General features: G+C 36.4%; 15 protein-coding genes, 1 non-coding gene and 9 pseudogenes across 25 annotated transcripts; 16 read left to right on the top strand and 9 right to left on the bottom strand.

Annotated features, from left to right (window-relative positions):
* Positions 1-274: 274 nt before the first annotated feature.
* On the top strand, positions 275-1,642 carry LOC104698879 (E3 ubiquitin-protein ligase RSL1 pseudogene; annotated as a pseudogene).
* Positions 1,643-2,229: 587 nt separating this feature from the next.
* On the top strand, positions 2,230-4,859 carry LOC104790797 (E3 ubiquitin-protein ligase RSL1-like). The gene is made up of 3 exons (XM_010516581.3): positions 2,230-3,073; positions 3,445-4,220; positions 4,429-4,859. The coding sequence occupies exons 1-3, from the start codon at positions 2,342-2,344 to the stop codon at positions 4,553-4,555; spliced, it is 1,635 nt and encodes a 544-aa protein (XP_010514883.1). The 5' UTR covers positions 2,230-2,341; the 3' UTR covers positions 4,556-4,859.
* Positions 4,860-5,077: 218 nt separating this feature from the next.
* LOC147942549 (putative L-type lectin-domain containing receptor kinase I.6) lies at positions 5,078-10,108 on the top strand (annotated as a pseudogene). Its single transcript, XR_015558990.1, has 2 exons — positions 5,078-5,611; positions 8,113-10,108. The product of XR_015558990.1 is annotated as a putative L-type lectin-domain containing receptor kinase I.6 (transcript).
* A 1,566-nt stretch (positions 10,109-11,674) lies between these two features.
* On the bottom strand, positions 11,675-13,088 carry LOC104698878 (putative F-box protein At1g58090 pseudogene; annotated as a pseudogene).
* A 5,014-nt stretch (positions 13,089-18,102) lies between these two features.
* Positions 18,103-18,209, top strand: LOC147942548 (small nucleolar RNA R71). Its single transcript, XR_015560594.1, has one exon. It is a non-coding gene; the product is annotated as a small nucleolar RNA R71 (small nucleolar RNA).
* Positions 18,210-20,955: 2,746 nt separating this feature from the next.
* On the bottom strand, positions 20,956-22,612 carry LOC104698876 (uncharacterized). Its single transcript, XM_010414264.2, has 4 exons — positions 22,259-22,612; positions 21,596-22,151; positions 21,352-21,456; positions 20,956-21,296 (listed from the first exon to the last, which is right to left on the bottom strand). The coding sequence occupies exons 1-4, from the start codon at positions 22,610-22,612 to the stop codon at positions 20,956-20,958; spliced, it is 1,356 nt and encodes a 451-aa protein (XP_010412566.2).
* Positions 22,613-24,034: 1,422 nt separating this feature from the next.
* On the bottom strand, positions 24,035-25,162 carry LOC147942547 (uncharacterized). Its single transcript, XM_087456109.1, has one exon. It carries the CDS (start codon positions 25,160-25,162, stop codon positions 24,035-24,037), a length of 1,128 nt encoding a protein of 375 aa, XP_087312235.1.
* A 1,659-nt stretch (positions 25,163-26,821) lies between these two features.
* LOC104698875 (putative F-box protein At1g58090 pseudogene) lies at positions 26,822-27,424 on the bottom strand (annotated as a pseudogene).
* Positions 27,425-28,988: 1,564 nt separating this feature from the next.
* Positions 28,989-31,283, top strand: LOC104698874 (putative L-type lectin-domain containing receptor kinase I.5 pseudogene; annotated as a pseudogene). The gene has a single exon (XR_015559567.1). The product of XR_015559567.1 is annotated as a putative L-type lectin-domain containing receptor kinase I.5 pseudogene (transcript).
* An 18,930-nt stretch (positions 31,284-50,213) lies between these two features.
* LOC104790795 (L-type lectin-domain containing receptor kinase I.3) lies at positions 50,214-52,403 on the top strand. Its single transcript, XM_010516578.2, has one exon. The coding sequence runs from the start codon at positions 50,238-50,240 to the stop codon at positions 52,242-52,244; it is 2,007 nt and encodes a 668-aa protein (XP_010514880.1). The 5' UTR covers positions 50,214-50,237; the 3' UTR covers positions 52,245-52,403.
* Positions 52,404-52,726: 323 nt separating this feature from the next.
* Positions 52,727-54,828, bottom strand: LOC147942546 (putative arabinosyltransferase ARAD1). 2 transcript variants are annotated; one of them, XM_087452985.1, is made up of 3 exons: positions 54,539-54,828; positions 53,625-54,448; positions 52,727-53,505 (listed from the first exon to the last, which is right to left on the bottom strand). In XM_087452985.1, exons 1-3 carry the CDS (start codon positions 54,540-54,542, stop codon positions 52,948-52,950), a joined length of 1,386 nt encoding a protein of 461 aa, XP_087309111.1. In that variant the 5' UTR covers positions 54,543-54,828; the 3' UTR covers positions 52,727-52,947. The 2 variants fall into 2 exon arrangements, with proteins under 2 accessions (XP_087309111.1, XP_087309110.1); XM_087452984.1 differs by having other exon boundaries at positions 53,625-54,797.
* An 8,189-nt stretch (positions 54,829-63,017) lies between these two features.
* LOC147942545 (putative L-type lectin-domain containing receptor kinase I.1 pseudogene) lies at positions 63,018-65,395 on the top strand (annotated as a pseudogene).
* A 792-nt stretch (positions 65,396-66,187) lies between these two features.
* LOC104790789 (putative L-type lectin-domain containing receptor kinase I.1) lies at positions 66,188-68,492 on the top strand. The gene has a single exon (XM_010516573.3). It carries the CDS (start codon positions 66,281-66,283, stop codon positions 68,318-68,320), a length of 2,040 nt encoding a protein of 679 aa, XP_010514875.1. The 5' UTR covers positions 66,188-66,280; the 3' UTR covers positions 68,321-68,492.
* Positions 68,466-69,195, bottom strand: LOC104790788 (uncharacterized). The gene has a single exon (XM_010516572.3). The coding sequence runs from the start codon at positions 69,169-69,171 to the stop codon at positions 68,665-68,667; it is 507 nt and encodes a 168-aa protein (XP_010514874.3). The 5' UTR covers positions 69,172-69,195; the 3' UTR covers positions 68,466-68,664.
* A 2,197-nt stretch (positions 69,196-71,392) lies between these two features.
* LOC104790787 (thiol protease aleurain-like) lies at positions 71,393-73,693 on the top strand. The gene is made up of 8 exons (XM_010516571.3): positions 71,393-71,743; positions 71,817-71,938; positions 72,249-72,364; positions 72,469-72,542; positions 72,632-72,896; positions 72,978-73,109; positions 73,189-73,324; positions 73,487-73,693. The coding sequence occupies exons 1-8, from the start codon at positions 71,544-71,546 to the stop codon at positions 73,522-73,524; spliced, it is 1,083 nt and encodes a 360-aa protein (XP_010514873.1). The 5' UTR covers positions 71,393-71,543; the 3' UTR covers positions 73,525-73,693.
* Positions 73,694-78,608: 4,915 nt separating this feature from the next.
* On the top strand, positions 78,609-84,855 carry LOC147942544 (E3 SUMO-protein ligase SIZ1-like). 4 transcript variants are annotated; one of them, XM_087452981.1, is made up of 18 exons: positions 78,609-78,642; positions 78,999-79,095; positions 79,485-79,565; positions 79,713-79,755; positions 79,857-79,929; positions 80,061-80,193; positions 80,320-80,450; positions 80,556-80,624; positions 81,048-81,135; positions 81,223-81,298; positions 81,453-81,526; positions 81,648-81,755; positions 82,356-82,517; positions 82,659-82,763; positions 82,848-82,928; positions 83,017-84,076; positions 84,282-84,458; positions 84,556-84,855. In XM_087452981.1, exons 2-17 carry the CDS (start codon positions 79,072-79,074, stop codon positions 84,422-84,424), a joined length of 2,451 nt encoding a protein of 816 aa, XP_087309107.1. In that variant the 5' UTR covers positions 78,609-78,642; positions 78,999-79,071; the 3' UTR covers positions 84,425-84,458; positions 84,556-84,855. The 4 variants fall into 4 exon arrangements, with proteins under 4 accessions (XP_087309107.1, XP_087309109.1, XP_087309106.1 ...); XM_087452983.1 differs by having other exon boundaries at positions 81,635-81,755; XM_087452980.1 differs by having other exon boundaries at positions 78,611-78,900.
* A 405-nt stretch (positions 84,856-85,260) lies between these two features.
* On the top strand, positions 85,261-88,858 carry LOC147942543 (isovaleryl-CoA dehydrogenase, mitochondrial-like). Its single transcript, XM_087452979.1, has 15 exons — positions 85,261-85,572; positions 85,855-85,938; positions 86,033-86,090; positions 86,187-86,311; positions 86,401-86,445; positions 86,674-86,722; positions 86,848-86,957; positions 87,061-87,137; positions 87,284-87,334; positions 87,416-87,480; positions 87,704-87,858; positions 87,932-87,972; positions 88,066-88,120; positions 88,303-88,359; positions 88,606-88,858. The coding sequence occupies exons 1-15, from the start codon at positions 85,462-85,464 to the stop codon at positions 88,750-88,752; spliced, it is 1,230 nt and encodes a 409-aa protein (XP_087309105.1). The 5' UTR covers positions 85,261-85,461; the 3' UTR covers positions 88,753-88,858.
* A 93-nt stretch (positions 88,859-88,951) lies between these two features.
* LOC104790785 (MLO-like protein 3) lies at positions 88,952-95,049 on the bottom strand. 3 transcript variants are annotated; one of them, XR_015558988.1, is made up of 15 exons: positions 94,824-95,049; positions 94,490-94,547; positions 94,108-94,310; positions 93,456-93,572; positions 91,154-91,214; positions 90,958-91,050; positions 90,790-90,864; positions 90,616-90,704; positions 90,470-90,519; positions 90,329-90,369; positions 90,064-90,237; positions 89,917-89,952; positions 89,762-89,829; positions 89,581-89,641; positions 88,952-89,453 (listed from the first exon to the last, which is right to left on the bottom strand). XR_015558988.1 is itself a non-coding variant. In XM_010516569.2 (15 exons), the coding sequence occupies exons 1-15, from the start codon at positions 94,971-94,973 to the stop codon at positions 89,202-89,204; spliced, it is 1,524 nt and encodes a 507-aa protein (XP_010514871.1). In that variant the 5' UTR covers positions 94,974-95,049; the 3' UTR covers positions 88,952-89,201. The 3 variants fall into 3 exon arrangements, 2 of the variants coding, with proteins under 2 accessions (XP_010514871.1, XP_087309104.1); XM_010516569.2 differs by having other exon boundaries at positions 90,962-91,050; XM_087452978.1 differs by lacking the exons at positions 93,456-93,572; positions 94,108-94,310; positions 94,490-94,547; positions 94,824-95,049 and adding an exon at positions 91,867-92,602 and having other exon boundaries at positions 90,962-91,050.
* A 5,978-nt stretch (positions 95,050-101,027) lies between these two features.
* Positions 101,028-103,146, top strand: LOC147942542 (syntaxin-72-like). The gene is made up of 9 exons (XM_087455537.1): positions 101,028-101,242; positions 101,438-101,563; positions 101,657-101,825; positions 101,933-102,018; positions 102,106-102,174; positions 102,250-102,294; positions 102,641-102,703; positions 102,800-102,876; positions 102,952-103,146. The coding sequence occupies exons 1-9, from the start codon at positions 101,087-101,089 to the stop codon at positions 102,962-102,964; spliced, it is 804 nt and encodes a 267-aa protein (XP_087311663.1). The 5' UTR covers positions 101,028-101,086; the 3' UTR covers positions 102,965-103,146.
* A 3,041-nt stretch (positions 103,147-106,187) lies between these two features.
* Positions 106,188-107,743, top strand: LOC147942541 (uncharacterized; annotated as a pseudogene).
* A 12,350-nt stretch (positions 107,744-120,093) lies between these two features.
* LOC104790781 (zinc finger protein BALDIBIS-like) lies at positions 120,094-122,816 on the top strand. 2 transcript variants are annotated; one of them, XM_087452977.1, is made up of 4 exons: positions 120,094-120,783; positions 120,954-121,353; positions 121,514-122,325; positions 122,417-122,816. In XM_087452977.1, exons 1-3 carry the CDS (start codon positions 120,636-120,638, stop codon positions 122,319-122,321), a joined length of 1,356 nt encoding a protein of 451 aa, XP_087309103.1. In that variant the 5' UTR covers positions 120,094-120,635; the 3' UTR covers positions 122,322-122,325; positions 122,417-122,816. The 2 variants fall into 2 exon arrangements, with proteins under 2 accessions (XP_087309103.1, XP_087309102.1); XM_087452976.1 differs by having other exon boundaries at positions 121,514-122,816.
* Positions 122,817-125,510: 2,694 nt separating this feature from the next.
* Positions 125,511-126,069, bottom strand: LOC104790780 (uncharacterized; annotated as a pseudogene).
* A 1,110-nt stretch (positions 126,070-127,179) lies between these two features.
* Positions 127,180-128,734, top strand: LOC147942540 (uncharacterized; annotated as a pseudogene).
* Positions 128,735-129,227: 493 nt separating this feature from the next.
* Positions 129,228-132,172, bottom strand: LOC147942539 (putative SWI/SNF-related matrix-associated actin-dependent regulator of chromatin subfamily A member 3-like 1). Its single transcript, XM_087453235.1, has 2 exons — positions 130,293-132,172; positions 129,228-130,201 (listed from the first exon to the last, which is right to left on the bottom strand). Exons 1-2 carry the CDS (start codon positions 132,028-132,030, stop codon positions 129,387-129,389), a joined length of 2,553 nt encoding a protein of 850 aa, XP_087309361.1. The 5' UTR covers positions 132,031-132,172; the 3' UTR covers positions 129,228-129,386.
* Positions 132,173-134,192: 2,020 nt separating this feature from the next.
* On the top strand, positions 134,193-135,203 carry LOC147942538 (uncharacterized). The gene is made up of 3 exons (XM_087456107.1): positions 134,193-134,395; positions 134,573-134,766; positions 135,088-135,203. The coding sequence occupies exons 1-3, from the start codon at positions 134,193-134,195 to the stop codon at positions 135,201-135,203; spliced, it is 513 nt and encodes a 170-aa protein (XP_087312233.1).
* The last annotated feature ends 3,912 nt before the right edge of the window (positions 135,204-139,115 follow it).

The raw sequence follows: 139,115 nt of genomic DNA, 5'->3' as shown, positions 1-139,115 counted from the left end.
GATTATCTTACTATTTTTATTTAATTAATTGGAAAAATAAGAGAAAACCTGAGAATTTAACAGCAATTCTCCATATTTATTTTGGATACAGCATGGAAATAAATTAACCATCTCATTAGTTTAATTTTTTTATCTTTTTAGTTTTTTCTTTTTCCTTTCTTATTCTTATACATAATTTCCTTTTATCCTTTTGCGTTTAGGTTTTATTATGTCAACCACTCGTCATATAATCTAAAGAACCCTAATTCCTAACGAAAAAAAAAAATCTGAAAGTATGCACAAGAGATACATGAAGAAAGAAGGCACTATAGCTCGAGAAGATGCCCCAAAACCCGCCGGAAAACCCTCACCGGACGACTTCAATGATGATGACTCCTACAGCCTTTACTTCAAGGGTTTGATGTGGAAGGAAACAACGGGGTTTGGGGTTGCAATTTGGGGAGAAGAGGATGATAGTCTCTTGTTTCAGATGAAGAGATCACTTGATGACTCTTTCATCACAGTTTTGGAGGTTGAGCTTATAGCATTGAAGCGAGGACTAACCGAAGCTGCGAGTTTGGGGATCAATCATATCACAATCTACTGCGATGATTATAGGGTTTTTGACTTGGTAAGCTTTTCTTGGCTGTTACGGTTCACCATGTCTCTTTTTGCTTCAATCTCGTAGTTAACGTTTACCTTTTTTAATTTTTTAGATCATGGAGAGATCCGCGCCAGAGCAAGAGAACATCGCCTTGATCATGGATGATGTGCAACGCATCAGACAACAATTGCCATCTAGCATCGCTGTTCTTGTGACTGATCAAAATCAAGTCGAGTTTGCAATGGACTCAATAAACATACGTATGCCTCCGTCTCCGTCTCATAAGAAGACTTGCGGTAACTGTTTCGACTATGATGGTATCAAACCTGAGCTGATGCTTTCCTCTGGACTATGCCGTCATCAGTTCTGCGTGAATTGCATGAAAGAACATATAGAAGTGAGACTACAAGACGGAAGAAGTGTACCGAGATGTCCTCGTTATGGATGCAAATCGAACCTAGATCTTACAAGCTGTGCTCATCTTTTGACATCTAAAGTACAAAAGATGTGGGAACGAAGGATCAAACAGGACTCGGTTCCTGAATGGGACAGGTTTCATTGCCCAAATACAAGCTGTTCGGCTTGGATGTCGAGAACTAAGCTCTTCGAATCCACGGAAGAAGAGGGGGTTAGGAGATGCTGCTTTAAATGCCGTAAAGCCTTTTGCATCTACTGCAAAGTCCCATGGCATAGTAACTTGTCTTGGGATGAATACAAGAGATCGGTCCCAAAGCCTAGTACAATAGTGTTGCGACAATGTAGAAGTTGCCAACACACGATCGAACTATCGGAAAAACGCCGTGACATAACTTGCAGGTACGTACATTATCTAACATCATCTATAATCACATTATATAGCTATTATATTTTTCAACTAATGTAATGTTCTTTGGTTGATGTGTGTTTAGGTGTGGCTATTCGTTTTGCTTCACATGTGGGGCTCAATGGAAACTTGGAGGTTGCTCTCATCATCGCCAATTTGATTTGATATTGATTGGCTGTTTTTGCTACGCTTTCTTAGTAATTGTTTTTGCAATTTACCCTTCTGTTTATCACTAACACATATGATTATTTAGGTGTTTTGAAATGTCTACTTTTCCCTTGATTTTTTTCTTTGTTAATTTTTTTGGATCTTTTTTTGGTAGAAATTTTTTTTGGATTTTTAATTTTGGTAGCTCATTTTTCATTATTATTATTATCAATATTCCGTTTTTTGTACTAAATTCAACAAAAACATAAAACCCATAAATGAAAATAATATATAAAAAATGATGAATTTGTCATTTTTGCTTATATGGATTTTGTCAATATATATAGATATACTATTTTTAGATAATAAAAATAAGATTAAACCTCCACTTGAACAGTTATGTTTGGGTTTAGTCGGTTCCATTTATTTTTAGAATTTAATATTTGTTATAAAATATATGTATTTTAGCACATCAAAGATCTTAAATATGGACAATTTTAAATGTTCAAAATAGTAAATTTAGAAAAATTTAGCAAAACTAACATATTGCCTAATATTTGATTTACAAAATCAAGAATCTTTACCCAAAAAAAATCCAATTTTATAATCTTTAATAATAGAAAAAGAAAAAAAAAAGAAAACAAAAACAAAAAGTAATAAAAGAAAGAAGAAGAAAGTCACACAGGTCAAAGTCTTTCACAGAACGCTTCGTATTACCTTCTTAACCAAGGTAACCGCACCTGCTTCTTCTCTTCTCTAGTCTCTTCTAGTCTCTACTGAGAACCCTAATGGCGGCGAGGATTAAAGAAGAAGACGAAGTCTCGTTGATACTCGAGGAACAGAGAGAAGAAATCATGGCGGCTAAAACCCTAGATCGCGACCAAGATTTGGCTTTTAATCTCCAAATGCAAGAAGCCCTAGCCGTTTCTAGAGCAGCCCACACTTCCTCCGTACCGGAATCTTCCTACGAAGAAGTCGATTTCACTGGAGGCGAAGATGAAGAATTCGACTTCACTGCGCTCATCCTACAGGACATTGAAAGAGCCGAGCAGGAGAGGAGGGACCGTGAGTTTGGTGAACATGAGATGAAGAGGCTCAAGGTTGATCTCGACCGTCGGATTCATGATCAGAGGTTTGCTGAAGAGCTTATGAGTATCCCTGAAGGAGATTGGAGTAAACATGGCGATAATTACGCGAAGCCGTACGCTCTCGGTGCTGGGGCTTCTTCTTCGTCTTCCTCTTCTGCGATTAGGGGTGAGATCTTTAAGGTTTATTGTAAAGGTTTGGTGAGTGAAGAGATGATTGGAGATACGAGGGTTACGGTTGGTGGTGTTGGTGTGGCGCTTTGTGACTCGACTGGTAACTTGATTTGGGAGGTGAAGAAGGTTTTGGGAGCTGACGAGTCTAAAAGTCCTGAAATTGCGGAATTGGAGGCGCTTGTTCATGGGTTGGAAGAAGCTTTGACCTTTGAATTGGGAAGGGTTACGTTTTTCATTGACAATTTCAAGGTCTTCCAATACGTGAGTCATCTCTACTCAAAGACTTGAACTTTTTTACTAAAGATTGAATTTTTATGTTTGATTGTGACTTGTGAGCATAGTGTTTCTTGAAATTCAAAGTTTTATTTACTCCTTTTAGTTGCTAAGTTTGTGTTCTACAGTGTTGTTCCCTCTTTGTTGTTTGTTTGTGATACTTAAGGCCTGTTTTTGTTGTTGTTTGTTTGTTTGTTATGAATTCCTTATAGCTTGTTTACAATACATAACAACAACTATAGCTCTGCATTCTTGTACCTGAACATTTGGGTACAAAATTATCTGAGCTTCAAAGATGCAGGATTGAAATTATTAGGCTTTGATATGGATGATCATGTTTTGGCTCTGTTGTAATATAGGTGACACGTAAGGTGGAACCGAGGCACAGCGTTGTTGCCACACTTGTAAACCAAGTGGCTCTTCTCCAACAGAAATTCTCATACTGTCAACCATCACTTTTGGCAAGAAACGATGTTAAGTTTGTCTTCAAGCTCGCGAGAGATGCTATTGTGTCTCAAATCAAATGGCCTGAAGAAGCTAGTACTGGCAAGACCTTCTTCAAGGAAACTTGTGTGATTTGTTACGAAGGTATCACTGTTGACAAGATGTTCTCAGTAGATGGTTGTTTCCACCGTTTCTGCTTTTCCTGCATGAAACAGCATGTTGAAGTGAAGCTACTAGGAGGGCAAACTGCTAGTTGTCCGAGTGAAGGTTGCAAATCAGAAGTGAAGATCGAGTGCTGTGCAAATTTTTTGGATCCTAAGCTGGTTGATGTGATGATCCAACGCAAGAAAGAAGGCTCGATTAGTGTTACAGATAAAGTCTATTGTCCATACCCCAAGTGTTCGGAGCTGATGGTCAAATCTGAGCTCTTGGAATATACCAAACAGTATTTCGTTGGTGCTGAGAATTCTAAAGCGAGGAAATGTATGAAATGCCTGAAATTCTTCTGTACCCAGTGCAAGGTACCGTGGCACTATGACCTCAGTTGCTCTGAATTCGGCAAAACAAAGGGCTATCAGAATGCTGGGGATGGAATGCTGAAGTCTCTGGCACAGAGCAAGAGGTGGAGACAATGCATAAAGTGTAACAATATGGTTGAGCTTGCTTGGGGATGCTACCATATAACCTGCAGGTATGTCATTCTTACTTATTACTTTATTAGACTAATCAATTTTTTTTTCGAAAATAATTTGGTATTGACTCTAAGAAGTTGTAGCTTATATATAAAATAAAAGAATTAGACTGCATTTTAAATTCCAGATAATGGATAAAGAATAAGAGAGACCATGTTTGGTCATTCGTTACTATTATTGATTCAGTGATTTTCTTGCGGATTACAGATGCGGATATGAGTTCTGTTACACATGTGGAGCTGAATGGAAGAAGAAGAAAGCAACATGTTCGTGCCCGATCTGGGATGAGCGCAACATAATCCGTGAAAGGAATGCGATCCCCCCTAGGAGGTGACTTGGTTATCTGTTGCGTTAAATAAAGGAGGTAGCTTAATAGAGTAGGAGTAACGAGTGGTTCTGGAATCAAAAGACCAGTTATGGTTAGCTTGGGTTTCTTTTTTTGTGGTTTTTGGAGCTGATCCCAGGCTTAGGACCTTCGGTGTTTTAGTTTCGATCTTCTATTTCGTTTTGTCTAATGCTAGGAAAAGAAATGACAGTTTTAACTTCAATGTTCAAGATCTGAGGTTAAAGTAAATCTTGTCATCTCCGGATGAAGTTGATATCTCCTGTAGGTATTAATTAAAGTTTGTAGTTTCTCAGATGTGTTGGTTTGGTTTGATCAGATTAAAATTTGGTTAAGTTTTGAATCAAATTTTCGGTTTGGAACTGGATCCACTCCTTTTATACCAGTTCTAAACGGCGTCGCCTACAGTGATAATGTTGTCGACAGTCTCGTACTGATTCCTTCACGAGCATTTCTTTTATATGATTCATCTGAAAAATGCAGCAAATATATTTAACTATAGATTCTGAATTTGGCATGGTGGGGCTTGTTCTTGATGATAGTGGGATGTTATTCCCTGGAGAATATTCTTAAACCAGGGAATATTCTCAGTTGTATTTTATTTTATAGCTTTAATTATTGTTAATGTTCAAAATATGTGATGGCTTAGAATTTGTGAATGGGCCATCTCATTGTTTTCTGGTGATAGTATACAAGAAATTTCATCGACCATTTGTTTTTTATTTGGGTGCAAAAGACAAAGTTTCTTTCAGAATAGTCAGACTCTCTGTCTCGTCAGAAATGTCTCGAGAACTGCGTCTGATCTTGATCATTATTTTCTGTATTCATCTGATTTGCGTCTCAAGTCAACAGGACACGGGGTTTATCTATAATGGTAATGGGGAAACAGAACACGGAGTTGCCAAAGGATTGTTGCAGTTGGCCGATGGATCCAGAATGAAAACGGGTGGTCATACCTTTTTCAAGAACCCTTATGAGTTCAGTTCAACTCGATCACTCTCTTTCTCAACAAAATTTGTGTGTGCACTAGTGTCTAAGGCAGGATTTGTTTGCGGTCGTGGTACGGCCTTGCTTGTACAGGTAGTCGTTGTACCAACAATGATAACGTATTTGGCTCTTGGAGCAGTTTATTATGCGTACGTGAGAAGCAAATACGCAAATGTAAGAGAAGAATGGGAAAAAGAAGATGGTGGTCCACGCCGTTTTACCTATAAATCTCTATATATGGCAACGAAAGCAGGTTTCAGAAAAGTGAACAGAGGAACTCCGATGGAGACGAGAAGAGAAAGAAGAAGAAAGGAGAGGAAGAATCGAAACTGAATCAAGTCCCCAAGAACAACGCGGAAATTAACATTTTATCGAGTTCTTTCTCAATCTATCAACAATCTGTTTTGAGTTCCATCGATATGTTTACGTATTCGAAGCTGTAACGGAAGATGTCATTTATTTATTTTTGTTAAAAGGAAATCTTTATCACTTTATGCCCAACTGGCTTCATGTGCAAATCTTTCAAAATGAATCAAGACCTCCCGAGTTATATAAACCATTTTGATGTTGATTGCACAATTTTCATCTTTGAACTGAATTCACCTTTTTTACTCTCTACATAGTTTAGAACTTTGCAGCTACGCATGGAAGCATCTAAATGGAGAATTGGAGAGAATACTATACAAATAGAGAGATTACAATCTTACAATCATTCAGTAAAGTTTTATGTTTTTATCATTGGGACAAAAAAATAGAGAATTTCACGAGTTCTACCACATTCAGAACTCATTCTTTCGGGATGTACCACATTGCAAAACCCCTTTCAAATACTTTTACACCTCTATTTAAAATGACCAGTATAACCTTCCCATTTGTTTCCTTTGCAGAACCATAGAAAAATGTTTTTTTTTTTTTTTGTTTTTTATTTAATAAAGAACAACTTTTGACAAAATTCTTTTTGTTTTTTCACTTTCTTTTCTTTCTCTCCTTCTTTATTTTTGTTTTTTTTTAAATTATAACTACATTAATTTTTTCTAGAGATTTAAATATAATGGTGGACAAGTTTATATTATATATAAACAATTGTAGCAAACAAAGAAATTTAGTCCACAAATATAAAAATGCACAATGTTGAAGTTTTTGATAGATAACATTGAAATTTTAGATGGATAACTTTCATACTCTTACAAATTAAACAAGTTATATGAGTTATCCCAAGTAAATAAATTGTTGTGAATGATTACTGTAAAGTTATTTATTATTTTCTTAAATTTTGGAGTGTTGAAATTGTCCATTATCTTATTCATGTATATAACGCGCGGTAGACGAAGTGTAATATTTTGATAGACAATTATCCATTATTTATTCATAGACATGTTTCACCCTTTAAAATTTATGGACCAATTTTTTAGTAGTGGACAAGTTTACACTATATATATATAACCAATTCTAGCAGAAAATAAATCTTGTCCACCAATATAGAAATGCATGACAATGAAACTTTTGGTGAACAATATTAAGTTTTTCGGTAGATAACATTGAAATTTTCGGTGGACAACTTTAATACTCTTACGTATGAAACAAGTCATATGGACTCTCTCAAATTGGATTGAGGGACAAAAATTTGAAACAAAAAACTTATTTGTGGGCGAAGTGAGCTTCGCTTAGGTAATTCCTGGCTAGAAAACGTCGTGATTTTTTATATATAGAAGACCAAAGTGAGACTTTCGTCAATCAGTCCTATTTAGTTAAGTTATTACAATTTACCCCTGAAAGTTGGGTTATTTTGCATAGTGGTCCCCCATAAAATGAATAATTTACACTTGAGCCTAGACAGCGTCGTTTTTAGTTCAGCACCGAAAGTCAATTGATTCCTTGACGAGAGCATTGTCCTCCTCTGTCGCAGAATCTCTCGACAGAGATGATGTCGCAGCTTCCATATTCAGAGTACGTCAAGCCAAGTTTACACTCCGGGAAGCTTTTGAATGGGGGTTTTCACTAATATCTAAGCGAAGTGTTGGCGTGAACATGATGAATTGGTGATGGACTTGCCTTTGGATTCAACTTGGTATGAATATTTTATCAATTTGGGTGCATTTTGAATTTGTTAATTGTTTTGTTTTCTTGGACTTTGAAATTGTTTCTCTAGTTGACAGAAATTTATTTATATAACTAGGAGTTAAGAAAAGGTCAGTAAACATTTTTGTAGCTAGAGATTTCTGACTTGATGATAGGGAAGTAGTGGAGAATATTCTTAAACCATGAAATGATTGATAAGTCTCAGTTTCTTTAATATTAAAGCCTGCTTTAAGTTTAATCTTTTAAAGGCTAAGAAATTTCTTAAGTCAACTCTGTAATTCTCCTTAGAGACAAATTCAATGGGTAGAAATGTTAAGAAATTATTGTGGACTTGGCAAAAAGATTGGGACTTTATATTATATACTGAGAGGTTTTGACCTGACTTTGTTTTGCAGCTGGATACATTATTATCCACTTTTGTGTTCACTTCACCCGAATCTTTCTCTTTCTCAACTCATTTTGTGTGTGCACTGGTGCCTAAGCCAGGTTTTATTGGTGGTCACGGTATCGTCTTTGTTTTATCTGCCTCCATGGATCTCACTCAGGCAGACGCAACACAGTTCTTGGGGCTTTTTAACATCTCAACTCAAGGTTCCTCTTCTTCGCACCTAGTTGCTGTTGAGCTAGACACTGCCCTCAGCGCTGAGTTTGATGACATTGATGCCAATCACGTTGGAATTGATGTCAATAGCCTTATGTCTATTGCTTCTACTCCGGCTGCTTACTTTTCCGAGATAGATGGGGAGAACAAAAGCATACAACTTCTCAGTGTTGATCCTATTCAAGTTTGGGTGGACTACGGAGGAAGTGTACTTAATGTTTCTCTGGCTCCTCTTAAAATTCAGAAGCCAAGCCGGCCTCTTTTGTCAAGATCCATCAACCTTTCAGAAACATTTCCAGATAGAAAGTTCTTTCTTGGGTTCTCTGGAGCCAATACATACAGGGACATTGATCAGCTACCAATACATACTCGGATGGAGTTTTAGCAGAAACACGGTGTCATTACAGGCCTTGGATGAAAGTAAACTTCCTCGAGTTCCTCGTCATAGAGCTAAAAATAAGAGACCATCAGCGCTGCTTATTACCCTGGTCGTTTTACTAGCTATTATAGTGCTTTTGGCTCTTGGAGCAGCTTATAATTACAGGAGAAGGAAATATGCAGAAGTAAGAGAAGAATGGGAAAAAGAATATGGTCCACACCGTTTTTCTTATAAAGCTCTGTACAATGCAACGAAAGGTTTTAACAAGGATGGAATTCTTGGAAAAGGAGGTTTTGGAGAAGGGTACAGAGGAACTCTGCCTTCCAAAGAAAAAATAGCAGTGAAAAGAGTGTCCCACGATGCAGAGGAAGGGATGAAGCAGTTTGTGGCTGAAATCGTGAGTATGGGTAACTTGAAGCACAAGAACATGGTTCCACTTATTGGGTATTGTAGAAGAAAAGGTGAGTTACTTCTGGTATCTGAATACATGCCCAATGGTAGTCTTGACCAATACTTATTCAATGACGAAAAACCACCCTTTTCATGGCATCAAAGACTTGTAATCATCAAGGATATAGCTTCAGCTCTTAATTACATGCACACAGGAGCTCCCCAAGTTGTTCTCCACCGGGATATCAAGGCTTCTAACATTATGTTAGATGCTGAATTTAATGGAAGGTTAGGGGATTTTGGTATGGCAAGGTTTCATGATCATGGGAGAGACCCTGCTACAACTGCTGCTGTAGGAACCATTGGCTACATGGCACCAGAGCTTACTACAACTGATGTGTATGGATTTGGTGCTTTTTTACTTGAAGTAACATGTGGGAGGAGACCTGTGGAACCTGGGTTGCCAGCTGAAAGATGGTATATAGTTAAGTGGGTATGTGAATGTTGGAAAATGGCGTCTTTGCTCGGAGCTAGAGATCCAAGATTGAGAGGTGAAATCTCAGCTGAGGAAGTTGAAATGGTACTGAAACTTGGGTTGCTTTGCACAAATGGTGTGCCAGAACTAAGACCTTCTATGGAAGAGGTTGTGCAATACTTAAACGGAAGCCTAAAGCTGCCTGATATCTCTCCGAAGTCTCCTGGTATCGGGTCCTTTACCCCATTGATTATCGGATCAAACCCCTTCCCTGTCTCCCCCACTACCAAGACCTTTTACTCTTCTTCCTCGGCCAACGACTCTACATTTGTTACTCACTCAATTGTCCATGGCCATGGACGGTAAACTTGGACGGTAGATATTTTTTTTTTGAATGGAAAAGCTCCATGCTAGGCTTGTGTGAAGGTACTTTAGTTTGGCAGGCATACCATTGTGCTCCACCTGTGAAGTCTATTTTTGATATTTGACAAAGACATCCACCATTGAAAAGTAGTGTTTGGAGTCTTTTGTAGAAGTGCTGTTAAGCTTTGTAAATTTTGATGTTTCATATCTCCATTTCTCTTTTTTACATTAACTTATTGCATTTTCCAGTAAATAAGAGGCTTTTGTACAGATGTTTAGAAGTTGTTCTTCACTCTGTCTGCTAAATTTGATCTCATTCTGTTACTTCTCTGTACCCAAAAAAAATCTTTTGTATGACAAGCCCCAGATTAGCAGAAACCAATGTTTTGGTTATCGGCTTGAATACCGCAGTCTGGGAGGGTTTTGTTTGTGATATGTAATTGAGTAATCTCCAACTTCTTTGAATCCTGTTTCAAGTGAGTAAGATATCCCATCCTGTTCAAGCTTTGGTTCCATGTACACGTCGTGGAGTTCAGGTATTGTTGCTATTGTCATTACTATGAATTTCGTGGTTGTTCATTTTCGGTTTTTGCTAGATTGTCTAACTAATCACATTAAATTCTTGGATAGTGAAAATGAGACCATTCATCTGTGGAGCCGAGTGGGATCACAAAAGAGCTTCATCAAGTTCGTGACTTGACTGATAAAATAATTAGAGATGGTGGATTCATCCCATGACAGGTAAAGTTTAGAAGCTTCTTCTTGAAACCGTTATAAAGACCGCATTTATCTTCTTATATCCGTGACATTTAAATAAACTTGTGTGAGAAATGTGGTCTGTTATTTTATTTGTATCATCCTTATCACATTGTTTGGAGTCCATTTTGCATGGATGTTGTTTCTCCTAGATACACCAAGAAAGGTGTTAATACATGTAGCAATCATATAAAATATTATGATGTTAGGTTGTCCAAGAGAACAATCTGGGAGTTCTATGGAGTTGACTATTCTATTTACCTAAGAAGGTTAAAGATAGTATAGGAGAAAACTTAAACGTTAAGACTGCAATTCTCTGCTTGGCTTTCCCTAAGTTTTGATTTCTTTTACTTTCGACTTTTTGAGTACTTCTTTCCCCTACTATAATAAAATATCATGTAAAAGATGCGCTTCATTTAATGAATTTTTCTATGTGGGTACATCGTGTAGCAGTTTCATTTGTTTCTCTCTGGTGTAGGGATTAGAATAGATAAATTTACAAAACTGTTAAGAGTAAATGCCAAATGAAAAGTAAAGGCATATCAGCATATGATGCTGGTAGGCTGTGATTACCATTAAAATAAGTTCACATCCTGTTTTTTGCAGCCAGCGAAGTTTGATCAGAGTAGGATTAAACTCTCTTGTATATTTTGAAGTATTTGTTTTCTTACTATAAGCAATTAAGCACCATAAGAAATTATATAAGTAGCTGCTGCAGTATGAGGAAAATCTGGTGAAAGATTATGGGTACTAAATCCAAGACACATGTCAGGAATGATTTATATAAAGTAAATTTTCTCTTTGTTAGTACAATAGTACTCTTCTAGCACTTTCATTTGTTCTGTTAAACTACTATCTGATTTTGAACATTAACCACGTGAAGTTATGATATGATTTATATAATATTATCTAGCTGTTACTGTTCAGTTTGTATAATGCCAATAAAGATATAGATGCAGATGCTAGTACACTCTGTAACTGTTGTACTCATAATTACTTCCATTATCTCTGCAGCTAGACGAAGCTCTCTGTTTTCATCAGAAGCAATGTCTAATGGATTGCTTTGTAAGAAAAGGTGAAGGTAAATCATATAATATAAAACAAGAAAGTAAGAAAGCAACAATGTAATGGTGATCAAACTAGGAAAATATATAGACACAGGATTTAAACTGCATATATATAAAACAAGAAAGCAACAATGTGAATCAAACTTGTAAAACATTTCTTCTTGGTTCAGTACCTTCAGAGAAATTCATGGTGATCAAACTAGGAAGATAGACAAAGGATTTAAACTGCTTAGATGCCATTTCATCTATCTTAATCTTTTTGCACAGATCTCCCCTCACAATATAGACCCAAGCTTGTTTAGGTTTCTTGGCAAGAAAACACACAACGAAGGTCTTTCCATAGACATTATGATCGACGAAGAAACTTGAAGAAGTGTTGTTGCAAACCATGGGGAAGTTAGGTATTGAGATAGTCATGAACTTAATCCACACCACGTCCTCTCCATCGCCAATTTTCTTCTCTGTCACCCAAATGTTAACCCCTCTTCCTCCTGCGCATTGTTGTAACACTAAAAGCCGATCTCCCTTGTAAATCGTCAGGCCACGAGTATGGGAATTACTATGTGTCCCCTTAAACGGTAAAGTACAAAAGGTCTTTACTACCTCTTTCGAAAAATCGAGCATTCGGATGAAATACTGATGACCTTTATAAGCTGTCCAGTACAAACCCTGCAATTACATTCATCTACTATTTCTTCGCTGTAGAAACAAGGTTTCACACAATGAATTTGTTTGATAGGGAAACAAATTCACCTAAGAAATCTCTCAAAGAATCGGATCAACGCAAAAGAACAAAAGGGAATTAAAATCTCTTGGGGAAGAAGTTAGGGTTTCTCAAGAGATATGAAGAACTAGAGTTTTTGTATTAATTGCTGAATGCCTTACAATAGAGAAATTTTTCTCCTTTTATACAGTTTCGTTAGATTAAAGAATATATCAAATTTCCTTACAGCCCGAACCAAGATATGGAAAATTGCTGCTTCTTCTTCAAGTCGGTCATCAGGCGAATTGGGAAGTCGGCTTTCCATTTCTAGGGCTGGGCCTCCTTGTCCGAACAAGCCTTAGGTAGATCATTAGTTAGGAACTTTAACCGGATTCCCGGTTAAATAATCGATTTATTTTTCCTGTTTAGATCGGTATGTTACGACTGCTAAATCCCGCACCAACAATTAGTCCCCCCCCCCCCAGTTCAGAATATTCGGAAGTGAATTCGAATTTCAGAACTTTAGGAAAGAAGATATCCGATCTAAACCATAAACAAAAATAGATTTATTATTTATTTACCTTTTGCTTGATCCTCCTCCACGTGTCGCATACGTCGCATCTGCTAGGTCGGAAGCTGAAAGGTCGTATAGGTTATGATGATTTTCGCAGGGTTGCCACTCATTCGATTCTATAAATATAGAGCTCCCCTCGTCATTTCTCATTTTTCGTCAACAACTCAAGATATTCCGCTCTACTCTCTCATCTCTTTGCTTATTTATATATATTTTTTTAATTGCAACTTTCGGCTTCCTCCGCACTCTCCGATCATCCATCATGACGAGCATTTCGGAACCTATCTCCTCGCCTGAAATCGAAGGTGATCAACTAATTCGGCGCAATTCCAAACGTAAGGCTGCCAATCCAAAACGTGTTACGCAGATCGGAGGATCTGTCAAATCCGGCTTTGAAGCTCAGCCGCTTTTATCCCGATGTTCGGCTGGGGCTTCCTCCTCTCGAACTCAACCCCTAAACCTGGGGTCAGATCGTCTCGAGGATGAAAACACCGAGTCACCCAACATCCATCTACGCCTGGAAGAAGATCGGTTCATTCCCTTGGGAATCTCGGTCAAAGATATTGATTCGCACTAGATCACGAAGAGCGAATTGGAGGCGAAAAAACTTTGAGTCAACGGTATGTTGAACTCCTGCGGTTTGGGTAACAGCGGCGTTACAATTATAATCCCACGTGATGACCAGCGTTCCTGGAACCCTCTAGAAGGGTACATCTATCTTTATGAAGACTATTTCACTGAATGACGCCTTTGGTTTCCGATTCCGGCTTTAATATCGCTGTACGCCCAAAGACGCATGATACCGATCTGCCAATTCGCTCCAGGTAGCATTTGTAACTTCGTCGCTGCCCTTACTATAGCGGCCAAAGTGAACATGAAACCGAAACATAACTTTCTTCCTGGCAAGAAAGTCAGCAATTTCAAAAAGTGGGCTGCCCGCTATTTTTTTGTTTACGTCGACCAATACTCGTTCGAGAACCCGCTGGGCTTCCATCGGAGAGTGTGGAATGGAACTCCTGGTAGATTTTTAATATCTTGTTTGCTTTGATCGATCGTGGCATTTCTAACTTGTTTTAACTTTCCGTCCTTTGTTTTCAGATTGCCCCTTCTATCCGACGCGTCTAGCTCGTGGTTTTCAATCCGTGAGAGACGCACTATTGTCCGGTATTAATCGGCATTGAGAATTCATCACTCGAATTCGTGTCAAGAAACCAATGGGCAAAGCCAGGACAAATTCCCGAGTTTCGCGAGTTTCACGAGTTCGTTGGGGCAAACTTCGGAACCTGTCGGATCATGCATAATCGAGGCCAGCTGCCTTGAAATTGTGCGTCCGAACTCCCGCGATGAAGTCCGATCTGATACCGTCCCTGTTCAAGATGTCGACGAACATGTCGACACAACCGGGTTTGAGGATAACGCGGAAACATGTAATCCTCCTTTAATTACGGAGGAGGCTAACATGTAACCCTCCGACTGCCGCACAGAATATCCTCTCGCTTGAAACCGGGGAGAGGAGAAAAAAGAAGAAGAAGAAGGAAAACAAGGGGAAGAAGATCGGTGATCCCGAGTCGCAATGCAGGATCAACCGCAAACGTTCGGCTGAAAATACCGGACTGGAATCTGCTGACCGATTCCGCCTAAAAAGGAGAAACGACAAAACTGATCGATTTGCCTTCGACTATTTTGGCGACAGTCCTTTGGTCACGAATCGAGCAGCCTCCGGTGAACTCTTTCGGAACCTGAAGATCTCCACTTGGATTCTTCCGGAAACGGATAAATTGGAGTTCGAAAAAGCATATCTCGACATCTTCGAATCCCACTTAATGGTTTGTATTACTGTTTTCCCTGGGCTTGTTTAAACTTCACATGGGTGATCTAATGCTCCTATTTTTTTTAACAGACCGCTGCTAAAATCAACGCGCTGACTCAACTGTACGATAGGCGATTAAAAACAGTATCGACTTCTGGATTCGAGTTTGATAAAATGAAGGAGTGCTTAGAACAGATTCGGGCGGACAGCAGGGCCAAAGATAATAGGATCAAGGAACTAGAAGCTATTATCGTCGAAAAAGACGAAGTCATTGCCCAGTCCGAACTGAAGATTGGCGATCTGAGCGCCCGGGCACTTACTCTTGAAGAGGAGAAGTCCGGATTGCAACGGGAGCGTGATGAGTTGAAGATTAAACTTGACTCTGAAGTCGCCAGACTCCGCTGGGACCGTCTGGAGAAAGTGCAACGAACGACAAAGAAGGCACAAAATCGATTGGATAGGGTGAAAGCCTTCCTGGTCGAGCAAGATACGGTAGTTCGCCCCAAGGAGGATATGCTGAATCAGGCTTTTGGACTTCAGGAGATGGTGCAGTATTTGGTCAGGAAAGGGACAACTATTCCCGAATAGAAAATCGCGGAGATCAACGAGAGAAAAGCACAGGCCCAGGAAGCCGTCGACAAGCTAGATGTCATTGAATTGGGAGAGAATGACCTCGTCATGTCTCCAGATCAGCTCGGCTTCGGGCTTCTTCGTCCTAGGATTGTGGCTCCTGATTCCGTGAGACATCAACACGGATCTAACGCCGCCGCCTTTCAAGTCGATCTATTAGATGGTTCGGATATCTAGCCGTTCGGATATCATTACCCCTTTTTTTGGTCGGATTTAGATATATGCCTTTCTTTTCTTTTTATTTCAGTAAATTTCCTTTTGGCATTTTGATGGAATATTTCCTTTAAAAAAAGAGGAAATTCCGACGAAGAGAAAAGTTAATTTCCTAATTCTAGAATTGGAAATCCATCCCCCGGGGATTAGTACAAATATTCCAGCATCTTTTCTGAATCATAAACTCAAAGCGAAGCAGGATTCATAAAGAATGCCAAGCTCCGTCGGCAGTATTGATCCCCCAGTTGAGATTGGGAATAATGTCCCGAAATTCTCGAATTCGGAGGCTATCGAGAGGGGGATGCCTTACTACCCAAACATCCGAGCTCCATGGATGCTGATGTTCCATGTTATTCCGGAAGCGAGAGCGGAACTGGAGACTTTCCTTCTACATATCGAAGAACGTCATGCTGAATATCGCAGCCGACTTGCTGCGGCAGAACAAACGCGGAACAATCTGTTATGCAAGCTAAAACTGCTTGAATCTCATCCTAGATTCTGGATCGAGAATGCATTCGACAGAGTGGCGGTTATGCCATCGTGCTTGATCGAGTATTGCAACGAAAGCTACTACTCGACGAACTTTCTGCCGAGCGAGCCAAGCTTTTCTCTTAGTGGCGAATTCATGCCCTCCGAAGTGAAACCGTTTTACATGAATAAACATGTTAATAATGTAGAGACCATTGCAGCTCATGCCTTTGTCCACCAGGTAACATTCTTAAACTTAATATGTCCTTCCCAGTGTCAGTCATAACTTAAGACTTTTTGGCATGCAGATCGAATCCGTGCATCAAGAGCAATGCCACAAACTTTACTATCATCGCCTGAAGAAAAATGAGATCGATGACCGTTTAGCTGTATTGGAAGCCGAGGTCGCCACTTTGAAAGCGAAGAGGAAAAGAACCATCAGTCTTCTCAACGAAGCCGAGCAGAAGATCAGGGCGCTAGAATCTCGTCCCGATGAATTGGAAAAAACAAGACTCCAGCTGATATGGCCTATGCCAAAACTTCTTAGGGTGGATACTCAAAAGATTGCAGTCGGGATTGCCCTAAGTTCCGGATAATTGATGTACTTGCAATTAGGGATTTGAACCATCCTTAATATTAGTATTATTTTATGAAGTATTGTCAAATTAAGACAAGTTGTGTATGCAATACATAAAATTATTATTCGGAAAATGTACAAGAAGCAGGACGTCTCCTGGCTTATATCCAGTAATTTTATGTTTTTACACAACTTGTGGAAGCAACCCCCTGGGCTCCGAAGAGATGGGTTCTTAAGGTGGGACATTTATCACTAACAGAATGTGTTTGTTCGGAGGGCGAGATGCTGGGCTCGGCTTGTCTCCTTTGCTTTAGTTCGGAAGTCTGACTGCAAAATTATTCTTTGGATTCGGCTAACAATTCCGTCCAAACTAAAGGTCGGGTGCGAAATAAATACTCTGGGTTCGGCTTATCCCTACCACTGAAATATAGACGTCGGGTGCGAAATAAATACTCTGGGTTCGGCTTATCCGTACGTAAGAAAGTTTGTACGCTGTGACGCAAGTTGATCACCTGGCCAGGGTGTCAAAAATATGTTAATGAGTTCGGTCCGAACTGAAGTACAAAGAATATATTAATGAGTTCGGACCGAACTGAAGTATATTTAATTGATGTATTTTATTGTGTATATATATATATATATATATATATTAATGGTTTTTTTTTAGAGGACTGACTCCTTTGCAACAAGAGCTCCGAGGGTACCGAGCTCACCGTAAAAGAATGGGTGCATATATCAAGGCGCTTCGCCCGAAACTTGACTAGCTCCATCGACTCTACCGTAAGGGACCATTTGAGTTCTGGACGGGCTTATCGACGAAGGTTTCTTCCTGGCGCAGTGGCGTATGGATCGTCTGCTCGCTGAGCATGTTGTGTTCAAAGAACTGGTCGCTCGTATGGAGATGCCCGATCTACCTGAAGGCGACCGTGAACCCTTCGGGGAAACTGCTCTTAGAAGAAGTCTGTGGAGGAGGAGAATGATAAGAAGAGTTCCCATATGTTCTAATATAACCATTGTTCTGTTGCTGTTTCTGGTAATCTGGTTTAGGAGTGTAGCCTGAAAAGTTCCCACTGTAAGGCTTGTTGCTTTGTTGATTACCGAATCTCTGACCCTGATTCCCATATACAAAGTTGACATCTGCTTCTTCATTCCCAGTCTCAGGTTGTGGCTCAAATGATTCAACTTCAGCAGCAAAGTGAACTAATTTCTTACCAACCAAACGATTGTGAACTGAATCCAGCTTGGCATTAACAGAAGCAAGCTGGTTTGAATCAAATCCTCCATGCAATCTCTTCCTTTCAGTATTTGTTCTCTTAGTGCTATTGCTGGAACCCAAATTCTCAATCAAAACTTCAGCATCTTCTGGGTATCTTGTCTTGAAATTTCCATGGCTTGCAGCATCCAAAGCTAGCTGATATTCCCAGTCAATCCCTCTAAAAAAGATACTCAACAGCTGCACTCTTGAAAAGCCATGGTGTGGACAGTCCCTTTGATATGCCTTGAATCTTACCCAAGCTGCCTTGAAAGCTTCATCTGGTCTTTGCTTGAAGGAGGACAGCTTGACTCTTAGCTCATCTGACATGGCATCATCATAAAAGTAGTTGAGAAAAGCCACCTTCACTTGTTGCCAAGATGTCAAAGAACGAGCTGGCAACTGTTTCAACCATTGAGATGCTTCTCCTGCAAGTGAATATGGGAAAAGCTTGCAGTAGATGTAGTCTTCAGTTACTCCATTGACCTTGATACTGGTCACCAGGTCTTCAAAGTGCTCAATATGGTCCAAAGCTTTCTGATTTGGCAGGTTAGAGAAGGGTCTTTGTCTAACTAGCTGGAAGTAGGCAGGCTTCAGCTCAAAGTCATTCCTTGGGAATGGAGGTGGAACAATTGCAGAGCGGTTTTCATACATCAAATCAGCTCTGTTGAAGTCTGCAATAGTCCTGATCAGATCTCGGTTGTTCTCCTGTCTTCGAACCGGATTCTGGACGTGGTTTGCAGCTCCACGTACGTCTGCTGGAGGTGGGTGTCGATCGATACCCTCTGGGGTGCGTCGATCGACACCAAGGTTCTATTCCGCAGCGACAACGACTTCAGCAATTATGTTGCCTTCCGCATCAAGCTTTTGGCCCTGCCCATTGCGCAAGTGGCCCTCTTGATCTCTCAAAGCACCATCCTCATCACGAACCAGAATGATTGTGTTAACCATCTTCAAGGATTTGGCTGCTTTTTTGTTCTCACGCTCAAGTTTTCCCAACTCTTGGTTTGAAAGATGCACAGTGGGATCAGTCTTGTTGCTCCTTGTGTGAGGTCTTAGAGGCATGCACCTGAAACACAAAAGAGAAGAAAAACAAAAACGTGTAAGTAGAAAATAAAAAGAAAAATTTAGACGAAATTAAAAACTCAAATCTAATGGTAGATCAAAGAGTCCCCGGCAATGGCGCCAAAATTTGATATGCTCAAATTTATCCGAGAGCTACTCTCTCAAATTAAGAGGTCACTGTAAGACTTAGGGGTCGAATTCCACAAGGACTCAAGACTACACAATAAATTATAGAGTTTTATGATTACGCTAAACAAGATGATTTAAATGAAATAGGCAATGCAAAATATTAAAATAAAACTGTTGTAAATTCAGAAGATCAAAAAGCTAGGTCCAAGAAATTTCTCAGGAAATTACAAAATATTAAATTAATAATTAAATAGAATTCAAGCAATTAAAAATCAGATCTAGAACTCTAAACTCTTTTGTAAAATAAATCAGTTCTCATTGCAAATATTATCTAAATTTAAAACCAGAAAATCCAAATCTCTTTGTAAAATTCTAGGTTAAAAATCAGCTTTAAAAACAAGTTTAGATTGTTCACAAAATTACTAAATCAAATCTCTTTGCAAGAAGTAATTTTGCTCATCAAAAGGTTTTTGTCAGAAAAATCAATTATATTCTCATATCAATCAATAATCCTAAGATCTAAATCCAGATGGCTAATCAAAGATCTAGAATTAAGAACAACCTATGATGAAGATCTAAAAGATAAATAATCCTAAATAAACAGATCTAATAACTCATAAAATCCCTGTAAAAAACTCTGAACCTAACAAGCAAACTACTTAGACATATTCAATGAAGAACAAAACATAATTCTGAATAATAAGCAATTGAAATTAAAAGAGTAAAGAGGGAGTTCAAGAATTCTTCTCTCAAAGCAGTTCAGATCTCTCTCCCAAAAGCTCTCAAAATCTCACAGGGTTGCAGAAAAATAAAACTTGCTAGAATAAAACTTCCAGGTTTTCTAAAACCCAAAAACACTATATATATGTCCTAAAACATGTCAGGGACTTGTGTTGCAGTTTAGGAAAACTTTGGGTAAAATTGTAAAACTTCCAATTTTGTGTTTCTTCATCGGCTGAAGAGGGTGTCGACCGATGCTCCTAAGTGGTGTCGATCGATGCCCTTGTTTTGATCCGAGTCCAAATTGATTCTTCGAGATTTATGCTCCAAAATGATCCAAATTGCTCCACTTTGCTCCTTTTGTGCCAAAGTCCTATAAAACCTGCAAAGACTCAAAAACATCCTAAAAAACAACTCAAAAGACTCTAAAAGACTCCTTATATCTTTGTTGAAAACCACAAAAACCATGATTTATCAGAGGACATGGTATCCAGGGGTTCCGGATTGCCAATTGAAAGACTTTAAGCCTTGCAGCGGGAGCGGCAGATGTGGCGAACTGCGGTGAGCGAACTGGCGGTGGAAGAACCTTTGGAGTCCGACCTGTCCGACCCAGCTCCCATCCTGAGATTGCAGGACCGTCCAAAATGCTAGAGGGCTTGTGACTTCCCATGGGAACTGGTTCGCCGATAGGATACTTACTGCCTAGCGTTGTTTTTATTTATATTATTTTTCTTTTTTTTAGTTTGTTTTTTTTATGCCGATCTACCGAACTGAATATAATTGACTCGCACATTCAATGGAAATTTCGACAACAACAAACTTTATTGATATTCTAGCTGCATTCGCTCATCATTTAACAAAAGATAAGGAATTGCCTACATACCCTGAAAGAGGGATCAAGCCAGCCGTAGTTCATATTACAAACGAAACATAGGTGGAGGTCGGGTTCCCGAAACCTCCTAAGTAAGGTCGCGAAGGCGACCTAATAATAATAACGCTTCAAATGTGCCGTGTTCCATGAGTTCCTGATTCGTTCTCCAGCCATGGTCATAAGCTCGTAAACGCCAGGACGAACTGCTTTGGATATGAGGTATGGCCCCTCCCATCAAGCGCCGAGTTTACCGGCGTTGATTTCTCTGGTATTCTCGTAAACTTACCGAGTTGCTGTGTCTTGGTAGTGTTGGATCCGGACTAGAGCCTGGTTGCGTAATTCTTCAGCAAAGTCGATGTGATCGATCAGCATGTTGTTATTAAGGTCGGGATTATCGACCATCATGGTTCGACGAAGTGCCGGGACACCTGCTTCTGCCGGGGCGATCGCCTCAATCCCATAGGCCAGAGAGAGAGGGGACTGTCCTGTAGATCGCCGCGGGGTTGTTCGGTAAGACCACAATACACCATCGAGATGATCTGCCCACACTCCTTTTCTCCGACCGAGTCGTTTCTTCAGCCCATCAACGATCGATTTGTTCGTCACCTCGGCTTGACCGTTCCCTTGAGGATATCGGGGAGGTTATGTACTCAGACGAATTTGCCACTTACTATGTACCATTATCAGTGACGATTTCATAAGGAAGTCCGTGACGAGATATGATGTTTTTCCATATGAAATTTGTCACGTCCAAAGACTGGATCTTAGTGAATGACTGCGCTTCTGCCCATTTAGTGAATTAATTGGTGAGTACCAGGATGAAGTTCTTGGACCTCGATGGCGGCAGAGGACCTACAAGATCGATGGCCCAACGCATGAAAGGATATGGAGCCGTAACAGTGCTCAACAGTTCATGTGGGACGTGTCGCATTGGCCCATGATGTTGGCATGTGGGACGTGTCGCATTGGCCCAAGGCCTCGCAGTCGGCAATCATGGTTGGCCAGTAATGACGATCCTTCTTGATCTTTAAAGCAAGCATCCGTCCGCCGGAGTGGTTACCACCGTCACCTTCGTGTACTTCCATCATGATTCGTTCGGCTTCTTTGCGACTAACGCAGGTAAGGAATACGCCGGACCAACTGCGTCGGTATAAATTTCCATCCAAAAGAATGTACCTAGCACTTCCGGCTTTTAAACGCCGAGTTGTCCATCGTTTCGGCGGGACAACTCCTTTGGAGATATAGATCTTAATCTCGACTTGCCAATCATCGGGTGGCGTTGTGACATCCGTTAGGTCTTCTATTGGTTCGTCGACTTCCATTGGAACCGAATCATCATTGATGACGGAGACTAGGTTAGCTAGATCGATGTTGGGTGCCTCGATGCATTCGACAGGAATAGTGCGTTGCAAATCTGGATCCGGGCAATTTGCCAACGATGCGAGAGCGTCTGCCGATGTGTTCTCACTTCGTGGGACCTTTGTCAGTAAAAAAGAAATGAATTCCGCAGACAATGTCCGGACCAACTAGCGGTATGCTCCCATTCGCTCGTTCTAGCGTCAAATTCGCCACTGATTTGGCTGACCACCAGCTGGGAGTCGCAGAAAACTTGCAGTTGTTTCACCCCGAGTCCTCGTGCTAACCAAAGTCCTGCGAGAACGGCTTCGTACTCCATTTCGTTATTTGACGCTTTGAAATTGAGCTTCAATGCTTTTTCAAGCACTTCGCCCTGAGGAGATCGGAGAATAAGCCCCACGCCGGATCCCTGATGAGATGATGAACCATCGACGAACATTGTCCAATGCTCCTCTTTGGGAGTCGGATCTCCGAGGTTAGGAGAAAGTTCAGTGATAAAATCAGCTAAGACCTGTGACTTCAAACTTGGACGAGAATGATATTCGATGTCATATTCACTCAGCTCGACCGCCCACTTTGCCATACGTCCTGATTGAAGGGGGTTATGGAGGATAGTTCAAAGTGGCTGATCGGTACACACGACGACGGAATGCGACTGAAAATAGGGTCGAAGTTTACGCGCAGCGACAATCACAGCGAGGGCCAACTTTTCCAAGGTGGGATATCGTGACTCCGCGTCATTGAGGGCTTTTCTGGTGTAGAAGATCGGTTTTTGGTCGCCGCTCTCGTCTCAGACTAATATGCCGCTAACTGCCGAACTAGAAACCGAGACGTAAAGGTATAATGTTTCATCGTCTTCTGGTTTGACTAGCACCGGGTGACTGGTCAGATATTCCTTCAACTGCCGAAAGGCGATCTCGCAGCCTTCGTCCCAATGAAAATCTTTGTTTCCTCGGTGAAGCTGATAGAAGGGCAGACATTTGTCCGTTGATCGGGCAATGAAACGATTTAGAGCAGCGATCCGGCTGGTCACACGTTGAACTTCCTGTTTGTTAGTAGGGGATGGGAGTCCAAGTATGGCTTCAATATGTTTAGGGTTGGCCTCTATTCCTCGCTTAGTAACGATGTAACCTAGGAATTCGCCTGATGTGACTCCAAACGTGCACTTTGTCGGATTCAGTTTCATCTGGAATTGATCCAAATGTCAAAGCATTCGACGAGATGTGGAATATGTTGCTCTGCAATCAGAGACTTGACCAACATATCATCGATATAGACCTCCATAGTTCGTCTAAGCAGATTGGCGAACATCATATTGACCAATCGTTGGTAGGTTGTCCCGGCGTTTTTCAGTCCGAATGGCATAACTTTGTAACAATAAGTTCCTCTCTCCGTGATGAATGCCGTTTTTTCACGATCCGTCGAACTCATGGTGCTTTGGTTGTATCCAGAGAAGGCGTCCATGAACGAGAGCAATTGGTTCCCAGCTGTGGCTTCAACGAGATGGTCTATGTGCAGCAAAGGGAAGCTATCCTTAGGACACGCCTTGTTGAGATCGGTGAAGTCCACACAGACTCTCCATTTTCCGTTCTTCTTTTTAACCACGACCGGGTTGGCCAACCAATCAGGGTACTAGACCTCCATTATTTGATCTGCTTTGAGTAAGCATTCGACCTTGTCTTGGAATGCTTTTGCCCGATCTGGACCCAGACGCCTATGTTTCTACCTAACTGGTTTGAACGTTGGGTCGATATTGAGCCTATGGCAGATGACGTCGGGACTAATCCCGACCATGTCCTTTGCCGATCAAGCAAATGTGGAGGAACGAGACTGTAGGAAAGCGATGAGCTTTGCCTTAATATGGTCTTCCAGTTCAACCCCCACTCCGACAGTTCGTGATGAATCCGAAGGGTCGATGTTTGCTTGGATTATCCGACACTCTGGAGACTTGCAGGTCTCCCTCCGGCTTATGGGGACTGACTAGATGGTCCCCGCTCTGTAATTGCTACGCGTCCTGGTCTTTCCTTTGTTTCTTCTCGATTACGGAGCAAGATCGGGCCATCCTTTGATCGCCATAGAGCGTGCAGATCCCTGTAGAGCTCGGAAATTTAAGGCAGAGATGGTAAGTTGACGGTACGGCTTGCATCGCGTATATCCATGGTAATCCCAAAATGGCGTTGTAAATTGGGGGTGCATCGACGACCACGAACTTAGTTTTTCGGGTCACTCCTCCAGCACGCACTTGTAGTTTTACATTGCCCATCGACTTTTTAGCAATCCCATCGTAGCCGGTCAACGTTTGGGTCTTGGGTTTCACCTGTTCGGGTGTGATGACCATCTTCTCTAGCGTTTGCCAGAACAAAACATTTACGGTGCTCCCATTATCCACCCAGAATACCTCGACGTCGAATTCGCCCATAGTTACTTCGATAACCATTGGATCCGAATGAGGATTTTGAATCCCTTTGGCATCTTCCGGTGTGAACGATTTGGGGTCCGAATAGAGTGGAGGTTCCCTCGAGACCGCCTGAAGGCTGCAAATTTGACGTGCCCACTTTTTTAATGCTCGAACGGAATCGATGCAATCCTCAAGCGGGCCAAGTATCATAGTTATTCGGCCTCGGTGAAGGGAGTTGGCGCGCTTGGGGTTCTGCCCCCGTTGTCGCTTTAGGGGACCAGGTAGCTCGTTTTCTTGGCGTGTCTCTTCTTGATGGTCGACGAATACTTGACTCGCTGGCTGTTGAATACTGTTAGTCGGGCCGTTATTTGCATAACCGCTACCGCTACCACCTGCACCGCGGCCACCATTAGATCGACCACCTCGCCATCCTCCACGGCGACCTCTCCCCCCTCGGGAACTTTTGGGTTGAAAAACGGCTTCCACTTCGCCAGAAAGATATTTTCCATATAGATAATTCTTCAAGTGCATGCACTCGTGCGTGGAATGGCCAGGTACCATGTGGAAGTCACAGTACAACTCCTTTGGGTCGGATGTCGGTTTACTTTGGCCATCGACTTCGGAAACCGCGTGAACTATGCCCTTCTTTCGGTCCTGAGGGTCGTGATGCTTTCGGGGCTCGTGGTATTCCTCCCGATTCCTAACCTTCGTGGGGGCTGGAGGTTCGGGTGCCATTTTTGCAGCCAATCGGGCGTCCTCATCTTCTACGAGCGTGAACCACGAGGCTCGATGTAGCGCATCATCGAGATCTTTGGGTTCCCAGATGTTGAGGTCTTTTCATAAGGCTGAACCGGGAAGTAGACCTTTTCTGAAAGCAGCAATTGCGGCATCTTCTGGGACAGAAACGTTTGCCAGTTTCTCTTTAAATCTGCCCAGGAAGCTACAAATGGGCTCGCCAGGTTCTTGGGCCATCTCCCAGAGATCCGAACTCGTCACACCTCGTTCGATGAAAATTCGATAATGATTGAGAAAAGCTGTTGACAATTGGGTGAAGTTGTCAATCGAATTCGACTCAAGCCTTGTGAACCAAGTTGAGGCGGGACTGGAAAGACTATTGACGAACAGTTGGCAGTATCCAATATCCCTCTATTCGTCAGTAAATCGCGCCTTGGCCACGGTTGCCATGAAAGATGTCATGAAAAGGACTGGATCCTTATCTCCAAGGTAAGTCGGGAGCTTCAACTTGACGTTTGGTATGGCGGCCTGCAGAATCCGCTGTGTTAAATGAGTGCGCCGAGTGACCTCGACAATCGTGTCGATCTTAGGGGCTGTATTGATAGCCCGATGGAGGAGAGAACTCATGCCGCGAATCTGCGACTGGATTTCCTCGATCTCAAGGTGAGGTCCCATGCTTGTTGAAGGAGCGGCCTGGATGAGCGGGGTCTTACTGATCCGTGAGTTCGGATTTGACGGCCGGATGATTGATGTTGCCAAGGGAGGGAGAGTCCTTCGTTCCTCTTGGTCGACCGTCAGTATGTCTGAGAAATCGAGACAACGTGTGAGATCGCCTGTCCTGGGTGCAGGCGATTGCCCTGCAGAGAGTGGTGATGGGGTCGTCTGAGTTACGACAGCATCAACTCTGCGGTTGGTGTCAGAGATCATCTGGTAGATCTCCTTTGTCATGGTGCCGAACAAGATTTTGAAATCTTCCATACAGACAACCTGCGGGATTGACGCCGCCGTCGTAGCGCGATCAGGGAGATCTTCGGTTCGGACGCCAGGTTGCTGCTCCGTGACGGGCGTCATTTCCCCATTCGAAGGTTGTCCATCCGAACGTCGGATATGCTTGAGGAGGTGCGATTTGCTTCTTTGTTGGAAATTGGAGACATCATTGTTAGTTTTGAGAGATTAACTTGTAAAGACGATTTTGCTTCCCCCACAGTCGGCGCCAATTATAGAAACAAGGTTTCACACAATGAATTTGTTTGATGGGGAAACAAATTCACCTAAGAAATCTCTCAAAGAATTGGATCAACGCTAAAGAACAAAAGGGAATTAAAATCTCTTTGGGGAAGAAGTTAGGGTTTCTCAAGAGATATGAAGAACTAAGGTTTTTGTATTAATTGCTTGATGCCTTACAATGGAGAAGTTTTTCTCCTTTTCGTTAGATTACATAATATATCAACTCTCCTTACAGCCCAAACCAAGATATGGAAAATTGCTGCTTCTTCTTCAAGTCGGTCATCAGGCGAATTGGGAAGTCGGCTTTTCATTTCTAGGACTGGGCCTCCTTGTCCGAACAGGCCTTAGATAGATCATTAGTTAGGACCTTTAACCAGATTCCCGATTAAATAATCGATTTATCTTTTCGGTTAGATCGGTATATTAGGGGTGCTAAATCCCGCACCAACATTCGCGATAAGTATTAAAACGTTGACTGGTATAATATGTAACATTCCACGCATTGGTTGCAAATTTGAAGACTTCCAACTTCGTAATAACTTCATTAAACATCTTAGTCATAGTCCCAAGAAACTTGCAACTCCCAATAATCTTGTAACTCTTTTCGGTGCTACTACCATCATAACCCATGCTCGGACTGCTGCGACGTGGACGCTGATCATCCGGGTCAATCAATTCAGTCCGATTAAATAACGGGTTTCGAACCACGGCTCCATGATCAGAGTTGTGCAAGAACAAGTAACCATCGCAGGTCCCCTTGAGATCATAACGGGGACCGCGTAAATCAAAACATAAATCACTAATCTTTATAGATGGGTCTTCGTTGTTGAGATCGAAGCTTATCAAATAAATATGGGAATGCGTCTTTAACAAGATTTCTGGGCGACCGCAAGCAAAGTTTCTGTCGACGAATCTCTTATTGTTGAAAAGAGTGTTCCATCCTTTGCAAACGGATCTGAAGCGAACGAGAGATCGAGGTGGGACTCGAACCAGTATTTCTTCTTCAAGGTCTGATGGAAGCTTTCTCACCGTCATTAGCGCAACCATTATTAGGGTTTTTTTGTAAAGGAAAGAAACGAGTACAAGTTATTGCACTTTCTCCTTTCGGTTCATATAATCTATATATATAATTCTTTGAGAAAATAAAAGGTAATTTAGTCCACTGTCTTTTTCCAAACTAAACTTCTGGTAATTGCCATTTTGCTATTTCTCTTTTCTAGAGTCAAAACCTATTATTTATTTTTGACAGGAAAAAAAAAAGGAAAAAAAAAACATATACTGTAGTAGTTTATTGATGGCACGAAGTAAAAACCGGCAGCTAAAAATAACACGGATTTAGAATTATAGATTCTCTATGAACTCCATAGCTATTGGATGGTTGCGAACCTCTATCATATACCTCGTGGTCGCTCCACTGTTATGTTTCTCACTGACAAGAACAAAAGTTGTCTTGACAAGAAACTGATCTTGAGAAGAAAACAGTGTCTTTTTTTTTTAATATTAGGTAAATATATGTATTACAAAGCTGCATGAGATCACCTTATAGGTTCATCAGCTAGACCTTCTAGGCTTGACAAACAACTATAATAAAAGGAAACTACAAACGCACATTTGAGGGCATCAAATACAACAACAATTTGCGTAAATCAGTCACTTTTATAGTCACTTTTATAATCAGTTCTATAATATTATCTAGCTGTTACTGTCCAGTTTGTAATGCTAATAAAGATATGATGAGATGCGGACGCTAGTACACTTTGTAATTGTTGTAATCATAATTACTTCCATAGTTCCATTATCTCTCCAGCTAAACGAAGCTCTCTGTTTCACTAGCAGCAATGTCTAATCGATTGCTTCTGATCTGGTTGATGATCTCCCTAAGCTTTGATATCTTCTACTTTGACTTTTTGAGTACTTCTTTCCCTTACTATAATATAAAAAATATCATGTAAAGAAAGATGCGATTCATTTAACGAATTTTTCTATGTGGGTACAGCATGTAGTAGTTTCATTTGTTTCCGGCTGATGTTGGGATTAGAATATTTAACACTGTGAAGCAGTTCTTTATTTATATAAATTTACAATACTGCTAACTGTTAAGAGTAATGCCAATGAAAAGTAAATGCATATGATGCTGGTAGGCTGTGATTATCATTATATTAAAATAAGTTCACATCCTTTTATCTGCAGCCAGCGAAGTTTAATCAGAGAAGGATGAATTATTAACTTGTGGATTGCTTCTGATCTGGTATATTTTTACGTATTTGTTTTCTTACTACTAAGCACCATAAGAAATTATATAAGTAGCTGCTGCAATATGAGGAAAATCCGGTAAAAGATTATGGGTACTAAATCCAAGACACATGTCATGAATGATTAATATAATAAACTTCTCTTTGTTTAGTACTCACTCTTCTAGCACTTTCATTCGTTCTTTGGACTAAATTTGGATTTAGTTTTGTTAAATTTGGATTTTGAACATTAACCACGTGAAGTTATGATGATTTATATAATATTATCTATCTGTTACTGTTCAGTTTGTAATGCCAATAAAGATATAGATGCTAGTACACTCTGTAATTGTTGTAACCATAATTACTTCAATTATCTCTGCAGCTAGACGAAGCTCTCTGTTTTCATCAGCAGAAATGTCTACTGGATTGCTTCTGATCTGGTTGATCTCTTTCTTTCATCTAATCTCTATGTCAACTTCATCAAAAGAAACCAGTTTTGTTTTCAACAGCTTTGGTCAAGAAAATCTTTCTCTCGACGGTTCTGCTACATTGCTTCCCAATGGATTACTCCAACTTTCCAAGGACTCACAACATCAAATGGGTCATGCTTTCATCAAGAAGCCAATCGTGTTCAGCTCCTCTAAACCACTCTCCTTTTCAACACATTTCGTGTGTGCTCTAGTGCCTAAACCGGGATTTGAAAGCGGCCACGGAATTACCTTTGTGATATCTCCTTATGTGGATTTCACTCGAGCGCAACCAACTCGGTACATGGGGGTTTTCAACGCCTCAACACATGGATCTCCTTCTTTTCACCTCTTTGCTGTTGAGCTCGACACTGTTAGAAACACAGATTTTCTTGAGACTAACAATAACCACGTTGGGATTGATGTCAATAACCCCATTTCAGTCGAGTCAGCACCTGCTTCTTATTTTTCCAAGACAGAGCAGAAGAATGTGAGCATAAACCTCTCGAGTGGGAAACCTATACAGGTCTGGGTTGATTACCAAGGAACTCTACTTAATGTTTCTGTTGCTCCTCTTGAAGCTGAGAAGCCAAGTTTGCCTCTTTTGTCACGATCCATCAATCTTTTAGAACTTTTCCAGAGTAAGAGATTGTTCGTTGGGTTCTCTGCAGCAACAGGGACAGCAATCAGTTACCATTATCTTCTTGGGTGGAGCTTCAGCACAAGCATGGAATCATTGAAGCTACTTGACATCTCAAAACTTCCTCTAGTTCCTTCGCCTAGACTTAAGCATAAGACACCATATGTTTTGATTATCGCTCTGTCCGTTGGAGTTGGTATCATAGTAATAGCTGTTCTTGCGGGATTTTATTACCACAGGAAGAAGAAATATGCGGAAGTAAGTGAACCATGGGAAAAGAGATATGTTACGGACAGGTTCTCTTACAAATCTTTATACATAGCAACAAAAGGGTTCCACAAGGATAGGTTTCTTGGAAGAGGTGGTTTTGGAGAAGTGTACAGAGGAGATCTCCCTCAGAACAGAACTGTAGCTGTGAAGAGAGTTTCCCACGATGGTGAGGAAGGGATGAAGCAATTTGTGGCAGAAGTCGTGAGTATGAAAAGTCTGAAACACAGGAACCTTGTTCCACTTCTCGGGTATTGCAGGAGAAAAGGCGAGCTTTTACTTGTCTCTGAGTACATGCCTAACGGTAGTCTTGACCAACACTTGTTTGATGACCAAACTCCGGTTCTTTCTTGGTCTCAAAGACTTGTGATTGTGAGAGGTATAGCATCAGCTCTCTTCTATCTCCATAGAGAAGCTGAACAAGTTGTTTTGCACCGAGATATCAAAGCCTCCAACGTTATGTTAGATGCTGAATTGAATGGAAGGTTAGGAGATTTTGGTATGGCTAGGTTTCATGACCATGGAAGCAATGCAGCAACAACAGCAGCGGTTGGCACTGTAGGATACATGGCTCCTGAGCTAATAACAATGGGAGCTTCCACTGTAACCGATGTTTATGCCTTTGGTGTTTTCATGCTCGAAGTAGCCTGTGGGAGGAAACCTGTTGAATTCGAGGTGCAAGTTGAGAAACGTTTTCTGATCAAATGGGTTTGTGAATGCTGGAAGAAAGATTCTTTGCTTGATGCTAAAGATCCAAGATTGGGAGAAGAGTTCGTACCAGAGGAAGTAGAGTTGGTTATGAAACTAGGGTTGTTGTGTACAAACATCGTGCCAGAATCTAGACCAGCAATGGGACAAGTGGTTCTTTGCTTGGCCGGGAATCTACCATTGCCAGATTTTTCACCGTACACGATTGGAATAGGTTCGTTTACTCCTGTAGTGGTTGATGCAGCCTCGCTTAACGTCTCATTTACTTCAAGAAACTGGTCAGCTCCTTCAGCCTCTTCTTCCTCAGCTAACAACTCAAAGGAGGTTGAACATCCATTGGAATCTAAGAACTCTCTAAACGTAGTTTCTGAACCCGAAGTCATCGAGTCGTCTCTCCAGGACAAACAGTGGCAGATAATGAAGTTTTCTCTAGAACAATCATCCTAATTTGTGAATGTTTCTTCATGTCTTTCTTTACTGTTCGATTACTCTTTAACTGTCTGTTTAATTTTACTGTTTAAAAATCGCGTTTAATCGGATGAGTTGATATAAATTTTGAGTGGTATAACAGTTAAGTATTTTGTTAATTCGTGTCGTGTAGTAAAACATTTGTTAATTTGCTGACTCTTGAACAAATAAAAAACGATTCTAATCAAATTCGGTTTAAACTGGTTAACCCGGTTCGTGCGTTTGGGCTTCCATGACCATTATATTGACTTTTTCGAAGTGAATGTGTCCATAAACGTTTTGGAATCCTTCAGAGATGACTTGGTCAGCTACAAAAAACCCTTAATTGGATTGAAAAATTTTATACTCCAAAGTTTGTGGCACATATGAATATACTAAGACTAGAGAGAATGCTAGTCTATATAAACTCTACAAGACATTTGAGATTCCATTGGGAGTAGCATGAAATACTTCTACAAGAGGCAAGTACTTTGCTTTATGTTTGCTTCCGTTGACCTTGGGAATTGGGATAACCAGAGTATAGAGTCTTTCGAGCAGTACGATATGATTATTCGGTTTTGATATGTTATTAGAATTATGGTGTTATACCTTTTTAATTAGATTTAAGGTTTTATATAATTTACTTTTAACAAGAGAGATAGGTCGGTTTGTAATGTTCTCTATAAGAATCCTATTATGCTAATGAGAATTTCAAGCTTCCAACAATTAACCTAATTCTCAAAAAGAGATTTGGGTTGGAAGTTAGCTCTTAAATCTCTTGTTCTTAAGTTTAAGCAATGGGTGTGGCTAATAAAACTAAGGCTAAGGCTTAGGCTCCATGGACAATTTAAGCTAAATGTAGCTAATAATAATTCTTGTATCATAAACAACATATTATCAGGTAAAAGAAAACAAAAAACCAGTATATATGAAATTACTAAAATTGTTTACATTGAACAAGTTTGAAAAATTTAGAACTCATCAAACAAAGAATCAACCTATTAAGCTTTTACAAATTAAGAAATCATGAACCAAAAACTCTCACCAAATGAACTTCTTGATAGATCTTGGATATATTGCCATGGATCATGCATCTACAATATAGTTTTGGATATTATCTCTTGGGTACTATGCTTATCCATCTGATTTAACACAACAATCTCTTAAGTCCAAACTCAAACATAATGAACTTCAAACCATCCAAGTACATCCACTAAACTCTGACCACGTGGTCATAACCCCAATTTTGCTAACATGTGCTTGTTGGACAGGATCACATCCTTTCTTATTTTCAGCTTCAATCAACCAACGATGTTTCTTCTCAACAGCTACACGTTTCAGATTAAGAAACATCGTTGGTTGATTGAAGCTGAGAAGAAGAAAGGATGTGCTCAACAAGCACATGTCAGCAAAATTGGGGTTATGACCACGTGGTTAGAGTTTAGTGGATGTACTTGGATGGTTTGAATTTCATTATGTTTGAGTTTGGACTTGCTCACTCTTGCCATCCTCTTTATCATAAAATGAAATGTTCCCTCACTCTTCACACGAGCCAACATAGTCTCATCACCACAAGTATGTAACAAGTAGTAACTCATTGTAACAGTAGTCACATTCCCCCCCCCCCCCCCCAATATGATCCAAAATTTACTATTTAGGTAGTTTCATATAAAACAAGTTGACTGAGCTTAAAGTGACGACAAGTAATAGAAGTTCAATTCTATTGAAAACCCCAAAGAAAATCAACAATTACGGGACTAAGATTAAAGATATCACCAGCTTCTCAATTGTATCGAAGAATAAATTGTCTTTGGCATAATGTATAAATTGGTAATGGAAGTCTAAGAAGAGGAAGAATTTGAAAAATGCTGAATTGAAACCTAAATTTGAACCCATAAACTTCTGCAAACAAATCAATTGAAGTCAAGGAAACACGATCATAAAAGTTAGACAACTAAGAATAAGAAGAATCCATGAGAAATTTATAAAAAACGTCATGGATGGTGACTAGTTTTGTTTAATTTGTTGGTTGAGGGGAGAAAAAAAAAGGACCGTGAAGATGAGAGAGATGAAGATGATGAATCTGAAAAATTTCTTAGAAAAGAAAATCAAAAAATAAAAAAAAAAAATATATTGTGATGTTTGTGGAGAGATGTGGTTGGTATGATATTTTTATTTTTTTTAATTGAGCATTATTGTATACCTAAAAGAATTGGTTAGAAAGAAGTTGGTTTAGTTAAATGGTGTTTTTGACAATTCAGTGGACAAAAAGTGTGCTACTATGTTATTAAAGTTTCAAAAAGTGTGATAGAATGCTATTTTCCATAAAAATATATTTAAAACAGCATACCATTTTGAGAATCAAGAATTTTAGGTGCAAACTTCTTTATTAAGTCTTATCACCATTGTTTGTCCCAAAAAAAAAAATAAAAAACGTCTCAATTCCATTGTGATTCCATTGGATCTGCACCTTTCTCTAATCATGATTATTTTTTTTGAACACCAGAGAGTTTTCTTCAATGGATTCTTGTGATAAAAGATTCAAGATTCAACTAATTTGTTCATAAGTATATTTCAGTTTTTTATGCACTTAACGTTCATTTTCTTTTAATCTTTAGAAATGTGGACAAAGAGAGAGCTTTGATCTTTTACTTTCTCATGTCATTTTTATTTATAGGTAGTGAATGGTAACACTATAATGTGCGGAATTCAGACAAAAAATAGAAAACCACTAATACATCACCATTCACAATTCCATTTATCAATTTGCGTTTTTGTTTCATTAAAAAAATTGTACAGTGTGCGTTGTTCAAGACATGCATATTTCTACCAAAAAGATAAAAAATGCACTTCAATTTTTTAATATACAGAATACCCTGTGTTTTATCAAATCCGCACCCAATGATTTATAATATCATTAAATAATAATAGAACATGTGTATAAAATTAAACGTACAACACAAAAATATTATCATACAAAATTTCTCTTATATCGCTTAAAAATTTTGGTTTTCTTTTTCTTTTTCCTTTTTCATTCAAGTATCCATTATTATTTGAAAGTATTTTTTATAGTTGACTTATTATTATTATTAGTTCAAAAGATTATAAGTTTAAATGTGTAGTTATGTAATTAAGTTATGTTTTAGCAAATAATTAATAAATGTAATTTAATTATTTGAAACAAACAATCAATAGCTTATTAGATTAGATTTATAATAATAATAATTATTATTATTATGACTTTTCAGTTTTATGTAAATTTGATCATAAATACAAAATTATGTGCAAATATAATCAATTTTGCGATATATATGTAACAAACACACACACATATATATATATATATATATATATCATATATATATATATATATTTCATGAACCGCTATTACTTTTTTTACCAATCAAATATTATTTTGTACCGCTTATTCTGTATTAACCGCACTTGTCCAACAAATACATTTCTCCTGCATAAACCGCAGTTGAACCCTACCGCACTACTAAATTATTTATCCCACACCACCAAATACAGTATTACCATTCAGACCCATAATCAAAACTCTAGAAAGATGGGATTTTGCTTCAAGTTTTTGTGATCTAAGTATATTTCATTTTTTATGCACTAAATATATAAGAGGCTAAAAGATCACAAAAATTTAAAGCAAAATCCCATTAGAAATAAAAATGAGATGAGAAGGTAAAAGATCAAAGTTTTGCCTTTCCTTCATCCACATTTCTAAAGATTAAAGAAAATGAACGTTTAGTGCATAAAAGATGAAATATAGTTATGAACTAATTAGTTGAGGCTTGAAGCTTTAATTACAAAAATCCAATGAAAAAAGCTCTTTGGTGTTCAAAAAAAAAACCTGAATGGAGAAAGGTGCAGAAGAAATTGTGAAGATTCAAGTTTTTTTGGCTTGGTGAAAAAGTTGCAAAAGAAAAAGGAGAGAGAGAGAGAGCGAGAGAGTTGATGAAGAATTTTATTAATATCATTGTACATAACATCATATACTTTTTTTATACTTAACATTTTTTGTCTATCACAATGGAATTGAGATGTTTTTAATTTGTTTTGTGACAAACAATGGAGGTAAGACTTACTAAAGAAGTTTGCAAATAAAATTCTTTGTTCTTAAAATGGTACAATGTTTTAGATATATTTTTATAAAAAATAGCATTCTAGCACATTTTAAAAATTTTTAATAACATAGTAGCACACTTTTTGTCCACAGCACACATATATAACCATCTCTAACACCCTTTAAATTGTCAAAAACACCCTTTAACTAAATCAACTTCCTTCTAACCATCTCTTTTAGGGACATAATAATGCTCAATTAAAAAATCATAAATATATAACCAACCACATCTCTCTACAAACCTCACATATATATTTTTCTGATTTTATATTTACTTTTCTAATTTCTTAATTTTTCAGATCCATCATCTTCATCTCTTTCATCTTCACGGTCCTCTTTTAGTTTTCTCCCCTCAACCAAAAGATTAAACAAAACTAGTCACCATCCATGACGTTTTTTTTTTTAATTTTCTCATGGATTCTTCTTATTATTTGTTGTACCTTTTATCTTGTTTACTACTATATTTAAAAAAAAAAGTTAAAAAAAAAAGCAAAATTAGATAGCATACAAAACAAATCATGATCATACATGTTATTTAGCTACAAAAGTAAAAAAGTTATTGAAATAATTTCTCTTATTTTATTTTTTTTTAGCAGGAAACAATATGAGAAGTTAAGAGTATTTTGTTTTGTCGCAAAAAAAAAAAATTAAGAGTATGTTGATGATAAAGAAAAGAAGAAGCTAATGAAAACTTTAATGAATATATTGTGAGTTGTTTTAGATCCCAAGTGATAAAAAAAAATATTGGTTTGGTTACTTTTTTATTTATTTTATTTGTTTAAGTTTGAGTTAATAAGAACAAAAAATGGTCATAAAAGTAGTGAAGAGTAGAAAAAGATGATGAAAAAGTGTCCTAATAGCAAAAAGTTTCTAAAGTGCAAGAAATTATACACAAAGTGTTCTATTGTGTAAATCTCCCTAATATAAATTCTATATATGAATAATTCAAATACATAAAATCACTGTCAGAATGGACAAGAATGAAATTTCTGTTCGGATATTTTGGATAACTCTCAATAATTTTGTATAACTTTTAGATAATTTTAAATATTTTAAAATAATTTCACAGAAACAATAGATTGATGTAAATAATATTTTTTGTGAAACTTTTGATGTGGATGCAAACATGTATATATTGTTTGTGTGTTTAGGGACTTACGAAAAACTAAACTGTATCCATAGTTATATTTTAACATAACTTAGCATCATCTTTGAGAAGTGTAAGTGACTATCCATATTTGTTACACATTTCAACATCCATAAGTGATTCTCACATAACAACCATCCACATTGCTAAGACATTATAATGAAAAATGATTTCTGATAGGTTTATGTAATTAATAGTAAAATGTGGTTGAATTGTTAAAATTATAACATGGTTGCAATTTTTGTGAAATTAAGTATGTTTAATGCTTAGGGTTTAGAGGTTTAAGGGGTAAGTCTCTCTTTTGATGGACAGTTTTCTATGGTTCCAAAAACTAAGTTATTTGTTCTCTTCTGGTATGCATAAGAGTTTTCCAAAAACTCTGAACAATTCATTGTAAAAAAAAGTATTGTCCATTGTACAAAAATAATTACTTTAAGTGAAAAAAATAATTAATTTTAGTGAAAATAGATAACTGAAGTAAAATTAAGTTTAGGGGTAGAACTAGTTTATCATCTTTAAGTTTGAAGTTCAAGTCATGCAAGATTTGATTTGATTTTTTTATCAACTTTTGTCCATCATCCCATCCACACACCATGAATAATTTTTTAGCGAAAATTTTTAGACCACCTTTTTTAATCTTTCCAAAATTGTAGTTTGTTTCTTGTTCATTGTATCTTATACATATCTAATTATAATAAATCGTTCACTAATCAACAAACAAATGTTCAATAAAAATAGACTATTTTAAATATAATTCTATACCTAAAATATACTAAATGGATGTTAAAATATAGAGAATATAATTCTAGTATGATGTACGTACAAAAGAATTTACTAGATATGATTAACAACCTCGTTCGGAAAAAAAATTCTGGAGAAAGAAGATGAAAAAAGGGAAAATTAAAATAGAAAAAATAGAGAGAAACATCATTGTTCTTAAGAGATAGCAACTTTTTTTTTTTTTTTTGGAGAAGAGACACTTCAAAACTTTAAAATGGAAATCTCTGGCTCATAAGCCTTAATTACACAAGTCTAATAATAAGTAAAGCAAAGAAGCTAGAATTAATTAGGTTAAGTCTTTCTTTTAATGATCATTCAGCACTCATTCTCGTCACCTTTTTTTTTTTGCGATTCTTGCAGTAGTCAACCACTTGCTGCAGAGTAAGATTAGGCACACGACCTGTAGCCACCATCTGCAGAAAAATATATGATGGTTTCCGACTGTCTTCTGGCATCAACGGTAAAACAGAGTCGAACACCTGGGTGTGAAGTTTAGTCCATTGTCTCTTGCTTCCTTTATCAGCAGGTGTAGCAGTAGATGTAGCAATACAGACAATGGAAGAGTCTCAGGTGCAGCAGGTGTAGCAGTGGCAAGGACAATCGACGAAGATCCAAGTGTAGCAGAAGGGGCATGAACATTGGAAGAAGACCCAGGAAGAGGAGCAGACCCAAGAGGAGTAAAAAGAGCAGCAGGGGCGGGAACCTTGGAAGAAGACCCGGGAAGAGGAGCAGACGCAAGAGTAGGATAAGGAGCAGCAGGGGACGAGTAGCAACATCATCACTGGCTTCTTCCTTGTATAGATTAATGAGATGACCGTAACAAGTATCAACTCCATGGATCATTACCACATATCTAATCTCTACCTCTGCCTCTACAAAGCGGGCAGAGAGGCGAAGGTTCTTTTTCATGATCATTGCCATAGCGACGGGAATAGCAATAGTGAGTAAACCTTTGTAAGGTTGAAGAGCCATCAGTGTTAACGAAGCAGACACAGCGACGCATAAACAGCTAGACGAATCGACAATAGAGAAGGTTTGTGTTACCAAAAGAGATAGCAACTTTGGTTTTGTTGTGAGCGGTGTAAACCGACTTTTGTAGACACTCAACATGAGTTTCCGGTCACATCACCCAAATACTTATGCCCTATGTTGAACAGGTTGGGATCAGCAAAAGACGTGGAGCAGAAAGATGATATGGGAAGTATTTTCTTTTGGACCACTAAGTGAGTGATGTATTGTAATGAAGAAATTAAATATGGGATTCTGGTGTTCCACGATCACACTTTGTCTTTACCTGCACCACAAACACAAATTGCAATGCATGAGTATTTTATAAACACTTAGTAAGGCAATCCTCCCATCTACTGGGCTATATACACAAGCAGTAGAGACATCTCTAACCATCAACCAACAATCAACAATCAAACAATAACAAACCAGGACTCTGCATCGGCCGACACCAAGCATACATCGACCGACACCAGTTGGGGTTGCGTCGACCGATGCATGATATGCATCGAACGATGAAAGGGTCACTTGCATAAACTGATACTCCCATTGCCGCGACCAACGCATGCTTGACATAACACGAAAACCCTAAGGTTTCATGCACCATCCTCGCATTTGCATCGACCGACGCACATGTCAAGCATCGTTTTCCCCCGAAGCTTCTCGCCGGATCTTCGTTCCTGCAACCACAAGACTCGATCCCAAGCCACAAAAAAACTTCCTAACGTCCCAAATAACAATCTAGCAAGCCTAACAGCACATAACAAGCAAATCAGAGATATCTCCAGCTTAGATAAGCCATGGTCATGCACTTACCTTTGCCACAGAAGAAATCCGACCCTAACACAGGAAAAAAAACGCTCCTAGGAAGCTCCTACAATGATCCCAGCTACAGATCTCTATAGAAACAGCTTCCAACTCTAATAATCTCCCAAGAACGCTCAAGAACACCAAAAACTCTTTTCTCTCTCTTTTGTTTCTCTCAAAAGCGGTTAAACTCACCTAATGAGACAAAACACGAACTTAAGGGTTTTTCTTTACCCAAAACGTAGCGTTTAACTTAACTCGTTCGCACTTAACCGGCTATGCATCGACCGACGACCGATGCAATCCCTAACCCGGGATTTCGGTTCTCGGATGTTACAGTTTTGTAATCAAATAGATAAATATGTAAAGATCAATATAATATTTATATCATTTAAGATTTGAGGTTTTTGAAAATAAAAAGAACTTAATTTAAAAAACAAATAGTCTTTTTGATTTAAGCAAAATGAAAAAATGATTCCAAAAAGAAATCATGTTTAACTGGAAGTGAAATATAGAAAATAATATAATTTTAAAAATACTATTTAACTAAAATCTCTAAAGATGAAACCATTAGTAAGAAATCTAGCTTTATAAATTAAATTGATAAGTGAAAAACAAAAAACAAAAACCAAAAGATAGAAGATATCTTTGGGGTTTTTAAAATTCTTTAGATAGAAGTTCATATAATTTTATAAGAAAATTAATTTAATTGTCACTTCAAAAGTAATATTAATTTAATTATATCAGCAAAACAATCAAATCATGTGTAAGTTTAAATTTTGATTGAGCCACTTAGTATTCCTTTTTTTTTAAGTAAAAAATAAATTGAAATATTTATTTATAATTAACTCACTTTTAAAGGCATGTAACTCTATTTAACTTAAACGTACCTCCTATCCAATAATTTTACATTCATTCCTCCAGACTCCAACTAATATATTTATCTTTCAAGAGAAACTTTTTTTGATTAAATTTAATATTTTTTAATTATTTTGGTTAGCTAAACTTTTAGTCATATATATATATATATTGCTTTAAACTTTGAAATGAGGAATAATTAATACACAATAACTTTATACGTAGTTACTTAAATTTTTGATAATTTTATTTGTAACAATTTTACTATACTACAGTCTTATGTTTACAATTTCATTAAGAAAAACTCTTTAAATTAAAGTTTAACCTCTATAAAACATGATAAACATAGATTTGCTCATATTATGAATATGTTTAAGTTTCTATATTACTATTTATATTAATATAGCTTATCAGTTTGTGATAATTTTTTGTATTATTTGTTAATTTTTGTTCTATAGAAAATTTTCTATATTTTAAATTTTGTATAATAAATAATTATACCAAAAAAATGTTGATATGAGTGTTATTTTAAGAAATTGCTATAAGAAATTTTGAGATTCATATTTTAGTATAAAAATATATTTCTTCGATTATGTTATTGTTAATAGAAAAGAACAATATGTTAGTTTAACAACATTTCTGAAATATAATAAAAATTATTATGTATGCAACCACATGTTGGGTGGACTAATTACCTAGTGTTATATACAACTAGGTTAATCCGAAGAATATTATATACAACCAGGATTAAACCGGAGTCTACAAAACCATAATTTTAAAGTAAATAAAAATGGAACAATATTACACTTGTACAACTGTATTATTAGTTTCTCAAAACTGACAGAATAAAATCTTATTTTCCCTTTTTTAAGTGGACCCATCATTTAGGTTTTCCTATATAACATTTAGATATCTTTCTATATACAACTTTATATAATTATTATTGTTTCCCATACATACATATCAGAAATATTTGACTACTTTGGCGCCACTTAGCAGAATAAGATCATTGTATGGAAAGCCGCTGTGATTCAAAAAAACATAATCAAGTAGTGATTCTGGAGATAAATTTTTCTATGGTCTTTTTTTTATCTGGTTTCCATTCTGGCTAGTCTCTTGAATAATCGCCCTATTGTTGTGAGAAGAGCGTGTAAGACAGCTGAAGGAGATGAAAAATCATTACAACTGTGATGGTAGTCAGAATATCCTGCGCTGTTATGGGGCAGCTTACGACAATAGGTTTGTCTACCTTTGTTTTCAACGATGTCTTCGCGATTTGATCAACTATGAGTCTTTAATGTACGTGAATCCTTTTCAGCTCATCAACTTCAGTTTCTGGAAGATTTTTACTCAAAATACAGCTTGTGGGAAGAGCGGCTTTTTCCGTCATCTTTGCTTGTATCCTTACTTAAAGTTATTTTTTAAGGCGTTCCATAGTTACATAATGTTGAGCTAAGTTTGAAGTGAGCTTGGGATTATCCTAAACCTATTAGGAATAAAGTTTCTTGAGAGATAAGGACTTGATATTGTTTAGGAGTTATCTAAACATATATTTCCAAATAGGATTAGGACTAATAAGGTTTTGGTGTTATATAAATAGGGATGCATATGTGTTGCATTACCTATGAATTTTGTGTGATTGAGAGCTTGAGAGATTGAGAGAATTGTGACCTTATAGTTTTGAGAGATTTGATAAGGCTTTAATAAAGAGAGTGATACTTTATTAATTCTTTCAGCTATTACACTTTCGTTCTAAAACAAGACTTGGTATCAAAGCCAAACAGAGATCTTAAGGAAAAGAAGTCATGAGTGAGATTGCTGTGATTCCAGAAAAACCGCAAGGAGGAGGACCTTCTTCGATTCAATGTCCTATGCTGAATTCAACAAATTATACTGTATGGTCTATGCGAATGAGAATTTGTCTTAGAGTCCATAAAGTTTGGGACATTATCGAAGAAGGAACAACAGAATGCTGAGAAAAATGACATGGCAACAGCCCTGCTGTTTCAATCTATACCGGAAGCTTTAATTCTGCAGGTAGGCGAGTTAGACACTGCAAAGAAGGTGTGGGATGCTATCAAATCCAGGCATATGGGAGCCGAGGGAGTCAAAGAAGCAAGAATACAAACTCTTATGGCTGAGTTTGATCGGCTAAAGATGAAGGAGTCTGAAACCATTGACACTTTTGCAGGAAGATTATCTGAGATTGCATCAAAATCAGCCGCCTTGGGAGCAAGTATTGAAGAGTCAAGACTGGTTAAAAAGTTTTTAAAGAGTCTTCCTCGGAAAAAATTTATACACATAGTGGCGTCCCTTGAGCAGGTGTTAGACCTCAACACTACCACATTTGAAGATATCATAGGTCGACTGAAAACTTATGAAGAGTGTATTCATGAAGAAACAGAAGAAGAAGCACATGAAAGTCAGAACAAGTTAATGTATTCAAACATGGAGAACCAAAACCGAGAATACAATCAAAATCGAGAGTACAATGGTGATGAATACAGAGGTAGAGGACGAGGAAACCGTTTCTTCTCAAGAGGAAGAGGTCCTGGACGATTTAACAATGGAAGAGACCAGTCAAGATTTTTTGACTTAACCAAAATTACATGCTTTCGATGTGATAAGATGGGTCACTTTGCGTCTAGTTGCCTTGATCAACTCCTAAAACTGCAGGAGGTTCAAGAAAATAATACTGATGAAACTGTGGAAGCGGATGAACTCATGTTGCATGAGGTAATATACTTGAATGAGAAAAAGGTCATACCAAGCAAGTATGGTCCTAACACTATGAGGAGAATGTCTGGTACCTTGATAACGGGACCAGTAACCATATGACAGGTGATCAGAGGTACTTTAACAAGATTGATACCTCTGTAACAGGCAAAGTGAGGTTCGGTGACGATTCCCATGTTGATATTAAAGGGAAAGGCTCAATCACTTTTACAGACATGAATGGTGAAGCAAGAGTGATGAAGGATGTCTATTTTATTCCAGATCTTAAGAGTAATATTATTAGCCTAGGACAGGCTACAAAGTCAGGATGTGATATTTGGATGAGAGGAGATCATCTCACAATGCGTGAATACAAAAGGAAACTGCTTGCTAAAGCAGTAAGATCAAGAAATCGATTATACAAATTTCACATGGGAATAAGAGAGACTGCGACACTACACTTGACATCTATTAGCGAGTCGAGCAGATGGCATGCTAGGTAGGGACACATCAATATCAACACCATCAAGTCTATGTTCGAAAAGGAGCTGGTTCAAGGAATACCTCAGGTTGTCTTTACCAAAGAAATATGCAGCTCTTGTCTGTTAGGGAAGCAAACAAGACAAGTTTTTCCACAAGCTACTACATATCGGGCAACAAAGGCACTTGAACTGATACACGGAGATCTTTGCGGTCCAATAACACTGAGTACATCGACTGGAAACCGGTATATTTTTGTTCTTATTGATGACTTCTCTAGATATATGTGGACCATTCTAATAAAGAAGAAGAGTAATGCGTTTGAGAAATTCAAGAAGTTCAAGAGAGTAATTGAACAAAAATCCGGTTCTGTCATTAAAACTTTCAGAATTGACAGAGGAGGTGAGTTTGTGTCACATGAGTTTAACTCATTCTGTGATGAGTCTGGTATTCAACGACATCTTACTGCCTCATACACCCCACAGCAGAATGGGGTAGTTGAAAGACGTAACAGAACTCTGTTAGAGATGACAAGGAGTATAATGAAACACATGTGCTTACCGAATTACCATTGGGGAGAGGCAGTACGACACTCTACCTATGTGCTAAACAAAGTTGCTACTAGAGCCTTGAAGGATAAAACACCATATGAGTTATTGAGAAATAAAATACCTAGGGTTGATCATCTTCGAATTTTTTGCTGCATCTGCTATGCAAAAGTAGACAAACCTTATCTAAAGAAACTAGAGGATAGGTCTCGAGTCCTAGTTCATCTTGGAACTGAACTAGGATCTAAGGTATATCGACTTCTTGAGCCACAGTCGAAGAAGATAGTGGTGAGCCGAGATGTGGTGTTTGATGAATCCAAAGGATGGAATTGGAGGTACAATGATTCGGATCGTGAGAGTGGTGGAAGTTTTAGTATAGGTTTTCAAATATTTGGCAACCGGGGAATGCAAGAAGGAGAAAATGTTGCTACATAAAATGAAACAGAGCCTAACCACAACAAAGAAACTGCAGAAGAATCTGCAACAAGAGAAGATGTGACCATAACCGAAACAGAACAAGAAACAGAGAATGAGGGATCAGGGTGACCAATCAGTAATTGCAAGAAGAAGGTCAACAAGAGAGACTCCCAAGCCTAAATATTTGGAGGATTACATCTTATTAGCTGAAGAAGAAGGAGAAGCATTACTGTTTAGTTTAAACAATGAACCGTTGAACTTTGATGAAGCAAAAGGATCTAAAGAGTGGAAACTTGCTTGTGAGGATGAGATTAATTCTATTAAGAGAAATCGAACTTGGGATCTTGTTGATTTACCAATAGGAGCTAAACCAATTGGCTTGAAGTTGGTCTTCAAGCTCAAACGCAACTCTGATGGTAGTATCAACAAGCACAAGGCTCGATTGGTTGCCAAAGGATATGTGCAACGTTATGGTGTGGATTTTGATGAAGTCTTTGCATCAGTGTCTCGATTAGAAACAATACGGCTACTCATTAACCTTGCAGCCTCAAATGGATGGGAGAATCACCATCTCGATATGAAGACAGCGTTTCTACATGGGGAGTTAAATAAACTGTGTTTGTCTCTCAGCGAGAAGGATTTGAAGAAAAGGGACAAGAAGGAAAAGTATATAAGCTTAACAAGGCCTTGTATAGATTAAGACAAGCACCGCGAGCATGGAATAAGAAATTGAATACAATTTTGATGGACTTACAATTCAAGAAGTGTTCAAAGGAACCGTCAGTCTATAGAAGAGAAGTGAGTGAACAGATTTTAGTAATAGCTGTTTATGTTGATGATTTGTTTGTAACAAGGACGAGCTTGCATATCATTGATGAATTTAAGAGGGAGATGTCTACAAAGTTTGATATGAGTGATCTTGGGAAGCTAACTTACTACTTAGGGATCGAGGTGTTGCAGTATGATGGTGGCATTATGTTGAGTCAGAAACGGTATGCACTAAATATTCTTGAAGATGCTGGGATGAAGAACTGCAACCCTGTTCTTACGCCAATGGAGGTTGGGTTACAATTGTCTTAATCTGAGAAAGAAGTTGAGATAGATGCAACAATGTTTAGGAAGAATGTTGGATGCTTTTGGTATTTACTACATACAAGACCTGACTTGTCATACACCGTTGGTGTTCTTAGTCTATATATGCAGAGTTCCTAGACACTCTCATGGTGTTGCTATGAAACAGTGTCTGCGATATCTACAAGGTACGGCCGGTCTCGGCTTAATATTCAAGCGATCTGCGACAAGGGTACCACGGTTAATTGGGTACAGTGACAGTAGATACAATGATGATCTAGACGATTGGAGATGTATAGCAGGACATGTGTTTTATTTGAATGGGAGTCCGATAACTTGGTGTTCACATAAACAGGACACAGTAGCCATGTCCTCGTGTGAGGCAGAGTTTATGGCGGGTACAGAAGCTGCGAGACAGACATTATGGCTCAGAGATCTGCTCGGAGAAGTCACTGGTCATCCGTGTGAAAAAGTGGTCATTCGCATTGACAATCAGTCTGCAATCGCTCTCACAAAGAATCCAGTGTTCCACGGTTGTAGCAAGCATATACATACACGCTACCATTTCATTAGGGATTGTCTTGAGAAGGAGTTCATAACAGTGGAACATATTCCAGGAGAAGAACAGAAAGCTGACATTCTATCTAAGGTGCTAGGAAGAATCAAACACAAGGAGATGAGAGATCTCATTAGTGTTCAAGATGTGGAGGAAATTAACTTCAAGCTTAAGAGGGAGATTGTTGAGCTAAGCTTGAAGTGAGCTTGGGATTATCCTAAACCTATTAGGAATAAAGTTTCTTGAGAGATAAGGGCTTGATATTGTTTAGGAGTTATCTAAACATATATTTCCAAATAGGATTAGGACTAATAAGGATTTGGTGTTATATAAATAGGGATGCATATGTGTTGCATTACCTATGAGTTTTGTGTGATTGAGAACTTGAGAGATTGAGAGAATTGTGACCTTAGTTTTGAGAGATTTTCTAAGGCTTTAATAAAGAGAGTGATACTTTATTAATTCTTTCACCTATTACACTTTCGTTCTAAAACAAGACTTGGTATCAGAGCCAAACAGAGATCTTAAGGAAAAGAAGTCATGAGTGAGATTGCTGTGATTCCAGAAAAACCACAAGGAGGAGGACCTTCTTTGATTTAATGTCTTATGTTGAATTCAACAAATTATATTGTATGGTCTATGCGATATACTTGCCCCTAAAACCTTCTCATATTATATAAGATTATATAAGATATAGGAGACAAGACAATGAAGCGATAATAATGTCTTATATTAGGGGCAAGTAAGACACCTGTTTTATTTTTGTCTTACTATATTTCTGACACCTGACACCTGTCTTACTATATTTCTGACACCTGTTTTATTAATGTCTTACTATATTTCTGACACCTGTTTTATTTTTGTTTGGACCTAATTAACTACATGCCCATATAACTAGAAAACCATCAACATTTCCTTCATTCTTTCTTTAATCATAAACATATGCAGTAAGTAGAATTTTTGGGTTTAATTTATGTGTTTGAATCTTATATAATTTTGGCGGGGACAAGCGAAATCAAATTTAAGTAAGATGGTGGGATGGTATTATTGAATTAAATTAGTTTAAATTTTTAAAAAATTGTTTATATAAAAAGAAAGTTTTGAATTTACTTTCTGGAAAATTACGTAAGATTATGAGATGATATTTTTGAATTACATAAAATTTATAAGTTTTCTTATTAGAAATTACAGAATAAATTGTGAACATAATCAGTTATGTTTTCATTTGAAATAATACCAACATTTTATGCATTGCCTTATATCTACCCACTATTTTCCTCAAATTTTTTTTTTTTTTATATTAGTTCTCATTTTTCACTTATTATTTTGAAACACTTACAAATTTATAATCATTAATATTTTATTTCAATCCCTTCTCTCTCTTAAAGGCTCAAACATTCAATAAAGTATAGTTTTCTAAAAACAACCTATTACCATACAAACACATCCTCTTTCATACTATCGTGAAAACTAAAAAATTTACTTTCTATTCTATTCTCGATTCAAAATCTCCAACGAACAACAAAACACCGGTAACAATAGTATCGTTGTTCGGATCATCCGTTTTTGGGAAGTTCCTAACTTTAGAAGAAATATTATCTTACTAAGTCTTGAATATTTTTTCCACAAATATAAATTATTTTTACTATTGTTCATCCTTTGATTATTTATGCAATCATTTTAAAATATTTATAAAATAAAATAAATAATTTCATGTGTATTTGATTTAAAAAAAAATTATATATAATAATGTTGGGCTTTAGATTCCTAGAGTAAGAGTTGAAAGAAACCTAATAATAAAGTAAAGGATTAGCATTTGATGCTCTCTTCTTTCACAAGTATCATTTTGTTTCGTTTATTTTTAGTGTAACAAATTTATTCAATTGAATTTACATAATAATTTTTTTGCGTAACAAATAATTTGATGATGAAATAATTTAAGGATATAAGATTATAATATTTGGGTTGTATAGGATAATGTCGAGTAATAATTGGCTGATTTATTTCCGCACTTTAATATAAATAATTCACATGATCTTGATATTACATTATTTTATTTCATTTTCAATCCTTAAAATAAAGTATAATTTAATAATATAATTTCTAAATAACTAAATGAGAATTGAATTTTTTTTTTTTGATAAAGAGATAACTGTATATATTTCTGTTTTAAGAGATAAGTGAAAATATATTAAAATTCATGATTTGATTAGCTATGATTCCCGTTCATATATCTATATTTATAATATATAACTCTTGAATATATATTTAAAACAATAGAAAATTTTAGTTATTAATTCAAAATAATGTATTTTTATAATCCTGACACATTTTTATTAACTTTTCTATTCCATCTCATCAATACCATATTTTGTACTAACTCTCATTTTTGTAACTTTCCATAATATTTATAGTAATGCAATGAATGATTAATAATAGTATTTAGAAATATTACATATATAAGAAAATATATTAATATGTAATGATTGCATTCTATAACTCTCACATAGTTGATGTGACTCCTATAACAATGAAATACAACCGCTGTTTTAGTTTAGTTGTCGTTTAGGTTTGCAATGAAATTGTTTGGTGAATATTCCAGTTTTATCCCTGCTGTTTTAAAGTTTTGACCAATGAAATATTTATAAAATATATTAATAAAGGGTAAAACAGACAATTTAATAGTTTTTTAAATTTGTGTGAGAAAAACTTAAACGACAAGTAAAAAACCGGAGAAAGTATAAATTACATTTATCTAATTGATGTAAAGATTAGTGCATTTATTATCAAATGAAATAAGAAAGTTTTCATATGCTCTTAACTACAATTTATCTCATAAATAGAAAGATACACATTTTACTAACCTTCATATTTCAAATCTTACATAATATAATTATTTAATTAATATTGTTTTAACTAACAATCTCCAAAATTACAAAAATATATCCAAAAACAATGTAAACTAAATCTGTGCGTAGCACGGAGTAACTACTAGTATTATTATATTAGTAACTGTGTTCTAAATTACTCAACACGTAAAAACACGGGTTCTTAACTAATTTAAAATAACATCATACAAATTCTGTAAAAAAAAATTATATACAAATTTATTATATAAACAAACATAATTTATAATCACAAATGATTATAAATAACATAATTATAAATAACATAACAATTAATTAACAACAACAAAAATTATTTCAAATTTACATCGAATAAAGAGTTAAATATTATTTTGTCATGACTTTATATTTTTTCAGCTTCCATGTATGTTCTGAACCTAAATCTGTGTCTGGCTACATAAACGTTTTAACTTATAGTGTTAAATCTGTCTGACTTGATTTGTTGTTGGTTGATGTTGTACTCAAACTTCGTTAGGTATCAATTGAAAAATAAAACAGATCTTCATGTCTCTGTAAACTGACATGTTTTGAGTTTTGGTCTTTCAATCAAAACGGCCTTTCTGCAACTACAAAACAGTTTGGCACCTCGGGAACACAAGTCTCTATACAATGTCAACATTATATGTACTAGTTACACCTGGTTACACCATTAAACATATTTATCATTCTTGTGCAGTTACAAATGTCTTCTGAAGCCTAGAAACTTTGTTGAAGGATATTACATAGCAGCAATCAAAAATAAATATGTATTTTTCTTTCTTTCATCTCTTGATTTTCAAGCTTGCAGCTGAGAAAACCTCACCATTTAATCCAAGAATCTGTAAGCCTCAGAACTGGACAGGCTTACCTGTGAAATTGAACAATAATCCAAGTTTGCCATTACAGGTTGGTGTTTAGAACCTTCAGAAGTCAGAAATATGACGTAAAACATGGAGATGAGAAGTCTGAGTAGAAAGATTAAACAAAAATAGATCAAAAAACAACAAATCAAGTTACAAACATTATTATTGATTCTTTGGTGAAAAGCAGAAATCAAATTAGAAGAAAAGACTCTCTCTGTCTATATAACCAATTGGTGAGTATTGTCTCTGTTGAAATGATAAAGTCGACTATCTAAATGAATGTGTGTGTCACCTAACTCTGACTTTCTAAATGCTATAGAACTAGCTTGTACCCAAGCATTCGAGATCCCCTTTGAGAGTAGCATTGAATTTTTCTGCAAATTAAAGTATATATTTGTTTAACTTGATGGATTTATGCAAAACAGTTATTATTATTATGGATTATACTATCACGGAATATTTGATTTGTTTGCTTCAGTTGACCTTAGAATAACAAGTGTAGACCATTAGATGTTTCTCTTCCCGGCAGTACTTTAATTTACAAGATGGATTAGATTATGCAATAACCATGGTATATGTCACGTTCATCTTTGATTATATTGCCATGAAGTCAATTATATGATGCATATTTGGGAATATAATTGCGTTGGCTGACAAGAGTACATAGCAATTGCTAGGAAATTTAGAGAAGATTTGAATATTGAAAAAAATGAGTTTTGACTTTGTCTTGAAGACTGAAGTTATCACTAGACTTTTGTTATCAGAGAAAAACATTCTATATTGAAAAATTCAGACTCTCTTGTTACGTAGAAATGGATTGTAGACTGCATCTGGTTTTGATCTTCTGCTGTGTTCATCTTATTTGCCTGTCAACTCAACAAGAAACTCGATTTGTTTACAATGGCTTCGATCAAGCCAATCTTTTCATTGATGGGAACGCCAGGATCGTACCAGGTGGGCTTTTGCAGTTGACAAATACTACAGAGTTGCAAAAGGGTCATGCTTTTTTCAAGCAGCCGTTTAGTTTTGATCCTTCTTCTTCTTCTTCACTTTCGTTCTATACACATTTTGTATGTGCGTTGGTTCCTCCTAAGTTGGGAGGTGTTGGTGGACATGGGATTGTCTTTGTTGTATCTCCTTCAATGGATCTCTCTCATGCATACGCAACTCAGTATTTGGGAGTCTTCAGCAACCCAATAAATGGGACTTCTTCTTCTACTCCTCATCTGCTAGCTATTGAACTCGATACTGTTAAGACAGTTGAGTTTAATGAGTTGGAAAAGCCTCATGTTGGTATTGATGTGAACAGCCCTATATCTGTTGAATCTGCTCTGCCTTCTTACTTTAACAACGTCTCAAGGAAGAATATAAGCATAGATCTTCTGAGTGGGGAGCCTATACAAGTCTGGGTGGATTACGATGGCTCGTTTCTAAATGTGACACTGGCTCCTATAGAAATCGAGAAGCCAAATCAGCCTCTTATATCAAGAGCCATCAATCTTTCAGAAATTTTTCAAGAGAAGATGTATGTTGGGTTCTCTGCATCAACAGGGAACATGCTTAGTAACCATTATATACTCGGGTGGAGTTTTAGTAGAAGCAAAGAACTGTTACAAAGCTTGGATCTCTCTAAACTCCCTCAGGTTCCTCTTCCTAAAGAGGCAAAAAAGAAATTATCTCCACTGTATATTGGTTTGCTTGTCCGATTAGTGATCACTGTGTTGATGGGTCTTGGAGGAATGTATTGGTACAGAAGAAAGAAGTATGCAGAAGTTAAAGAATGGTGGGAAAAGGAATACGGACCACACCGGTTCTCTTATAAGGCATTATACAAAGCAACAAATGGGTTTCTTAGAGACTGTCGTGTTGGGAAAGGTGGGTTTGGAGAAGTCTACAAAGGAACTCTACCGGGAGGCAAGGATATAGCTGTGAAAAGACTATCTCATGATGCAGAGCAAGGGATGAAACAGTTTGTTGCAGAAGTTGTAACCATGGGAAATTTACAACATCGGAACTTGGTTCCTCTTCTTGGGTATTGCAGGAGAAAAGGTGAGTTGCTTCTGGTGTCTGAGTACATGCCTAAAGGTAGTCTTGACCAGTACTTGTTTCATGACGAGAACACATCTCCTTCATGGTTTCAAAGGATTTCTATTATTAAGGACATTGCCTCGGCTCTCAGTTACTTGCATACAGGAACCAAGCGAGTTGTTTTGCACCGGGATATAAAAGCTTCTAACGTCATGTTAGATTCTGAGTTCAACGGGAGGTTAGGTGATTTTGGCATGGCCAAGTTTCACGACCATGGAGCCAACTTATCTGCAACAGCCGCTGTGGGAACCATAGGTTACATGGCACCAGAGTTAATAACAATGGGGACGTCTATGAAAACCGATGTGTATGCCTTTGGTGCGTTCCTTCTTGAAGTAACTTGTGGAAGGCGACCTGTGGAGCCAGAGCTACCAGTTAAAAAGCAATATTTGGTCAAGTGGGTCTTTGAATGCTGGAAACAGGCTTGTTTACTCGAGACAAGGGATTCAAGATTGGGAGCAGGATTTATATCTGCAGAAGTTGAGATGGTTCTGAAACTTGGGTTGCTCTGCACAAATGCTATGCCAGAATCAAGGCCTTCCATTGGACAAGTTGTGCAATATCTAAACCGGGACTTACCCTTGCCGGATTTCTTGCCGTCTACTCCAGGTATTGGGGCTTTTATGCCAGTTTCAGTCGAAGCATTATCTGCCATTGGGGTTCCCAGTTTAAGGAACTCATCAGTTTCTATGTTTGTTACTCACACAATCTTGGACGGGCATGGAAGATGAAAGATCTAACAAGCTGTGTATGCTCTGCATCTAAACCTGTCTGGCTGCTTACATGTTTTAACTTAAAAGTGTTGATAATGTTGTCGGTTGATGTTGTACTCAAACTTCTGTAGGTCTCAGTTGACAAATAAAACAGTGTTAACTTCATTTCTTTGTAAACTGACAAGTTTTTCATATTGTTCTCTCTTCTCTGAATCAAAACGGCCGTTCTGTAACTACAAAACAGCTTGGCAAATGGTAACACCTGGGGAACACAAGTCCCGGCAATCAAAAAGTGGAAATGTATTTCTTTCTTTCATCTCTTGATTTCAAGCTTTGCAGATGAGACCATTCAATCCAAGAATCTGTAAGTTTTAGCATTGGACATGGTTACCTGTGAGATTGAACAATAAACCAAGTTGATATCACAGGTTGGTGTTTAGAACCCTCAGAAGTCAGAAATTGAAATAAGACATGAAGATGAGAAGTCTGAGTAGAAGATCTAACAAAAAAGAGATCAAAATTAACAAATCAAGTTACAAACATTATTATTGTTTCTTTGGTCAAAAGCAGAAATCAAATTAGAATAAAAGACTATCTCTCTGTCTATATAACCTATGATTTGGAGAAAAAGTTCACAAATCATCTCATCCAACATAAACTTCTCTCTACACAAAAAGAAAACAAAAAGCAATTTGATGTCCCAAAAAAATCTCAACATTATTCACCAGAAACTCCGAGGTATCAATGACGACCATCTTGATTCTTTCCCTGTCTCAGAAGCAGATCCAGAATACCTTCTAGACTTATGAATCCTCATTTTAACACTCGGGACTTTACGTGCAATCGCTTGCCATATCATCTGGACTGCATCATCTGGCTTCGATGGGAAATGGAACTCATAATGTTTCTCCACTTCCTGTAATCTATTCCACATTCGTGTCCATTCCTCTTTGCTTATACCCCTAATTAACTTAACTAGAAAGTTCTCTTTCAATGCATCAGAGGTACGAACAAACACCGAGAACTCAGAGTAATCAATAACATCCTCGAAAGGAAGCTCAATGTCGTCACTAATAATGACAGGCACGCAGTGACTGGCAATAGCGTCAAAGAGACGGTTCGATGAAGGAGTATCTCCAGCAATGTTGAGGCAGAATTTAGAGTTGTGCATCCCCTGGCTTGCTTTGTTTATGCCTCCGTTTCTCACACTCCCAAACGAGAAATGCACATCTTTCTCATCTTGCAAGAGGTAGAATAACTCCTGACGCACAAACCCGCCCTGAGATATATATATATATATATATGACACATTGGAAACAAAACCTTATTTAGTATTTGATCAGAAGGACTCTAAATTGTACAGTTCACTAAAGCAAAGGTAACAAAAAATGAACTCACATCTTTCCTGTAGATAGCACCCTGAAAATAAAGCAGAATCGGTCTACTATCAAAACCAGACGAATCGTTCTCATAACCTTTGATAACATGCTTATAAGGCGCAATGACATCTTTCTCAACGTTAGCAACAGTAGGAGGATACCTACCAAAGTCAGAGAGTATAAACATTGCAGGAAACAGCTTGTTTCTAGCATCCAACATACTATTAGGATGATGAGCAAGAACCACATGATCTCTCCCACCAGATCTCTTCCACTCCTCCTGAACAGTCAAGAAACTAACAAGCTTCCTCTGCAAATCCTTGTTCCTACTAATCTTCTGATGAGGATTCACTTTAGAAAACCGATTATAACTCAACGAAGAAAAAAACGGCACAAAGATCACATCAGCTTCGGTAGAGTTATAAACCCGTTTCGCAGCAACTTCTCTAGGAGCATTCTCATACTCAGACGCAAGCAAATCTAACGTAAGCCAATACTCAATACTATGCTGCAGATTCAACCCTCCAGGATAAGGAGGTATATACTTCTTAACATCAGGCCATACACTACTACCCTTCTTGTTCCAATCTAACAATCCAAAATGAAACTCAGGATCCATGTTATACATATAAACCTTAAGAGGACCATCCTTAACACATCTACTACAATGCTCATCTCTCTCCCTCGTTACTACTTTTTTCAGATTCAGATCATCAACGAATGATTTAGATGAGAATGTGGAGCTGAGGAAACGATTGCGAGCAGTTGAACGCAATACGAAGTAACAGGAGAGTGCGAATAAGATGGTGGTGACGATGAATAAGGATAGTAAGAGGTTTCGAGCTACATACCCAATTGCAGAACCATTCTTATCAACCATTGTTATTATAAAAGGGGATCCCAATTAGAAAAGAGAGTCGATTAATTACATACCCATGAATCAGGTTGATACATCAATCTAGGGTTAAGTGTTGTTGATCTCAATGAGAAGTCACGTTTTCGAATTGGGAAGCGAGAGAGAGATTGGTGGTACGGGGAATGTAGAAGAAGAGGAAGAGGAAGAAGAAGCAGAGGAACAAGGAGAAGGAGAAGGAGAAGGTTCTTCTTTGGGGTGGTGAGTTTGATGATCTCTCATGGAGACGAGACAATGCGGCGGAGAACAAGGAAGAACAAACGGTGTTGATGCTTCAGCGATCGTAAAGTTTCCTATAATTAAACTCTTTAATTTATTATTTTTTTTTTTTGTATCAATATAGAGCTTTTTGTAATTTTATTCATTTTTTTCTCATATTGTATGTTTTTTATTTTTATTAATACCACTTTTGTTTGTTTGTAATGGAGTAGTTTATCAGTTTATGTAAAAAAAAAGATTATAGTTTTAAGGAAATAAGTATAGTAATGGATTTGACAAAAACAAAACAAAAAAAAAAGTATAGTTTTGGATATTATAAGATAAGACCTTAATGAGGATCAAGGTCATTACCATAAGAATAGTTTTTTAGATATTAATTTGAATGATTATTGGATAAACCAAAATTAATTATAATAAGAACTGAACCAGAGTTCATTAATCTGAGTCTAAACCAAAAGTAATTATAATCTGAACAATAATTACTTGAATTTCTTGTATAGTTTATAAACCAAAAGTAATTAATCTGAGTCGCAAATTGAATTTCTTGTAATCACCAGAATTTGTTGAGGTTAACTTGCAACTTTTATTCTATATAGTTTGTAATCTGAAATGTCTGGAACATCTGATCAACCTTAATTGAATGACATGTCTTTCTCTTTTGTGACCTGAAATACTTTAATTCAATCATTTCTTGGTTACGAAGAATTTGGTTCTGTTTTCTAGAGATGAGTTATCTACATGATTGGAGGTGGTTGATGTTAGCTTTGGATTAGTCGTGGGCATCTTTACTAAATTTCATCTACAGGTGGTTGGAGAGAATATTTTTTTTTGCATGTTGAGACTAGCGTATTGTATAAGAGTTAAGTCTTATTGCATATGTCTTTAGTATTATTGCATATGTCTTTAGTTTTATCTCTTTTTCGGGTTTAATTTCTATACTTAGTAATTTTTTTCTTAGTTTCGTATTATGTTTCCGAGAATTTCTGGTTGTTCGTCCATTTGATTTCCTTTTTTCAGCTTTAGATCGTGTGTATATCTTTGTTTTCCGCTAGCTCAAATTGTATCCTTCCGAATTTTATAATTTGGTGGTTGACAAAAAAGAAACTTTCATTCAAAAAAAAAATTAATAGTATTGTTTGTATTTCTTACAAAGTTAAAAAAAAGAAAAGAATATTGAACATAAAGATAACTCAAATAACAGTAAGAAGAACAAGGAAACTTAGAACTCTCTCGAGAAAACCTCTCTCTCTTGATATGGCGTGTTGAGTTCTAGGGTTCCGATTTGGTTCTGATTTGGCTTTGATTCGGTTTGATTGGGTTTTATGAGGGAGGATTTCGACTTGAGATCCGTTTTGGTGGGTTCTGATTTGCGGTTTCATGATCCTTTAGATCTGAGATGGAGTTTTTTGGGGTTTTGATTCTGGTCTTTGGAGATCTTCCGACCTACGGGTTTTGTTTCCTTTCCTGGTCGCGGTTCTTGCGGGATGAAGATTTCCAATCGTTTTGTGATATCGGCTTTCAGTGACAAGAAGATTTGGTCGTCTGGGATCGACTATAAATTCTCTGTGCGGTTTGGTTCTTTTCTTCATTCATCACTGCTTAAGCAAGCTTCTCTTTTTAGTTATCTTTGCTGTTCCTTTCTGGGTTGTCGGGGCTGTTTGGTTCTTTATCTCGGGATTTCGTTTCGTGTTTGGTTAGCGTCGAGAGTCATGTCTCAAAGTGCTTTGTTGAAAGGGAATGTTGTGGGGTCAGGGGGTAAGCTGAAGATTAAGGTTCCACAGTTTGATAATACGGCTTTGATTGAGGGTTATGCTAAAACCTTGATTAGTAGATGCATGAACCCAATGATGCAAGATATGAAGACATTGCTGTTTATGCTGCCGCGGATATGGAAGATGGAGGAGAGGGTGGTTGGGGCTGATCTGGGTCTGGGTCGGTTTCAGTTCGATTTCGATCAAGAGACTGATATTCAGGAGGTATTGAAGATGGAGCCCTATCATTTTGATCATTGGATGCTTTCTTTGGTCAGATGGGAGCCAGTGGTGGATCCGCGGTATCCTTACCTTATCAAGTTATGGGTTCGTGTCATGGGAGTTCCTCTGCATTTCTGGGCAGATGAGACATTCCGTACTATTGGTGCTGATTTGGGAGAGGTTGAGAAAGTTGATTTGGACAATGGTCGGGTGAAGATCTTGTTGGGTGGTTTCAAGCCTCTAATCTTTGATGCCACGATTGAGTTTCATAGTGGCGAGGAGATGACCATATCGCTGCGATATGAGAGGTTATTTGGGTACTGTCGGAGATGTTATAGCCTCTGTCATGATGTATCTCGGTGTCCACTTTTTGGGGAGAAAGGGAAACAGAGGCTGGATGATGGTTCTGAACCAAGGTCAGAGGACAAGCTTTAAAGTTATAAGGGTGCAATGGTCAATGGTGCATCTGCAAGCACTGGGGTAGGGTTGAGTGGTGATAGCTCAGGGGTGCTCCACCAAGGTTCTGCTAATGGGAATGGGTGTGGTGGTGGTTCGCAGGCGGTTAACCATCGGCCTGCTCAGGGTTTCGGTGGTAAGTGGAGAAAGAGTAAAAAGGGTCCTCATCCCGATGAGAGGTTCGTCAAGAAGAATACATCGGTGGTTCCTCCTACCGTTCCAATCTCTGAGGTCCCTCTTTCTGGGAATGGTCAAGTTCAGTGTGGTACAGGCAATGTGGGGCTTAGCTTTACTGCTGAGGAGCAGAAGATGCTGGATGATTTCTTGGGTCCAAATGTGGGGGTGGCTGTGGTTACGGGTGATCCACCACTAGTGCCAGTGTCGACAATTGCACAGGGTGTTGCAAAGAGGGTTTGCAAGAATTTGTTCCCCAGTGTTGGTGAACCGAGTGTTCAAGCTTCAGGGTCCATGGAACTGCCGCAGCAAGAGGAGTTTTTCTCTGCTGATCTTAGTGACTTGCTGGGTCCAGAGTTTCCCACCAGAGAAGACAATACCTTGGGTTTTATGGATACTATCATGGAGGAGGATGGTGTGGCGACAGAGTGGTGTCCCCGGGAACACAATCTCCTGACGGATGAGCAGGTGGAGGAGGGTACGGATGAGGTGGTTCATTCTGAACAAGCGTTTGAGGTCACGGTCAGTGATGTTATGGAGGGGGCCTCTGAGGATAAGTTACAGGGTGTAGAAGAGGATGGAATAGTTCAACCTTCACGAGCCAAATAATAAAATGTCCTTGTTGGTCCTTTTGTTGGTGTATTGTCTTTGTTCTCTTCATATTTTATCTTTTACAGAATTATTGTTACTTCAGGTATTGGGTTACGTTTTTGAGATGGGAGTCGGGTGTTGGGCTTCTATTGGGCCTACTCCTTCTCTACTCGTTACTAAAGGGTGTTGATGTACGGATGTTACAAAATTGGGTTCATAAAGGTTTTCAGTTTTGGGTTACACACTCTGTGTGGAGATTCAGTTTCGGGCCTCTATTGGGCCTGCTGAGTTCTCCATTGCGATTAATGGTTACTTATAATTTTCGCATGTTCCAACTTTCTTTAGCTTGGAGCTTAGATTGTCGGATGTTCTTTTCGGGGTTGGAATATGTAGCCTTTTTGGGCCTTGGCCGTCTCCGGGTTTTTGTGAGGCCTGTTTTTTGGTTTTTTCCCTTTGGTTATATAATACCTGCGCTTTATGGTTTTTACGGTTATATCAAAATTTATTTAGGAGGCCTTGTAATCATGGGCCTTGTGGAAACGGTTGGTGTGATGTTTCAATTTTATATTTCCTCTAGGGCAGGAGGAGATGTATTTGGAGTTACTAACTCCTATATTTTCTTTTTTATTTTATGAATATTGTGAGTTGAAATTGTCAAGGCCTAGGTAATAAGGCCACAATTGGTAATCTTCGGGATTTATGGTCCAAACATCGACCGGATTTTTTGTTCCTCATGGAAACTAAACAACCATCACCTATTCTAGAAAAGTTTGTTGGTCATTTTGGGTATAAGAATTTAAGAACAATAGATCCTATTGGTTGTAGTGGTGGTAAGGCTCTGTTTTATAATCAGGATGATTTTCAGGTTTCGGTTTTATTTGAGTCTAACAGGTTAATCGACATTGAAGCGGTTTTCAAAGAGCGAATAATTCATTTAACTTTCGTTTATGGAGATCCTGTCCCCAAGAATCGGGATCTGGTGTGGGAACGTATTTTAAGAATAAGCTCTAATCGGTCCACCCCTTGGTTTTTAGTTGGGGATTTTAATGAGCTGATAGGAAATCATGAAAAAAGAGGGGGGAAGTTATGCCATCCTTCCTCGTTTCTCGCTTTTAATGGGATGATTAGGGATTGTGGTTTTTTGGATTTTCCTTATATTGGTGATTGCTTGTCTTGGAGGGGTTGGCGGGATAAAAAACCTATTCGTTGTCGGCTGGACAGGGCTCTAGGGAATGAGGATTGGCATGATCTGTTCCCAGACACGGTGACGGAGTACTTACCAATGATAGCCTCTGATCATAAGTCTCTAGTGGTTAATATTGGGGCTAAAAGGTCGCGGGGGAACAGGAGTTTTATGTTTGACTGCCGCTGGATTGGTAAGGCGGGGCTGATGGATGCGATCGCATCAGGGTGGGACGGGGATTTGGATCAGGTTTCGAATACTTTCATCCATAAAATAGTGAATTGCCGAAAGGCGATTTCTCAGTGGCGTAAATCACAAGTCCCATACGGTAGGGAAATCATTGAAAATTTAAAGTGGCAGTTGGAGGTGGCTCTAGCATATGATTCAATTCCTCCTGCTACAATTTCGGATTTACAGAGTCGGTTACGTCAGGCGTATGGGGATGAAGAGATTTACTGGTATCAAAAAAGTCGGAGTAAATGGATGCGATTGGGGGATAAAAATTCTAAGTATTTTCATGCCTTAACAAAGCAGAGACGGGCTCGTAATCGGATTACTGGATTGTTTAATAAGGATGACACCTGGTCAACTGAGGATGTGGATATTTGTAATACGGCGGTATCATATTTTGAGGATTTGTTTACTTCAACAAACCCAACTAATTTTGAGGAGGTCCTAAGGGAGGTCCAGACGGTGATTACAGCTGAGGATAATGAGCGGCTGACAAGACCCGCTACGGAGGCTGAGGTCAAGTCTGCCTTATTTATTATGCATCCGGATAAAGCACTTGGCTCAGACGGAATGACAACTCTATTTTTTCAAAAAGCATGGGGTATAGTTAAGATGGATCTTGTAGATTTGGTTAATAGATTTCTGGTGGAGGGAGTTTTTGAGAAGGGTCTAAATCGAACTCATATTTGTCTTATCCCGAAGGTGGCCAAGCCGACTAGAATGGCAGAATTACGTCCGATTAGTCTGTGTAATGTTGGCTATAAGATCATTTCTAAGGTTTTATGCCAGCAACTAAAGGGGGTTTTACCTGGTCTTATATCTGAGACTCAATCGGCTTTCGTCCCAGGTCGGCTGATCTCCGATAATATCCTTATTGCTCAAGAGATGTTTCATGGCTTGCGCACAAACCCGTCTTGTAAAGGGAAATTTTTGGCCATCAAAACAGACATGAGTAAGGCATATGATAGGGTTGAGTGGGATTTTGTGGCAGCTTTGCTCCAGAAGATGGGTTTTGCAGAGTCATGGGTTTCATGGATCATGTTTTGTATCACTTCGGTAGAGTACCGGGTTCTTATTAATGGCCAGCCGAATGGTTTGATAGTTCTAGAGAGGGGGTTGCGCCAAGGGGATCCTCTCTCCCCTTATTTGTTTATCTTATGCACAGAAGTTTTAATTGCTAATATACGGAAAGCAGAGAGGGATAAACTTATTACATGGATAAAAGTGGCGAACAAATGCCCGCCCATTACGCATTTGTTGTTTGCCGATGATAGTCTTTTCTTCTGTAAGGCAGACAAAAGACAATGTCGGGTTGTTTTAGATATTCTGAAACATTATGAGTCGGTTTCGGGTCAACAAATTAATTTTTCAAAATCTTCTGTCCAATTTGGGCACAAGATTGATGATCAGACAAAAACCGAGCTTCGAGGTGTTCTCGGGATCACGACGTTGGGTGGTATGGGGTCATATCTAGGTTTACCCGAAAGTTTGGGTGGGGCAAAGACAAAGGTTTTCTCTTTTGTTCGGGAACGGATTCAGAGTCGGACGAATGGTTGGACGGCAAATTTGCTGTCCAAAGGCGGAAGGGAAGTGATGATAAAATCTGTTGCCACTGCCGTTCCAACGTTTGTGATGTCGTGTTTTCGTTTACCAAAAACAATTACATCCAAGCTTACCAGTGCGGTGGCAAACTTTTGGTGGAGTACTAATGGTCAGTCAGGGGGCATGCATTGGCTTGCCTGGGAGAAATTATGTGTAAGCAAACAGTTGGGTGGTCTGGGTTTCAGGAATGTGGATGACTTTAATTCGGCATTACTGGCCAAGCAGTTATGGCGTCTGATAGACGCTCCAGAGTCGCTGTTTGCCAGGGTTTTAAAAAGTAGGTATTATCGGAATACGAATCCTTTGGATCCGATTAGGTCATACTCTCCCTCCTATGGATGGAGGAGTATATGTTCTGCTCGCTCTCTGGTAAATAAAGGGTTTATTAAACGGGTTGGCTCTGGGGACACCATCTCTATATGGTCTGACCCTTGGGTACCAGCTCAATTCCCGAGACCAGCTTTCAGTATGGGTCCGTTAAAGGACCCTTCTCTTCAAATGAATCAATTAATTGATCGACAAACTAATACTTGGCGGATGGATATGCTTAATGAGCATTTTGATCCATTTGATGCTGCACTGATAAGGGCTATACCGTTGGGTGGTAACCAAAAGGATGATCCTTTCGGTTGGCATTTCACAAAAACTGGGAAGTATACAGTCAAATCAGGCTATCACACTGCACGTCATGATGTGGTTCGGACTTTTGCAGCCACTGGTTCAGGCCCGGACATTACCCCTCTACTCGCTAGTGTGTGGAGGGCCCGTTGCCCACCCAAGATTCAACATTTTATGTGGCAGGTTTTATCTGGTTGTATTTCGGTTTCGGCAAATTTGGGACGACGGGGTATTGCTTGTGATTTACGGTGTGTACGATGTGGTGCGGACATGGAGACCATTAATCACGCCATTTTTGTGTGTCCTCCGGCTTGCCAGGTTTGGGCCCTAGCACATGTACCGGTGGGACCTATTTCCTTCCCGATGGAATCTGTTTATGCGAATTTAGATCACTTTTTAGGGAACCAGAACCCTGGGGCTCATGTTGCGGCTTTCCCTTGGCTTATGTGGTTTATTTGGAAAGCAAGGAATACACGTGTTTTTGACAATATTGTCAATCGGCCGGAGAATATTGTTAAGGTAGCAGAGGGAGAAGCTGCAGCATGGCAGCAGGCTCTGGTAGAGGACGCTCCACTGACCACTATTCCAGTAGTTTCGGGGATACCAGCTAGGGTGGCTACTGGTTCCCTCCCTTCGGTCTTTTCGGGATACCGCTGCTTTACCGATGGATCTTGGAAAGCAGGGGATTTGTATGCAGGTGCTGGATGGTGTTGTACCTCGGTCCAGACAGTATTGCCGTTTTTGGGAGCCAAGAATTTCCGGCAAAGTCTATCTCCATTACATATTGAAGTTGAAGCGTTCCTTTGGGCGATGCGCTGCATGATCGGCCATGACTTCAGAGAGGTGGCTTTCTATACCGACTGCTCAGACTTGGTGAAGATGGTGTCTTCCCCTTCCGACTGGCCAGCGTTCTCGGCGTACCTTGACGACATCAAGACTGATCGGGAGGAATTTTCTTCTTTCTCTTTATCTTTAATATCTAGAAATGCTAATGTAAGGGCAGATTCTTTGGCACGCCAAGCGCATACATCTCCGCACCAAGTTTTGTTTGTAAATAATTTTCCCATCAATTGGCTCGTTTGAGCTGATCTTTTTGTCGAGAAAAAAAAAATAACTCAAATAACCCTTAAATTTTATGAAATACTCTAGTAATTAAACCTTTATTTTAAAGTTTTGAATTATTCTAGTATTCGTCCCCAAAAAAAAAGTACGTTGTCAAAACGAGAGAGTAGACCATATACTTTTTTCTAAACGAATAAAAAACAATTATATTTTGAGTAATTATTAGTTGTTACGGTCACATTATAGAGATTAAAAAATTATTAGTTTGGTTGTTACGGTCACATTATAAAGATTAAAAGTCTCAAGTCAACCCTTTTTGTAGCCTAGAGGGGGAATATTTATTCTTGAACTCAGAAAGTAGAAAATTGTGTATTTCGTCGACTTGGAACTTTCAAAATTGAGTTTGAAGTGCTTCATGCTTTATGAGTTATGACATGAACTTGTGATTTCAGAAACCAAACGAGGCTTGTCTCTCTGCTTTTTCCATTACCGATGATGGCTCAAATATTTCATCGTCTTCTTCTTCTCTCCTTTATCTTCTTTGTTAATCTGATTTGTTTATCGAGTCAACAACAAGACTTCAGATTCATCTACAATGGCTTTGATTACCAAGAACAAGCTGATATTCAGCTTGACGGTCCTGCAAGAATCCAATATCCACCAGGACTTTTGCAGCTAACAGACGCCGAAACTCTGCAAATGGGTCATGCTTTCTATAACCGACCATTCGATTTCAGTTCAGCTTCATCTCAGTCTATCTCTTTCTCGACTCATTTCGTTTGCGCTCTTGTCCCTAAGCCAGGAGTTCCTGGTGGTCACGGGATTGCTTTTGTTCTATCATCTTCAATGGATCTCAGAAAAGCAGATCCAACTCAATACTTAGGACTCTTCAACATCTCAACTAATGGATCTCCTTCTTCTCACCTTTTGGCTATCGAGCTTGATACTGTCCAAAGCGCTGAGTTTGGCGACATTGACGATAACCATGTCGGTATAGACGTTAACAGCCTCAACTCCGTTGATTCTGCTTCAGCTTCTTATTATTCCGACAGAGAAGGGAAGAACAAAATTTTAACACTCTTGAGTGGAGATCCTATTCAGGTATGGATTGATTATGAAGATACTCTATTAATGTTACTTTAGCACCTCTGAGCGATCAGAAGCCAAGTAAGCCTCTTTTGTCAAGAACCATTAATCTCACTGAAATTTTCCCTGATCGAAAAGCATTTCTAGGGTTTTCTGGATCGACTGGATCATTGATAAGTAACCAATACATCTTAGGGTGGAGTTTCAGCAGAAGCAGAGTTTTATTAAAGAGTCTTGACATCTCTAAACTTTCTCCAGTTCCTATTTTCACAGAACCGAGGAAAACAAGATCTCCTCTGCTTATTGTTCTTTTTGTTATACTCTCCCTCGTAGTAATCGTGGTTCTAGGGGGATATTATTTGTACATAAGAAAGAAGTATGCAGAACTTAGAGAGCCATGGGAAAAACAATACGGCCCACTTCGTTATTCCTATAAATCTTTGTACAAAGCAACAAGAGGGTTTAACAAAGATGGTCGTCTTGGAAGAGGCGGTTTTGGAGAAGTGTATAAAGGAACTTTGCCTCTTTTAGGAGATATAGCGGTGAAAAGACTATCACACGACGCAGAGCAAGGCATGAAACAGTTTGTAGCTGAAGTTGTGACAATGGGAAGCGTACAACACAAGAATTTAGTAACTCTTCTCGGATATTGCAGGAGAAAAGGCGAGTTATTGCTTGTATCTAAGTACATGGGAGGAGGTAGTGTTGATCAATACTTGTTCCACGGCGATAAAATTCCTCTTTCGTGGTCTCAAAGACTCGCTATACTGAGAGATATTGCATATGCGCTCTGTTACTTGCATACAGGAGCCAGTCAAGTTGTTTTACATCGAGATATCAAAGCTTCTATATGTCATGCTAAACGAACATTTTCAAGCTTTTTTTGGAGATTTTGGGATGGCTAGGTTTGATGATCATGGAGCTAACCTCTCTGCAACAGCAGCTGTAGGAACCATAGGTTACATGGCGCCAGAGCTAATATCAACAGGAACTTCTACTAAAACCGATGTGTATGCATTTGGTGCATTCATGCTTGAAGTAACGTGTGGGAGCAGACCATTTGATCCTGAGATGCCGGTTGAGAAACGACACACGGTCAAGTGGGTTTGTGAATGCTGGAGGAAAGGTTCTATACTTAATGCTACAGATACAAGATTGAGAGGTAAGTACGTACCGGGGGAAGTCGAAATCGTTCTGAAACTTGGGTTGCTTTGTACAAGCATCGTGCCAAAATCAAGACCTAGCATGGAGAAAGTGGTGCAATACATAAATAGACACCAAATATTACCGGATTTTTCTCCAGATACTCCCGGAATTTCCACTCCGGTGTTAATGGGAATACCTGGCTTAGGAATCACTTCCAGTTCAGTGACCTCATCATTATCAGTACCATTAGTCCCTCTTTTCTCTGCCAACAACTCAATGTTCATTTCTCACACAATCATATATGGTGATGGAAGATGAAATTTAACAACCTTCTTCACATTACTTTGGTGTACAGGATGCAGATTTTATCTGTCTAATTGTCCTTATATAATGTTTAGACTTTGTATCATTTCTGTTCTGAAGATGTTTTTATGTTGGTTACTTATATTTCTGTAACACTCCAATGTATGTTTATATATGTGGTTTTTGTGAGCGAGGTAGTGTCTTTGATTGAAGGAGCATATGGAATTATGGATCATGTTGTAATAAGCAATCTGCAGGGTTCTTATGAAAATTGAATCAAAGAAGTAATAAACAAGTTCTGAAAATTAAATCTTGTGCTAGTGATGAAATGAAAGAAAATGAAAAAATTTAGGAAACTACACACTTTCTAGTACTTTGGAGAATAGACATTTTTCTCTCTCCTTTCTAATACAACCCTCAAGTATCAATCATCTTATTAATTTAGCTCAATTTGAGGGTAGATTACTAGTCAAATTTCAATTTTAGTTATACAACTATCCCAAAAAGGAAGGGATCCAAGAAAAATCACAAAGGAGAGAGCCACAAAGTATCTATCATCTATTTGCTTCTTTCAAATAATTTGAAATCGTTACTATTATTAGGAAAGCAAGATGATATCTTATCTTTTAAGTTGACCGGTTCGTGTGGTTTTGACAAAGTAGGGCTCTTACCGCATGCTTCTTAAACACGTTACCCCATCTTCTCTTCCAATTGACTCGGAACTCACCACAACTTCGTCTCCAAAGTCATATAACCTCAGAATCTTAGTCTTACTATGGATCACTTCACCAATAATGGTTTACTTTGAGGTTTATTTCGCTTTAATTTAATCCGACTTGACATTGTTAAAACGATAGTCGACCATATACTTTTTCTCAATGAGTATTAGTAGATTTTTAAACGAAGAAAACTATTATTTTTTAGAGTAATTATCACGATTTTATATAATAAAAAGTCTCAAGTCAACTCTTTTGTTTCCTAGAGGGAATATTATTCTTGAACTTGGAACGTAGACAATTGTGTTTGAAGCCGTCCCTTATAACCAGAACTAATGATTTACAAAACTCATATACACGAAACCCAAACTTGTCTTGGTCTTTCGCTTTTTCTCATTACTAATGGCTCAACGATTTCATCTTTTCCTCTTCTTAATCTTATTTGTTAATCTGATTTGCTTTTCAAGTCAACAAGACTTAAGTTTCGTCTACAATGGCTTTAACCAAGACCGAACCAATCTTCACCTTGACGGCTCTGCAAAATTCCAAGATGGACTTTTGCAGCTAACCAACGCCACGACTCAACAAAAGGATCATGCTTTCTATAACCGACCATTCGATTTCAGTTCAGCTTCATCTCACTCTATATCTTTCTCGACTCATTTCGTTTGCGCTCTTGTTCCTAAGCCAAGAAGTGACGGTGGTCATGGGATCGCCTTTGTTCTATCATCTTCAATGGATCTTACACAAGCAGATCCAACTCAATACTTAGGACTCTTCAACATCTCAACTAATGGATCTCCTTCTTCTCATGTTTTAGCTATCGAGCTTGATACGGTTCTGAGCGCTGAGTTTGATGATATCGACAAAAACCATGTCGGTATAGACGAGAACAGCCTCCAGTCCGTAGTTTCTGCTTCAGCTTCTTATTATTCAGACAGAGAAGGGAAGAACAAAAGCTTGAAACTCTTGAGTGGAGATCGTATTCAGGTATGGATTGATTATGAAGATACTCTACTCAACGTTACTTTAGCACCATTCAAAAATCAGAAGCCGAGTAAGCCTCTTTTGTCAAGAACTATCAATCTCACAGCAATCTTCCCTGATCGAAAAGCATTTATAGGGTTTTCGGCTGCGACTGGATCATTGATTAGTTATCAATACATCTTAGGATGGAGTTTCAGCAGAAGCAGAGTATTGCTACAGAGTCTTGACATTTCTAACCTTCCCAAGGTTCCTCGTCCCAAGAAACCTGATGAAACATCTCATCTGCTTATTGCTATACTGGTTCTACTCGCTATCGTAGTAATCGCGGTTCTTGGAGGGTTTTATATCTATAGGAGAAAGAAGTATGCAGAAGTTAAAGAGCCATGGGAAAAAGAATACGGTCCACTTCGTTATTCCTATGAATCTTTGTGCAAAGCAACCAGAGGGTTTAACAAAGATGGTCGTCTTGGAAAAGGTGGTTTTGGAGAAGTGTATAAAGGAACTCTTCCTCTTTTAGGAGATATAGCTGTGAAGAGACTATCACACGGTGCAGAGCAAGGAATGAAACAGTTTGTAGCTGAAGTTGTGACAATGGGAACTTTACAGCACAAGAATCTTGTTCCTCTACTCGGGTATTGCAGAAGAAAAGGCGAGTTGTTGCTGGTCTCTAAGTACATGGAAGGAGGTAGTGTTGATCAGTACTTGTTTCACGGCGATAAACCTCCTCTTTCTTGGTCTCAAAGACTCGCGATATTGAGAGATATCGCATCTGCGCTCTGTTACTTGCATACAGGAGCTAGTCAAGTTGTTTTACACCGAGATATTAAAGCTTCTAATATTATGTTAAATGGAAATCTCCAAGGGTTCTTAGGAGATTTTGGGATGGCTAGGTTTGATGATCATGGAGCTAACCTCTCTGCAACAGCAGCTGTAGGAACAATAGGTTACATGGCGCTTGAGCTAACATCAACAGGAACTTCAACAAGAACGGATGTGTATGCATATGGTGCATTTATGCTTGAAGTAACATGTGGGAGGAGACCATTTGATCCCGAGCTGCCGGTTGAGAAACGGCATTTGGTCAAGTGGGTTTGTGAATGCTGGAGGAAAGGTTCTATACTTAATGCTATAGATACAAGATTGAGAGGTAAGTTTGTACCCGGGGAAGTCGAAATCGTTCTGAAACTAGGGTTGCTCTGTACAAGCATTGTACCAGATGCAAGACCTAACATGGAACAAGTGGTCCAATACATAAACAGACACCAAAGATTGCCTGAGTTTTCTCCAGACACTCCTGGAATTGGAGTTTCCACTCCGGTTTTAATGGGAATACCATCGTTAGCGATCACTTCCAGTTCAGTGGCCTCATCAGTATCAGCACGATCAGCCTCTCTTTCCTCTGCCAACAACTCAATGTTCATTTCTCACACAATCATTTATGGTGATGGAAGATGAAACTTTAACCACTTTTATTCACATTTCTTTAATGTACATCATAGAGACCACATCTGTCTCAATATTGTCCCTAATGCTTAAACTTTGTATTAGTTATGTTGTAGAACAGTTTTTTTGTTCTTCTGTAGCACTAAGATGTGGCAGATTTGTCTAATTAAATATTGTTTATACATAGTTTTGTGATTGAGGTTGTGTCTTTGATCATGTTGTAATAACAAATCAGGCGCTCTTATAAAAACTGAACCAAAAAAAACACAATGAACGAGTACTGAGATATTATTATCTAACAGTGGTACATAAATGAAAGGGGAAAAACTAAAAGCAAAAGACTGTGACTAAAAGGATCAAGTGGATCCATTTGTGAGCAGTTTTGTCTTATTTCTTCCTTCAATCTCCATGACCATGCCTAATGTTGCTGCAGAGCAACCGTCTTTTTTATCATCAGCAGCGCCAATGACGATCCTAATCGCAATCTCTTCAGCATCACTTTCCTTCAAAACCTGGCGAGTTGATGAAGGAGAGGGTGAAACAGAACAAGTACCAGCTTTTGTATGATCAACAACCTGATTGGATATTGTTGGTGACTGAACAATCCACATGAGGTTGTTGTAACCTTTGGACTTATGGAGGAATATAACAGTCGAGGAGATGAGGAGTTGGATGATCCAAGGTAGGGTAATGAGTAATGTTCCTGATATGGAGAAGAAGTGGATGAAAGGTAACTTGTGGCCATTCGTGGTGGCGAGACGGAAGAAGAGGATTCCCATAAGAGTTGTCCAAAGAGAGTGGAGTAGGATTGACCAGAAAGAGATCCCTCGAGAACCAGAGGTTCTACTAGTACTACTCTCCATTTCCACTTTTGGTGTCTGTGTTTGTTTTTGTTAGTCTAACGTTGAGAAAGATATGAGGTCATTTGAAGTAAAAAGGTTAGGAGATATATTGTTGGAGAGATCAATGGTGAGTTTGATTTTGTTTGTTAGTTATCCAGTCGATTTTTTCTTTCTTTATTTGACTTAGCGATTTTTGTTGTATACTATTTATTTTTTTCCAATTTCAAACAAAGTTTTTTCTAAACCAAACCTAATTTTAAGGCTATGAATGTTTTGTGGTTGATAACTGGTTTTACTTTTTGTTTTTATTTTTAGGTTTTGAATGGCACCAGATTTTGTAACTATTTTGTCTTTTGATTCTGCAAACTAGCCATTCACGATGCTTACCTATGTTGCGTGGATACTTTTTGTGAGGTCCGTTTCCCGTTTCCGAAACGTTTCAGAAACAGAAACTCTTGGAAACTCGGAAATAAGGCACAGAAATACGATTCCTAAAGATTTATGTTTGGAAACACGATGGAAACTCCATTTCCGTTTTGGAAACATGACGAAAACCTTTTTTTTAGTTTAAAACTTAATAAATAAATAATTTGGAAATATAAAAATTTATTATAGATAGAAATATATAATATTATTAGTGTTTTAATTAAACTATTTAAAATTTATATTTTGAAGCTTTTTGATATGACTTTTATGTTTAGTGTTTTATTATATATTTATAGATATAAATATATATATATATATACACACATGTATATATTCATACGTTTCCAAAACGTTTCCATTCCTAATTTTAGAAAAAAATTGTTTCTCGTTTCGGAAACGTTTCGTTTCTGCAGATCCGTTTCCGTTTCCATGCAACCTAGATGCTTACACAAAGTAGATTTCTTAAAACCGGATCTAGAATCATGACCATTAAATTAAATCATATTCATACAAAATTATATGTAAATATATATATTTTTAATATATGTCAAATTTGCTTCAAAATATTAACTAAAGTTTTTTGAAATTTTATATAATTATTTAATATTTTCTTGTAATTATTTAATAAAAAAAATGAATTTGAGCTTTGGTAGTCTTATACAATTTATGCGTCTTCTAGACTTCTAGTGATTAGAAGATTTTAATATTACAGTGAACTGATAAGAGAATATGGTTCATCATTTACTTGAAATATTATATTTTGTTAACTATATTTACAAGTTACAACTAGAAAAAGTTTCACGGGGTGTGTGGGTAAACATATACAATATTTTTTAACTAATATATATTGAAATATATTTTAAAGTGTATTGTGTGAGTTACATTTTAAAGAATTAATACATAATAAATTATTATTATTATTATTATGATTATTATTAAATCTTGAAGCTATTTAAGAATTAACACAAAATGGCACCTACTGGATCTTCAGAACTCATCTTGTGGCAATTATATTTGTATGTCAAGAAATTATTTTAAATACCAAAAAGACTAATATTTAATATGAAAAATAAAGAAAGATTAATATAAATGGGATCCAACCGTTGAAGATGCTTTTATAGTAACTATATAAAATATTAATAAACCACATCTCATTAGTAAATATATAACTACTAAATAGGTGTTGAAAAATGATAGATTAATTTTTTAGTTTAAGATTATAATAACTAAATTCTATGAAAATAATGTATTTAAAGTTTTAAAAAAATGACACATGTCAAAATAATAAAATGCTACTTGTCAGCTTATTATAATATGAGTTTGAAGATATATTATTTTATTATATAAGAAATTTTTCTTAACTAACAAAATCATGTGATACAATATTTCTATTCTATTAAAAATGCAGATTTTATTTTTATATCAATGAATATATGATTTTATTTTTTCAAATGTAATCATTGGAAATAATCATATTTTCTAGATCGAAACAAATTCCAGATCATATAATATAGTTTCATAATTTCTTATTTTGAATAAACCTCACAATTAAAAATCCACAAAAAAATCACAAAAATACAAAAACGAAAATCCATGATTATATATTTTTATTTATGTATATTTTAAACAATTAAAAAGGTAATTTACTATGATTTTATTTGAGTCTTATTTTTAAAATTATCTTGTCACATATTCCTATTTCCAACAAGATAGTGGAGTACTAAACAATGTTCCGTTATACGTCACACGTCACCTTACACATCAGCAATACAATTATTGAAGACAAAACTAAAACCAAAACCAATAAGAACTCACCACGTGTAAATCAGATCAAACATAACATCAAACGCGACAAACACACAGAAAGAGAAACCCAATCTCCCTCCAATCTTTCTTCTTCTTCTTCTTCTTCTTCTTCAGTCATCTCGACTTTGAAGCTTTTGTAAGAACACTAAGAAGAACCAGAGATGTCTGTAAAACTAATCTTATCTTCATCAATCCTATTTATTCTCATAGCTGCAACAACGGCGGATCAAGAGATCGGATTCGATGAATCAAATCCAATCAGAATGGTCTCCGACAACAATCTCCGGGAGCTTAAAGACACCGTCGTTCAGATCTTAGGCCAGTCTCGTCACGTTCTCTCCTTTTCTCGATTCGCTCACCGGTAAAATTCTCATCGTTGACTTATTTTCTCCGTTGACTTGTTTTTGAAGTGACATTTGGGTTTTTTGTGAAAGGTTTGGGAAGAAGTATGAGAGCGTTGAGGAGATGAAGTTAAGATTCTCAGTTTTTAAAGAGAATCTTGATTTGATCAGATCCATTAATAAGAAAGACTTACCTTATAAACTCTCTGTTAATCGTAAGTCTTATCTCTTAATGCTTTAATTTGAGCCTTCTTGTCTCAATTTCACATAGTTCAAGAACGTTTTATTTTGAGCTTTATGTCTCCATTCACATATTTCAAGAAATTTTTATTTGAGGTTTATGTCTCCATTCACATAGTTCAAGATTGTTAATGCTTTAGAGTTTAGAGTACTGAAGTGTGTTTAAAATTATAGTAACTGTGAAGGATTTGTTTGATGTGACATTGTGACAACATTGTTCTATCTGTTGATGGTTGAGCAGCCTTAGTGTTGTTTATGTTTTAATGAATATGTTCTGTTTTACAGAATATGCTGATATGACATGGCAAGAGTTTCAAAGACACAGGCTTGGAGCTGCTCAAAACTGTTCTGCTACTTTGAAGGGTAGCCACAAGGTCACTGAAGCTGCAGTTCCAGACACGGTTAACCATTCTTTTCCTGTTTTTTTTTTCCCTGTAATTAGCTCTTTTGATGATTAGAAATTTTTGACGTTTGGTCTTGAGTCTTCAAATTGTGTAAACTGCAGAAAGATTGGAGAGATGATGGTATTGTTAGTCCTGTTAAGAACCAAGGACACTGTGGATCTTGCTGGACATTCAGGTAAAGTATATGATAAGATTTATTTCTGTGATTGCTCCATCTAAGCAAGATCAGAATCTATGAGATATATGATCGATCTTTAACTTCAGCACAACCGGAGCTCTTGAAGCAGCTTACCATCAAGCGTTTGGGAAAAAAATATCTCTGTCAGAGCAACAGCTTGTGGATTGTGCTGGAACTTTTAACAACTTTGGTTGTCATGGTGGACTTCCTTCTCAAGCCTTTGAATACATTAAATACAATGGTGGGCTTGACACAGAGGAGGCTTATCCTTACGTTGGTAAAGACGGTGACTGCAAATTCTCGTCTGAAAACATCGGTGTTCAAGTTCTTGACTCTGTCAACATTACTCTGGTAAAAGCCTAATTTGGAATTTGATTCATACTTGCTAATTACACAAATCATACATTCTCTAAGATATAAAAACTATAATAGGGTGCAGAAGATGAAATGAAGCACGCGGTCGGACTGGTGAGACCAGTGAGTATTGCATTTCAGGTTGTACATGAATTCAGGTTTTACAAGACGGGAGTTTTTACTAGCACTACCTGTGGAAACACTCCAATGGTGAGGGACTTTTTTGTTTCTTTCTCTAAACCGCAAAAATGTTACCATTTTACCAACATGTATTCATTTTGATTTGCAGGATGTAAACCATGCTGTGTTAGCAGTTGGTTATGGAGTTGAAGACGGTGTTCCGTACTGGCTTATCAAGAACTCATGGGGAGGTGATTGGGGAGACAATGGCTATTTCAAGATGGAAATGGGGAAGAACATGTGTGGTAAGTCCTTTTTTAACCAGCTTCGGTTTTGGTTTAGGCCGGGTTAGGCTTTAGTTAATTTTAGCAAAAGAAGGAATAAAATCGAATTGGTATGGTTCGGTTGACTCCTCTCACATTAGGAGGATCCATTGATTTGTTTCCTTTTGATTTTTTTTTGGGTAGGTGTTGCAACATGTTCATCGTATCCGGTTGTGGCGTGAGGTTTTCAAACGCGTTAACAAGCGACTGTGGCTTTTGGAATGAATGGTTGAATTGAAAAATTGTTGTAAAATTACATCACTTGTTATATGGGAGTTAATTTACACGTGTATGGTGTGGTGCTTAATTACTACTTATGATTCCAAATAATACGACAGATTTTTTTTTTAATATTTTGCAAATAGCGTCGAAACTCCTGAGTTTTGTTGTATCAAAGCCTCAAAGGAAAACAAAGAGACATTCTGTAAGATATAAATACTAGGATTAATACCAAAATATCCTTATTTCTATATAGCATTTGACCGAAAAAGAATTAAGAGAATACCATTTTATCAGATTTTGTGGGTGAATAGAATTTTATGGAATAGGATTAAAGGTAATTTAAGTATATTAGCCACACAGTGAGTTTTTTAACCACTTTTGGTCAAAGTCAAATACATTTTTCATACATTAGCCACTTAAAAAATTTGGACAAACATATCAGTTAGCTGTACGTACAAGAATTTTGTCATTACAACTAAATAATAATAATAAGAATAATTATAATTATAATTAAAATAATAATTTTATTATTTTTCACTACGAAAAGTTTTCTCATTTATCTCTTTTCACATTTATTATTATTTTTTATTTTTATCAGTTTGAGTTAGAATATTTTTTTCTATTTTTTTAAGATCCATTTTGATATATTTATTTACATTTTAAATTTTAAATTTTAAATTATTACTCATTTTTATTATGAATTGTGATGTTAAAGACAATTTTAGATATTAGAATTACCATGTACGTACATACTAATAATTATTATGTGTAAGTACACAATTATAATTTGTATTACTATATGTACATACACAATAAAATTTGTATTACTATATGTACGTACACATAGTAATACAAATTTTATTGTGTACATACACAATAACAATTTGCCAAAAAGAAAAACAATTAGTTCATCTCTGGAGATTTGGAAACAGTTTAAATATATACTTTCGGTTAATAGTTAGTAGTTAAGGATATGATATACAAAATTATATAATATACATATTTTTAAACATAAGATATTAGATAGTATAGATATATTATGGCAATTTACTTACAAATTTTAATTAAAAAAAATTTGACTCAGAACTTGTTTATTAGTATAATCATTCACATATATGGTTTATAGTTTGCAATTTCAGTTTACGAAGTCCTACTAAAATTTATTTTAACGTTTCATACTAAAACATGTAGTTTGACAAATTAAACTTGCAACATAATAACTAATCCAATTCAAAAATTAGAATGACAAGGGCATAAAGTAAAGTTAGGAAAGAGAAATTAGCTCAAATGCCCAATACAACGAGGAAAAAGCATCAATGAATTTGGAGAACGGTGACATTCAACCATCTAATGGTATACATATACACAACTCAAATACGTACACAACTTAATATGCACAACTAACTATATCAGACCCACCAATTAAGTTTATAATGTACACAACTAACATACGTATACAACAACATAATAAATGTTTGGTACACAGACAAAAATCAAACTAACAAAAAAGCCTTGGATTTACACAAATTCAACCTAGACTACAATCGATATGTTGTGCCAAACTATGTCAAATCCAAAAAAAAAAACATATCTAATGTACAATGTCTCTTTACGTACACTACAAAGGAATATATTTTTGGTACACAAAACAAATCGATTTGGAGTGAAGTTACATTATATTCTCTGTTTGCCGGACACCACTGACTGAAATTATTCTCGCTAAAGTGTTCTCGCTAGAGTAAAACACACATAATTATAACTACTTTTAATTATAACTCTTTTTCTAACTTTTAAGATCTATTTCATTATATATTTTTTTCTTTAATTTTTTTTTGAATCATGTTATTAAAAAAGTTAAGATATTAGTATTACCATTACCATATACGTACAAAGTAATAATTTTTTTGTTCATGTGTACGTAAACATTAAAATAATCTCTATTTGTTTGTTCATGTGTACGCATTAAATATTACGTACACAAACTTCACAATAGTAGATAATCTAACGTACAGATATACATTTTCACATAATTAATATTACGTACACCGTAAACTGCATACACGTACACGGAATAAATTCTATGAAGGGAAAAATTGTAAATTTGCAATCATCTTCAACCTGAGTATCCTCTTTTGCAACCCAAGTTTTGGAGCAGTAATTCACAGTTTTTTCATAATTCTTTGCTTTCTTTATTTTAATACTTTTTAGACATAAATCTTATATATCTAGCATATATTAGCATATTTAAATTCAAAAACGAGATTCTGGGATGCCACCTCTCCTCTTCTAATTTTCTTTGGATTACTCTTCACCCAATTTTTCCTGGAATTTAGTTGTTTGTTGCTACTAATTATCTCTTGAACAATCAATTATTAGCTTTCCTATTAGATGGTTTGAGAAAATAAAATACACAAAGATTTCTCACTAATTTCCAGAATTTTTTATGGTGAAGAAGACAGTTTTTTGAACTTCCGTTTACTCTTGTTCTTCTTTCTTTTTCTCATCTCATAAATATATATTTTTTTATAAATTGAAACAGTGCAACAGTTGGTTTGTCCCCATATAATTAATTATTTTAATCAAACTGGATTTCAGTACATGAGTTCGGTAACGAAACTAAAGTCTAATTGCTCAATTACAAGGTATAATTGTCTTATTTTTACTAGGTGGCTAAAATCTGGAAAGCTTTTTTGAGTTTGCCTTCCTGTGAGAGAAAATGTTAACTTGGAGTGGTTAGTGAAAATTATTTTAGGATTAATACCAAAATATCCTTTCCCTTAAATGTTTTTACAAGATGAACCATCCTTAAAAATAGTTGAGGTTTCATATGATATGATCGGAGAGATTATTCCAACTAAAATTCCAGCGTAAAATCCGTCGAAAAGATGAAAATAAATCAGTGTTTGGCAATAGCGAGAGGGATAGAGAGAGAAGCCATCTAGAAATAAGGAAAGAGTGAAAAAGAGAAGAGGTTTGGCGAGAGTGGAAGAAATAGATCTGTTGATTGTGAATACAAATATGGCGTTGGTGGGATGCAAAAAAGCATAATGGAGATGGTAGTTGTCGGAAGAAATATGGGTACAACGGCGGTGACTGTATACAAAAATGGAGAAAGCAAATATCCGAAAATAATGAGAGAGAAAATTTATATGATTTTGGAAAAACATGAATTATGTTAAAAAAACACATCATTTAAAAAAACATACAATGTTATTTTAAAAAATACAATGTTTTATAAGAAAATACATGTTAACCATAACAACAACATATATCATGAGATAATGAGAGAGAAGTTTATGTGATTTATAAGAAAAAACATGAATTCTGTTTTAAAAAGGCACATCTTCAGCAATAAATACAATGTTATTTTAAAAATACAATGTTTTACAAAATAAATATATGTCAACCATAACAAGAACATGGTATTTGTAGTGAAAATATGAGATTAGAATAAAACCCATGAAAGTTGTTCAGTTCGGTGGTAGTGATTATGGATACGTAACTAATAGTGGTGAGTTATTAAAGACACAATAGAGGTTACAGATCTGGTAGTGGTGGTGACTGTGGATATGGAGATGACGGTGGTGGGAATCGTGGGATACGAAAGACATAACAAAAAAAAATAAGGATCTCAATTTGGGAAGTGGGGGTCGTTGTGAAGGAGAGGAAGCCATCAATACTCTCGCGAGTTGAATGAGAATGATACTATTTTTGTATAAAAGGGAATTAAATGATATAAGAAGATGACATAAGGGATACTCTAATAATTTCTTTTGTCTTGGCGACAAGATATTGTTCTCCATTGCTATTTACTTAATTATTTTTTGGTTTCAGTGTATCTACTGCATATTCTCTAAATATTATAATAGGTGTGGAGCTTATGTGTTTCCAAATAATACGACAGGACAAAAAATTGCAATATGTACGCACACTATGAATTTGTATAAATCTATGTCATTATATTGTCAAAATATTTGTTATTCACACAGAAACATTTTTGTCCAATTTCCAGTAGCTAAAAGAGGGAGAACTAATAAAAAAAAATATGCAGATACTTAATATATTTTAATTTTTGATGGTCATGCTTTAATGAGTTTGATTAAATATGGTAGAAATGACAAATTTTAACATTGTCATATATACAACATTGGTCATATAACATTTTGGAAATAATGTATACTTGTAATCTTAAATTTAAAGACTCAATACTAAAAATAACTAACTCATTAACAAACTTAACTAACGCGGGAAAATAACTTATTAATAGAAGTAAATGACCCGCCAAATGTTGCTATTGACTTAATTTAAAAATATGTTGACTCTTAATATAGATTTACAATTTATTACCTAAACATGATTAGATTTAGTTTTCTTGACTTCAAAATGATATTATATTTTTACCAAAACATTGAAATTTTTTGGATATAAATACAGTGGATCCAAAATGTTCATGATCAGTTCTTACAAAACAAAATAAAATAAAAGGTTGTGAATATATCAAGAGATATAAAATGTTGGTATTCAACTCTAGCTTGTTTTTTTTATTTAAAAAAAAAACTCTAGCTTTTGATTATTTCAATTATTCAAGCCAAGGTATCCTTACTACATCTCTTTAAAACTTGTTAGCCAAAGTTTCAATTTTTTTTTTAAATTTCTGTTCAAGAAAAATAATTTGCTGATATTCATTTTTCACGAAAATCGGATTCCTCTCAATTAAGTATAATATTTTTAAAAATAACGCGCCAAAATAGATTTATTAACTACAAAAGTTTTGTGTGATAAATCTTGGAACACTATAATTTTTTTGGCGCGGTATTTATCTTATCTTTACCAATTTTGTCTTAATTTGATTTTTTTTTCCTCTAATAATTATGATGTCTTCAACATGCATTTCACGTATATATGGCCTGTCATAGCTTATTATTTGTATATTTCACACAAATAGATCTCTCAATTGATCCAACGGCTTGTCTTTTTTGACGTGGCGAAATCGTAATAAACCTGATTGGTAGTAAAGTTACAAATCATACGATTACAATACGATACAATCAGTGGGAAGAAGAAGACACAAAAGTTCGGTGAGTTTTTTGATGTGTACATGTTAGCACACCGGAACTTAACCGGGACGTGTATTGTCGTAAACTAAACCGGATTTTGATTTGATAAAATCGGATTTTGTTCCGGTTATCTCTGTAAGATCGTTATCTTTCGTCTCCTCCTTCTTTCCTTGGTCAAAAATTAAAAGAAGCAAAATTGGTCGGCGTTGTTTTGAATCTGTAGCGCACTAATTCTAATGAGTTTGTTTAATGATTTGATATGCATTATCCGATCTTTGGGTAATTCTTCAATTTTGCTTTGTTCTTGGATTTGATTTTGGAACTCAAGTTGATTACTGATTTTTGAATTATTCATCTCTTTGTTTGTTTTTTTGTAGATCGGTTGCTGTATGGAGATTATATGCTTCGGCGATTTGAACTGAGACGTCGTCGTTTGTGTGGGTTTAAGAGATGGATTTGGTTACTAGTTGCAAGGTATATTGACTTTGATAGTTTTACTGGTTATTAAAAAATGATTGTGACGGATTGATTAAGATTAGGGAAAAGATTATATTGAGAAGGAAATTTCCAAAAGAGCGTTTTTTTTTATAGTAATTAGCTCATGATGGGTCTGAATTTTTTTTTTTTTTTTTTTTTTTAATAATAAAATTGATGATCTCATGAAGGTTTTGTTTAGGGTTTTTGTTACTTTTACATGAGCTCAAATTTGTTAAATGATATGTATATTTCAGGAGTAATTTGTTCATGATGGTTCTGAAGAATTTGATTTTTATTTTATTTTCAATGATGGGTCTCATGAAGGTTTTGTTTAGGGTTTTTGTTACTTTTACATTAGTTCAAATTTGTTAAATGATATATTTCAGGAGAAACTTGCAAATTTAAGGATGAAAGAGCTCAAAGATGTGCTTGCTCAGATGGGACTTTCTAGACAAGGAAGAAAGCAGGTTTGAAATTTTTGTTGCTAATCTTTTCCACTTGCTATTTGTTATGATGGTTAACTCTGTTTATTATCATCGAATAGAAGGTAGTGTTTGGGTGATGTTAATGTGATTTTTTTTTTTTTTTTTTTGTTTGCCCATTTGCTTGTGCAGGACCTTGTTCAGCGGATTTTGACTATTTTTTCTGATGAGCCTGGTATGTTGCGCACTCATGTTTATTTATTCATGCGTGAACTGTGTAATTAATTTTTTTTTTTGAGTGTTCTGATAAGCGTTTGTCTCCATTATCTAATGAAGCGGGAAGGTTGTGGTCTAAAAGGGATCCCAGGGCAAGGGAAAGGGTTGCAAAACTAGTGGAGGATGGATATAGGTGAGTGTATGTTGTAGCCATGGATTTCTTATGACATGCATGTTTTCTCCATGGATTTCTTATGACATGTATGTTGTAGCCATGGATTTACTTTTTTTGGTTTACTGCAATTATTTTGTGTGTTTCCACAGGAAAATGCAAGCATCTTGGGCAAGTGAAGTAACGGATATCAGTAATGTTAAAGTTAAGTCAGGTTCCTTTCAACCAGATATCAAAGTTCGGTGTATTTGTGGAAGCTCATTAGTTACAGAGTCAATGATACAAGTAAGTCTGTGACAAAGTATTTGTCTCCACTCCTGTTTGAGTAGGCAGTATCTCTTGGTGTATAATGGCTTACTAAAATTTTGGTGATACGTACTGGTTTTCAATAAATGATTTTGTAAATTTAAGTGCGAGGATCCGAGATGCCATGTCTGGGAGCATGTTGGCTGTGTCATTATCCCGGAGAAGCCTATGGAAGTAAATCAACCTCTTCCTGAACCATTTTACTGTGAAATATGCCGACTTACCCGTGCTGACCCGTAAGATCCTCACAAACTTCTCTTGGTTGGGAAATGACTAAATGTTTATTTATATTTCCCGTTGATGCATGCTTTTTTGCGTTTTACATGGTCTTTTATGTGCAGATTTTGGGTCACAATGGCGCATCCATTGTATCCTGTGAGGTTGACGTCAACGATCATCCCAACTGATGAGTATGTACACCAAGTCTTTTGTTGTAACTATCATATTTAGCTTTGTGTACTTATTAATTTGGAAAGCTGGAGGACTTCCAGTGGAAATTCAAATTCATTACTTCCATCCTCCAGTTAGATTAGTTTCAATGCATGCAGTCTATAATTAATCATCTGCTTTGTGTCGTCTGTGTTTTACTGGGGAGCGAAGAAGCATTAGAGTTTAGTCTTATATTCTGCGTACTGTTTGTGGATGTGGGATTAATTTCAGTTGAGGGATAAGGTGAACTGTAGTCACTTAGCTTTCTTAGCTGGACTTCTGTTTCGTTTTAGTTTTTAGAGAAAAAAAACCATGGCTGTTTCCTAGATAGATTCACAACACCTACTTCAACTTTATAATGATAACTGATGTGTGTTCTTCTATTACTGCGACACAATTTTCAGTTTAATCCCCATTCCGAGTGTGGACAGAATATTTCGAATAACAAGGGCAGACAAAGACTTGTTGGTGAAGCATGAGTACGATGTTCAGGTTGTTAGTTTAATAAGTAGGTTAAATATGTACACTACATACATATGTGTGTTTTCTAATTTGTAGTTCAATTTGTTTTGTTTTCAGGCTTGGTGTATGCTCTTGAATGACAAAGTTATATTTAGGATGCAGTGGCCTCAATATGCTGATCTGCAAGTCAATGGTATGTGAGTCCAGTTCATATGGGATGATATGCTAACTAAGTTAGTGTTATTAGCGTGTTCGTAGGAATATGAGGATCATGGTTTGCAGATCTCAGTAGATGTGCTCTCTGCTATCTAATATGGATTCATGGTTAAGTTGTTACGATTTTATAGGTGTACATGTTCGTGCTATTGACCGACCAAGGTCACAGCTTCTGGGGGCCAATGGCCGCGATGATGGACCTATTGTATGTTTTTCATCTCTGTTCTGTAACAGTTCTTTGTTCTCATGGAATAGTTTGCTCTCTCTAAAATTAATATTAAGTTGTTCGTAATCTAGTATAAACCCATCACAGTTTTTTTTGGCAGATCACACATTGTGTTAGGGAAGGAATTAACAAGATATCCTTGAGTAGATGTGACTCCCGCATTTTTTGTTTGGGTGTAAGGCTTGTGAAACGACGGACTCTGCAACAGGTACTTGTATTTACTGATAAGATGTTGCATGAGAAACAATTAAAAAACAGTTAACAGTAAAACTAGAGTCAGTGCGTTGGAAAAATAAAATGAATTAATGTTTATGGCATTGTTGTGTGAGAAGAAATAGCATGTGCATGCGAAGGAAGTTAATATGTGTGAGGGTTACACTACTGTTGCAATAAAAGTTCTAGGTTTTCCCAGTTCTATTTTGACTATAATTTGTAGGCTATTTAATGTTGAGATATGTTGTCTTTGATCCTGAGCTGAGTCAAATCTGGTATTTGAATCCATGGTGAAATGGAATAATTCGCTACAATTTGTTGGCTATATAGTGTTAAGTTCTGTTCTCTTTGATCCTGAGCTGAGTCAGATCTGGTCTTTTTAAATCCATGGCGCAATGGCATAATTGACTACAATTTGTTGGCTATATATAGTTTTGTTAAGTATTGTTTATCATGTTGTAGAATCAGTTTTCATATTCTTTTTAAATATATTTTTCATCACTATTTCTAGTGTTCTTAGAGGCTCATAACATTATCTATTTTACTCTTGTGATTTTCCTATAAACTCACCCTTTATTTTAAATATAAATTCTAGGTCTTAAACATGATTCCGGATGAGGATAAAGGTGAACCTTTAGAAAATGCTCTTTCGCGTGTACGCCGATGCATCGGAGGTGCAACTGGAAATGATGATGCCGACGGTGACAGTGATATTGAGGTTGTCGCAGATTTCTTTGATATCAATCTCCGGTGTCCTGTAAGTTCCTTTAGTAGATTACATCTCGTTTTTAATAGGTTGTTTGCAATCCGATAGTTCTGTTTATCTCATGGCTATCTGATGGTCTTTATGTGCACGTTTCTAGACTGATTAGTGTTACCTTTCTGTTGGTGTCACTAGATGAGCGGCTCTAGGATGAAAGTTGCTGGGAGATTTAAACCCTGTTTGCACATGGGATGTTTTGACCTTGAGGTGTTTGTAGAGCTGAATCAACGTTCTAGAAAGGCAGGTATCCTATTATAGTCTGGTTAATTGGGTTGTTCCTATTGTTTGACTAATTTATATGTTCTGTGGTTTGTTTAACTACAGTGGCAGTGTCCTATTTGTCTGAAGAACTACTCTCTGGAGCATATAATTGTAGATCCTTATTTTAACCGTATTACATCAATGGTAAACTTTTGTAGATGTTGTAATTCTTGATGATTTCAATGTTTTATTCATTTAAGTACGTTCATAATGATTGTCTTGCTGCATGCAGATGAGACATTGTGATGACGAGTTGGCTGAGATTGAAATTAAGCCTGATGGTTCTTGGCGTGTGAAGCTCGAAAGTGACAGCAAGCGCAGAAAAATGGGGGAACTCCCGCCCTGGCGACTACCTAATGGTAGTCTCATCCCCACGGTTGATGAGATGAAACCCAAGATGGAAATTCTAACACCAGTTAAACAAGAAGGTTGCTCAGATGGTCCAACCCCTTTGAAAGATGGAATAAGGAGGAATTGCAATGGCAATTGCGAAATTAGCAAACCTAATACTAATGGTTTGTCTTCCAGTAATAGGGAAGATAAGGTTGAGTGTCAGGAGCAAAATGTTATACCAATGAGTAGTAGCTCAACTGGAAGTGGTAGGGATAGCGATGACCATAGCGTAAACCAGGACGCTCTTGGGACCTTTGAGTTTGGAAACAATGGGATGGAGCTTGGTTCTATATCCATGAATGTAAATCCAAGCTACAACTTTAGTGACAGGAATCATCAACCAGCAGTAGCAAGTAATAATGAACCCATCGTTTTGAGTGATTCTGATGAAGAAAATGATGTTGCAATCACTGGCTTCAATGAGAATCAAACTGATGGCGGGGTAAATTTTCCATTGCATCTACCTGGTATTAAATCATATAGTGAAAATCCTCACGCCATGGCTGGGGGTAGTTCGGGCTTGGGTCTTTTTACCAACATTGACGCTGATGTAACAGAGGGTTTAGTTAGTTTGGAGCCTGGTCCATCGAACTGTGCTCCTGCAGTAAGTAGCGGTTACAAAAAAGCTCCAGAGACATCAATGCCATCTATTCCTATGTTTTCAGAATCGGTTGGACGACGCGAAGCAAATGCAAACAATGGATCACTTCAAATATTTCTGCCAACAAGACCAGATACCTCAGCTCAGTCTGATTTAGGAAATCAGGCGGAGATGTCAAACGGAAACCCTAGTGATGATTGGATCTCTCTAAGGCTTGGTAATCAGGGAGAGACAAAAGGTGTAAACAAAGTCAATGCGTCGACAAGAGAGGGTGCTTTGGATACTCTGTCAGAAACAGGTTAGTTTCTCCTGACCGAAAATGATTTTTGCTTTTCTAAATTTCCTGAAACATCAAGGGATATTGAATACTGACTGTCTGTACTTATGACTAATTCGCATTAAGATGTCCTTACTTGTCTGGGTTGTTTGGTGGTGTACAGACGAATAGGAGCGGTCTGAATTAACAAGTATGCGTTACTGACTATTATCTAACTTGTTTGCAGCGTCGTTGCTACTTGGAATGAATGACAGTAGTAAACAAGAGAAGTCAAGAAGACAGAGATCAGATAGCCCGTTTTCATTTCCTAGGAAGAAGCGTTCCGTTAGACCCCGACTGTTTCTCACCACTGACTCAGATTCAGAATGACATGTACCTCAACTTGTTTGTTTATTCATGGAAGGTAAAAAAAAAAAAGCTAATCTAAGTCTTGACCAACAACTCTGAAGCTAATAGCAGAACTGTGAATCTGAAGTTTCTGTTTCTCTGTCTCATTGCAGGATGCTATTTGCAAAGGAGTAAATAGGTTTATTATACAAAGTTAATGAAGGACTGGAAGCTTTTGGTCAGTAATTGTTATTTGCGATAGGACTTTTTTTAGTTGTTGAAGAGGAAACTGTAAAGTTGGTTACTACAGATATGGGCAAGTAGAGGAAACAAGCATTTTGTAAATGTGGGTTTTACCTTTTTCTTTGTTTTGTTGAATAGTAAAAAAAAACCAGCTCTTCTTCTTCTTCTTTTTGTTTACAAACTTCTTTTTAGGAAAAACATTATATAATATATAAAGTTTTTATTTTATCTTTTTTGGGGACAAACTTTATATAGGAAGTATATTTAGCATCGCCATTGAGGTATTTATTACCATTTTTTTAACTTCCTGAATTCGGAAATAGTAACCAAAATCGACCCGAAGTTGAAAATGTTTTTTCATAGAACAGTGTCAGTGTTATATTGTAGTAAGAAATGCAAATGTGATGTAGTGGTACCTTAATTCATAAAACTAGGCATGGCCACCTCAATGTTATTCATAGATATCATATAGGCATGACCATAAGTCCATAATACTCGGATCCGAGGATAGATGAACCTAGCCTGAAAAACCCGACCTGGATTCGAATCCATAATGTAGATATAGTATGGTTGTTGAAGACGACAAAGATGGTATGGGAGAGTAGTAATAGTGATAAATAATAACAAAGTGGTATACGGAACTTAGATTAGACCATCATCATGACTCATTGCTCATATCCCATCCTTATCACTTATTTGTCACAGTTATTATTAAAATCACAAATTTACAACTTTTTTTTATAAAAAAATTGGGTCTCTCTGATTAAAGTAAAAAAAAAGCCGATTTTGGCAATTTATACCAACACATTCTTGTTCCGCGTGTATATCATCGAAAGATGCAGAGGTTTTTCGCAGCGAGATCGATTCTGGGCAACGCCGTCAAGTCTCGGAGGAGGTCCTTCTCTTCTCTTTCCTCTTCCCTCCTCTTCGACGATACTCAGTTACAGGTTCTTTATATCTTCTTTCTATTATTCTTGATTTCTAGGAGTCAGAACTTTTTTTTTTGGTTGGTGGTGATGACAAAATGGTGTCGTTTTTACATAAGAATCATATCGTTGTGGCATGTGCCCCTTGTGAAGTAGTAGTTTAAAGACATATAAGAGAAGAAGAGTTTGTGTTTAATTCAGTGAATTTGATTGATGGTTTATGTGTGTTGTGAAATTGATGGTTTTTGTGACATTGTTTTGCCGTTGTTGTTGTTGTTCCCCTTGGCTGCATTGCAACTGAAGTTTAAAGAAAGTGTATCCAAGTTTGCGCAAGATGTTATCGCTCCTCATGCCGAAAGAACCGATAAAACTAATTCATTTCCAAAGGTCTGTCTTGAGACTTTTGTTGCTTATGTCTTTGTTGCTTTATGTATCTCACCAAAATCTAATCTTTCATACTTTTTTTTTTTTTTTAAACTAGGATGTTAACTTATGGAAGCAGATGGGTGAGTTCAATCTCCATGGAATCACTGCACCTGGTAGATCTTTGTCCTAGCATAGATTAATACGTTTCAATCCTTTTTTATGTTTAATGTTTAGAACGGGAACTTAATCGTATAATCCTTTACCTGCAGAGGAATATGGAGGTTTAGGTCTTGGTTACTTGTATCATTGTATAGCAATGGAGGAAATCAGTCGGGCCTCAGGGTCAGTTGCTCTGTCTTATGGTGCCCATTCCAACCTTTGCATCAATCAATTGGTAAACATATATATGGCTCACTAGTTCTCTTTTGCAATTTCTGAGATTTTTAAGGCCAAGATAGAAGATTTATTACTACTTTTTAACAGGTGAGGAATGGAACTACAGCCCAAAAGCAGAAATATTTGCCAAAGGTATTGTTTATCTGATTTTTATTTAGTATTGTCACTGCTATGCTAATGGTTTTATCAGAAAATAAAACCTGTATTAGAAATCTCATCTTATTATGAATGGAAGAAAGACCGTTATTTCATATTGATTAGTTTAGTTTTCTTCATTTGTGAACTTTTTTATGTTTCCTCTGACTTTTGTTTTTGAAATCTCGTTAGAGTTTAGCTAATTAATGACTTACTGTTATGAAGCTGATCAGTGGGGAGCATGTTGGTGCTCTAGCAATGAGTGAACCCAATGGTAAGATACATACCGTTTGGATGAAGTTTGAGAGTGTATGGACTGAGGACACACACTCATACATACATATAGTGACCGCTTTATTCTGATGGATACTGATTCTAGTTTTTTGAATTTTTTCACAGCCGGTTCAGATGTTGTCAGCATGAAATGCAAGGCTGATAAGGTAGATGGTGGTTATATAATAAATGGCAACAAGATGTGGTGCACTAATGGTCCGTCTGCTGAAACACTGGTAATATAGATTAGCTTATATTGTTACCTTCTCAGATTGATTTTGTTTGATACATTTGTTTAGTTTTAACATATTTTCCACCATTTTGTTTCGGTTTGATCAGATTGTTTACGCGAAAACTGATACAAAGGCAGGTTCTAAAGGAATAACGGCTTTCATTATAGAGAAGGGTATGGATGGGTATGTGAATTCTTAATCTTGTTGGAACTGACTTTCTATAATCTTTAATAAAGAAAAAGAAGGAGGGAAACTAGAGGGCGAGTTAAGGGAACAAAATTTAGAGAGTGAGTTCCTTAAATCCATTTTTGATTGGGGTGGCTTTGCAGATTCAGTACTGCTCAGAAGTTGGACAAACTGGGAATGCGGGGAAGCGATACGTAACCACCATTTTCTCAAGATAACAATATCTGTGTAAATTAATTCCCTCGTTTCCACTGACATCTGTCTCTTCTGAGCAGGTGTGAGCTTGTTTTTGAGAATTGCTTTGTTCCTGAAGAAAACATTCTTGACAAGGAAGGAAAAGGTTCTGACTGATGCAACTTATCATTTTGTTTTGAACTCTTATTCTCTAGGTTAATGGATAATTTACATTGCATGGTCTACTTTTTTCTAGTAATATGATGATCTACTATCTGATGATCTAGTAATCACCAACACATGTTTTGCTACTTGTACATTTTTTGAGTCGAGGCCACAAGTCCCCTCTCTCTATTCTTGTCTGATGAACATAGGGTTTGCACGTGCAGGAGTGTATGTTCTGATGTCTGGTCTGGATTTGGAGAGACTTGTTTTGGCAGCTGGGCCATTAGGGATCATGCAGGCATGCCTTGACACTGTACTTCCTTATATTCGCCAGAGAGAACAGTTTGGTCGTCCAATTGGAGAACTACAGTTTATACAGGTTGATCTCGATCATCCTTCACCTAAACTTCTCCAAAAACTTTGATCTTAAAAAGTTGGTTGAATAATTTCAGGGCAAAGTTGCTGACATGTACACTGCATTACAGTCTTCAAGGTAAAGAAAACTTCTCTCAGTAGTGTGGAATTTATTTTTCCCATACAGCAGAAATGTAGCTCAAGCAAAAAAAATGTTTCTTTGGCATCTCAGGTCATACGTCTACTCGGTTGCTAGGGACTGTGACAATGGGAACATTGACCCAAAGGTAATTTGATAATAAATAATCCCTCCTTCTCATTTTCTGTTATGGACAATAGGTATTGGTACAGAAAATGATCAGTTATAGGAAGAGGTCACACGTCCCATTGTTCCCATTTTCTGTACCAATAACACTGCCAACCGTAACCTAATAACATCATCCTTCTTGTGTATATGCTTACCTTCTAGGACTGCGCCGGAACTATTCTCTGTGCAGCCGAAAGAGCAACTCAAGTCGCTTTACAGGTCAATTATCCTTACTCTCCTTCATATATCTCAAATATCTTAGTCCATTTCTATATGTAGTCATTAGCTTAAAGTTTCTGTCACACAAGCGAGTAAAACTAAACCGGAAAACCAGTTTTAAGAGTTGTATTCTGTCTTTCTAATAATTACCAGCAAAACAAAACTTGGAAGGGCACATAACTACACATATTGGGTATATTGCTTACCTGTCCTTTGAGACTAAGAGGTTTTGGTTTGATGTTTCAGGCGATACAATGTTTAGGCGGAAATGGATATATAAACGAATATGCAACAGGACGCCTTCTGAGAGATGCAAAGCTATATGAAATCGGTGCGGGAACAAGCGAGATAAGAAGGATTGTCATAGGCCGCGGGCTTTTCAAAGAACAATAGAGAAAAGTATGTTTTCTTGCCAATGCGACATTTTCACTCTGTACAAGTATATATAATTTACAATGTCCACAGTAACCTCGCAATAAAAAAATATAACTTCCAACCATACTTTTATGTTTCAGAACTTTTGTTATTTTCACCAGAAACCATATCAAACGGACTAAAATTTGATTTTAGGGACTTAGCCTTTGAAAAAGAATTGAGTTTATGAATGCTCGAACAAGCATCCAAAATACCTATACCAATTTACTGTTTAAGTGAAAATTCAGCATCCATAGTCACATTATGTGTGATAAGTTATCAAGATACCATCATCAATCCATCATACTTCACATAACACCAACACACCCATATTTTTATTATGTAAGTCTATAACTAAAACATATGGCTAACCTAGTGTTTAGTCATTTGATACGTCATAGTAAAGATAAACTCTATATTAATCTTTATCACCTTTCAGTTTGGTTGTGTACCGGTATCTCTTGTAAAATCTGTGGTTGTCTACCCAAAGATCCGAAATCATTAGCAACTTCTGACTGAGTTGGACTCTCACCTAAATCGATATCACCATTATTATCGTTATCGTTGTTTCTTTCCGGAGTTTTTTCTGTCTTCCTCTTGACTCTAACCCTACCATGCCATTGCCTGAACACATTTGCTATTTGTTCTTCCAAGATTACTCTCTTGTAGCTTGACCCCATCTATGCATACATGACATGCATCCAAATGAAATTCAGATCACTATGTTACACTAAGAATAATAATTTGTATATAAATGCAATACCATTCATTAATAGCAGTAAGAGTTATATTTAGGGAGTTAATTACCTGGGTTACAAGTGCATAAAGAGGCAATGTAATGTAGCTGCTCAAGACTTGGACTGTCACCCTATAAATCATATACAATTAACGATATAATTTATAATACAAAAACATAATTTCGTTTCTTAGAGCTTGAAAGAAAATGTAATGAACTGTTGGAATAAAATAAATAAATTGTAGTGCTTACGCTAATACAATTCGTGTGATTATGATCTCTCGGTTATCATGGTAGCAAGAGTTAATCCCAAATTGCCACTAATTTCATAATTAAAATTCAAAAATACATAAGATATATCATTTTTTTTTCCTTTTTTTCAATGGAAATTCAAGAATTAAACTTACAGTGATCCACACAAAAAAGGCCATCTCGAAGGTATTCTGAATCATTGTCAAACCAAAATTCCATTTTTATTAAGATGTGCCAAAAATGTTGCAAAAATCATATGATGAAGCATTATAAAAGACGACATGTAGTTTAGACAAGATTACCAGAAACAGCGTGTAGTGTAGAATGCTTAAGAGGAAACGAGGATTGGAGAACCAAAAATGCTTGTCGTTTGGCTCAACGAGAGGGCTTCCTCTAATCACATTGTTATGTTCCTTAATCGTGACCGCCATTTTCGCTACTATCATCTCTAGTTTTGTCCCGATCACTAGAACTACCTACATCACAATATTAATTCATCAATTTTTCTAGTTACACAAAAACTAATTAATACTTCGAAGTATTGGTCATATTTAAGTAAAATCTTACAATTAGTGGCACAAATGACATATAAAAATATACTCTCCAACCTGATGATGATTATAGGGAAAAAGCCAAAAGGTAAGATGAAAATGAATAATCACTACTTTATATTTTACTTTAAGCTAATAGAAATTTAAATGAAGTTACCGTAAACGTCGAGAAGCATAAAGATCACCACAGTTAGCCACATCAAAGGACTGTAATAATTTATAGAAAAATTAATTTGATATTGTCACATTAAGTGATATTCAAAAAAGAATATAAACCATTGTACAAATCCATTTTTTAAATACCTGATACCAACTATAGTTTTAAAATCTTCATGTAAAGATCTATGTATATACTTTTGGAAATTGAAAGCATTATTTGATGATAAATGAGCCTGCATCAATATTCAAAAGAACATATTAATATAAAATTTTATTTTCTAGAATAATTATTCATTGGTAAAGAAATGAGATACTAACAAAGATAAAACCATGACGGAGTGTGAGGTAATCTATTTTTGCCACCGAGTTGAAAAATTGCCTGAAGAAACATTTCTAAGAAAGAAAAATAATTGTAATTACTAATCTTTGTATTTGAGACATATGCTAATTAATAAAGTGATTAGAAGATGAAGAATGTGTACTAACTTACAATCCAAAGTTGTATTGATGTTTCAGTCCAAGAACTCAAGTGTCGTCGAGCAAATGTTGTATCTCTTGTCATTCTAAACCTATTCGGATCTTTAAATTACGTAGAAAATTATTTAGTTTACCTTAACTTTTTTTGGAATAAGAAATTAGTGATATTTTATGTAATATGGTAGTAGAAAATACAAAATATCACCGTTTGATGTTAGATACTCCACTGTTTGAGTCTCTTTCTCCCACAATTTCCATTTCCTCATCTACATGTATTACGTATATAAAAGTTGATATGTAAACCATGGACTCAATATGATAAAGAATATCAAAAAAAAAAATGTTATAATACATGTTTTATTTGCTATATATGAATTTTACAGTTGTTTTACCAAGGCGGTTTGACCAATGAAATTTGGTCTAACATGGAATTAACGACAATAATTAAAAACAATATCTTAAATTTATTACACAATATTTATAAATTATGTAGAAAAATTTAAGTTTTTTTTTTATATATAGACTAGATGAGGACCGCCCGATGTGCGGGTTTAAATTTTTGTAAAATAAAATTAAATTTAATAAAAATATATTAAAATTTATTCTACGTTATTTATAAGTTTTATTTTTGCTATAATATGCTGATTTATATCTATTTACAAATAATTTATGTATATTACTATTACCTTTAAAAACGTATATTTTACACCTAAATATATTGTATGTTATATATATATATATATATTTTACCACCACCTAGAAAATGTGTGTATGAACACATTAAGTCAACTATTATAGGTCTTTTTACTTTCACTTTTGCATAGTACTTTTAATTATTAAAATTATTGGCTAAAGAAAAACTATATATTACATAGTATACTAATCAATAGTGTATCATCACAATAGTGTATGACCAACCATGGAGAGAACCTCGGTTCCGCCCTCGTCCCTTATGCAGAGAATCTTGCGTCTAACCTCCTCTATCATGGAGAGAACTTTGGCCCCACCTTCCTCCTTTGGGGAATAACCTTGTGTCCAACCTCCTATACATTTTTCCCTTTGGGGAGATAATCTTGCGTCCAACCTCCTCCACCATAGAAAGAACCTCGTCTTTTCCTTCCTCATGTGTGGAGACAACATATTTACGTCTTTCAATTATCTCAAAATGGCTTGTTCCGACAACCAATGAAACTAAAGACCCTTTTCTAATGTCACAAAATATTTTGATAGTAACTAATGTTAATTTTTCCATTGTATTTGTGCAAGTATTTTTGACACACCATGATGTAGCCTTTGTCTCTGGAACTCTCTGAATGCCACCTTTCTTAATGAGCCCCATGTCCACTTCCAGTTCATAGCCACCTTCTTCAGTGGGCCCCTTGTCTACTCCTGGCTCACCCATATTCGGCGGCCGGTCTGTTACGTCCGGGAGGAATACTTGTTTACCGACCCTACAAATCACCATATTACCGACCCTTCCTCATAATAGTTGTTTTGTCCTCGCTCGCACAATTACGACAATCACTTCCCGAAAGGTCACTCATGCTGAAACTACTTCAGCTCAAGCACACTTAACTCTGGAATTCTCTTAACCCTTGATCGAAAAGATGAGTGCACTTTGGTGATATAGGTTTCCAAATCAGTTCTTTTAAACCTATCCGCAAACCATCGTGTCACATTCTCCGAACTCCTATGGATCTATCAACAACAATTTATGTTTTTCCAATCTATCTATCTTTGTTTGTTGTAAACTTGTTTTGATTAGCCTATTTTATCTAACTATTAGGTTGATGAGCTTCTACTCCTCCTTTTTTTGGATTGAATGAATGGTAAAAATTATGTTCGCACAAAAAAGAGTCTATGAACACCCAATCAAGGTTGAAAAATTAGAAAAAAATAAATTTGACATAAATAAAGAAATAATAGAAAATTATAAGCACGATAATATATGAATTTCAAATAATTCAAAGGTGAAAAGATAAATTAAATAAAAAAATCTAAAAATACTACATTAAATTTTAAAATACAGTATTAGAAAAGGAACACACATATATTTTTGAAAAAAAAATTTTGTTAGATAAAAATATGAGACGATCTATGTTTATATAGAAGTGACTATTTACAAAATTTAGAATTAATAATTTACTGTATATTTTCTTTAATCCCATTTCATTTTTTTTGTAGAATTAATAACTTAAAATTAAAAATAAGTAAATAATGTTATAATTTAGAATTTATGAAATATATATAGATAATCTCTTTGTAAGTATTAAAAAAACTTTTAATTTTTATAATTTTTGTAATTTTTTGATAATTATATTTTTACATTATTAATATTGTTTAAAACATAATATTTTGTTTTTTTTTGTTGTTATCTCGAAATCTCAAGTTGATATAAACTTGACACATATCAAAATCTTATTAACGACTAACTTTCAAAATCCAACTTTATATAATAAAATATAATATTATAATATTTGATTGCATAATTCAATATAAGTACGTACCTTGGCCATTCCAAGGAGAACAACGGCAAGATTGTAGAGAATATGCATACATGCCAACACAAAGATGAAGAAACTCAACTGAGTCAAACCCTCTTGTGATATTAGTGACGTCTTCCCCTGCAAATTTCAATTTGACCAAGTCGTATTAGTTTAGCTCGCAATCAGTAAATGCTTCTTTACGCTTACTAAAAAGAGTCCACATTTCTTTTACATTATGACTTAATTTTTTAAAAAAATTTATAAAGATTGAGTGACGAGACTAATTTTCATTATATCAGAATATATCCATAATATAATTTGGAGTTAAATAAACTGATTATTAGTAGTAATATTAATATAAATTAGCATTTTATTTCGTTGACTCTTTGCTAACGACGATATGTTATGCGTCCAAACTCCAAAGACCCAAAGTCAACGTCAAAGTAAATTGTCTGACATTTAGGATCTTTATTTCCTAGGGGTATCTCCATTTTTTTATTCCGCATATTAAATTGTGTGATTAAAAAAAATTAGTTTGTCGATCGAGCTTAAAATCTTTGTATAGTACCCTCCTTATATACGTTATATATAATATCCACTTCGGATTAAAAAGAAAATGAAACTTAAACATTAATTGAAAAATGTTGGCAAGGATCAAAAGATCAAGAAGAACCTTGGAACAATGATGAAAAAAGTTGTCATGATGATCATCATCCTCATCATCTTCATCATCTTCATCATTGTCATTATCATGTAATGAAATGGTTTTACGGCAAGGCAACATTCGATTTGCATACCTTATGGGAATGCATATATTCGAAACTTCACCTTCAGTCACATTTAGCATCAGTGACATGAATCCTAGCACCATTAGAACTGCCCTTACAGAACATTTAAGTTTAGAGATTAACAAAACTGGGAAAGATATTACAATTAAGTATCATAAAACAAAATAAGTTGTTTTTTCAAAGAAAAAAAACGAAACAGAAAACAACTATGTGTGAGCTTTTATTAATGAAATGATTTTGCTACGAATTAACGGGGCAGAGTTTTACCTGATTTGAGCTTCTCTAATGCTTCAAGTAAAGATGTTTTTCTATTTTTCTTAAGTCTCTGCAAGCAATAAATAAATAAAAAAGTGACAAAAATATAGTAAACTATTAATTAAATAATTGGCCAGAGTTTACTCCTTTCAACTTATATATGTGTTTTGTATAGATATTTGAATGTATATTGTATAGATATTTGAATATTGAAGTTTACTCTTGCAAGAAAAAATGACAAAAAATTTCCAAAAACTTAGAGAAAATTAAAACAGAATTTTATAAAAAGAAGCAAGAAGTTTTATAATTCAGAATTGTATACACATAAATACATTTTTGTACTTACAATTGAGAGAAGATTGATGAGACGCTCAAGGAACATGGAAACAGCGACGAAGAAGAAACAAACGGTGGCCAGAGCCCAAGTGGGAGTTTCTTGGAGGGATCGGACGGTGCCAACCTCCGCAGAGTGGTTGCTTTCTTCTTTTTCCGTCATCTCTTATATTTTCTGGTGACTGATGTGTGCAGTTGAGAAGATGAGATATGTTGTTAAGTTTATATTAATAGTGTTTTGCAATCATTGTTGCGGTAAAGAACTTTTCAAAGTTTCTGGTAACCACTGACGTGAAGCTTTAAATGTGACATTGAATCCCACTTTGTCCGCCCAGTTTGACTTAGTAAGACATAATATTAGTCTTACTTCGTATACTAATGGTTAAAACTTGAAATATTCTTAGTATCATTATAAATTTACGTGTAATTGTAAATTACACCCTCTGCTTCAAATTACGTTTAAGGTTTCTTCATATATTAAGAAAATATTTAATTTTTCCGTTTTAACCCTAATTAATATATTGTATTTTTGAAATGGACAAAATGAAAAAGTATTTTTAAAAAGTGACATAGGAAAAAGAGTATTTTTTTAAATCTCCTTTATTTATTTGATATCATCAATTAATAAGCTAAATAAAATAAGAATAAAATTGATTTTTTTTATAAAATAACTATATTGGAAACATATAAGTAAAACGACAACTAATTAAAAATCAAAGGAGTAAAAATTAGTTGGATGGGAAAAACTGTTTTTAATTTGAGATTTTCATCTTTCCTTTCGAGAATATATGAAGTAACGGAAAAAAAAAGAATACAAACGAAAGTATTATAGAGAATTTTATCGGTTTTTTTATTTAGCGGTGGACATCTAAATATAACTAATTAATGATAAATTAAACCAAACTAAACTAACCCAAATTGAAACTAAACCGAAGTAAACAAAGTCAAATCAAACCAAACAGACTAACTTTGGTTTAGATTTGGCTAGAACTTTCACAAAACCAAATTAACCAAAGTTCATATTAGCACATAGTTTTGTTAGAGGTTCATTTTGATAAAATTAGATATTCACCCAACAAACTTGTATTCCCTCTGTTTCACAAAGAGTGTCATTTTGACACTTTTTTCTTGTTACAAAAAAATGTCATTTTATGTTTCCAATGAAAATTAGAAAGAGAAAAAACTTTAGAGTATTTATAAAGGGTTAAACAGAAATTTAAACAATTTTTTTAATTTGTGTGATTATGTCAAAATGACTTTTTTTATAAAAGAGAGAGAGAGTATGTTACAGAAATAATAATATATGTTTCCAAATTCCAATAGGTTGAGAATAATTAAAAACAAAATTAATTAATAATATACAATTTAATGACAATAAATCACATCATTGCTGTATCTTAATTTCATGAACAATATTGCGATCTCCTAAATTCACCTTCTTTTTCGGTTTGACAACCACTTCATTAACCTATTAAAAACTCTTTTTTTTTTTAATGCAAAAGTTAATGAAGTAGATTTGAGAATGAATCTATCTATTCAAATATCGTAAATTATTGGAACAATTGCAAAATTATACTACAAACTTGAGTCAATTGCAATGTTAGATCCCTCTTTTTCTCTCTCCAACATTTGCCATTTTTTTCTTATTAAATCCTTGTCCATTCATTGTATTCACAAAAATGTCATTATTTCTGATTTATTTGAATTTTTTGCAAAAATGTTTATTACATCCATATCCTCATCTTCTTCTTTTATTTACGGTTGTGCCACCTCCATCAATTTTCCAACAACCATGAACAACTAAATTTGAAGCTCTTAAAGCTTCAACAACCTGAATTTGTAAGCTTAAATAACACCCAATGCTATGAGAACTTCATTTTCTTCCATCTGCTCTCCATTTTAATCCAAGAAAATTTGCAATTGCATTCATCTTGTTATATGTCATGATTCTTGGATAGTGATTAAATTGGTGCTGGGTTTCTTCCGTGCTGACTAAAGACGACGTCCTCCGTGCTTGACATTGCGAAACAACTACTGAAAATGTTATTTTCCAGTAGATTTCATGATTTTCCTTGATTTTTTTTGCGAAATTAGACTTCATTTGTTAGTCTAACCGTCATAATATCATGTAAAGTCTACTATGTGGTCAATTTTGCAATTAAAAGTTTATCGAGTTTCGAGCCCGTAGACTGAAATTTCAGTCTCCTTAAATTCATTTGAAAACAAAAAAATATGGTTCAGACTGCATTATGATCTTTCTGTCGGATACTTCGTTTCCAGTCTACTAAGGTGTATTTTTGCAATTGACCAAATTCTTGACCTTTTAGTTATGACTGCCGGACGAAGTCTTCTTCCGATAATAAAAGAGTAGACTTCTATAGTGGCTATTTTTGGATTTGACCAAAATATAAAAACATTGACCGTAATATTATTGATATAAAATTAATTAGTTGACTGTAAAAGAAGTCTACTAGTTTAAATATTAAAATGTTGGTCAACCCTAAAAATGACCACGGGAGACTGCAAACAAAGTCAACATTCTTGGAGACTTCGTACGTAGTCTACTTGGCGAAAGTCAAACTTGGTCAATTGCAAAACTAACCACAACGAAGTTTACTTTATCTAGTTGACGTATAGATGAAGTCTACTTGTTAGCTAGAAGTCTACTACAAAGTCAATGGTTTGGTCAATTGCAAAAATAACTAGATTAGACTGTAATCGAACTTAACTTGTTGAAACTTTCTAAGAAGTCTACTCTGTTATATGTTTTTAATTGCAAAACTGACCAAAAAATTAACAAAGGAAGACAACAAAAGAAGTCAACTATCCTAGTATACTTCATACGGTGTCTGCTTTATTAAATTGTAATTGCAAAAATAGACCACACAAAATAGACTTCAAGGGAAGTATCTTTATAGAGGCTAGTTTATGTCTACAATGTTGACATCAACATGAAGTCTTCATAATTTGAAAACCAATTTATTGCAAATTGGTGAATAATTTTTGAGATTTTCTTGTTGTATTCTTTGATATATGTTATGTACTTGCTTCTATATGTTTTTCACATGATTATATATTATACATGTGGAGAAATCAAGTTTTTGGTTTTCTTAGGCAGTTAGGTCATTAACTTAGACTTATTTTGGAAGTCAACGTGTTGGAGTTCTGTGTGAAGTCTGTATAATTGAAAAAGTCTTTAATCGTCTTTTTTTTTTCTTTTCTTTCTGCGTTCTTATCTATTTTTCAACTCTACAAGAACCGATTATTGGTTGGTTTGTTTGGTTTTGTTTGTATTTGGAAAAATGAAAAAGAAAGAAACTTTTACCAGGATTAGAATATTGTTCAAACAGGATTAACTCATTTACCTTGAGTATGTAAGCTGAAGAAACAAAATAGACCACTAATAACTAGACATGTGTGGAAGATGGTGATACTTCTCTCGCTTATTCGGTGGAAGAAGAGAACACGTCGAGGCAATAAAGAAAAGTGGGAGTGATTCGCTGTCGATTACTTGGGATCCTAGAAATGGCCCATCACCTCTCGCTACCTCAAACTCAAAACCCCCGTACCACAACCCAATGTGTAAACGTTCCTTTCTTCTCCATTTTTAGTATTTTGTTTCATATGGTATGCTTTACTTTCTATATGGTTGTTTTTTTTTTTGATTTCATAAAAGATTAACAATGTTTTTGTATTAACTCAACATACTCTAACTAACTAATCATTAAATCAAGATATTTTCTAAACAATAACTTGTTTATATTGTTAAAAAAAAAACAAATGACATGATTTTTTAGAAAAGTAACACTTCTACTAGCTCCTTCCCATGGCAGCAGGACTCTCAACAATCCCGTAACACTCAAACCACTTACCCGTTATTCTTTCTCTTCAAACCAACCTATCTCCACGACTCAACAACTTTAAACGGAGAAATATTCTCACCGTTTGTTTCGTCGTTGAAGAACGGAAACAGAGCTTTCCCATGGACGAGGACAAACCAGAACATAATATTAATAAATTACAATGTTTCCGGTAGACTACTATACTACTCACAAGTTACTGAGATCATGTCGCCACATTTACTTGGATATGCTTTTGATAGCATATGAGGCTCAGTTGCAGGTGTGATTGTAGCTACCTTCCAAGATTCATCTCCCTTGAAGCTTAGATTAGAAGCAGAACAAGTGTCGGGACTTATACTTACATAGGACATAATAAGTGTGTTGTCCACGGTTCTGCGATAACTTTGCCACACAAGCTACATCATCATTCAATAACATCCACATCTGAATAAAGGATTTAACTTCAAACAAGTTAAGAAAAAGAAGAAAAAAAACAGGAATTTGAGATCAGTTACTTACATGGAGATTAAGAAAAAAGAATATTAATTTTCGATTCCATCGTTCACCTTTCATATTGTAAAGAAAGCAAAAAAATATATATATAAGTCACTCATTCCGATCTAAATCGTAACAATGGAAAAAAAACAAACTTTCGGATTTGTTAACTCACTCTATTGTCAGTGGAGCATAACTTAAAGATCTGGGAAGACCGTGTTGAACGAGTCGGGGCTCTGTCAATCAGACCATCAAGCATCCATCAGGTTGCCTATATAAGAAATAAACAAATCAATTAAAAAAATACAAACTTGAAGAACTGGGAAGACCGTGTTAAATGAGTCGTTGTTCCAGGTATGTGTGGCGCCTGGAAGAAGGCGTGGATGCCCCGTAAGAAGGCATCGGTCACAGTCTCAATCTCAGATCCAGAATCTGAATTGGAGAGAAGCGGAAGGTTGATATCTAAAAGGTCGATATCTACACCATGTTTGACAGAGAGAAGAGCTGTAGATGACGAAGATGAAGAAGAAAGGTGATTATGATGAGAGACAGAGAATTTTTCGGTTTTAAAATCGCTTATCGCCAGAGATAGAGAGGCGGAAGGTAGAAGAGGAAGAAATGAAAGTGACTAGGATTAGGGTTAGTGAAAATTAGGTATATATAACTCGGTTATGCTCCGCTGAACCGAACCGAATCGGTAACCGAATTACCAAATTAATTTCGCCGATCGGTTTGTTGATCATCTCACAGTTGCTGCCGAAAACCAAACATCTTGGTTTAATCGGTTCGGTTCTCTTGGTTCTGACCGAACGCCCAGGAATTAATAGTTGATGGCATAACAAAGTCAACCTCCAATAGTCTATAGAGAAGTCTACTTAATCAAACCCTAAATCAAATAATTTTAACAACAGCCTTTCCTCCATTAATTTGACTCGTTTATATGTAAATTTATTTTATTTCAATGCAGAAAGTCTATGTGGTTATTATTTAGTCCATAGGTTTATTAAATTATTTTTTATAATTTTTTAAATAAAATTAAAACTATAATTAAGGAGTAGACATATTGTTATGTCTTTTAGTTGACGTTAATTTGCAGACTTCCTCCGGGTTACATCTGTCATTTTGGCTTCTGTTTTTTTGTTTGGTCATAAGAGAGTCAACTGTAATTTCAGTACCCTTAGTGATTATGTTTCTCAAATATTGAATATATGGTTTAATATTGCATTCAAAGCCAAATAAAGGTATACAAAATGCAATTGTCCCTAAATTATTCTGGATACAATTTAATTATTATTTTAATACAGTATTTAATTGAGAAGAATTACTTAATTATATTAAGCTAACCTAGCTAGCCCATATGAACCATTAACAATATTGGCTATGGGACTTGGGACTAGTTTCAAGACCGAGAGAGATATATTCATGTTCAAATCAGCTTAATATATTGACACAGAAATCTAAAACTGAAAATGGTATAGCTTATTAGAGCTATTTTTGCAAAAAAACATAAATAAGAAAATAAATTTATGTTTTGTCACCAAGAGCTCAAATGGATTCTTAAATTAATTTCATATACTATGGGGAAGAGATCGAGTTGTACGTACAAAGAGGAAACTCACATCGAGTTGTATAATGACTAATTGTATCTTAATGAAAACCCTAAACACATAAGCTAATAATTGGACCTTTAAAGTTTACGCCGAATATAACTACATTTCAATTTCGAATTACTAATTCAAAATGTTTTAAGAAAAAAAAAAACACAATTCCAACTTGTATTATTAATACTTTTCAACTCCGACGTTTACGCTCCGCGCCTCGTTTGCGAAGAGAGACAGATTCCAAAAATGGAGAGCGATGGTGCACGAAGAAGCAGGGAACCAAATCGGAGACATTGGAGAAAAGAAAAAAAAGAAGAAGAAAGCACGTGAACGTGAAAATGCCGGTCATTGATATTATCTTCAGAGTCGACGAGATTTGTAAAAAATACGATAAGTACGACGTTGACAAGCACCGTGAGCTCGGAGCTTCCGGGGACGATGCCTTCTCTCGTCTTTTCACCTCCATTGATTCCGATATTGAAGCTGTTCTTCGTGTACGTCTCTCTCTCTCTTTTAAAACCATAGATTCCTAGTTTGATATGTTTTGTATTATTTGTTTGAGATCCAAACAAAAAAAAAGTGATCAGGATTGGTAGATTATGAAATATTTCTTGTTACAATTGTTTACAACTTGTAACTCATTTTCAGTGAGTACTCTTATAGTTTAAATTTGTATCAAATATATGTAGAAAGCGGAGTTGGCGTCAACGGAGACGAATAGAGCTGCAGCGGTGGCTATGAATGCTGAGGTTCGAAGGACAAAAGCTCGTCTAGCTGAAGATGTTGTTAAACTACAGAAACTCGCTGTTAAGAAGGTGTTTAACTTAATTACTTATGGTTGATTTATTTAAAATAATGAGTCAAGATAATTAGGAATATAGAAATGGTTGTGTTTCAAACTTTTGAAGGTCAAAGGGCTTACGAGAGAGGAACGAGAATCCCGTTGTGATCTAGTTATCGCATTAGCCGATAGGATTCAAGATGTACCTGATGGAAATGAGCATGCAGCAAAGCAAGCTAATAATGACTGGGGAGGTGCTTCTGCACCTAACAAGAACATCAAGTTTGATATGTCTGGTAGTGTATAATGTTTCTTTCGTTTTCTTGTTTTTTTTTGTCTCATCACAAGACTATAAATATAATTATGAGTTTTTTTTTTTCTTTTTTTCTGTGGTTACTATTAGAGGAAGACATGGATGATGGTTTTTTCCAGGAAAGTGAAGAATCTAGCCAGTTTCGACAAGAATATGAGATGAGAAAAAAGAAACAAGTACGTGAATTTTTCATATATGGATCAGCTTTTTTCATTTTTCTTTCCATGATGAGAATATTGAATTAGCTTATGCTTTTTCTCTAGGACGAGGGTCTTGATGTCATATCAGAAGGTTTGGATGCACTCAAGAACTTAGCGCGTGACATGAACGAGGTATGTTGTTTACTCATATGCCCCATGTAACAGAGTTTACTAACCAATAGAGATTTACGATTTTTCGATTTTTAGGAACTTGACAAGCAAGTCCCATTAATGGAAGAAATGGAAACAAAGGTGAGATTCTTTCTCCTTTGATGATTCTTCCTCCTTAGTCAGTATAAAAAAAAACGTAATGCAGCTTATCTTGGACATTAACGTTAGTGTTTTTGAACTTTGATCCGTTTTGGTTATTAGCTTATTTTGCTTTTAATTTTTGTTGGTTATTTCTTCTGAAAGGATTAGCATGGGATAAAAAGAGTTTTAGATTTGATTTTATTGTTAGGTGGTGTTACAAACTTATGGGATTGATTGATTGATTTGAATAGAGTACACGACTCGAAATCAATCTATTGGCCGTTTATGTTACGTTGTTGCTCTATCAAAACACTAGACATATAATAGATCTGCATGATTGTTCTAGGTCGATGGAGCAACTTCGGATTTAAGGAACACCAATGTTCGGCTTAAGAAACAGCTTGTGCAGGTAAAAAAATTTAAAAGAGAGACCGGTGGTCTCTTGATCAATTATTGTTATTGTCTCATTTCAACTCTATGTGCTAAAATCGGGTGGGGATTCCAGATGAGATCCAGCCGCAACTTCTGCATCGACATTGTTCTTCTATGTGTGATCCTTGGAATCGTTTCTTACATTTACAAGTAAGCCTGATCTCTCGCTGTCACTCTATATCTCGTTCAATAGATCTCTAACTTGTGTTTGTTTCTCAATTGCAGTGCTCTAAAATAAAATTGGAGATGACGACCCCTATATTCTCTCTCGCTGTTGTGAAACTTTATGGTAAGTTCTCTACTAAAGCTCTCCAAGAAAGCAAGATAGTTCCATCATCTCTTGACCAATATGTATACAGAATTTTTAACGATTATTCTTGGTAAAAAATAATAATAATTAAAGAGAATATATTTGCACAACTGGCCGGCCCTGTTGTAAGTTGTAACTGAGATATACTGCCACTCAAATAATTATAGTACAATGAAAACTTACGTCTGAAAAAAAAGAAGTTGATCGATTAGTTTCTTTTAATATAAAAGCTTATTATAAATGTAAAAATGGTAATATAACATTTTGACCCAACAAAAAATGGATAATGCAAATAATTTTCCTCCGGAAAGTACAATTTCAATGGCAACTACCACATATATATACAATCAATGAAAAAACAATATAGATTGTCTACCAAATAACTCTACACAATTATTAATTATTAGAAACAATATCATAGTAATAGTAATGACCACAAAACAAAAAAAAAGTTGCAAATACCCTAAACAACGAGCGAGAACAAGTAAAAAAGTGTCTATCGTTTGTTGCATGAAAACTTTTTTTTGAGATTTATTTTCCGTTTTTGAAGCGTTTCTGAATTCGTAGAAACATGGAAACAAAATAGGTAACACAATTCATAGAAATTTTTGTTTGGAAACACGATGGAAACTCAAATCTATTTTGGAAATACGACAGAAACATTTTTTTTTAGTTTGGAAATGTAACGTTTTGACCATCATTTCTTAGTGGGATCAATGTCCACTCCTATTACATAGGCCTACTTTCCTAAATAGACCCCAAGTTCACTCTCGATTTGTGGGCCCACCCATATTCGACAGCCGGTTTGTTACGTCCGAGAGGTTTTAAATACTTGTTTACCTATCCTACAAATCACCACATGATATTTTCCTGTGTTTTGTCCTCATTCATACAGTTTCGACAATCACTTATTGGAATATCACCTATCCTGAAACTACTCCAACATAAGCACGCTTCACTCTGAAGTTTTCCCAAGACCTTTAATCGAAAAGATAATTATATTTTAGTGATATAGGTGATCAAATCAAATATTCTAAACCTCTCTACAAACCGAGATGTAACAGAAAAATCAATAAAGAAATAAATTTACTATACATAGAAATATATAATATTATTAGTTTTTTAATTCAATATTTAATATTTATGTTTGTATATTTGTTGTTTCAAATATTCTATTTGATATTGTTTCTGTGTATGATGTTTTATCATATATATATATACAATGTATATATATATATATATTTATATGTTTCCAAAACGTTTACATATCCTAATTTTAGAAAAACTTATTTTTTATTTTCTAAACGATTCGTTTCCGCGTATCCGTTTCTGTTTTGATGCAACCTATATATCCATATAAAGAGTGTGCATCAATTTCTCAAAATACGAAAGAAACTAATAATGATTGGTGCACTTGCTTTAACAAAAAAGAAAAATAAAAACACTTGGTCTAATGTTGGAGAAATGGTTGCTGCCAATTACGGTTTTTTGTGTGGTGGACATAAGTGTAAAATATATTTGAAGTAATTTCATTTGAAAATATCAAAGAAAAAGTTACATTGTTTTACCAGGAATTCATGATTGGCATTTAATTTTCTATATGTGTTTCACTTTTCTTATTATACATACAAATGAATAAGCGTCATTTAATTACATTTCACCGTAACTCATACTATTTATATTTGTAATTATAACAAGACTATGGTTTGTTAGTTAGTAATTTAATGATTATGTCATAAGCACGACTAATTATCCGTTGAGTATTTGTTTTACCGTTTTTTTAAATGTACCATACTTAAGATTTCTTTAATTACCACAAGTAAATTGTAAAATATATTGTGGTTAAAAATATATATATATATATATATATATATATATATATATATATATATATATATATATTGCCAACAAAAGATTAGCTCAAACGAGTCAATGAGAGGAAAAATTATTTAAATACACAACATTATGCGGAGATGTGCGTGCATGACATGCTAAACAATTCGTTTTTACATTTGCATTTCTAGGAATAAAAAATAAGAAAAAGAAGAAAATTCCTCCCTATCCATTTTGATATCGTCGAGGTATGTCATTCTCGCCTGCTAGTTATGTGGTGAAGACACCATCTTCACGAAATCTGAGCAGTTTAAGTAGAACGCCACACTACGGTAGGTATGCCCGATCATATACCGCATAGCCCAAATAAAAGCTTCGACTTCGGCTTGTAAGGGGCAAAAGGCTCAGCGTCAGATCTTGAAACTGGGTACATAACCATCCTACGCCTGCAAACGAATCACCAGCTTTCCAAGATCCATCAACTAAACATCGATAGTCTGAAAAGCAAGTGGGAAGTGAAACTGCAGCCACCCTCATCCGAGAGTTGGGGTCAATTGGGTGGGCTGTGGAAGCCTAATCTTCACCCTCCTCCTGAGTTTGCTGCCATGTCAACGCCTCGCCTTCCGCTACCCAAATCACCTCCTTTGGCCGCTCATCTTCATTCTCAAAAACTCGTGCATCTCTCGCTTTCCATATATTTCACCAAATCCATAGAAAGGCCGACACGTGGGAGGCCAGACTCTTAATGCCCAAAAGTTGATCCATATTGGCATACACGGACTCCATCGGAAAGGAGTGCGGTCCCACTAGGACCTGAGATAACGCCCAAACCTGACAAGGCATGATTGACTGTTTTCTCATCAGCACCACAACGAGCACAACCCAAATCATAAGCAATGCCACGCTGGCCCAAAATTGACGAAACGGAAATGCAACTCTCACAATACCTACCACATAAAGTGTTTAAATATTCATTATTCAAGATCCACTTTAAATATAAAATATCTCAGTTTTTGATTCTGATTCAAGCATTTTTATTTTAAATGTTAAAAAAATTGGATTTGGTCCGAATCAATTTTAATATATTAATCATTCCCTAATCTGTATGTATGTATTAAATTTAGATATAATTGTATATTAAATAGATTAATTACAGTATATTATTAACAACGTCTTTTCCATATTATTTTTTAGACTAAACTAGTCGACTTATAATGTTTCAAAATTATAAACTTATGGATTAAGGAAAAAGATTAGATTATCTGACGAGAGAAAAATGACGGCGGGTTCTGCTAGGGTTCCAGAGGTTACGGATCAGGATGTGATTATGGAAGATATCCGAGAGAGTGCTCGACCACCGGGAGATCCCCCTGATGCTCGGAGTCCTTGGGTGCAGAAAGTACTGGACGGTACGGTCGGTGAGATGCCTCGGCCGGAGACGGTAGTCGATGATGCTTTTGTGACGGAGAGGCTCTCTCTGGAATTTCCATAGGGGGAGGATGGTGAACCGCTGGTTACCATTGGAAAGGAAGTGTTAGAAACGATGAATGGTTTGTGGAAGAACTGTTTGATAGTTAAGGTTTTGGGTAGGAGTGTCTCGCTTGCATGGTTAAGTCGGAAGTTGCGGGAGATGTGGAAACCTAGTGGTGCTATGTACGTTATGGATCTCCCTCGTCAGCTTTTCATGATTCGGTTTGCTGTGGAGGATGACTATTTGGCAGCGCTGACGGGAGGTCCGTGGAGGATTGCTGGTTGCTACTTGATGGTTCAGGCGTGGTCTCCGGAGTTTGATCCTTTAAGGGATGAGATCGTAACGACTCCTGTGTGGGTTCATTTATCAAATCTTCCTCTTAACTTTTACCATCGCTCTATTTGCTCGGCATTGCTGGAGGTTTGGGGAAACCGGTGAAAGTGGATCTAACAACTCTGAATTTTGAGTGGGTTCGGTTTGCAAGAGTTTGTGTGGAGGTTAACCTCACTAAACCTCTCAAGGGTACAATAATGGTTAATGGGGAGCAGTACTTTGTGGCATACGAGGGCCTCTCGAATATCTGTTCATTATGTGGGTTGTATGGGCATGTTGTGCATGCTTGTCCGAAAGGAGCTCACGCGCGTAGTTTGGTACCTATTCAGGATGTGGGTAATGGCCAAAGTGCCCCTTCTTCTGTGACGCCGTCGGCCGCTGATGATGGATTCACGCAGGTGCGTTCACGGGGTCGGAGAGTAGATCCACCGGTGAGGATGTTGGCCCCGGAGGGGGATGTTCGTAGGGAAAATAAGGGAAGTCATTTGCGTGAATCCCGATTGGTGAGTGATTCGGCGAATATTGCGTTATCAAACAGTTTTGGAAGGTTAGCTACAGATTTGGCAGGTGTAGCTTCAAAGGAAACTGGGGTGGCTCATGGTGAGAATAAGGAAAGTGAGATACCTACTAGGCAGCCGGGGGATGGTAGGAATGACTTGCGCTCCAAGGCACTTGTTTTTAGCTCTGGTTTGAGTTTGACTAAGAATGGACCGCAAGAGGGTAAGCCCAATAAAGGTCTTAAGGATAAGGGGCTAGGGTCTGTTGCTGCTCGGCCTAGAGCTATTACTTCGAATAAGCCCACGAGGGGGTTAGTATTTGGCCCAACAAAAGGAGAACTGGTATTATCGACGAATGGGAAACAGTTGAGATTTGAATCGTCAAACCTGGGGAGACCCGGTGGTTGCTTTGGGATGGAGAATCGTCGGAGTTGCGAGGGCGAAAGGGGTGTGTCGACCCGTGTGTCGCCTGCCCCGGATGAAACGATGAGATTGGAGAATGTCTCTATGAGTGAAGCGTCGGTGTTATGTGATGTCCCGCCGGTGATAGCGGCGGAGTCTCGTGAGGTTTGACGGGTTGCCCCGGTAGTTTCTCTTGCCTGGAGTTTTTCGATGTTGAATTGTCTATTATGGAATTGTCGGGGGCAAATAAATCTCAATTCCGACGGTCTGTCCGTTATTTGCTGAAAAAGTTTTGCACTGATGTTCTAGAAATATTTGAAACTCATGCTGGTGGTGAGAGAGCAGGTCAGATATGTCGGGGTTTGGTTTCAAAAATGTGTTTCGTGTCGATGCGAGTGGCCAAAGCGGGTGTCTTTGGTTGTTATGGAGATCAGACTTTGGCGAGGTGGAGATAGTGGAGTCCTCTGATTAATTTATCCATGCCCCGGTGGTGAATGGCCTGGAAGCATTGAATCTAGTTGTTGTTTATGCAGCTCCGTCTGCCATTCGACGGATTGGGCTGTGGGAGAAGTTAAATGTAGTTGTTCGCAATGTTGTGGGTCCAGTGGTCGTGGGAGGCGATTTTAACACGATTTTACGCCTGGATGAGCGGTCTGGAGGTAATGGGAGTCTCTCGCCGGACTCCTTAGTGTTTGGTGACTGGATTAATGAACTATCTCTCATTGATATGGGGTTTAGGGGCAATCAATTCACATGGAAGCGAGGGAAAACAGGGAACTCTTTTGTTGCTAAGCATTTAGATTGTGTTTTGTGTTGTCCTACTGCTTCTTTGATTTGGCAGAAAGCGAGGGTTACTCATCTCCCCTTTTTGGCATATGATCACGCTCCTCTGTAAGTTCAGATGGTTCCAACGGTTTTTGAGGATGCGAGTCGCAGGCTGTTCAGGTTTGAAGCGGCTTGGTTGAGCCATCCGAGCTTTCAGGATCTATTACTGTCCTCGTGGGACCATAATATTAGCACGAGTGAAGCTCTGCAGAAGCTACAAAGTGATTTGCGGGTGTGGAATAAAGAGGTTTTTGCGATGTGCAGAAACGTAAGGAGAGTTTGATGCGGGAGATTATGGTAGTTCAACGTGAACTTGATTGTTTTCAAATGGATGAATTACTGTCCAAGGAGGTGAACTTACTACAGGAGTTTGAGACAATGCTAGAGCAGGAAGAGATGTTGTGGTTTCAGAAGTCGAGAGAGAAGTATATTTAACATGGAGATAGAAACACAAAGTTTTTTCACACCTCCACTATCATCCGAAGAAGGAGAAATCGTATTGAGATGCTGAAGAATGACTCTGGGGCTTGGGTGACGGATGCTCATGAGCTTGAGCAGCTAGATGTGGCTTATTTTAGCCGTCTGTATTCCTTGGAGGATGTTGATCAATCTGGAGATCCATTATCCCGGGATGGTTTTGTTCAGCTTTCACAGGTGGAACAAGTTGCGCTTAATAAGCCGTTCTCGGAGATGGATGTGGAGAAGGATTTAAGGAGTATGAAAGGGTACAACGTGCCGAGACCAGATGGTTTCCAACCAATCTTTTATCAACAATGCTGGGAGGTAGTGAAGGAATCAGTGGTTCGTTTTGTTCTGGATTTTTTCAGAACAGGTGAGTTGCCTCCAGAGTTTAATGATGTGCTTGTTGTACTCATTCCGAAGTTTGGTAAACCAGAGAGGATTACCCAGTTTAGACCTATAAGCCTATGTAACATCTTGTTTAAGATTATTACTAAGGTTTTGGTGGGACGTTTGAAACTGGTCATATTGAAGTTAATAGGACCGGCAAAGTCAAGCTTTATTCCCGGTAGACTAAGCACAAATAATATAGTGGTGGTACAAGAAGCTGTCCATTCTATGAGGAGGAAGAAGGGTAGAAAGGGGTGGATGCTACTGAAACTTGATCTAGAGAAATCTTATGATCGCATTAGATGGGACTTTTTAGAGGACACTCTAAGAGTTGCAGGGTTGTCTGACATATGGGTCAATTGGATTATGCAGGGTGTAAGAGGACCATCTATGAGGGTGTTATGGAATGGGGAAAAATCAGAGGCTTTCACACCGCTGAGAGGGATTCGCCAGGGGACACCCTATCTCCATATCTGTTTGTGTTGTGTATGGAGCGATTCTGCCATCTAATTGAGCATGAGGTAGAAGAGAGGAATTGGAAACCCATCAGTTTATCTAGAGGAGGGCCTAAGATCTCTCACATTTTTTTTGCTGATGACTTGATACTCTTTGCGGAAGCCTCAGTGAGTCAGATTCGAGTTATAAGACGGGTGTTGGAAAGGTTTTGCTTGGCGTCGGGTCAGAAGGTGAGCTTGGAGAAGTAAAAAAAAAATTCTCTAAGAATGTGTCTAGAGACTTGGGCCAGAGAATTAGCGAGGAGAGTGGTATCAAATCAACACGAGAACTTGGTAAGTATCTGGGAATGCCCATCCTCCAGAAGCGTATGAATAAAGATACTTTTGGTGAAGTCCTTGAGAAGGTATCTAGTAGGTTGAGTGGTTGGAAGGGGCGTATGCTCAGTTTTGCAGGTCGACTCACACTCACTAAAGCAATTCTCTCTTCCATACCGGTGCATTCTATGAGTTCTATTAAGTTACATGCTGCTACTTTGAACAGTTTGGATAAATATAAAGTTGGTGCTGTCAAGGCTACTAGTTGAATTGTGGTGAAAGGGACTTGGTCTTCTACTTGGCGGGGGGTTGGTGTTGGTTTGAGAGAGGTGATTCACCAGGGTTTGAGGTGGGTTATTGGTGATGGACGGACAATAAATTTCTGGACAGATAGATGGATGTCGAACCAATCGTTAGCACCTAGTGGGTCTGACAAGTTAACAGCCCGTGATTTATGGTTTGATGGAGTCGGTTGGGACTTTCCCAGGATTGCGCCTTATATCTTAGAGGATAGGAGACTGGAGCTCAATGCGGTGGTCATAGATAGTGTGACTGGTGCGCGTGACAGATTGGCTTGGGGTAATACAAGGGATGGTCGCTTCACTGTCGGAGCAGCTTATGCTTTATTGACAAATGATTTGTAACCACGACAAAGGATGGAGAAATTTTTCAACTGTATTTGGAGAGTTGCTGTTCCTGAATGGGTGAGGGTATTCCTTTGGCTTGTTGGCAACCAGTCCATCATGACAGACGTGGAGAGAAGGAGGCGGCATTTGAGTAACAAAAAGGTTTGTCAAGTTTGCAAGGGTGGAGTGGAGACTATTATTCATGTCCTGCGTGATTATCCTGCAATGTCGGGTTTGTGGAACAGAGTAGTGCTGTTGCGATGGAGACAACACTTCTTTGAGTTGTCACTGTTGCAGTGGTTATATGAGAATTTGAGTGGTGCGATTAGAGCGGAGGATCACTCTTGGTCAGTAATGTTTTCCATGGCTGTTTGGTGGGCTTGGAAGTGGAGATGTGGTAACATTTTTGGCGAAAAGAGAGTGTGGAGAGATCGAGTCAAGTTTATTAAGGATTCTGCACATGAGGTTTTGGCTGCAAGAGTGAATGTTTTGCAGAATCGTGGTACAGCTAGTCGAGTGCAGCGAATGATAAAATGGTCAGTTCCTCGGACAGGGTGGTTTAAGCTGAACATTGATGGCACTTCACGCGGTGATCCGGGGGGGTTGGCCACAACGGGTGGGGTGTTATGCAATGATTCTGGTGAATGGTGTGATGGTTTTGTGGTGAGTATCGGAAGGTGTTCCGCTCTGTTAGCAGAGCTATGGGGTGTCTATTATGGACTCCTCATGGCTTGAGAACGGCGGATTACGAGACTGGAACTGGAGGTGGATTCGAAGATGGTGGTGGAGTTTTAACATACAGGGATCGGTGAGTCGCATCCGCTGTCCTTCCTGGTACGCTTGTGCCTTGGCTTTATCTCAAGAAACTGGTCAGTCCGTGTTTCTCATGTGTACCGGGAAGCTAACCGCTTAGCAGATGGTTTAGCTTCCTATGCGTTCTCATTATCTTTTGGTTTCCAAAAGCTTAAGAGTATGCCAATGGTTGTTGCTTTTATTTTTCATGATGACTTAACGGGACCTACGTGTCCTCGCACTGTTATTTTATAATTTTTTCTATTTTTCATAATAAATAACTGGGAGACTAGTTTCATACCAAAAAAATGTTTCAAAATTATTATTTTCTTATACACTAATATTTTAGTTTGTCTTGAATTTTTAAAAGTGACGCAGTTTGCCTAAAAAGATGTAATTAAATGGTTGTGATTTATTAATATATAAATTTATAAGCTAAAAAGGGAGATTCGTTTATAACAATACCTAGATTAAAGAACACACAAAGTCTAGTACTTCTAGAGACCAATTATAAGTTCCATGTACATAAAGACAATGATTTGTGTTGATGCATATTCATAGACTGACACACATAAAAACTTTTTATATTTTTGATATCCAATAACCACATTTGGAAGAAAGCTGTTGGGTCGTTGTTGGTAAAAATATATTCCTCATTTCTTTTAAGTTCCTACCCAATATTTTTGATTATATGACATTTTATCGTAGTTTCTAAAATTTAATCTCTTATCAAATCTAGCTCTCACAGACTTTAATAGTTTACAGCACCGTTAAAGTCTAGGCCTCCGACTACGGTTTGTTCGTATAATTCAATTTCAGTTTTTTGGTTATTTGGTTTAATTGGAAACTGAAAACTCTACCAAAATTAACCGAATAATATTTTGGTTCAGTTCGGTTCGAACTCAGTTATTCCAGTTTGTAGAGTTCGATTACTATTTTAATTAAATTGGCGAACTATCCTTCTTTAACTTGGATAAAAGCTATTGCGGGCGTTACAAACCAAGAAAACAATTGGATCTAAGCCATCTTTGAAGAGATTTTTCCCGTGAGTGGAGAGGCTGAGGAAGTGATAGGAGCTTTTTAGGATGCTTGTCTCGTCATTGGTCAGAATCTTCCTATTTGAAAGATGACTGCATGACCATGACTTATCTTAGTTAAGATCTCTGTTTTCTGTAATTTTGTGAGTTATTTGATTGATTTTTTTTGGATGTTTACGTGTTTCTGTAATGCATATATATGAACCAGAATTCCGGTTTTGGGATGTGCATCGATCGATGCAAGTTTGCATCAGTCGACACAAGGTTGCATCGGTCGACCCAAGTTATACTTTTGCGGGACAACTTAAGTGAAACGCCGGGTTGATGCATTTTGGGTTTTAGGAACCTGAGAGGGCTCGAGTATTTAAGTGGAAACTCGACGTTCTTGTAGGGTTTCAGCCACTTTTTGTCCTTATAGCCTTAAAATTTCAAGAGAGTTTTCCTGTGAGTTTCGCTGAAGTTCCTTGCGTGTTTCTTTGAGATCTGTCCGTGGGAGTGGAGATTTGAGGTTGAAGACATGAGAGGAGCTTGCTATGAGGCTATTTTTGTGGGTTTTATACAGTGCCGACATAAACATCAGCTCCACTCGGTGCAAAAGTCTTTGTGCATCATCGTCACAATTTGTTTGTAGCCAATCCTTCCATCCTAATTCATAGATTATGATGTAACTGTTTTCACAGAAAAAAATACAAGGAAAAATCAGACATTGCTCAGTGAATAACATCATTCTCTTTACATGTTTTGAAGCAAAATCCTCAATCAAAGTTTCAACATCCAATTCTTCCAAAAACTCATTTTCAATAGCCATCAAAGCTAGTCCATTTAAACTGTTTTGTGACATAGAAGTCCTCAAATATGACTTCAATAGTTTCAGTTTTGAGAAATTCCTTTCAGCCGAAGCAACACTAACGGGAATAGTTAGTAAAACTCTATAAGCTAATTCTTTTGAATAAACTAGCCATTTTCTATCACTTGATTCCCCATTTGATAATTCTCTAGTATAAAAAGACGAAACAAATCTTCTATGAACCTTATTTTTAGAACCTCTTACAATAGATAAATCTCTTTTTGGTCTATTTATTGCTAAGGTTTCTATCATTTTTAAATCAAGCCTATCCCAATTTCTTGGATCATAGATATCAAAAAGAACAGAAACACCAACGTTAGGATCATCAACTTTTTCAACCACTTCATTAGCAGCTATACTATCATTACCTATATTAGCATCAATATCATCAATTTTAGTTTCATCTAAGCTCTTTTTAACAATGAATTTATCCATAGGCCCTTTTTTGTCTTTTCACATTATCGGACGAAGACATAATTAGACAATCAAACTACAATTGTTCAATTGTAAAGTTAAATTGTTGATATAAGAGAAGAGAACAATAGAACCTTGATGGAAGTCTGAATAATCAAAGATTAGCGGATTGTGATTTGTGAATTGTGAAACCGATGATGAAAGTTCTAACCGTAGCTTTGAGCCTCTAAGCCTCGATCTTGTGGGTACTTGGGCGTTGTTAACACACCAACAAAGACACAAATACAGAAAATTGAGTGAGACAAAGTGAATTTCTAGAAAAAATATTAGTTTTTGATTGGAGAAAGAAAAACCCAAAAATTGTATTATCCAATGAAAATATGAAAGGTTAAGTAGGAAGAAATCACTAACGGCTCTAAATAGGAATTAGGAGAAGATACAAGTTTTATCCATTGGGTATTCGAGTTATTTACCAGATTTTGAGATACATAGTTGTAATTGCATAATTTTTGTTGAAATCAAAATAGAACAGAAGAAGCAACGATAGGTTGCAGAAAAAGGGAGAAGAAAGACAACTATTTTAGTTCAGAATTTATTAAATAGTTAGGGTAAAGTTAAAAGACAAAAAATTGAATTTGGGCTGGACATGGTGCAATGCACTTCTTGCACTGGGCCAGTGTCGGGCCTGGTTTTATAATCAGATTCGTCATTTTCAAAAGGTTAGTGCATGATCATAGCTGATCTAAGCGATTAGATGTTTGTTTTATGTGATTTTGGGTGTTGAATGCTTGTGTGCTCGGGTGTGAGTGTGTGTCTTGAGTTTTCGGCTCCACAGAGCCAAGCGAAGTCGAAGTAGATCATGTTCGGCGATGCTTCGCACGACTACAATGATCGATGCAAGGTGTGCATCGGTCAACACGGTTAGGGATTTGACGGAGACGCGATGAATTGCATCGGTCGATGTAAGGACGTTGAACCAGTCGATGCAAGTGCACATAGTCGATGATGCAGGCTTGGTTTTGATTTTATAATTAAACGAGGTTATATATCAGTTTGAGTTTATAAATAAGAATTAGAGTTTCGATTTTACAATTAGAACAAAAATATTATTCAGCTTGGATTTACAAATAAGGTGATTAGGGCTTAGATTTTTCAATTAAAACAAAATTATGTTGGTTTTAATTTAGAAATAAGGTGGTTAGGATTTCGATTCTATAATTTGAATGAAATTATATGTCAATTTTGGGTTTACAAATGAGATTATTAAGATTTAATTTTACAATTAAAATGAAATTATATATCGTTTTGGATTTACAAATAAGGTGGTTAGAATTTAGATTTTAAAAATTAAAACAAAATTGTATATATGTTAGTTTAATTTACAAATGAGGTAATTAAGATTTACATCTTATATAATAAAATAGGCTTACACCCTCTAATAAAGCTCTATCTATCTGCCACGTAACAATTCTGAATTTTTTTTTCCTTTCGTGTTTAAACAAATTGGTAATATGCTGTAAATGGTTAATGGCCCACAAAAGTATCCTAGCAATTATAATTATAACTCCTCAAATTTAATTTTTGAGAAATATAACTTCCATCACTTCTTATCTTATAAATAATCATTCTCACATCCTCCTCCATCATATCTCAAATCCTAAATATTTTCTTTGTTTTTTTGTTTTTAATGTTCTTGCATTGGTTGAAAACTCAATGAAAATTATATTTTTATATTATATAATATTATTTAATTTCAGTTACTCTCTCCTTACTGGTCTATTTTGTGTTTACTTTCTTAAACATATAATCATTATTTTTGATTAAACCTAAAATAAAACATATTTAATCATATACATGAATAGTCATACTTTAAATAAACTAAATTGTAACAGAAATTACATAAATTGTGAATCGACTATTTGTTTTCTCCATTCACTTTCAGTTAAGTACCCTAGTATTATAATATAACTCCTATAATTTAATTTTTGAGAAATGTAACTTCTATCACTCCTTATCCTATAAATAATCATTCTCACATCTTCCTCCATCATATCTCAAATCCTAAATATTTTTTTTTTGTTTTTAACATTCTTGCATTGGTTGAAAACTCAATAAAGATTATATTTTTATATTATATAATATTATTTCAATTACTCTCTCCTTGCTGATCTATTTGGTGTTTATTTTCTTAAACATATAATATTTATTTTTAATTAAACCTAAATATAACATATTTATTCATATACATTAATTCATACTTTAAATATACACTTTATTACTAATTTGTAACTGAAATTACATAAATTGTGAATTGACTATTTGTTTTCTCCATTCCCTTTAAGTTAAATATACCAGCAATTATAATTATAACTCCTCTAATTTAATTTTTGAGAAATGTAAATTTCATCACTTCTTAGCCTATAAATAGTCATTCTCAAATCCTAAATATTTTCTTTGTTTTTTTTTGTATTTAATGTTCTTGCATTGGTTGAAAACTCAATAAAGATAATATTGCAAGAGTTTAATAATATATTTTACATTGTTCTCAATTTTATGTACTTCTTTCTTTACTTTAGATATTAGATTATTTATTACATATTTATTTGATTCTTAAAAAATATGTAAAGTTCTAACTTGTAAGGAAATAAAATTTTGTAATATAATTATGAAATATAAAATCAATTTTTTTTAACTCTCTCTTACCTCTAACAAAATTGTAATACATTTTTAAGAATACTCATCATTATATTTAGTTTCTGATTAAACATATAATTACATAAAGATACTTAAGCTATATTTATTAATTCAAATATGTACTTCAAAAGGATTTCTCTATATAAAAAATCTAATATTTATCTAGCTTTTACTACAAATATGAAACAATTATAACTAAATCTAGCAATATAAATTAAAATCAGGGCAATATAAAAAAGAGACTTAAAAGTATTAATCTTTGGAAATTGTACTTTAAATTTTTGCTTGCACTTCATATGATTTTCATTTATAGAGAATAGTTTCGTTTTTCTCATTAAATTCTTTAGGTTATGTGTTAGCGTATATGAATAACTTAAATTAATATTTGAATATCATAGTTAATTATTATTATTATTTTTTACCTCAAATCCTCGAAGAAACTAATGAAATTATTATCAAAGTTAAATAATAAAAAACAAAAAAATCAAGAGATATGTATGTTTGATTATATTTAAATTAGTTATATATTATGAATTTATATGATTTAAAAAAAAATGTAAATTTTACTAAAGACGTTTAGATTTTGATTTTTTGTTTATTACATAATTTAATATATATATAACAATCCGCGTATGCGCGGAATATAACCTAGTACGTATATAAAAATAGATGCTTTTACGAATATTTGAAATTCATATCTAAATTTGATCTAACAGATCACGATCTAAATACCTTCAAAAACCCCGGAGATCCGGATTCTTACATATCTCAAATTCATATTCAACCTTCTAATGGGCCACATACCAATCATATTAAGCCCACTACAGTGAATGTCATCCAAATAATATTTCAAACATTGATAGCCATATAAATTAGAAAATATGCACTAGATACCACAAAAACAAAACATAATTAAGAAAATACCACAATTGTAAAGTGTTTGTCAGAGAGTACTCTTTCTCTCTTCAAATACAATTACACTTATACCTATTTCATATATTACATATTTTTTTAAATATCATGTCATTTTTTTCACATGGACAACAAACTCTCTCTCTCTTTCAGCTTTCTCTATTTCTCTTTCTCTCTCTTCTCTTCCTTCATGCTCTCATATCCCACTCAACTTTCTCTATTACTTTTTCTCTCTCTTCTCTTCCCTTATGGTCTCTCACCCTCTCTCTCTTCTTTCACAATTGACTTTACAAACACATCAAACAACATCAATTCTTTCTTTTCCTGTTTATTTATTCTTTTCGGTTTTTCTCTTTCAAATTGCATAAGATATCTCACTATATGTCTTTAGATTTTAATTTCCGTCGGTGTGCATTTTTTATTTAATTCATGGCATTTTGTTTTGTAACACGCTATTTTATCAAATTACATGTGACAATACGCTACTGTATCAAATTTCACGTAACAACATAATATCTCTCTTTAATAATCTATTTTCTTAAATTACACGTTATTTGTGAAGATTACATATGCTATCGTTTGAAAACACGATTTTTAATATGAAAAAACTTTTTTTTATATAAATGATACGCTTTTTGTTTTAGTATATACTGATATTTTTATTAACTCACATGTTTTTTTCACAAATAGCAATACGTTGTTGTACTTTTGTCTTTTGTTTAAGGGCAGTTTTGACTTTTCCCTTCTCTTGAAATGGTAGTTACCGAAATTTTCTGACAATAAGATATTTACTTAATTTTTTTCCAAAATTGTGGTATTCACTAATATTACCCTATAAATTAAATAAAAACATATATATTACAAAGAAATACAGTACCATGAACATGATAAGGAAAACATATGGTATTGAATGGTAACTACTTTATAAACTGTACAAATATACAGCTTTAAAATTTATCATTCAAAATTTTTTACTTAAAGTTTTACCATTATTACTCAGCTTCAGCTCGCTCCAGTTTACAGCTTTTTTGTACAACTCTATGTACGTTACTAATTGGACTCTATATTTTTTTAGTTAAGTTGTTTAATGTTTAGTTTTGTGGTTTTTATACTGGAGTTCGACTTCCGTATGTTGTAGACCCAACAAATCTGTACTCACAAAAAAAAACAATAAAACTTACTTATTAGTGTTACTTTATTTATCGCCAAAATCAACTATGTTTTTCCCGTGTTTTTTGTTACAATTCAGTTACCTATCTATTCTTCCAAAAGATATTAAAAGTACTCGGACACTTTGAACATTCTATTGCTTTAATAGACAATTTACATAAATAAAGTAGACATAAGTTTAAAGATCTGTCTTACTATTTTTCTCCAATAAGACAAACAAAATCTATAAATTGTTGTGGTTGGCAGAATCAATGGACTGTGTCTTAGATATTATAATCAACTTGCACACTGAGAAAACTTGCATGATCACCAACATGTCTACATATACGAATTCACTTTTGTTTTTCTTGCTAGCACAAGATTACCTCTATTCAAAATGCTCAAATCATTTCTGATTCTATAAAGGAAAAAAAACTACAGTACAGAAAAATTCAGAGAAATTTTTGGATAGGTAGAAGCAAAGGGAACAGTCATTTCTTTGTCTGTGCAATCAGATGATATCTATCTCCTTTATTTATGGGGACCCCATCCATACCTTGTCGACCCTTGTGTCTATTTTAGAACTCTACATCACTTCTTTGGATTTTATTCTTTCTTACCCAAGAAGTTGTTAGGATTTAAGATCAGCAACTTACCTAGGTTCTTACTTAGAGATTCCAGATAAAATAAAGAATCATGAAATTGATCTTACTTACGAAGAAGTCAACATATAATTTATAAGAATTTTTCTATTTGATTAATCAAGAAGTAATGGATCTAAATTAAATATCATAATCTCCTCGTAATTAATCATCAGTTAGGATCTTAAACTTGTAACTAAAATGGTTCTCCTGAGTAGTAATTTTAATTTACAATACAAACGAATAAGAAAGTAAAGTAGTAAACCAACCCACTTAATTATTATTTAACTTTTAGTTACGACAAAGATTTTTTTTCTAAATTTGATTTTACGAGCCATTGTTTTGCAAAAGGTGTGAAGAAACTCATTATCTTGTTTTGTAGTGGTACCTAACCTTGGTTTAACCTAGTTATTAGTTATTTTGTATAGGCATAAGGACTATTATAATTTGTAATTTATGTGAATGAATTCACTGTATATGGGATAAAACGAGATTCTAAAATATCCAAAGAGCCTATACAGTTAGAACTGACATGAAGGCTCCAATTGAAGTTTAAAGATCCACAGAACTGTATATGTATTTCTACATTTCTAGATTGTTCGTATATTTGACTTGAGTACGTACGTATATATACTTACGTTACGTTACTTACGTAGGTGAGAGTATATAGACAGTGGTCCAGTTTGAGTCTATCGCTGACCGACTTGTAAGAGGAACAGTCGTGTGTGAAGAGAGAGAGATTCCCTCTTCGCCAGCTTTCTTTTTGGTTTTATGCTACAGGACTCTTTGCAAGTGTCCAAAAGCTTACTATCACAAATAATAAAACAAATTTATTTATTATATTAAATTTGTACCGACGACCCCTAAAAAAAGTTTTTTTGAAGCTTTCTTGGAAAAAATAGGACATATCCCAATTTTTAAGTTATCGAACCTAGAAATATCTAGCGCTTACTTCTCTAAGTCTTGTGGGATTTCTATTGAGAACACTAGTGTAAAACATTCATCAACTTAATTGAAATAAAAATACATGATATGTATATATAAACCGATGACTATTATCTCTCTAAATGTCCAAATTCTCATATGCTTAATTTTCAAAGCAATAGTTGAACTTCTTGTACGCTGATAGCCGTAAGCAAACAATCCAGTCAGCTTACATAATTAAATATTTAGCTTTTTGAGGTTCACAATAAACTAAAAGAAACATAAATGTATTGTATTATATATATTTCTGTATATTAGGTGTATTCTTTTAGTATACTCTATATATAATATAATGGAAATATAAAATTAGTTACATTCTTACTTGTTTTCTTCTTCATAACCCTCTCTGTCTTCTTGCTCTCAGAATTTTACTTGATTTAGTAGAGAGCTGTATGACAAATTAAAGAGTGTTCCTGTATATCTCTGTGTCCACTGTTTTGTCTTCTTACTTCGAAACTCTCTCTCCCGATCTCTCTCTCTCTCTCTCTCTCTCTCTCTGTCTCTCAACTAAACCCACATCAACATGATGATGCCAGATGATCATCATCATCAGCTCTCATTTCCCAGCTATGTCCTTCACCAAGAACACATCACCCCAAATCCTAACCCTAACCCTAATCCTACCTCCTCAAACTCAGCCAAGAGGAAGCGAAATCTACCGGGAAATCCAGGCATGTCTATAAACACTTAATCTAAATCTAAAGAGTTTTGATTATAGGATAGTTATATTTCTTGAACAATATTTTTCCAATTTTGGATCTCTTTTTTTCTTTTCTCTTCTCATGTTTCCGTGTATATTAATTCACTGGTTTTAATTTGGTAAATTAATTTCATAAACCAGATCCAGATGCAGAAGTTATCGCTCTATCGCCAAACTCCCTCATGGCGACTAACCGGTTCATCTGCGAGATTTGCAACAAAGGGTTTAAAAGAGACCAGAACCTTCAACTTCACCGGAGAGGCCATAACCTTCCATGGAAGCTAAAGCAAAGGACGAACAAGGACCAAATTAAGAAAAAAGTGTACATCTGTCCTGAGAAGACTTGCGTACACCACGACCCGGGCCGAGCTCTCGGCGACTTAACTGGAATCAAGAAGCATTTCAGCAGGAAACACGGTGAGAAGAAGTGGAAATGTGACAAGTGTTCTAAGAAGTATGCTGTCATGTCCGATTGGAAAGCTCATAGCAAGATTTGTGGTACTAGGGAATACAGATGTGACTGTGGTACCCTCTTTTCCAGGTATATTACAACACCATTTTGTAAGTTTATTTATTTATTTTATATTTGTTAAAGAGCAAAATTAAATTAATGAACGAAAATGTTTATACAAACTTCTTTTAACTATCATTGTCATGTAAACGTTATTAAATTAGTATATTGGATGATTGAAATGGAACAGGAAAGATAGTTTCATCACACATAGAGCATTCTGTGACGCCTTAGCTGAAGAGAGTGCAAGATTCGTCTCAGTTCCACCAGCTGCAGCTTCAGCCACACCCGCATATCTACACAATGCCCCGGACGCTGAAGTCAACCTTGGAAACATCAATCAAAATCATCAACATGGACATACTACATCTTCCCAATTGGATCAACCGGGTTTCAATAACCAGCGCCAAACCTTTTTGGGACAAACCTTCACCAACCAGCTCCCCATACAACCCAATGTTTATGCCTCCCCATCAACTCGTAGCGCATCCGACTCGCTTCAAAATCTATGGCATTTACAAGGACAATCATCTCATCAATGGCTTCTCAACGAAAACAACAATAACAACATTCTCCAAAGGGGAATCTCCAAGAATGAAGAGGAACATGAGATCAAAAAGGTTGTAACTAGTGGTTCTTTGTTCTCTTCGGAAGCACTCAACAACGCTAATGATTACAGCCAAAACGGTGGACAAATAGCATCCATGTCAGCCACGGCATTGTTACAAAAGGCGGCTCAAATGGGATCAAAGAGATCATCATCAAGCTTAAACAATAGCAAGGCTTTTGGTGTAATGAGTAACACCTCCATCTTCAACAACAAGCAAACGGAGAATATGAAAACTACGGAAGTTGATGAAGGAGGCTTCACGAGAGACTTTCTTGGTGTGGGAAGTCAACACAGTACTTGGCCATTATTAATGGTAAACCGTAATCTTCTCGACTCGTCCCCTCCGGCCACTACCGACGGTACCCCAACCCCCGACAGGAACCACTAGTTTGGTAACGCACGTCGTCGTTTAAATATATTTGTATGTATGAATTTGAAGAAAAGGTAGGATTCCTCTGTTTATGATATTGTTTTTTTTTCTAGAAATGCACAAACGTAAACTATGTAAACCCAAGTGACGAGAGGACAGTTTAAGCACGGCGAATTAACACCGTGAAAGATGGGTTTTTGACTCGGAGAGAATCTCTGAGTCAACTCGGTGCTGCGTAGTGGGTCCACTAGGTTGACAGAGATGGGAAGCTATTCGGGTCCACTTCTGCATGCATGCACAGCAGAGCAAAGCATACGCTATCTCTTTTCTTATTCTTAATTTTGTTTTTTCCTTGTAATTATTTTCATGCTTTAAGTTGGAAAGAACCTAAAAGAAACAAGGAAAAAGTTTGTACGTAGGTTATGTAAACTTTAAGTAGTTGTTACTTTTTGTTTTTTTCCTTGCAAAAGGTGAACCTTTTTAATTCTTGTTATTGAAAAACTTCATTTTCTAGAATGTGTTTTCGATTTAAAATGAGAAATAAAATTACGGAAGTCCATTTGGCACAATTTGCTAGGTAGCCAACAATTGAGTGGAAAGCTAAAAATTGAACCAAATCATCAACCAGCTAAAAGTGAGCTTACCAAACTATCAAACCACTCGTATTAACAGAATTTTGCATCTAGGTGAAGGTAAAAGGTTGTGATTTTGTCGAAGAAAACCCATCTGGGGTGGGGTGTTGCCTGGAATGATACAAAATTAACTTTTGTAACCGCTAGTTTTCATATGGTAAAAAAAGAAGAAGCAAGCTCCATCCAGATGCTTCTCTCTTATTTAATCGCTCTTTTTACATATTATGGCGTAGTTATATCTTAAATAATAAGTTTGCAGAGTTGTGATGGAATAAGTGATTACTCTTGTCGGCCTAGCTTGGCAAGCCAAATGACATGAGATTTTTGTAAGTATGGCCAGCCCAAGATCATTAATGCCTAAAAGGCTGAAATCTGTTTACAAAAAGAAAGAAAAAAAATGTCAAAGATATCAGTTTTCTAAGATTGAAACCCAACACTTGTAACATGAACCACTCGACCACTAGACTTAATATCAAAATTCCTTCCCTGAAATTGATAACATATTTATGCTGCCTAAAGCACCAACTCGCAGAGCTTTATGTCAAGGCTAGCTGAACCTGCTTATGAGACTATAATTCCCTTAATTATTTTTTTGTTAACTATCATTCCCTTATTAATTAGTATAGGCATGCTTTCTTAGTGAAATTAGTATGGGCACAATTTTTTTAGTGAAATTAGTGTAAATTTCTGGCAATAAGAAAAAAAATTTCATGTTGGTCTTTCATGGCCTCAAGAAGCTCTTTGTCACAAGAGAAATTGTTACACCATAATTTGGTCTCAATGGTTTGAGTGACCCAGGGCTTAGCCTCTAAAACGCGTAATCGGAGTTTAGTCGTTTTAAGGCGGTTTAGGCGTTTACAACATAAAACATTATATACATGACATTATATCTAAATTTATCTAAAATATATGTTAAACAAAATAAGAAATAATAAATCATAAACAAAAATTAGAAAAATGCATTTATTTAATTTAGATTAATAACATATGAATGTTTATAATTATGTATATGAATATAAAAATTAAAATTTTAAATATATGTAGTCAAAAATTAAATATATATAACAAATTATTATTTATGCGATTTTAGACGATTTAGGTGGTCGTCTAGACGTTTGTTGAGCGCCTAAAGCCTAAACAGTACCTAGGCGGCCATCTAGACCGCTTTCGTAAACACTTGTGTCAACACATATATTTCCTCTCACATACTTACTTAATGATTTTTCTCCATGTTTCACAGTTCCAATGTGAGATATTTTCTATTTGTCCAATTTTGAATCTTAATTTCTCATCCAAATATACTTTAATTTTCACATAGGAATATATTATATTATAGTTCTAAAAGCAAGAAATCCTATATTCTACAAAGTTTCCTATGACTTTAACGTTAGTAGGATTTTCATAAGAAATATTATACCAGTAACTCACGATCCGTTTTTGTAGGAATTTTTTTTTCCATTTCCTATGCTAGCTGTTTTTCGTAAAAAAATGGTAGCTATTTGGTAGGAAAGTATATATATCCTATCAAATTCATTGTCGAAAAATTTGTAAGATTAATATTAAGATAATTCAGATTGGAATGTTCTGACCATTTCTGCCTACTATGACTCAGATTGGAATGGTTTTCCTCTCTCTCTCATTGCTCTCTTAGTGCCTACATTATTTTCTTTGGGAATTCTCTAATTTCGTGGAAAGCTAAGAAACAGGACGTCAGCACTCGGTCTTCTGCTGAGGCTGTATATCGGGATATGGCATTTAGTCTTTGTGAACAAATGGTTTAATGAACTAGCTCTTTTTCTTGGAGTCCCTCGAACCACACCTATGCGACTTTTTGTGACAGCAAACCGGAGATTTATATTGCAACGAATCCCGTCATTCACGAATGTACTAAGCATGTCACCAAACTGATTACATTGGAACACGTTACGAGACACAACCAACTCACTGGCATCCTCACTAAAGCATTGCCTAGTCCATCATTTGAAGCTCTTCGCCTTTCCAAGTTGGGTATTCGACATCTTACTCTTCCAACTTGAGGGAAGGTATTAATTTAACTACTCTTTAGATTTAGATAATGCTAACTTATGTTACTCCTTATCTACTTAGCTTTCTTAGTCCTTATCACATTAGGATTCTAGCTCCATCGTCCACAAATATCTACTTGTATGAATACTGTTCGACATCTACATGAATAAACAAGCTTTATACAAACTATTTCAATTACCTCAGGTCCTCATGTTTTGTATTAGAGAAACCAAAAAATATCAAAACTGTAGTCCAACAAAACTTATCAAATAAATTCTAACACTCTTTACGTTCGCATAGGCTACCTTGTTTGTCCTCGGCTACTCACTTTCCAATTTATAATCATAAATATATACTCAATTTCAACAATTATGACCATCCATAACTGACCACTACGTTGCCTCGATGATATAATGTTAACTACACCGCTGATTATGCTTTTGCATGGAACCACACACAAGTTAAGATCATATCTTTGATTAATTAGAATCCATTATACAATATTCATCTAGACAAAACATTAAATTAAGAAAAATGAAATTGTGGAAGATTTTAAAATTATAAATTATGCGTTGTGTAGATAAAAGTTTATCTCTCACAAGTCATCTTTTAAAATAATTCATAAATTACATAATTTTTTATAAATATATATTATTCATCCAGATTGTTGATAAAACTGATAAACGAAAATATTGCAAAAATCTTATCAATAGTGGCTAAGTATTTTTACAAACAGAACTAAGAAGAGTATGGTAGACATAAGGAATAGGAAACAACTACAAAAAACAATCATCAGGAACAGTGAGTAAGATAGCGCAACACGTCTTTGTAACCTCTTTAAATCGGAAGTGAAACACTGCTTTTACACAATCTGGAATTTCTTTCACGTCGTGCAGACATGAGTTTTCTGATGTCGGGGATGGAGCAGGAGCAGAAGAAAGACCATTTCCTTCTGCAGGAGCAAGAGAAGTATCATTTCCTTCTGTTTGTATAAACATCGATAACATGATAATTAAAGCTATCGTGATCATCGCCAATATTTTTTGCATAGTTCTTCTTGTTGTTTGATGTTTGTATAGTTTGTTTCTTGTCCAAAGAAAACAACAATTGTCCCTCGGTATATATATATATATATATTTCTTTTCCTCTTTCTCTTTTTGAAAAAAAAAACATCTATGTTTATCCACTACATATAAATGCATGCATGCTTAAAACAGTTCTTCCCACATTAATTATTTTGGAAAAAAAATCCCTTACACAAAATGTTACAATTATTAAAATAACTCTACTCAATTAATAATAATACATAAATGAGAATTTTTGCAAAATAGACAGTAAAACCTCTACAAATATCAATACTCAATAAATTAATAAATACAATAAATTAATATTTTTTGTTGGTTCCATGTTTGGACCAATGTAAAAAATAACAAAATTTGATAAGATAATAAGATATTAACTTTTTTGAAATCCTCAATTAAAATATGGCCCCAAAAATGCATAAATTAATATATATATATATATATATATGTTGATATAGTATTGTATGCTTTTCCTAAAGCTCGTATCTATAAAACAATTGTTATGTTGTATTTTCAAACTATAATGATATAATATCCTCTATATAACATGTAATAAAAAGAACAATTGTTTGAAAATACAACATAACAATTGTTTTATAGATATGAGTTTTAGGAGAACCATTCAATACTATATCAACATATATATATATATATATATATATATGTAAATTTATATTATTATTAATTTATGATATTTTTGGAATTCTAGATATGCATCATTTACATTTTGATAGTTTGATGGACTATTAAAATAAGGCAATTGATATTGTTATTTATAAATTGAGTTTATGTATGTCATGTATATAAGTGAATTTGGCTATAGTTTTTAAAAATTCATTTTCAAAACCATAAAATTTACAATATCCGAAAATCTAATCTTATTTTGCTAAAACTGTCTCAATTCAATATTTATTTTTTTATAAAAATTATCTATAATTAATAATAAAATAATTATTGTTAATTTATAGATAAATTAATATCACTATAAATTAGTAAAATGTCTTGGTCTCAACACTATTAATTTATAGAGGTTTTACTGTATAATTTCATTTAATTGTAAAATTTTAAACTCTAACCACTCTTTATTAAACCCAAACCGGTATATATATTTGTTTTAATTGTAAATCTAAACCCGAATCCTCTAAAGATTGTTGTGAAGATGCGCATTACAGGTCAATATATTTTTGAGTATGTCAATGAGTGCATTGAGAAAGTGGGTGAAAATCAAGTAGTTCAAGTGGTAACTGATAATGCCACTAACAATATGGCTGCTGCTAAGTTATTTAAGGAGGTGAAGCCAACAATATTTTGGACTTCATGTGCTACTCATACAATAAATCTGATGGTAGAAGGCATTGCTAAGCTTCCTTTGTTCAAGGAAACGATTGACAGGGCTAAGACATTTACAATTTTTATTTATGCTCATCATAAGACTTTATCTTTGATGAGGAAGTTTACAAAGAGCAGAGACATTGTGAGGCTTGGAGTAACTAGATTCGCATCAGCCTTCCTTACTTTGCAAAGTTTGCTAGAGAAGAAACAACATTTAAAGATGATGTTTGCTAGCACCGAATGGGACACATGTAAATGGGCAAAAGATTCCAAAGGACTCACAGCATATCATACAACAACAAATATGGAATTTTGGGATGGTGTGGAAATCTCAAAGTCTTTGCACCCTTGGTTAAAGTACTTAGGTTAGCTGATGGAGATTTGAAGCCAACAATGGGATTTCTACATGGAGAGTTGGAAGAAGCAAAGAAGGAGATATGCAAAGTCTTAGATATTGAGAAGAACTACAAACCCATACTTGATATCATTGGGCAGAAGAGTAAAGGACGACTTGATAGTCCTCTTCATTGGATGGGATATCTCTTAAATCCTTATTATTTTTATAAGGATTCAACTATCCAGTTCGATCGGGATGTCATTAGTGCTACTTTCAAGTGTGTTGATGCGTTTTATCCAATTGATTTTGATACTCAAACATTTGTCATCAACACTGAACTTGCAAAGTATACCAAAAAAGAGGGAAACTTCGGGCATCCTACAGCCATGAAAGGATGTTCCAAAAACGATGAAAATTATGATCCTGGTTTGCTCTCTAAGAACTTTTGTATTTATTTTATTCAGTTTTTAAATTATTTCCATAATTGTTTAGTAAATAAAAATATGTTTTAGTTCAATGGTGGAGCTTCTATGGAGTTGAGGCTACAAACAATGGCAAGAAAGATTTTGTCTTTGACAACGAGCTCATCGGATGTGAGCGTAATTGGAGTACTTTTGAAGGGGTAATTCAAACTTCATAAACTATTTCTTTCAAAACTTAACATATTTTTTTAGATTTGTGTCTAACTAATCAGATTTTACGTAGGTACACACCAAGAAACGAAACAGACTTGATACACAACGTTTGAATAATCTTGTCTACGTCCAATTTAATATGAGGTTGTTGGCCAAACGAAAAAAAAAACAAAAAGAGAAGAAAGTGGACGTACTACTTGCTGATTGTGCTATTCATGCTCAAGATTGGATCGTTGAAGAAGATGATGTGGAACTAGGAGATACTTCTGAAACTATGGGAGACACATCTAAAGATGATGATTTGGCTACAGAGCTTGATGAGTCTGATTATGAGGATGAAGTAGATTTTGAGTTTGAGTCAGATGATGATCATCCTTTTGATGGATAAGATGAAGAGAGAGGTGTGACTAGAAGCATCATTAAAATTTCATACCATTTAGTTTCTTATTGAACTTTTGATTCATTTTTTTTTATTTTTATTTGACAGGTTTTAGGATTTTTATTTATATAAATTATTTATTTTGTTATAAATTTACATTATATAATCATTATATACATATAAATATATATATATATATATGTAAGGGTTTATGATAAACCACCTAGTCCGCTTAAAAATTATTTAGGTCCCGACTAAGCGTTCTAGGTCCTAAGCGCAAGATGTCCGCCTAGACACCGCCTAACGCTTTCTTGAACGCTGAGGGTTCTTCAATTGGGACGATGATTAATCCTGGTACTGGCGATATGATTTTGAAGCAATACGATATTATTAAGAGTAAAAGCCCCCGTCATGGTTAACGCTGTTTGATACTGCTAGAAGATAAATCAAGAAATGAACAAACAAAATTGAACTGAATAATTAAGACAGAACCGAACCAAAGTAAACCGGAAATTTTCAAGATTACCATGAACTAATTTCAACAACATCCGAGAAACGCATCTACCTTACTAGTTAGAAAGATAAACTATCTGGAAACAGAAGAAAGAAAAAACAAAACAAAAAAAACCGTTAAGGAATAAACCGGTATGATTGAGAGATATCAGAGAGACATGAGAGCAATAACGTCTTCAACGTTAACCTCTCTTTGATCTTTACCACGCTTTCTTTTAAAAGCTTCATTTGCAAGATTCTTCTTCTTCTGTTGGAGCTCAAGAACCCGTTCTTCGATACTGTTTCTCGCAATCATCCTAATCATTTTGACCTCTTGTTTCTGTCCAATCCTATGAATCCTATCCATAGCCTGTTCTTCAACTGCAGGATTCCACCACGGGTCGAACAAGTAAACCCTTGAAGCTGCAGTTAGGTTAATCCCAGCACCAGAGGCTTTAAGGCTCGCTAGTAGCACCACAGGTCCGGTTAACTCCGGATTCCCAAATTCTCCAATGACCTGGGTTCGTTTCTTCACAGTCATTGCTCCGTCTAACCGTAAGATAGTGAAACCCGCAGCTTTCAGCGGTTTTTCGAGTAGAAGCAGCATTTTCCTAAACTGAGAGAATACAACAGACTTTGTGTTTGGGTTTTCTTGTCTTGACGCGATCAACAGCGAGAGTAAAGCCGAGACCTTTGAGGAATTACTCGACGCCTTTGTGTCTTCTCCGTCGGTATTGGAAGTATCCGAAGGAGGAGTTGGAGGAGCGTTGTACAGATCCGATTGAGTTAGAGGGCCACGGCAAAGAGGGCAAGCAGGTTTAGTTCTTTCCAAGGTTTGGAGAATACAAGCTCTGCAAAAGATGTGAGCACATCGAGTGATGATGATGTCTTTTGGTGGCGAAATGCAAATCGGACAGTCGAAATCTTCGCCATCTTGCAATACCGCAACTAGCTTTTGTAGCAGCTCTGGCTTATCAGTCACATCTGTTTCACAAACAAACAACACAAAGGTCTATAAGCTTTGCAAAAGCAAAAGAAAGAATTTGTAAACTGTTTTTTTTTTGTTGATTCTAACCTTCGATAGATATAGAAGCGGTAAAAGATCTTAATTCTGGAGGACATAGAGATAAGTCGTCACAAAGTTGTCTAAGACGTAAGATTATGCTCAAAACCGTTGAGTAGTTTCGCATCAAGCTTCCATTGTTTATGAGGTTACGCACAACACCTTTAGCTTCTCCTTCCATGTGATCATATAACTGACGTTCTTCATGAGAAAGCTCAACGTAACAAGTTTCAACACTCTTAGATGGTAAACCTATCAAACTCTGTTCTTTTGTTCTACGCAACGAGATTGTCGCCATTAAAACCTGGAGGCGAGAAAGTCCCTTCTTGTTACCTTGACCAAGCGGACGTTGTATCAAGCTTTGCCAATAACTCTTAATCGAAAAAGGCTCAAACCGAAGAAAAGCCATCAGAGAGTACAAATCGAAAGAACCGTTCTGAATAGGAGTTCCTGTCACAGCCCATCTGCGGGAAGCTTTCAAATTACTAACCGCTCGGCTCTGTTGAGCATTTGCATTCTTAATGGTATGTGCCTCGTCAAGAATAATCCTCAGCCATTCCATCTTCTTGACAGGAGAATCATCCCACGATTCTTCAACAGCCAAAGTACCGTAAGTAGTCAGCACTATATCGTACTTCATAAGCTCGTTAACATCGTCTGTTCTTTCCCCACCGTGATACATATACACTCTCAAGCTTCCAGGTACAGTATGCTCCTCTAGCTGTGTAATCCATGCTGAAAACACAGAAGGTGGACAAACAATCAACGTTGTCTTCTTCTGAGACACATTAACATCATCAGATATACGCTTCTTCTTGGATACGCTCTCACTGCTCTTACCTCTTCCCCTCTTTTTACCTTTCTTGTCTCCTTGTACTACTTCCACAGGTTCTTCAGTTTTCGTACTGGTGGCATCATAACCAAATCTATCAAAAGCTATGAGTGAAAGCAATGTAAGTGTCTTACCTAAGCCCATATCATCAGCAAACACACCTCCCCGCAAAGATTCAGGCCGCTTATCACTGCGGTAATTAGTCAAAACATTTAAAAATTCTCCATCTTTCTCTTCCCAAAACGGAGGCAACTCACCAGACTTCTCCCTGTGGAGTAACCAACCCAATCCTTCTTTCTGATGAGCAAAAAGTTCTGATTTTATCACTTCCCTCGGCGGCTCAACACTAACCATTCTCTCCTTCTGTCTAACATTCTCATCAACTAACTTAAAAACCTTATCAACACTACTCTTCTTCTTCTCTCCACCATTACCCATCAGTTCTTTAACCACAACAGCCTCCGATAACCCAAACGAAGGATCCGAATCCGAAATCAACACTAACCCGGCCCGCGAAATCGTCGATTTCACAACTGGTAACGCTTCTACCTTAGCGAAAACGTGGATTTGACACGGGATTTTAAACCTATTGGAGTTAGAACGAGTATTGGGTACGATACCTTCGGCGACGATCATGTGTGAGTCTAGCAACGGCGAGAGAACTGCGGCTACAGCACGCTCGATGTGCCCTACTTGAACGGATCTTGTGTTAAGTACTCTGATTGCGTTTTTATCGTACTGGTTTAAAGGCTCACGAACTAGTCCTACCATCTCTCGGCCGTTGATTCGGCCTGAATAGTACTGTAACCCTACTATATTCGCGATGACGAATCCAGCCATGTAAGTCTCTGAATTGAAGTCCTGAGATTGCTGTGATAGGTCCTCCGTCGAGGATTGAAACTCGTCTTCGTTCGCCATAACTGTAGAAAGGAATTTGAGTTTTTTTTTTTTTTTTTGTTAATGTACAAAAAAACGGAGAGGCGGAATTGAGAGGAAGAGGAAGGAACTCGAAAGTTCAAAAACCGAATCAATTTGGAGAAATTTTGTTTTGAGGCCCTCTATTTTCTGATGTCTTATATTGTAACCTCTTTAAAGATTCAAAAATTTAGATTGAAGCTCCATGTCTTAATAAGATATTTGTACACCCACAAAACCTTATACAGTCCTACTATATTTTGAGAGGTTATTGGTTCTATGATTTAATCTATACTATTAAATGGGAAGCACACTTAAAGATTAAAAAAAAAAACATAACATATATCCATGTTGCCAAACCGACCCACTTGCATAAAAAAAAAAAAAAAAACTTAAACTGCCCTAAAACAACGCTAACAACTATTAATGAAATAAATGATTTGTTGTAAAACACTTGTGGACTCTATAGACCGGCCCGCTCACAGTCCGTTAGGACATGGCCATTCAGCCCATATACCGGTCCGCGCATGTACGGCCCATCGGCCATTGCTTTACGGCCCATGGCCTATGTTATATACTCGATTGCTTTATGGGCTTTAGCCCTTGTACTCCTATTATATATAGTTGTAACCTCGACATTAATCAATAAGACTAAGAGATTTCACTTCCTAAATTCTCTAGTTTACAACACGTTATCAGCACGATAGCCTCTAGCCCTAAAACCTAAAAACAGCCGCCGCTTCCCAAACCCTAAAGCAGCCGCCGATCTTCTTCTCTCTTTCACAAACCCTAAACCTTCTTCGTTCTTGCTCCCATCCGAGATCAAACCCTTTTCTGTCCGAGGATCTCCTTGTTCACGAGCATACCTTAAGCTCGTGATCAAGCTTCTATCGGCAGCTTGATCGAGATTTGTGGTCCGAGTTCGGGGGTGAGTTCATCTGTTCGCGATTCGTGATTCCGGACGAGAGAAGTACCAAGCGGTTCGTGGGAAGCCGTTCGTGATCCGCGGAAGCAGTTCGTTGTTCTGTCCGCGGAAGCTGTTCGTTGATCCGTCCGCGAAATCTGTTCGTGATCCAGTTCACGGTTCTGTTCGTGATCTAGTACGTGGTTCTGTTTGTGGTCCGTGAGCGAGGGAGAGATTAAAACCGAGGTCTGTTAGCTCCCGGTCCATATCCAGTCAGATCCAAATCGGTGAAAGGTAAAATATGGCCGAACCCTCTTAAAACCCTATGATCCGAATTTGGACTTAAACATACAGAACCCTAAGACAAACAAGTACACAACCAACAAAGTATAAGATCTCTAAAACCTAAAACTTAAAACCTGTTGGCGTTTAGGTTGTTAGATTCCTTGAGAATTAAAACCAATTATTATGAATGGAATTTGGTTGTTTGCTGCTTGTTGTGATGCATAAGAACCTAGAAATATTCTGTTGTTTAAACATGTTCTAGGATATTAAAAACGGATCATTCATGCATCATACTGAAAAACGGATCATGTATAAAGATAGGATCTATTCAAGCATAAATTGTTCATGTAAATTTCGGCTGCATGAATCATGATTCTAGGATTGTTAAAACTCAAAACCGAATTTGATAAACTTGAGTTAAGGTTTGAAAATTCCGATTGAACTAAAACTTTTGTTAAGTTCCTATAAACTTTAAAACATTAAATCGGAAATTAAAACTATGATTAGGATAAGTTCCTAATCGGTTATAGTAATTATCTAAAACCCCTTAAAACAATATTTACTAAATCCTAGACTAAAAGGAAATTTAAGAAAAAGGAAATCCTATCTAGAAAAAAGGAAATTGTTGCATGCATACATATTTGATTTTGTTGTCCTTGCATGCATGAATTTAAACCATACGAAATCTATAATAGGCAAGGGCATGTTTCGGTCTCAAATACCGCATGGCCCAAGGACATGTTTCGGTCTCAAATACTGCATGGCCCAAGGACATGTTTCGGTCTCAAATACCGCATGGTCCAAGACATGTTTCGGTCTCAAATACCGCATGGTCCAAGACATGTTTCGGTCTCAAATACCGCATGGTCCAAGGCATGTTTCGGTCTCAAATACTGCATGACCTGAATAAATATTTGTTGCATGATTCGATCTCAAATATCGCATGCTAACTACCGGATGTCTATATTATATGCAGATGGCAAACCTCAAAAGCCTAGACTATCCCATCTTGCAAGCTTCTGGAAAGAACTACTTGGAATGGGTGAAAGACACCGAAATCCACCTAAGGTCAAATGGCCTAGCTGGTTGCATTGATGAGGAAGTTGAGAGCACTGATAAGAAAAAGAACAAGTGTCTCCAACATATGCACCATCACATTGCAGAGAGTCTCAAGAGCCAGTACCTCTTCATAGACAATCCACTCGCCCTTTGGACACAGCTTAAACGCCGTTACGGGCACCAAAAGACGGTGCTCCTTCCAAAGGCCGAGTTTGATTGGAAAAACCTAAGGATCCAGGATTACAAATCCGTGGAGGAGTATAACTCTGAGCTTTTTAGGATTGTCTCACTCCTTAGGTTATGTGAAAAAGAGGTGACTGAAAGGGAACTGATAGAAAAGACTTTGTCTACTTTCAGCCCTAACAATAGAGTTCTTCAGCAACAGTATCGGCATCAAGGCTTTGCCGATTATGGGGCACTCATTGAATGTTTACTGCTAGCTGAGCAGAATGATGAGTTGCTGCTGATGAACAGTGCTATGAGACCTCCCGGTACAGCCCCATTACCGGAAGCAAATAAGGTTGATTTGGGAAAGAAAACTACAATGGAGTCTAAGGAGCCAAAAGCGCCCCATGAGACCAACTATGTCCACAGAGAAAGACACTACGGCCAAGGCCGTGGTGGCAGAGGACGTAGTGGCCGTGGCGGCCGTGGCGGACAGGCCGGCCGAAGAGGCCGCGGACGTGGTGGTAAGGGCCGTACGTCCTTTAAACCACGTACCAAGGTTAAATCGGTCTGCGACAGATGTGGTATGTCAAACCACTGGTCCAAGACTTGTAGAACTCCCAAACACCTCATTGATGCATACCAAGAAGTTCTAAAGAAAAATCCGGAAGCCAACTATGCGTACATCGATGATGAAGGAGACTTCGATCATGAGAATGACGACTTGCTAGAGACTTCCGATTGCCTTCAAGATGATGATTGATTTTCGTTTTAAAGCGGTTTAATTTCAATGCTTTTATGCTTTATTTTCCTTTATTGTATTGGATGATTATTTAATTTAATTGCAATGGTTCTTTTATTTTATAATTGTCCTATTAAAATACAAAATTATGTCCTATTTATAGAAATGGCCAAGGACATGAGTGAACTAGTGGTGGACAGTGGATCCAGCCACACTATACTAAGAGATAAGAGATATTTCATAGATCTCAAAATGAAAAGTGCAAATGTTAGTACAATTGCGGGTATAGCCAACATGATAGAAGGCTACGGCCAGGCTCACATTTTGTTGCCTAACGGCACACATATTGAACTAAGTGATGCCCTATACTCACCCAGCTCTAAGAGAAACTTATTGAGCTTTAAAGATATAAGATTAAATGGCTATCATGTTGAAACCAAGGGTGAAGGAACTAAAGAATTCCTATACATTACTGAAAATGTAAACGGCCAAAAGAAGGTCCGAGAGACTATACCCGCACTAGCCACTGGCCTATACCATGCTAGAATAAACATGATAGAAGCTAACATGGCTAAGCACAAAATGTTCACTGAACAATTCACTCTATGGCATGACCGGTTAGGCCACCCGGGTTCGAACATGATGCGTAAAGTAATTAAGAGTTCAAAAGGGCACAAACTTAAAGAGAAAAGAGTTTTCCCTAAAAATCTCACTTGTGTAGCATGTGCACAAGGGAAACTCATTACAAGACCATCACCAGTAAAAGTCACAAAAGAGACTTTGCATTTTCTGGAAAGGATACAAGGTGATATATGTGGACCAATACACCCACCATGTGGGTCGTTTAGATATTTTATGGTTATGATCGATGCATCAACCAGATGGTCTCACGTTTGCTTGTTATACACAAGGAACCTAGCATTTGCTAGGCTGTTGGCTCAAATCATAAGATTAAGAGCACACTTTCCAGACTTTCCACTAAAGACGATACGTCTAGATAATGCTGGTGAATTTACATCCCAAGCGTTTAATGATTATTGTATGTCCATGGGGGTGAGTGTGGAACATCCTGTGGCACATGTCCATACACAAAACGGATTAGCTGAATCCTTCATTAAACGTATACAATTAATAGCTCGACCATTGTTAATGAGATCGAAGCTTCCTGTGTCGGCTTGGGGACACGCAGTCTTACATGCAGCAGAACTCATACGCATCAGGCCATCTAGTGAACACATATATTCACCATCCCAATTATTATCGGGTCAAGAGCCAGACTTATCCCATCTCAAAATATTCGGTTGTGCCGTTTATACACCCGTTGCTCCACCACAGAGAACTAAGATGGGACCTCAAAGGAGGATGGGAATATATGTGGGATATGAGTCTCCCACCATAATAAAGTATCTTGAGCCATTGACAGGAGATCTATTTAAGGCCAGATACGCGGACTATCAATTCGTTGAGTCCGAATTCCCTATGATAGGTGGTGAGACCGGCAAGCTGGTCAAAGAATTAAAATGGAATCAAACATCCTTAAATTGGCAAGATCCTCGAACTCTAGCATGTGATGCAGAGGTTCAAAAGATTATACATTTACAACAGCTAGCTAATCAATTGCCAGATTCCTTTGCTGACCCAAAAAGAGTAACAAAATCGTACATACCAGCTTGCAATGCACCAGTACGTATTGATGTTCAAAAGGAACACAATAAACAAGTTGCTACAGAGTCTAAACCACGTTTGAAACGAGGTAGACCGTTAGGTTCCAAAGATAAAAATCCTCGAAAGTCTAAAGGTGCAAAACAGACCGAGGTTCAGGGAATTACCGAAAAACCAGACATGGCCGCGGAAATAATTAATGTACCAGGTGAAGTTCAGGACGCTGAACTTCAAGAACCTGAAGGAATTGATAACAATGAAGTATCAATCAATTACATAATGTCTGGAATAAAATGGAACCGGAAAAATGTCGACATTGATGAAATATTTATAAACAAGGTAGCACTTGAAATAAATGAGGATCTAGAACCCACATCCATATTAGAGTGCACTCAAAGTAAAGATTGGCCTAAATGGAAAGAAGCCATTGATGTGGAGTTAAACTCTTTAAAGAAGAGAAGTGTGTTTGGTCCGATCTTAAGGACGACACCTACCATTAAACCAGTTGGACACAAATGGGTCTTTGTAAGAAAGAGAAATGAGAAAAATGAGATAGTGAGATACAAAGCACGCCTTGTAGCACAAGGATTCTCTCAAAGACCCGACATAGATTATGAGGATACATACTCCCCTGTGATGGATGCAACGACTTTTAGATATCTAATAAGTCTGGCCATAAAAGAAAATTTGGATTTACGGTTAATGGATGTTGTAACCGCCTATTTATATGGTCCACTGGATAATGAGATATATATGAGATTACCAGAGGGTATAGAACATAAATGTTCAAATGGTACTCGAGACCAATACTGCATAAGGCTAGACAAATCGCTTTATGGACTGAAACAAAGTGGTCAAATGTGGTATAACCGACTAAGTGATTATTTAGCTAAGAAAGGCTATAAGAACGACCCAATCAGTCCATGTATATTCATAAAGAAGTTTGCAAACAAAGGATTTGTGATAATAGCAGTTTACGTGGATGATTTAAACATCCTCGGTACCTTTGGGGAAATCGCCCAAACTGTTGAATACCTCAAGAAAGAATTTGAGATGAAAGACCTAGGCAAAACAAAATTCTGTTTGGGATTGCACCTTGAGTACGTAAATAATGGAATCCTTGTGCATCAAAAGGCATATACAGAAAAAGTACTCAAGAGATTTAATATGGAGCAAGCTCACCCATTGACTAGCCCAATGGTTGTTAGAAGCTTAGACTTGGATAAAGATCCATTTGCTCCTAAGAAGGCCAATGAAGAAATTCTTGGACCTGAAGTGCCTTACCTCAGTGCTATAGGAGCGTTAATGTTCCTGGCCAGCCACACTAGGCCGGACATATGCTTTGCCGTGAACCTCCTAGCAAGATATAGTTCTTGTCCAACTATACGGCACTGGAATGGTATTAAACACGTCCTAAGGTACCTGCGAGGGACGGTTGATTTTGGTTTATTTTATACTAACCATAACAAAGATGGTCTAGTTGGTTTTGCTGATGCAGGTTATCTATCCGATCCACACAACGGTAAGTCACAAACAGGTTATGTGTTTACGCACGGCGGTACGGCGATATCTTGGCGTTCAATGAAGCAGACTCTCGTGGCCACATCGTCAAATCACGCGGAGATCCTAGCCATTCATGAAGCCAGCCGTGAGTGTGTTTGGTTGCGGTCTATGACTCAGCATATTCGGACGGATAGCGGCTTAGAAGACAGCAAGGGAGCAACCGTCATCTACGAGGACAATACGGCTTGCATCGCACAGCTCAAGGAAGGATATATCAAGGGAGATCGGACGAAGCACATACTGCCGAAGTTCTTCTTCACACATGAACTACAAAAGGCCGGAGAAGTTCAAGTGGTGCAAGTACAGTCCTGCGACAACTCAGCCGATCTCTTCACCAAAGCATTGCCGACATCGACGTTCAGGAAGCTCACGCACAAGATTGGGATGCGGAGACTTCAGGACTTGGAGTGATGTTTGGATCAGGGGGAGCAATGTGTGCTGTACTCTTTTTCCTTCACCAAGGTTTTGTCCCATTGGGTTTTCCTGGTAAGGTTTTAATGAGGCAGCATCCCCTAAGCACATTGCAGCGATCCCATCCAACATGGCACGGTCATCTCGTCCAAGGGAGAGTGTTGTAAAACACTTGTGGACTCTATAGACCGGCCCGCTCACAGTCCGTTAGGACATGGCCATTCAGCCCATATAATGTACCAGGTGAAGTTCAGGACGCTGAACTTCAAGAACCTGAAGGAATTGATAACAATGAAG

Source organism: Camelina sativa, chromosome 6 (assembly GCF_030686135.1).
Source record: "Camelina sativa cultivar CO46 ecotype springtype chromosome 6, ASM3068613v1".
NCBI lineage: Eukaryota > Viridiplantae > Streptophyta > Magnoliopsida > Brassicales > Brassicaceae > Camelina > Camelina sativa.
This window is presented reverse-complemented; position numbering and strand designations above follow the sequence as displayed.

What these genes read in the sequence shown, in the direction of transcription:
- LOC104790797 (XM_010516581.3), top strand. Translation starts at nt 2,342, where the DNA reads ATGGCGGCGAGGATTAAAGAAGAAGACGAAGTCTCGTTGATACTCGAG. An exon ending in ATTTCAAGGTCTTCCAATAC is followed by an intron (nt 3,074 to 3,444) that starts GTGAGTCATCTC and finishes GTTGTAATATAG; the next exon opens with GTGACACGTAAGGTGGAACC. An exon ending in TGCTACCATATAACCTGCAG is followed by an intron (nt 4,221 to 4,428) that starts GTATGTCATTCT and finishes TGCGGATTACAG; the next exon opens with ATGCGGATATGAGTTCTGTT.
- LOC104698876 (XM_010414264.2), bottom strand. Translation starts at nt 22,612, where the DNA reads ATGGCAAAGTGGGCGGTCGAGCTGAGTGAATATGACATCGAATATCAT. An exon ending in ATCATGGGCCAATGCGACAC is followed by an intron (nt 21,457 to 21,595) that starts GTCCCACATGAA and finishes CTAAATGGGCAG; the next exon opens with AAGCGCAGTCATTCACTAAG. An exon ending in TGAAATCGTCACTGATAATG is followed by an intron (nt 21,297 to 21,351) that starts GTACATAGTAAG and finishes GATATCCTCAAG; the next exon opens with GGAACGGTCAAGCCGAGGTG.
- LOC147942547 (XM_087456109.1), bottom strand. Translation starts at nt 25,162, where the DNA reads ATGGCACCCGAACCTCCAGCCCCCACGAAGGTTAGGAATCGGGAGGAA.
- LOC104790795 (XM_010516578.2), top strand. Translation starts at nt 50,238, where the DNA reads ATGGATTGTAGACTGCATCTGGTTTTGATCTTCTGCTGTGTTCATCTT.
- LOC147942546 (XM_087452984.1), bottom strand. Translation starts at nt 54,485, where the DNA reads ATGGTTGATAAGAATGGTTCTGCAATTGGGTATGTAGCTCGAAACCTC. An exon ending in GTGCTATCTACAGGAAAGAT is followed by an intron (nt 53,506 to 53,624) that starts GTGAGTTCATTT and finishes TATATATCTCAG; the next exon opens with GGCGGGTTTGTGCGTCAGGA.
- LOC104790789 (XM_010516573.3), top strand. Translation starts at nt 66,281, where the DNA reads ATGGCTCAACGATTTCATCTTTTCCTCTTCTTAATCTTATTTGTTAAT.
- LOC104790788 (XM_010516572.3), bottom strand. Translation starts at nt 69,171, where the DNA reads ATGGAGAGTAGTACTAGTAGAACCTCTGGTTCTCGAGGGATCTCTTTC.
- LOC104790787 (XM_010516571.3), top strand. Translation starts at nt 71,544, where the DNA reads ATGTCTGTAAAACTAATCTTATCTTCATCAATCCTATTTATTCTCATA. An exon ending in TTTTCTCGATTCGCTCACCG is followed by an intron (nt 71,744 to 71,816) that starts GTAAAATTCTCA and finishes TTTTTGTGAAAG; the next exon opens with GTTTGGGAAGAAGTATGAGA. An exon ending in TTATAAACTCTCTGTTAATC is followed by an intron (nt 71,939 to 72,248) that starts GTAAGTCTTATC and finishes TCTGTTTTACAG; the next exon opens with AATATGCTGATATGACATGG.
- LOC147942544 (XM_087452981.1), top strand. Translation starts at nt 79,072, where the DNA reads ATGGATTTGGTTACTAGTTGCAAG. An exon ending in TTACAGAGTCAATGATACAA is followed by an intron (nt 80,194 to 80,319) that starts GTAAGTCTGTGA and finishes TGTAAATTTAAG; the next exon opens with TGCGAGGATCCGAGATGCCA. An exon ending in CGACTTACCCGTGCTGACCC is followed by an intron (nt 80,451 to 80,555) that starts GTAAGATCCTCA and finishes TTTTATGTGCAG; the next exon opens with ATTTTGGGTCACAATGGCGC.
- LOC147942543 (XM_087452979.1), top strand. Translation starts at nt 85,462, where the DNA reads ATGCAGAGGTTTTTCGCAGCGAGATCGATTCTGGGCAACGCCGTCAAG. An exon ending in ATAGAGAAGGGTATGGATGG is followed by an intron (nt 87,138 to 87,283) that starts GTATGTGAATTC and finishes GTGGCTTTGCAG; the next exon opens with ATTCAGTACTGCTCAGAAGT. An exon ending in GGAATGCGGGGAAGCGATAC is followed by an intron (nt 87,335 to 87,415) that starts GTAACCACCATT and finishes TCTTCTGAGCAG; the next exon opens with GTGTGAGCTTGTTTTTGAGA.
- LOC104790785 (XM_010516569.2), bottom strand. Translation starts at nt 94,973, where the DNA reads ATGACGGAAAAAGAAGAAAGCAACCACTCTGCGGAGGTTGGCACCGTC. An exon ending in TCCGTCATGGTTTTATCTTT is followed by an intron (nt 90,705 to 90,789) that starts GTTAGTATCTCA and finishes ATATTGATGCAG; the next exon opens with GCTCATTTATCATCAAATAA. An exon ending in AAAACTATAGTTGGTATCAG is followed by an intron (nt 90,520 to 90,615) that starts GTATTTAAAAAA and finishes AAATTATTACAG; the next exon opens with TCCTTTGATGTGGCTAACTG.
- LOC147942542 (XM_087455537.1), top strand. Translation starts at nt 101,087, where the DNA reads ATGCCGGTCATTGATATTATCTTCAGAGTCGACGAGATTTGTAAAAAA. An exon ending in AGAAACTCGCTGTTAAGAAG is followed by an intron (nt 101,564 to 101,656) that starts GTGTTTAACTTA and finishes AAACTTTTGAAG; the next exon opens with GTCAAAGGGCTTACGAGAGA. An exon ending in TGGAAGAAATGGAAACAAAG is followed by an intron (nt 102,295 to 102,640) that starts GTGAGATTCTTT and finishes TGATTGTTCTAG; the next exon opens with GTCGATGGAGCAACTTCGGA.
- LOC104790781 (XM_087452977.1), top strand. Translation starts at nt 120,636, where the DNA reads ATGATGATGCCAGATGATCATCATCATCAGCTCTCATTTCCCAGCTAT. An exon ending in AAATCTACCGGGAAATCCAG is followed by an intron (nt 120,784 to 120,953) that starts GCATGTCTATAA and finishes TTCATAAACCAG; the next exon opens with ATCCAGATGCAGAAGTTATC. An exon ending in TGTGGTACCCTCTTTTCCAG is followed by an intron (nt 121,354 to 121,513) that starts GTATATTACAAC and finishes GAAATGGAACAG; the next exon opens with GAAAGATAGTTTCATCACAC.
- LOC147942539 (XM_087453235.1), bottom strand. Translation starts at nt 132,030, where the DNA reads ATGGCGAACGAAGACGAGTTTCAATCCTCGACGGAGGACCTATCACAG. An exon ending in CGCTTCTATATCTATCGAAG is followed by an intron (nt 130,202 to 130,292) that starts GTTAGAATCAAC and finishes TTTGTGAAACAG; the next exon opens with ATGTGACTGATAAGCCAGAG.
- LOC147942538 (XM_087456107.1), top strand. Translation starts at nt 134,193, where the DNA reads ATGGCAAACCTCAAAAGCCTAGACTATCCCATCTTGCAAGCTTCTGGA. An exon ending in GCAGAGAGTCTCAAGAGCCA is followed by an intron (nt 134,396 to 134,572) that starts GTACCTCTTCAT and finishes CTCACTCCTTAG; the next exon opens with GTTATGTGAAAAAGAGGTGA. An exon ending in CAGTGCTATGAGACCTCCCG is followed by an intron (nt 134,767 to 135,087) that starts GTACAGCCCCAT and finishes ATGCATACCAAG; the next exon opens with AAGTTCTAAAGAAAAATCCG.